The sequence below is a fragment of the Notolepis coatsorum genome (assembly GCF_963971535.1).
Source record: "Notolepis coatsorum genome assembly, chromosome: 10".
Taxonomy (NCBI): Eukaryota; Metazoa; Chordata; class Actinopteri; order Aulopiformes; family Paralepididae; genus Notolepis; species Notolepis coatsorum.
This window is the reverse complement of record NC_140174.1, coordinates 67,144,899-67,270,655: the sequence shown is the minus strand read 5'-3', so window position 1 is coordinate 67,270,655 and position 125,757 is coordinate 67,144,899. Positions and strand designations below refer to the sequence as shown.

At 42.3% G+C, this 125,757-nt stretch overlaps 3 protein-coding genes across 4 annotated transcripts; 1 reads left to right on the top strand and 2 right to left on the bottom strand.

Moving 5' to 3' along the window:
- Window positions 1–4,677: 4,677 nt before the first annotated feature.
- Window positions 4,678–22,199, top strand: LOC311236124 (DNA-directed RNA polymerase III subunit RPC4). 2 transcript variants are annotated; one of them, XR_014620200.1, is made up of 9 exons: window positions 4,678–5,359; window positions 6,407–6,453; window positions 6,754–6,911; window positions 8,718–8,842; window positions 11,059–11,167; window positions 12,112–12,419; window positions 16,346–16,527; window positions 18,265–18,417; window positions 20,408–20,540. XR_014620200.1 is itself a non-coding variant. In XM_084323740.1 (8 exons), the coding sequence occupies exons 1-8, from the start codon at window positions 5,171–5,173 to the stop codon at window positions 20,549–20,551; spliced, it is 1,233 nt and encodes a 410-aa protein (XP_084179866.1). In that variant the 5' UTR covers window positions 4,678–5,170; the 3' UTR covers window positions 20,552–22,199. The 2 variants fall into 2 exon arrangements, 1 of the variants encoding a protein (XP_084179866.1); XM_084323740.1 differs by lacking the exon at window positions 16,346–16,527 and having other exon boundaries at window positions 20,408–22,199.
- A 453-nt stretch (window positions 22,200–22,652) lies between these two features.
- tfam (transcription factor A, mitochondrial) lies at window positions 22,653–72,223 on the bottom strand. The gene is made up of 7 exons (XM_084323741.1): window positions 71,968–72,223; window positions 55,541–55,668; window positions 38,520–38,590; window positions 35,280–35,429; window positions 34,030–34,125; window positions 30,135–30,191; window positions 22,653–24,528 (listed from the first exon to the last, which is right to left on the bottom strand). The coding sequence occupies exons 1-7, from the start codon at window positions 72,054–72,056 to the stop codon at window positions 24,262–24,264; spliced, it is 858 nt and encodes a 285-aa protein (XP_084179867.1). The 5' UTR covers window positions 72,057–72,223; the 3' UTR covers window positions 22,653–24,261.
- Window positions 72,224–83,773: 11,550 nt separating this feature from the next.
- On the bottom strand, window positions 83,774–100,120 carry LOC311235145 (ubiquitin-conjugating enzyme E2 D4-like). The gene is made up of 7 exons (XM_084322496.1): window positions 99,935–100,120; window positions 98,868–98,931; window positions 93,397–93,428; window positions 91,736–91,817; window positions 90,640–90,741; window positions 90,412–90,505; window positions 83,774–86,518 (listed from the first exon to the last, which is right to left on the bottom strand). Exons 1-7 carry the CDS (start codon window positions 99,956–99,958, stop codon window positions 86,473–86,475), a joined length of 444 nt encoding a protein of 147 aa, XP_084178622.1. The 5' UTR covers window positions 99,959–100,120; the 3' UTR covers window positions 83,774–86,472.
- Window positions 100,121–125,757: the final 25,637 nt, after the last annotated feature.

The window sequence follows — 125,757 nt, the reverse complement described above, 5'->3', positions numbered from 1 at the left end:
CGAACGAGTTTGGTAGGTGACAGCACTCCAGACCAACAAAGATGTAATATAAGGTGGAAGTTTGCCAATAATTGCTTTGTAGATAAAAAGATACCCATGATAACTACGTCGCAACGAGAGAGATGGCCAGCCTACCCTCTCATACAAAAGACAATGGTGAGTATCATATTTGTCACCCGTAATAAATCTTAGGGCGGAGTGGTCTAAATGTTTAAATGTTGAGCGATTTGCAGTGTCTAATTTCCCACGTGATAATAAAATAATTTCTATTCTATTCTATTATAATTGTATCATAAGGTAGGGAAAATTACCAATAGCTTTCTTCACCAAAGTGTTCCTATAGGTGTCTACTAACACCTCTCAATTTATTCAAACCCAAATCCTTGGGGAAAATTCTGGAGAGCCAATCAAAGTTAAGGAGCCCAGGGGGCTTGGGCGAAAAATATGAAAAAAATTTAAATCAAATATTAACGTGTGGGGTGACTAACTAGGGGTTTTCAGGGGTGCTGAATCTATTCCAACCATTAGTTTTGAGTACGAATGGCTCCCTGGCCATAAAATATTGGTATATTATATATATAGTATAATATATTTTAAGCTATAATGTACAGCAAAAAGGGTATAATCAACGGTATGGGACTGAGGTGTTGTTGGTTTGATTCTATTCTGGAAAATAAAATATGAAAATATTGCAAAACACTAATAAGTGTTCACCTACTGTGCACATGCTCAGTAGGATACACTGTCTGCATGTGGGGAAGGAGCAGGAGTGCTGCATCATGGCAAATATTTCTGCACAACAAAAACGATTTTAAGGTATGATCGTTTAACTACTCTTTGGGAGAGTAATTGGTTTTCCTCTGCTGGCAAAAGGTTTGATAACTGTAAATGTAGCACTTTATCAATTTTCTCTAGTTTATTGCTAACAATAAACAACCATTCACCTAGCTAAAGTTTGCTTACAGCTAACATTAGATAGATAGCTAGCATCAGAGTGGTTATAAGATCAGCTGGACTTTGTGTGGTGATTTACTTTTTCAGTGAAGATAATCTTGTAGTTCACTCACTCCATCAATAAGTCTTGCTGTGTGGACCAGTTCTGTATGTTTTGACACGAATCATGACACTTGTCTTTTAGTAGACTACAACATGGAATAGGATTCTGTAGCTTGTTGCTTAAGGTGCTTCATCTGTGGTGGTCCTGAGACTGGGATTAAAAAGCTCTCAAAAGTCACCCAAAAAGGCTACGCACAGATTTTGTCTTATTCTGAGAGTGTGGACGATGAAGCATTAATCAGAAGACTACATGAAGACTGGAAAAACGGAGATGACCCCAAGCTTAGACGCCATTTGGAATGCAGAACCAAGCTATACAATGGTGCAAGAAGTAAATCCACTGGAAATCGTACATTTTTGTTTTATTTTTCATTGTGATGAAAGCACTTGCAGTTTTCAATCATATTCTATGTTGTGAGTGACATCTCAATTTAATAAAAACGTTTAACAAATTCTATTCTTTAGGGCAAGATGAGCAAGACCAATGGCCAGACAGGTTGAACAGACGCAGCGTATTGTCTGGGTCAAGGTGTCAAAGTGCTAGCAGCTCCACCATAGTTGGATGGTTGGAAGAAGTAAACCCCTTCGATAACACACGGGACAGGGTTTAGCAGCTCTCCCGGAGACCCAGTAAATGCGGATCAGGCAGAGGAGATTGGCAGAACCATACAGGCCAAGATGGATGGGAAAACTGTTAATGATACAATGCAAACAAAGTACAAAGTCAAATCATTAGCAACCCTCAGATCTGGACCAAAAGTCAGTGGGGAGAAGCTGGTCATTGACTCACTCAGGCTCTTCAAACGCCTCATCATCATCAGTGAGCATGAAGTCAAGACCAAAGAAGCTCTGCTATTTGAAATTACGCCAACACCGATGTCTCTTTTTGACAAAAACCAGAAGATGCGAAAGCCAGATAAGGCTGCCCTAGCAAAGTTCCTAAAGACATTTGTGGAACCCATTGGGCAAACCCCATGCACGAGCCTTGTGATTGATGGTGGGTGGCTCCTGCACAATGTCAAGTGGGAGGTTAACCTCACCTGGAAGGACATCGCTGAGAGCTACCTCCGGTTTGTTAAGGCCATGGGAAGCCAGCACCTCCGGATCACTGTGGTTTTTGACGGATATGACAACTCGACCAAGGACCATGATCATCTCAGACGTACAAAGCATGCATGCTGTGACATCCAGATTCGCCCAGACATCCAAACCATTATTCCTATAGAAAAGTTCCTTGACAACAAGAACAACAAGGCCCAGCTTATCCTGCTTCTAGCTGAGACATTCAGTAGTAATGGAATCCGTGTACATCAATGCTTTGATGATGCAGACACTTCTATCGTCCAGGCAGCTCTAGATGAGGCAAGAGAGTCCGCTGTTGAGGGGAGAGCTGAGGATACGGACATCCTGGTTATGCTCATTCATCATGATGCAGACCACTCAGTCTTCTTCACAACAGCAAACAATGTGTCTTACGATGTTGGAAAGATACAAGAGGCCCTCCCAGAGAAATACAGGAAATATCTGCTCTTTCTACACAGCTTCTCAGGCTGCGATACCGTGTCTGCAATTTCTGGCTTTAGCAAACCAACTTTGCTACGCACACTCTGCAAGACGGACCAAGCTGAGAAGGCCATGGAAGTTTTTCTTGACATCCAAGCCCAGAAAGATAGCATCATCACAGCCGGCTGTGAAATATTCAAACTCATGTTCCATGGGAAACCACCCAAAGGCTTGGGGGACTTGAGATTTGAAATGTTCAGCAAGCGGGCTGCAGCAGGGAAAATCAGCCCTGAGAAACTGCCCCCGACTACAGCAGCAGCAGCAGCACAACATTCTCTCCGGGCATATCTGGAAACCAGAGACTGGCTTCTACTACAAAGTCCATCACTGGATGTTCTGGACTATAGCTGGAAACTGGGAGAAGAAGGCTATGCACCAGTCCCTACCACAGACTCCATTGCCCCAGACTATCTCCTGAAATTCATCAGCTGCAACTGTGAGGGAGACTGCAGACTGTAGCCCTCTACGACGAGCTAGTCAAGATGAGAAGCTCGTTCAGCCACAGACTCATTCCCCCCCGACACTCAACTAACCGCCTCGGACAGTCCTTCATACCAGCGGCCATCAGGCTCCACAACAGTGGGCAGCGACTAGCAGCCTCCAGGCCCCACAACAGGGGGCAGCGACAGCGACTGCTACCAGACATTGACCTGGGACTTATAGGAACCCAAGGGGGACAACGTAGACTACCCTGGTACTTTGATTAATGTATACTCAGTAGATAGTAAATTATAACACTACCTCATGCATACTGCACCTTATGTGACACTGTGAATAATGTGAATATTCCTCAGCTAGTCAGATAGTAAATTATATTGACCATATTGATCAATTTGTTTACACTGCCTGTGTTGTCTTTTACTACCTGTATACTGTGTTGTTTTACTACCTGTACCCCTCCCCCCTCCCCCCCATGCTGCTATGATGCCTGAATTTCCCCAAGGGGATCAATAAAGGAATATCTTATCTTATCTTATCTTATCTTATCAGTACACGCAGGTGCTGCTGTAAAAAACAGGGGGTCAAGTGCATATCTGCTTGTGGCAAGTGTAAAGGAGAGTGCCATAACAACCAGACAGACGAGAAAAGGAGTGAGGAAGATGGGGAGTTGGCTTAGTAAAAAAAACTGAAACCATGTATCAATAATGCACATTTCTATACCATTCCATTCTATGTAACGTTACATTTCTCTTGGAATAAAGTACAAATATATGTTCTTATATATATATAAATAGTTTTTTACAAAAAAACAAATGGTTGGAATAGATTCAGCGCCCTGAAAAACCCTAGTTAGACCCCACAAGTTAATATTTGATTTTTCATATTTTTCACCCAAGCCCTCTGGGTATACCAATATTTTATGGCCAGGGAGCCAATTTTTATCAAAACTAATGATTGGAATAGATTCAGCACCCCTGAAAACCCCTAGTTAGTCACCCCACAGGGAGCATGTCTATGTTCCCCGGGTCCTATGTTCCCCGGGTTCTATGTTCCCCGCTTTGATTGATTGATTGATTGATTGATTGAAAATTTTAGACCACCAGACCTGATTCCAAACTCTAACCTTAACCAGTTCGAAAGAGGGCCTAAGCTTAACCGTTCGAAACAAGGCGGACATTAATAATTAATAAAATAATAAAAATTTATAAAATGTTCAATCTTTAATCAATCAAAGCGGGGAACATAGAACCCGGGGAACATAGGACCCGGGGAACATAGGGATGATCCCACCCCACACGTTAATATTTGATTTACATTTTCTTCATATTTTTCGCCCAAGCCCCCTGGGCTCCTTAACTTGGCTCTCCAGAATTTCCCCGAGGATTTGGGTTTGAATAAATTGAGAGGTGTTAGTAGACACCTATAGGAACACTTTGGTGAAGAAAGCTATTGGTAATAAATTTTTTCACAGATGGTCCTCCAAACATCTTGCTAAAATTCCCTAACAGCCATACTGCTTTCATACAGGGAGAGGGAGAGAGGGGAGCAAGACAAACAGCTCCACCTTGTGGCCCCATACTGGAGTGCACTTTTCAGATTCACAACAAAAGAGGAACACCGACACATGATGCGAGAAATAAAACGGAATTAGCTCACGTTCTCTTTTAGGATTGGAACGGGCTGTTAGTGTTTCGTTTTATATGAAGACTGGACCTCGCTATATAGTATGCGTTTAGGTCAATAGGTTATAAACCGGCCGTTCAGGCTTGGCACCTACGCTTACTGCGAACAAGATGGAGGCAAACAAGATGGGCTTTTCAGCTTTCAAGTTGTATACCTTTTCTAATTTGACAACATTCTGAATGGGCCTACGTTTATTTCCTTTTGCAATGTTTGCTGTAATACATACACTCGCTGCCGGGCCGGCAGTGCCGGGTCGTAAAGAATCATTTATGGCTGAGAGGAAATAGCGTTAAATTGGGCCCAAGCTGCATGTTTATGGTTCTAAGTCAGGACACCCCCAGACTTTTTGTTTTGATGCGATAAGACATTCCTTCCCCTCTGACACAATCGGTTAATTGAACAGATAATTTTCGACTATATCGGCAAGATGAGTGATCCGGGGGATGCGCACTGTGTGGCCGGGTCCTCCGGTACTGTCAGCGGGAGCAGGTTGAGTTTTAGCCCGGGAAGAGGACTCCCAGGGCGTTCTGCAGGGCTGGCCTCCCCCCCGACCCCTGGACGACTGACCTCTCTGAGATCCAGGGACCTGACTCTGGGTGGCTTAAAGAAACCCAAGGTAGTGCCATATCCATTCAAATAAAACAATGTAACGTAATGCAACAGCCTCTCTCATTTCACATCAGGGGTGAATGTAAGGAATTTATTCCCAGATTTGTCAGATATACTGATAATATTCCCTGACTAATAGGGATGGAACATTGTGCTGTTTATTATGGGTCTTTATTGGCCTGCATGGAACTACGTCAAAACATAATATACGTAAAATAACATGAACTTTCTATTCTAATACTTTGACTTCTAATTGTAAATAAAATAGCATATGCTATAATGGAAACATATCTACTGTATGACAATGTGTTATTGTTTCCTTAAAAGCCATGTGTAAAATATGTCAGAAATCAAGCAATATCTCTAATAAAAATAAAAGGATAATATCTCAAACATCTCTGTCCAGAGACACCATACTAATGGTCAGCAGTGAAAGGGTAGTATTGGTGCTTCCTTAATGGTTATTACATGGTCACATCATGCACGCACACACACTTGCAAACAAACACACACACTTGAAAGTAATTACATAGTATTAACTTTAAAAGTAGATGCTAGTAGAAAAAGCGTGTTAGCCAACAACAAGTAGGCATGTGGTGTAGGAGTTAGTTAAGTACCAATGCTACTCTCTGATACTGAATCATATCCACCAAGTAGGCCTACCGCTCAAGAGACAGGATCAAGCTGCTTTGCTGCAACTTCCAACTAGATTATTTCAACTTGACAACATAAACATTTTTAATTAACTGCATTCAATTTCCTGTGAGTCAAGGAATTATTGAAGAAAATAGTCCTAGCTGTCAGTTAGGAAATGAATCAGCTGCAGTCCAAGCTGTTACCTACAGTAGTAACAAGTGTACACAGTATCTAGGGAACAACTAACTAGAATTATACGTTTAGCTCACTGGCAGGGAATACACTTGCAGTTATGTTTATGTTGTTAGGTTGAAATTGTCTCTACATGGTTCTAAGAATTGGTATTATTCACCAATACATGCATCCTATTTTACCATGGTGTCCGTCTCTTCTTCTCTTCTATTCTCTTCTCTTACAGAAAACCTTTGAGCCAAATGTCAAAGCTGTCAGGAAAAGCAAAGATGAGTGAGTGTTCAAAATACAAACACTCCTTTTTATACCTGCTCTGCCATCAGTGTTTCTCGTGTGTTTTATGTTATTATTATCTGGTCAGGGCAATAATGGACATGATGCAAGACGAGCCATTATCCATGTGTTATTGTATCCGTTTAGGAAATCTTATTTGTGGCGGCCGCATAGCCACACATGGTAAACGGACTGCAAATAAATAAATAATGTGCGGAAACACTGATGGCATTCATAACATTATACATTTGTTATCTAAATTGTTTGAGTAATTACAAACTTTTATTTATTTTTTCTCAGGTTGAGAGAAGTGATTCATGTGGTACCAAAGAAAGACAGACGAGAGAGGGAGGAGAGGAATAGAGAGAATAGAGGGGGGAGGAGGAGAGAGAGGCCTCAGACCATCCAGTCTCACTCCATCTTTGAACAGGGTCCGGCCGACACCGTACGCAAGACTGGTAACTATTATGCTTCTAACTGTTTTATCGCCGGCTAGATCCTCAACACCTTCGGTCATGGTGCCATTGAGCAAGGCACTGAAACTCCTGCAGCTGCTCAGCGGTCAATAGTAGAAGGCTGTCGCTGTAAACAAATACTTGTTCAGTTTTTTTCACTACTATGTTGGAATAAAGTAACTTCACTTCATTGTGTGAGTGAAGGAGAGGCTTCTTGGTGTGGCGCCAACACCACTTCTATTGTATATTTATGGAGCACATTCGTTTGTCTATTTGGTCCAGTCTGTATTTCAGTAATACTGTTCATTAGGGATGGGTACCTTTCACATTTGAACCGATACGGTACCGGTACCGGTACCTGTGAATCGATACCGGTACCCAACGGTACCTTTTTTCGGTACTTTATTCTAAAAAAATTGTATTTACCTACCTCAGTCGTGAAAAAAATTATCCAAACTTCAAATAACTACAATTTCGATCGTTTTCGGCTTGCCATTGCTCCGACTGCTTTGTTGTTGAATCAAGTCAAATCCTAGGTAAGCATATATTGTGCGTGTGAACGTTGACATGAAAAAAAAAAAAAAAAATTGGTATCTCACTTGAATCGATACTCGGTAGTACCGACGTGTTTCGGTTCGGTACCTCAAAAGTACCGAATTCGGTACCTATCCCTACTATTCATACATTTCCATAATTCTGTACTAAAGCTTACAGTTTTTACATGGCGGCTCCATGTCTTGTTTTTCATTGACTGGGAGTTGATTGATGTAGGTGTTCATTAGTTAATCAGCAAGGCCTTGATTTCAAATCAGGTGTGTCCGACTGTCCGTGGTGAGGGGAGCCTTTTTGCAACGGATGTGTTTGACTCTTTTATGGACAATAAATTGTATATTTTTGTAGAAATACTTTTGTTACAACCCCAGTATGTCAAGGGGAAGGGGTAAATAACAAAGGATGATTGGGTTGTAAATAATTTGTGATAAATGAACCAAAGTAAAAATAAACAAAATGTTGGTGAAAGTAATATATTGTGCAATTATATTTACAGTGTGTATACAATCAAACAAAAACACAGACTAATACACAATGAAAATGGTGGATTCTGGAGAGACAACCAAGGGGGAAGGAAAAGGAGCTTGAATGATGCCAAAGTAATGAAAGGAGTAAATCAAAACAAAACTAACTCCGTAAGGAAGACTTATCCAACTATACACCAACACAAAAGTCAAATAAAAACCTACACCTTAGGAATAGAGAGAACTACACTAACTAACCAAACATATGTCCAAAACATACAATGTGTGGCATCACTCCTGACCTAGTGTGTCTATACAATACCACTACTACGTGTAGCACCAAATGTATTGGGCCCCTTATCTGCTCCAATTCCCAACACACACACACACACACACACACACACATGCACTTTTACCGAGTTGGCTAACTAAGTTACGTACTACAAACATCTAACCAACAGCAAACCAGAGACAAAAGGGAAGAAACAGGAAGTGCCACATGGTTTTAAAACAAGAGGAGGGCTTCTGATTGGTCAACTGGTGGATTGATTGATGACTGGCTGGGTTCCTATTGGTGTCTCGATGAATGACAGGAACCTGGATCAGAGTAGCAGGTGGAGAGAGGGGGAGACACAAAAGGACAAACAAAATTCAACAGCCACAAATGCTGGAACGTAACATTCTTGTTGTGTTTTAAAGTATTTTCAGTGCACAATGTATGGCCAGCCCTGTCACTGCCCTGTCTTCCCATCACACCTCTGTCCTCTCCTCCCCTCCCCTCCTCCTCTGACAGCATGGCGAGGTACTACAGACCTGTGCGACTCGACAGCCTCTCCTGTGGCGAAGTACGTCAAGAAGGAGGGACGACACTCCGAGGAGGACGAGAACGAGATCCTCAGTAAACTGCAGCGTGATGACGTGAGCAACTCCTTTCATGCCCAGGCGGCTCCTATGACAGGAGAGGACACGCTATATGCATGTAGTATATATACCAGTGGTTCTCAAACCTTTTCATGTCAAGGACCGCCAAAATGGATACATAATTAGCCAAGGAGCCATATTTGATAGGATTCTGTCCCTGCAACCTCCATCTGTGAGGATATTTGAGGAGACATATTACATATTAGAGGAGGGAGCAGAATAGTTATGTGTACTACTAACATGTAGTGAAGAAAATATTAGCAAAATTATACTATTACTCATTTTGCTGGGGACCCCCTGGAACCCCCTCAATGACACCTGGGGGTCCCCGGACACCACTTTGAGAACCACTGGATACACTGAATTCAGAAGCAGCAAATTTCACACTGGTGTTTTAGCACCTGCCCTCTGGTGTCTACACCAGTGCACTGCAAGTCAATTGGCACTGAAATAATTTCTCTCAAAATTGCACGAGTCAAACTGTTTTATTATTATTTCCAGCTAAATTATATGGTTTATTGGCAGTGGTCTGCTGATCTGCGGAACCCCAACTCGTTCCTATGATTGCAGCACAATGGAATGGTTTTCATGTGATTTAATTGACCACAAATTCCAAGGTTTGAGCTTTTCGTTTAGTTTAGTTTATTTGGTTTATGGAAAAGGACAGTGTAAACAAATACAAAACAGCTATACAGTCATATATATACAGTAAAAGTACAAAGAATACAAAATACAATAATACAGTCATTGAAAGCCCTCCCCTCCCTCTCTCCACCCTCCCTCTCTCCACCCTCCATCCCCCCTCCTTCTTTCCTCCCACCCTCCTACGCCTCCATCCCACCTTACAATGAAAAACACAATATGTCATATCCAATACATTAGGGAAAACAATAAATACAAACACCCTACGTAGTAGGCTCAATTCAAGAACTCCTTACATAAAAAGATACATACAAAGGTACAGAGTACAACATATACAGATCAGTGTAGGGCTGGGCGATATGACGATATTATATAAATATCGGGTACAGTTCATTAACGATACACTTTTTAAACGTATCGTGGATATCGTGATGTTTTGCCCAAGAGGATTGTGTCGCGTCAATCTGGTCCACACGTTGAAACTTTTGAACAGCGCCGCCCCACACACACACTACTGCATCAAAGTTACTACTTATGATAACAAAGGCATTCGTTTTGTGGCATTAACGTTATATAGTTACATGTTCAATAACATCAGCGTATTTACATAGCAACGTCCGAGGTCGACCTAGATATAGCAAGCATTAGTCGTTCATATCTCAGCCCGTGCTGACTCAGTTGTGCCCATTCTGCGGTCTGTTAATAAAGTTTTCAATCAGACAGATGTATGGAAAGGCTTTTATTATAACATCCGTTGCAGTAAAATCATTATGCCTCCAGTCGTTTAGTCATCCTGCGTAGCTAAAAGCTAAACGTCGGCCGCGGGGAGCTACTGCTACCATTGTTGTTGTCATTGAGCTCTCCAATGGCGGAAGTAAAAAATGTATACGCGCTTGCCGATTGGTGCTAAGAACAGCAGGGCGGGTGCAAGCGTTGTGACGTAATTGGCAGACTCGACTGTCAATCAAAATTATTCTGTTTGCCGTCTGAATGAATGAAAACGTTATTAACAGATTGCAGCATGGGTACAATTCTCCACTTGCACAACCTGAAAGTAGGCACTTCCGGCTGACTTCCGGTTGCCAATGGTACTTCCTGTCCCATCCAAATACATTGGTTTTAGCTACTTTTCTCCCCTTATTTAAACAACTTTGTCGTCACAGAGAGGCAATGAAATGTTTGTATTATTATAGTATAGAATGTATTTAATAAGCAAACGTTTGTCAGCAGGGTTTTTGGGCTGTATTTCATGTAAAAACGTTTACTGTTAGTTTCCTTGCTCAGCCAGCATTAGCCTTCATTAGCTAACAGAAGCTAGTGGTTAAACAGGCCGGATTAGCTTTGAGCTAACTATCTTTCCCGACCCATGTATTCATTCCATTCTAAACATAACGTTAGTTTACAAAACATGACCTGTCTATATAACGTTGAGGAACAAATTATAACGTGTGTGGGTGTGTGTTTTGGTGAATACTACAGAATACTACTACAGACTACTACTACATACTACTACAGAATACTACAGGGCTGTATGAATACTACAGCCCTTATTATGGCCTTGTCTTCCACAGTTCATAGATGACCCTGGTTTGAGGAATGACACCAAGCTGAGGCCGATCCAGCTACCGCTGTACCAGTCCAGTAGCTTCCTGAAGACCGACACCTCTACTGCCCCAATATGTAAGCAATATGGCTGCTCTCGGTTTGGTCTTAGTCCACCAATACTTGTTGAATGTTGTGCTTTTTACCATACTGAGTTATTTCCTGAAAAATTAAAAGCAGGCTTTTAGGCCATCAGTTTGAACTGAACAGTATAGACTTAGTCCATCAGTTTTAACTGAACAGTGTAGACTTAGTCCATCAAGTTTGGGGTCACTGGACAAAAGTGATTGAGATATAATCCATGTTTCTCCTTTAAAGAAATGTAACATGTTTATGTGTCAGAAATACGCAAATCAAGTCACCTTGTTACACATGGCCCCTTGGTATCAGACTTTAGTATGGGGGATAAGTGTCCGATACCGATGCCCTGTTTTAGCAGGTATCAGACCGATATCTGGTACCAGTATTGGTATCAGTGCATCCCATGTACCGTACCGCTTTTTGGTATTGATGATCAATTAAAAGGCATCAAAGGGAGATATCAAAATGTTACAATGTTGGATTTTCTAATGTAGGCTCCAATCTAATTTATGATTGATTAATTTTTATTGTGGAGTAAAAAGACAGCATCCAAGGGATAAAAACATGAGAAAGTGCAAGCACTTATTTCCACCATGGTCCCTGATTTTGGACATGGACAGACAACATAAAACATAGAGCATCATAATAAAACATATAGCATCCCCATAAAACATTAACCTGTATTACACTCCTACACATACTATCAAGAGACTATAGACATATATGCCCCACCCTCTCCTTCCTAGACGTGGCTACTCTACATTTCACTGGCTAGCCATTTCTGAATATGGGCATTGTTTGAATCATTTTGTAAAAGCAAATGACACATATAAATGCCAAACACAAAATAAATTACTAGAAACATAGTATAGAAAAAAATATATAATTTTCAAACCAGTAAATTTGAAGTATTGGTAATGATGCGAATGAACAATGAACAGGTATAGACGACCCGCCCTCCGTCTCCGCCGAGCCCGCAGTCTTCAGAGCCCCTACAACCATACCCCCGAGGAGAGGGGCCCAGAGAGGAGCGGAGCTGCCCAGGCCGGAGCAGCCATTGGTGGGGGAGCTCTTCCGGCGGCTCAGCCTGTCCGGGAGAGAGGAGCTGTTCCTCATCCAGCTGCCCGATTGTATGCCTGGCAGGCCTGCCACCCCTAGAGTGGACCCTTGTGCCAGTCACACGCCGGAGAAAACTGCCAAGAAAGAGGGGAAGGTAGAGGACAAGAAGACGGCACATCTGAGAACACAGGTGAGTCTTCTCTGTCTTCCCTGCTGTTGAATAGTCAGGGTGGGCCACTCGCAGTGTTGGGGTTGACTTGTTACACATCCTTAACTCATTCACTCAAACGACCCCCCCCCCCCCCTTTCATGCATTCATGATGGAACATAATAGCTATGATCTAGATTTGATTTCGGAACAATAGCGGGTTCAGGCAAGAAACGGCAAAGTCTACAATGGAATCAACGTATACTGCCATAACTAAGCATCTCATGAATTACCCTAGACCGCTCTAAAACCATACTTATATTCACCACGGTATAACACGGGAACGTATGGATGGAAAAATTATCTCTTTTTTGCATCTTGACCCGAAGAAACTCAACTATAGTAGTACAGCGGTTAAGCCTTTGAATCAAAGGAATTGTGCACTTTTTCATAAAAGCATGAAACTTCTACCATAGTAAGTTTATACCATGAGGTTTATTTTCAGATGTGGAGGGAAGTCAGATTTTACCTCTGAGGCCCGGGAGAGGTCAAATCCAAGATGGCTGCCCAAAATATTCAAAAATCAATAACTTTGGAACTGAAGTAGAAAAACACTTAAGGTGTCATTTCCCACCAACTTTAGGGTGCCCATTCTGTTGGTGATACCTTTGAGACCAATAGCATTCAAGAAAATAGATTTATGTTAAAGTAAAGGCAAAAACACATCAAAATATAAATGTTTTATGTACCCTAAAACATGATTTGATTAATTTATTTGTAGTCTTTGTATTATTCAGCTATTAGTTATTATTTCCTGGGATGTGTGACAAATTGTATTCCTTCCAAGCACATAATTATCACTGTGGACCCCCTAGACCATTTTCATGGACCCCCTGGAGGAACCAGAATTTCAAGATTTTCACTTCATTTTCACTCAGTTTGAAATTCCCAAGCCCAACAATGTTATTTAGTTGGTGAGACTTTAGTTATGTAGCCTACTTATATACAGTAGTCTACCTTGGCTATCTGAAGTGAATTACATGCCATGATATAACCCACCTATCATTCTCCCATATGTTCACATGCACAGCACCTACTGTCACAACTGTCATTCAACTGTCAATCAACTGACAAGCAGGTAAGAAAGATTTTCCTTTCAGTTGTCCGTATACGTTTTCCTATACAAATTATTCAACCTAGGCCTACATTAAAAAATATATACCTGGTGATTAACTACAAGTTATTGTGAACTTTTTGATGTGTGTTAGCTAGCCAAAACTATCTCTGGCTAGTTGCAGCAACGTTAGCTAACGTTAGCTAGCCAGCTAGCTAGCATTTTAGCTAATTTTGGTCAAACTTCTAAACGGTCTAACAAGCATAATTCATAGGATTAGTTTAGGACAAGACACATTTGTACTATTAAAAATACTTGAACAATGCTAAACAATGTTCAATTGTTATCCTTTCAGATTTCCATGTCGACTTGCTGGTGATTCTGATCACAATCAGGTCAAAGCGTCACAGCTTGATGGACCCTACCCAGACCCCTTCATCCAAGCAAACCAAGCCTCCTCCCAGCACTAACTGGGACCTTTGTGTCCTCTGTCAAGTAGTTACAAATGAACCTTTACAGTGCCCACTCTGAAACCAAACCAAACAGTTCGTTGGTAGTGGCTATGTGTCCCTGGCAGAAGACCTTCTCCGGTTCTGTACCCTTCAGCACACACCAATGGACCTCAACCTGGAGCTACTAGATGATGGAGATGGCATAGAGTCCACTTTGAAGAGACACAATGCTGAGTGGCACAAGAAATGTAGGCTTAAATTCAACAAAAAAGCATATGATGAGCAAAGTTGGGGGAAATTAACTACAGCACAACAGGACAGTACCTCATCTGTTACTACACACACGGTCTGCCCACAGCCATTCACAGTCCACAGAACCTACTTGCTTCTTTTGCAATGAGCCTGCAGCAGGCTCTTCAGGTTTACACAATGCATCAACCTACAACATTGACAGAAATGTGAGGAAGTGTGCTCTTGAGCTCGAGGACACTGCTCTGTTGGCCAAGCTTGCAGAGGGTGACATGATTGCCCTAGAGGCCAAGTACCATACTCTCTGTCTGTCATCATTGTATAACAGAGCTACATCTAAACGCAATGATGGAAATGAGTCTGGCCTACATGGCATAGCCTTTGCCCAGTTAGTGGCATACCTGGAAGACATGAGCAGTGATGAGAACAGTGCCCATGTCTTCAATTTGACAGACATCGCTCAGTTATACAAGACCAGGCTAGAACAACTTGGTCTGACTGTGAAGGAACGTATTCACACTACCAGACTGAAAGAATGACTGCTTTCAGAGCTTCCCCATCTGAGGGCACATGCACAAGGAAGAGACACACTACTAAGTGTCGAGACGGACATTGGACCAGCTCTGATGAAAGCCTGTCAAACTGACAGTGATGCCATGCACTTAATGCGAGCAGCACAAGTAGTGCGCAAAGAGATCTTTAATTCATCTTTCTCTTTTGATGGGTCATTCCAAGAAAACTGCCAGCAGAGAGAGTGCTGTGCCGCCATCTCTCTTGGCTCTCGTCAACATGGTACTTGATGGTACAAACAACATGAGCATCAGACCACCACAAAACCTGCCCTAACAATCTCCCAATTGATGGTCTTCAACAGTAAGAAGCAGGCACGGAACAAGAATTCACCAAGCTCAGCACGTACAAGGCACACCTGAGAAACTCCACTCCCTCTATATTTGTCCCTCAAGATCCATGCAGTTACAGTGTGGTGGAGGTTTGTTGTGTCAGGCTTTGCGTGCGTTCCATTACTTCATTACAGGACAAGGTGATGTGTTAAACTTTACAGTAATATGTTACACCCAACACTGGCCACTAGTGTGTTACAAAGTCTTCCAACCCGTTCATTGACTAAGAGGGGACAGCTATAATAGTTTTAGTGCCATGTCACCCCGCAAAGAAAAGATTTGATTCAAGATTCAAGATTCAAGAGTTTTAATTGTCACGGCATACAGGTATACAATGAAATGCGGCTGGTCTTGCCCGCGACGATGTGCAATACAGTGGTACAACATATAATAGAATCCAATAAAATACAGTGGTACAACATATTAATAGAATCCAATAAACAGTGCAATAACAGGTACATGGTGTGCCATCTCGGTATCTGTACATTAGTATTTACAGAGCATATAGGACATGCTAGTTAGCTTTAGTAGTGCAATACACTGTTCCTGATGTTATACTACTTTAAGTGGCCTTTCCTCTGGCCATAAGTGTGCGTGTGTGCGGCATGAGTGTTAAAGTGGCTGCTAGTGTGTGAGCGTGCTCAGCGTGCGTGTCGTGTATGTACTTGTGTGTGGATAGTTCAGTTTCTGTGTCTCTCAATGTTCATTGTTCAAGGCTCTGATGGCCTGGGGGAAGAAGCTTAGCCTAAGCCTCTCCGTCTTAGTCTCTAGAATTCGCAGGCGTCTGCCTGACCTCAGCAGCTGGAACAGGCTGTTATTGGGGTGGTGGGGGTCTTTCATTATCCTGCCGGCTCTGGATTTGCACCTCTTGTTGTATAGAGCCTGCAGGGGAGGTAGCGCAATACCCGTGGTACGCTCGGCTGAGCGCACCACACTCTGTAGGGCCTTCTTGTCCTGTGCCGTGCTGTTCCCATACCAGGCAGTGATGTTTCCGGTCAAGATGCTCTCTACAGCTCCTGAGTAGAAGGACTGGAGTATCTTCCCCGATACTCTGAACTTCCTTAACTGTCTCAGGTGGTAGAGGCGCTGCTTCGCTTTCTTTACTACTGTGCCTATGTGTGTTGACCATGTCAGGTCCTCTGAGATGTGGACCCCCAGGTACTTGAAGCTGCTCACCCTGTCCACGGTAGCCCCGTTAATCCTCAGTGGTGTGTGTGTCTCCCGCTGTCCTCTCCTATAATCCACGATCAGCTCCTTGGTTTTACCAATGTTCAGGAGCAGGCTGTTGTCCTGGCACCAACGTTCCAGTACCTCAACCTCCTCCCGGTAGGCCTTCTCGTCGTTGTCCGAGATCAGCCCCACCACCACCGTGTCGTCGGCGAACTTCACAATGGAGTTGGAGCTGAACTTGGCCACACAGTCGTGTGTGTAGAGTGAGTACAGCAGGGGGCTTAGAACACAGCCCTGGGGGGACCCGATGCTCAGGGTGATGGTGTTGGAGGTCTGACCCCCCACCCTGACCGCCTGGGGTTGGGGAAACATTGGTAATAATAATAATAATAATAACTTTATTTGTATAGCACTTTTCATACAGAAGTTGCAGTTCAAAGTGCTTCACAACAGTAAAAAATACAGGCATAAGCGAGCATAAATAAGATAGAGAGAGGTAGCAAGGTAAGGTAAATCACAGTGTTTCACATTAGGATCTAGCATCCCAATAGGCCTTTCTGTTTACAGTTTCATTCAGTAATACAAATAATAAAAATTGTTTAAAATGATTCAGTTTAAAAATAGGCAAACAATTATAAAATAGAACGGACATACAACAGGGTATTTAACATACAACAGAGCAGTGCATCAGTAAGAAGTACAAAGTGTGATAAAATAGTTCAATTTTGAATTACAACAGATCAGTGCTCTTAAAATTACAGTGCATAGGAGGTAGTGAGATAAAATGTGCATAGAACCGACACATGAATTTGATAGGAAGTGTATACAAGTAGGTAGGGTAAGAATAGTGCAAGTAAATTTGTGTCAGGATATCCCTGATGTTTCATTTAAATGCCTGAACAAAGAGATAGGTTTTAAGCTGTCTTTTTTTGTTTGATCTACTTTTTTCTCCTCCTTTTTTCTGTGATTTTTCTCCCCATCCCAATTTACCTCTCGTGCCAATTCTCCCTCCCCTGTCCTGATCATTGCTCGCATATGCCCCCCACTGGCCGGTTGAAGGGAGGAGAGAAGCCTTGCATCACATGTCCCCTCCGATACATGTGTAGGCAGCCTGTCACATCTTTTCACCTGCCAGCGCGGACTCTCATTTTGGCGAGGAGTAACGTGTAGGAGGCTCACACTGCCCCCGCCATTTTCCTGACTTTGCTGTGCAGGCGCCCCAACCGACCTGTAGGAGTCGCTGTTCACAACGACCAGACTACCACCCTTCGACTTCCCACCCGCTAACTCTGCCAATTGAGTTAGTATGACGGCCGGCCCAAGCCGGAGGCAACGCCGACAGCCGGATCCGAACCCGGTGTATCTTGCGTTGGTGACGAGCGCTATGTCCGCTGCGCCACCCAGCCGCCTTGGTTTTAAGCTGTCTTTTGAAGATGTCTAGTGAGTTGGCTTCCCTGATGTCTTGGGGTAGTTTGTTCCATAGTTTTGGAGCATAGTTGATAAAGGCTGCATTACCGATCCTCTTTTGACTGTTTCTGGGAGCCTCTATGTAGTCCAGCAATGATGTCACGATTAAGTTTCCTTGACGGCTAACGGACGTAGTTTAATTACGTTTTTAGATAGCTGTGGTATATTGACATTAGCTGTTGTCGGCTTCATTCTTTTCTTGTTCAGTTCCTCCAAGATTTCGCAGAATTTTCGGTGAATAATGCAATCAGAAATGCTTGATTTGGAAGTAGATTTTCTGAAAAAGGTTGTTAATTTGTGATACTTTTAAATGTTAACTTTTGTGGTAAACGTTTGAAGATGGGTGAAAATGGCAAGTCAAATAAAAACTGTGATGATCTGCTTGTGGGGATGAGTTCTTGTTGGATCTCTTTCCTTCCTTTCCCTCTCTAGAGGTCAGAGGTCAGGGTAAGCTGCCATGTTGTCTGACTTAAAAAAGATGTGTGTGTAACATTATTTCTTTATTCTTTTTTGTTTCGTTCTTTTCTCTCCAGGAGCCAGCAGCTAAGGAGAGCTCTCCCGTGCTGGCCGACTTCTCAGAGGGCATGCTGGGTAAACTGCAGATCAGGAAGTCGGGAAGGGTTCAGCTGAGGTTGGGTGACATCACCATGGACGTGTCTGGAGGAGCGGCGTTCTCTTTCCTACAGGTACACTACCAGTCTGTCTGTCTCTGTCTCTCCGACACGCCGGCAGTATGTTTTAATGGGTGCATTTGACATGATTGCCAATATTTCAATGTTATTTGGGATACTTGTGTATTCTGTCTATAAGTTGGCACATGTAAGAGATAATCTCATATCCCTCATATATACAACTATCAGAAAGCTGAATGACTGCTGGGATGTGGGAATATCAGACGGGACACTGAGGCATGTAAACACCCATTTATTGCTGTATTTTTATTCGTTCTTTTGTCCTGTGTGAGTTCCATTTTCCATGGTAATGTTTACAATATTCAGTCTACTCATGAATACATATTGGTAACAGGGATATGATAATACAGTTGTAGGAAATGTCTTCTGTCGTGACGTACAGGCTCGTTATATCTATTTTCTTTCTTTTTTTTTAGCGTCCAGGACAGCCTAGTCTGTTCTCTTGACCAAAGAAATTGACATTCCCTAATAGATAGTGTGTACGTAAATGAAAATGTATGTGTCTGATAAAGAGATAGGGATATACGTAGATGAAAAGGTATGTGTCTGATATGGATATATTATTAAAATATTGTATAATTGGTTGATATGAACATAGATAATGTATGTAAAAGCTAAATAGTATATTATGCTGTATTGTATTATGAATTAATTATGAATATGTATTGTTGTATTGTATTATGAATTCATTAGGCATATATATTGTTGTATTGTATTATGAATTTGATTAGGAGTATTTATTGTTGTTTTAATTGTCTGTATGACATGTGAATGTTGTGAGTGTATAAAGTCTGTAACTGTATTTTACGTGTTATGGACCCAGGAAGGGATCCAAATAAACTTAAACTTAAACCTCTTAAGCTCTATTAAAAGGTGTTGCATAAAGAAACAGAGATTCTATCAGGGACATCAGTAGTCGGTACAGATACTATCAGGGACATCTTGTGTCTCACAGATGCTATCAGGGACATCTTGTGTCTCACAGATGCTATCAGGGACATCAGTAGTCAGCACAGATACTATCAGGGACATCAGTAGTCAGTACAGATACTATCAGGGACATCTTGTGTCTCACAGATGCTATCAGGGACATCAGTAGTCAGTACAGATACTATCAGGGACATCATGTGTCTCACAGATGCTACGCGGGACGCCTGCATTCTTTCCCCAATACATTTCCAGTTCCGCGTTCACCTTCTGCGCTCTGATTGGCCATTGACGTTTCTGGTCATGTGACATGTGCGCCCAATCGTGTGACGGCAAGTTCTTTCGACGGTTAAGTTTAGGCACTCTTTCGAAGTTGGTTAAGGTTAGAGTTTGTCTTCGAGCAGGGCGATAGAACACCAGCCCTGATTCCAAACTCTAACCTTAACCAACTTCGAAAGAAGCTTAACCAGTGATAAACTAGGCGTTAGGTAGTTTGCAGGCTGTTAGACCCGGAAATGGGCAAAGACACAGCTCGTCGCGCGATTGGGCGCACATGTCACATGACCAGAAACGTCCGTGGCCAATCAGATCACAGAACGCGCACACGGAACTGGAAATGTATTGGGGAAAGAATAGACGCATCAGGGACATCTTGCGTCTCACAGATGCTATCAGGGACGTCAGTAATCAGCACCAATAGGATCGATATTGGCCGTGTATGTTACAGATATCCCGCCATTTCATTAGCCGCCATCTAAATGCTCAATGGAGAACGATTTCTCTTTCCAGTCAGGCTAATTTATGCTAGTCACATGCATAATTAGGTCCAAACCAGCCAGTGTCTAATTTCATTTTGTAGGTGGGGGTGTGATATCGTCCGATTAATCAGCTATCAGCTTTTTCCTGCTCCAAACTATTGTTATTACATTGGCCTTTAAACATCTGCTAAAGAAGCCCAGATATGAACTAATACAAAATAGAAACCGGTAACACAGCTGTATTATGTGAAAATGTAACTCTTTTAATATACTAACTAACTTTCTCAACACTCTTGCAGCAACTGGTGTCCGTGCGAGTGTCTGAGGGGCTGACTGGGGACATGGCCGTCTTAGGGAATGTCCACCACAAGCTGGTCTGTTCTCCTGACTTCCAGGCTCTGCTGCAAGAGGCTCCGACACAGCAGTCATCAGCACATAGATAGAAACTCTTTTCTTTTTTTGTTTTGTATTATTGTATAGTATTATTTATTTAAAGCTCTGATAAGAAATATGACTGTCTTTGGGAACGTCCACAAAATGTTATTCGGCTCTCTTGACTTCAAGGCACTAATACAAGAAACTCTTAACAAAGCAGCCATCAGGACAGAGATATTTAAGACTCAATTGACAGCATATAGACTAGTAGGTAGAGACTAAAGTGAGACAAGACAATGTCCACAGTAAGCTGGTCTTCCACCCTGAGTGGAAGTCAGCACATGATAGGACACTGAGAGACAATACAAACCTATCAATGGATCACTGGTACATGGCAGTGTTTGGGGAAAGGGGGTCTGCTCCCCTGACTTCAAGCAATGGTGTATTAACTTCAGCAAAGGGTACAATGGGTTGTGGTTGGGTCAAAGTAGTTTGAGAGTCCTATAGGAGACAAATAACATCCAACTCTTCTCTAAGTCACACACTGCAATAATCAACACACCACTAACTGATGTGATGTAGCATAACCTTTAGTTTTTATTTAGAGAAACTGTCATTTAGAAGTACTGTCTGGAATATAGAGGTCTGACCAGAGCCTGACTGGCTCTAACCCACACCAACACATTCACATTTTTCACAATTCTCTCGAGCTTGATTAGGTCATGTCCAATTATAGGGCCTAATCAAACCTGAAACAAAAATACTATAATTCCTGTCCATATCACATTGTACTGAATCCCCAGCCAAGTATCACCTGAATCAGCTAATTAGCCAGCACTGGCACCAACATTTGCAACGAAACATTAGAGCCGTTATGTCATCTACCAAATGTTACAGCTAGTTAATGTTAATCAAAGATTGTTTGATCAAAAGTCGCTAGCGTTAGCTGCAACATTTGGTAGCTGACATTAGCTAGCAAATTTTGTTAGCTAATGTTAGCACAATTACTAGCCAACAGCAAAAAAGGTTGTGATGCTTTGCATTGTGGGGTAGATTAGGAGGACTGAGTGACATCTTGAGTTGAAAGGTGACTGTTTTGAAAATGCTGTTTTGGGGGCTTTGAACCCCAACATTAATCTATTCTGAGGGAACCAGTGTTGTATACATAAACTTTGTAGATATTTTATCTTTTATACTGTTTCTTATAGACCTTGTGCATTGTTTTTATCCACTTTTCCTTTTTTTGTATTCATCACAAAGAGGTTATTTTGTACAAAAGTGTATATGTAGTTTATTGGGTAACATGAATATAAGATACAACACAGAGCCATGGTTAATGTCAGCTACCTAGCACTCTAAATACATTCTACACACAAAAAAGAACAGTTCAGTTTCCTGTCAGTAGGCTTACTGTAAATGTATACTTGATCATTGGCAAGTCTGCATGCGTTACTCCTTGGACAAGCCTAGTTTTTCTGGATTCTAGGTTTAGAGTTAATTGTTCAGGTTTACAAATAGTTTAAATCTGTCCCAAGATCATAGTAATAACATTCTAATCTTGCTCTACAGCAGATTTCCTCTCCATCAATCATCAATGTCCTGGAGAAGGCTCATATCTCCTTGTCATAATCTAGTATTGTGAATGAAACAGCTGACTGTGTTTGTGTTTAGAATACAATTCATGACTAGGATCAATTCACCATAATCAAGAACTGTGATTTGTCCAAAAATACATGCTAGTGGTTTAGGATGGGTATCAAAAGCTATCTACTGGTATTACACTTGTTTGGTATCAACATCAATTTTGAAGGATTAGAAGTTAAAATAATAAAAATGGTAAAATATTGCATTCTTATACTGGCATATTCTAGTGTAAAGGGTATTTCTATAAAATGTATCGATAAAATATTATCAACAAATTCAACTAAAAAATAAATGCATACAAATTTCTTTTTTAGAACCCATAATAGAATTTGGACATTTAAACTGGTATCACCACTGCACACTTTTGATATCTGACCTGATCATGAATAATGAAAACAATGTTTGATGATGTTCCAATACAAAAAACACAGAAGGGGGCGTGGCCTTCAGTATGCCACTCGACTAATCAAAAGTAACAATTAATTCGATGGTAACGTTCTGAAAAGGAACTGCTCATCTTCTCAATCAACATAAACACGTGTGCTTTATTGCAGGTACAATAAAAACATGTTGTACAATAAAGCTTGGTTGAAAACACTGCAACATGTTGTGGTTCTTGTGTTGGAAGATATACCCGGTCAGTCAAAGATTATTATTATGGATGTCCGATATTATCGGCCTACCGATATTATCGACCAATATTGGCATTAAAATGTGATATCGGAAAATATCGGTAGCCTGTTTAAAAAAAGAGAAACGTATTTTTTTTACATTTCTATAACCTTTATTTACCCAGGCAAGTAAGAACAAATTCTGATTTTATTTATTGTCAAAAGTATGCATAATGTTGTGTTAATTCCACAACAAGAGATATGTAATGTTAATTACCTGAAATTATTCCGTTTTTTGGGGGGGAAACCCTGCATATATCGGTATCGGTTGATATCGGTATCGGAAATTAAGAGTTGGACAATATCGGTATATCGGTAAAAAAAAGCCAATATCGAGCATCCCTAAATATTATGATTGGTTTTGTCCAGACGTAAGCCATGATGGGAGGACAATATAGTTTATTTCAGTTTGATAGTACAAGATTCATGACGACCAACACAATACACAACTTTCTAACATGAAATACCAAAGAAAATAGAACCATGTGGTTGTTTTGGGACGGTGAGTATAACTTTTACATCCGACATCTCCTCAAGTATACTGTGGCGTGTGTTCAGGACGATGAGACCGTTTTGAACGTTGCCGACAGACATAAAGATGTGTTGTGTAGCACCAATGTGCCTCACTTCACAAGTAGCTTCACAAATCATTCCCAGCTTTGAACACGTTTCCATCTGAACCGTTATAGAAAAAAGGTTTAGATGTCAGAATTAACCAATCCATCCATTAACTTCCCTTCCTTACTACCTTGTTTTTCCCTCTCCGGGAGAGCGCTGTTCTGAAATGGCAAGTAGACAGAATTACCAGCAGTGTGACAACACACACTAGCATGACACTATGCAAGCTAGCTCTAGCACACCGAAAAGTCAACAAATAGCTTTGCGGCGAAAATGGCCATCAATAAAAATCAAGTTGACTTACCACGGTGATGTGGTGGTGTCTCGTCTCTCATCCCGTAATGAATTCCTGACTTTAATGCGATTACAGCGCTAGGAATTAATTACGAGATGAGAGCCGAGATGCCAACACATCACCACGGTAAGTCAAATTTACCATTGATGATACTTTTGTCTTTGTCACTTTTCGGTGTGCCACGTTCATAATGGAGAGCCAGCTTGCCAGTTAACAAGAGTGTATACACTTTTTAGCATGGCTCGCCCAGTGGGAATCAAACCCACAACCCTGGCGGTGTTAGTGCCATGCTCGCCCCAGTGGGAATCAAACCCCCAACCGTAGCAGTATTGGTACCAAGCTCGCCCCGGTGGGAATCAAACCCCCAACCCTGGCTCTATTAGTGCCAAGCTCTACCCAATGAGCTTCAGGACCAGATGAAAGGAAAGAGGGTAAGAGAAGGAGGGAAGAAAAATAAAGATGTGAAAAGGAGGAGGGATGAGAGGGATGGATGGATATATTCTGAGAGAATTCAAACAAGGCTTTACTCGTCTCCCTTTCAGTACACTTATTATGCCTTGTTCCTGCTCGTGACAGTCGTTCCTTTGCTAGCTGTTGCAGTCGTTCCTTTGCTAGCTGTTGTAGTTGTTCCAGTTTTTCTTGACTTCTTCACGACTTTAACTCTGGGCTTAGCCTTCTTAGCGGCGGCCTTTCTGCGAGTGGAGATGGTTTGCTTGCGGAGGAGGTCCTCTCGTCCAATCTCCACCATGTGCATTTCCCAGTTCTTCATCTCGTTCTTGTAGCGGACCTTGTCGTCCTCCGCTAGCTGCATGTACGCCTGCGGATGAGAACATTAAGGACAGCAATAGTAATTAATTTGTATTGATTATATAACATACAGTATATATTCAATGACCCTTCCAATAACCAAAAAAGAAAAGTAGATTATGAATGTTAAAAAGTATGGTAGACCTTAGAAATATGATATAATAAAGGTTATATTGCAATATCTGCAGTGATTACAATATATTTTGTCCACACTGTTCAGCCCTAGTGTGGTCTTAACGCCACATACCAAAGCACACCTACTTGATACTTTTATAGCTCCATCTCTAGTTAGAATTTTTACTTGTTCTTCTTTTCATGTTCTACTTTTATTTGATGACGCTTCTGTGGAGAATCAGGTGGCCGTTTCCATGGTAGCGCATTTTATGAAAATTAATCAGAAGAAAATGAAAGCAAAAGCATAATATTATTTTTACTTTTTATTTATCCTTTATCCTGAGATAGAAGATCTCTTTTGCAAGAGATACTTGGTCAAGATAACAGCAGCAATCAAATATACACATCACACAAAACATAAAAACATATACATGCATGGCTGAAAGGCGCTACAGAAGTACTCATCAGGGATCAAAATCATAGAAAGCAACGACACTCTTCCTGCTAGGAGCTCTGCAAAAAATATTAAAATGTTTAAGTAGCCATCTAGTAGACCTGGTCTGGTAGCTACAAGAGGCAAAGGAACCTTTACTTTACCTTTACTAGTAAGTTAACCACAGATGGTGCTATACAAGTGGAATGTTTAAAATAAAATTAGGTTACGTTTTCTTGATAGTCGTTCTTAACACACTTTCTGGTCCAGAATGTGCTGGGATGGTGTTGTGTGCAGTGTTGTGCTAGTTACTGAAAAATAGTAACTCAGTTACTTTACTAGTTACTTCATTTCAAAGTAACTTCGTTACTGTACTAGTTACTTACACCCAAAAGTAATGAGTTACTGTGAAAAGTAACTATTTAGTTATTTAAAAAAAAATAAAAAAAATAAATTGCTCAAGTCCCATGCCCCATATACTCAAAATCGGTTGATCAACTTGACAGTTTCCATTCACATCACCGAACTCTGCTAAGCAATGTGGTCTAGAGCGTTTCATTATATATTCCCTCCCCGCTGTATGTATATTTCTCTCCCACCCACCCACCCCCTCCTAATGTACAGTCCCCTCCCCATCATATGTATATACTCTGTCAGGATCTAGGGGTAACAGTACTGTATATTTGAATACCGCTTATGTCACAAATGTATCAGTACTAAATACCTATATGTCCCTATGCCATAAATGTCATGTATGTTGTGTATGTCATAAATGTCTATATGAATTGAAAATGGGGGACCCTGATGGAAACAAGACAAACGTCTTTCTCAGGTCTGCATCCCCTTAACAATTGTATGTATTGAGCCGTACTGTATTGTACCCATTCTGCAATCTGTTAAATAAAGTTTTCATTCATTCATTCATTCATCCATTCATTAATTCATTCATAACCATCTTGCAGCGTTGTTATCAAAGCATTGCAACGTTAGAATAGTTAGGATATCAATTGTGCATGAAAGGACTATATTTATATTGTTTGATTAGTATTATGAGATTCCCTGGCAGATTAAGTACAGTCAAAATCCGTTGATCTTGAGTTTCAGTGAACACATTGCACTCACCGTCACCAGTCTGCGGTGGTCGAGATGTAACGTTAGTCCAGTTGACTCCAGCAGCCCTTCAAACATGTTCTTTATCTCGTTTCCATGTTGTATATTAATTATCTCTCCAAGTAGTTGCTAAATGGTTTGTTAGTTCGTTATTATTACTGCGTTCTTATTATGTAGATTCATAGCGAGCGTCCTCTTGTTGTTTACTGTAGAGAGCGCCTATTTCTTTCAGAACGTCAGTGGCCAATCAGAAGTGCGAAACCAGAATGAGGCTACGGAAAGAAATAATAATAATAATAATACTTCGTTTTATATAGCGCCTTTCAGTCTACAGTAAACAAAACAAACGCAGGCGAAATAAGGACGCTCGCTATGAATCTACATAAAAAGAACGCAGTAACGAACTAACAAACCATTCAGTAACGTAAGTAGCGTTACTGAATTTCAAAAGTAATGCGTTAGAGTACTAGTTGCGGCAAAAAGTAACTTCGTTTCTGTAACGCGTTACTTTGTAACGCGTTAGTCCCAACACTGGTTGTGTGTGATTTCTAGTTACATATACAATGGGGGAAATAAGTATTGAACACATCAGCATTTTGTCCCGTAAATATATTTCCAATGTGGCCATTCAAGTGAAATTTTCACCAGACTTTGGCATTAACTCAGGGAATCCAGACAAAATCTAAACATTAAAGTCCATACATAAATAAAGTTGTGTAATAAAGTGAAATGACATAGGAAAAAAGTATTGAACACACTAACTGAAATTAATTCAATACTTAGTTCAAGTTTCTTTATTAGTTGTCATACAGAAGTACAGAATACTTTTATACAAAATGCTTCTTTCTGTTACGCTCCAGAGACTGTGCTAGACAAAAATAGATATGTATAAAATAAGTATAGCAAGTATAAGGATTCTTAATAGGACTAGTTGTTAAAGATCCCTAAATATTCAGCACAACAATTGAATGAGGTTGGAGTGGGGTGGAATTTGGCAATGAGCACGTGATGATCACCAGTACGACACATCTTCAGTTGTGTTCCCCGACCTCATTGGGTGTTTCGGCCATTTATCACAATACACCCTCTGCCGAGGTTGGCCCACCACAGGCTGATCAGGCCTGGGTGTGTCGCACGGTGGCACCACAGTGGCAAGTTCTTTGATTGCCTTTCGTTGGGCCTGTCCTCTGATCCCTACTTCCTTCAGGAGCCTTGTGGTGGAACTGGCTACAAAGCCTCTGCAGCCCACCTCCACTGGCCACACCTTCACGTTCCAGCCCCGCCCCTCTGCTTCAGCTGCTAAGTTGGCATATCGCAGCCTCTTCCGTTCAAATGCCTCATCGATGGCTTCCTCCCATGGGACCGTCAGCTCAACGATGAAGACACGCCGGCAAGATTTGGACCAGAGGACCAGGTCTGGGCGCAGGTTGGTTGCTGCAATTTCAGATGGGAAGGTAAGCCTCTGGCTGAGGTCTACCCGCATTTCCCAATCCCGGGCTGCGTTCAGTGGGCCTGAGTTCGGAGGTGACTGCTTGGTCCGCCGTTTCTCCCCTTCCCGGATGAAGGTTGTTTTCCGTGGGAAGGTAGTTTGGGCATTTAGAGGCATGGCATTGGTGGTTACTCTCTTGTTCTCAAGTTCGGCAGCCAAGCACTTCAGTACCTGGTTATGGCGCCAGGTGTATCTTCCTTTAGTTAGACTGGTCTTGCAACCCACTAAGATGTGTTTGAGGGTTGCTGGGGCTGCACACTGGAGACAGGCTGGGTCCTCTCCATACCAGAGATGTAGGTTGGTTGGTGAGGGCAGGACATCATATGTGGCTCTGATGATGAAGCTTAGCCTATTAGACTCCATGCTCCACAGTTCGTTCCACGTGATTTTCCTCCTCTCCACGCCCTCCCACTTCATCCACCGGCCTTGCTGGGCTTGAGAGACTGCCTTGGCACACCTGGCTGCTTCCTCCTGGTGGCGCACTTCCTCCACCACCATGTGCCGCCGTTCGGTTGGAGTAGCCTTTTGCCATGTGGGTATAGTTGCTTCCAATCCAAGGCCCCCTCTGCCATGTTGGACATGCCCCACTATATCCCGGTGTCTGAGGGCGGTCTTTGCCACTGCAACTGCTGCAGATGGCTTCCATTTCCTCCCCGTTGCTAGGGTTGGAGCAGCAACTCTGACAAATAAAATAGAAGTAAAGTACGTAGACAAAAATGTTCAGTATATACATACATACAATGATCAATGTAGAGTAGAAGTAACTGAGTTACCATACACTATACAGTGCAAAGCAGAAGTGGGATGAGGTACAATTTAGGTACAATTTACAGTAAGGTGTAATGAGGTATGGGTTGTAGTGCAAATTCTTTACCAATAAATATAAAGTGTGCTTAGGTGTTCTAAAGTGGAGAAGCCTTTGTTTGTAATGACAGCTCCAAGGATGCTTTCTGTATGATGTAACTAATCACCTGCAGTATTCAGGTGTGATTTTTGCCCATTCCTCTACACAGATTGTCTTTAAATCTTGAAGATTGCGGAGGGGCCTCTTGTGAATCTGGATCTTCAGATGCTTCCACAAATGTTCAATTGGGTTTAAGTCAGGTGATTGACTGGGCCATTCCAACAAGTTGATTTATGCTTTGGATTGTTGTCATGGTGGAAGGTCCACCCACGTGTCATCCTCAGCATCCTGGTGGATGGCAGCAGGTTCATCTCAAGAATCTCTGTACATGGCTCCATTCATTGTTCCTTCAATGATATGAACTCTGCCAGTACCAGGAGAGGAGAAGCAGCCCCACACCATGATACTTCCACCTCCAAACTTCACTGTTGGTAGTGTTATTCGGGTAATGTGCACTGCCATTTCTCCTCCAAACATGGTGTGTTGTGTGACAGCCAGAAAGTAACATTTTGGTCTCATCTGACCAGAGTACATGCTCCCAGTAATTCACTGGCTTGTCCAAATGTTGTTAGGCAAACTTTAAACAAGCTTCAACATGTCTTCAAGTAGTGGAGTCTTGCGGGCTGAGCGCGCACAGAGGCCATGGCGGCGGAGTGCATTGCCTATGGTCCTTTCTGTGACAGTTGTACCTGCTGCCTCCAAGTCTTTCTGGAGCTCTTTCCTAGTGGTCCATGGCTCTCTGGCTACTCTTCTAAGTATTCTTCTGACTCCCTGATCAGAAATGTTGCGAGGAGCACCTGTGCATGGCCGGTTGATGATGGAGTGATGTTGCTTCCACTTATGGATAATGCCCCCAATGGTGCTTACTGGAAGATTCTGAAGTTGTGAAATACGTCTTTAGCCAATTCTATTTTCATGATTTGCAACAATCTGTTTGTGAAGGTCTCGAAAGCTCTTTGCTTTTACCCATCATTTGATGTTTCTTGTGTGGCACCTTGGTAACAAAAAAAAACATTTTATAGCCCATCAATATATTCTAACCCAGTTGACATTATTAGCACAGATAGGAGGTAGAGTCGCCTCCTAATTAGTTTTGGTTTTCAGCTAGTTCCTTGCCTTTCCTTGCTGTGGTCTACTGCTTTTTCTTAGTGTGTCCAATACTTTTTTCCCGTTTCATTCCACTTTATTACACATAACTTTATTTACATATGGACTTTAATGTTTAGATTTCTTGTCTGGATTTCTTGAGTTAATACAAACATCTGGTGCAAATTTCACTTGAATACGCTCATTGGAAATACATTTACTGAACAAAATGTTGATGTGTTCAATACTTATTTCCCCCATTGTATACATGGAAACACTTGACACCTGTAGGTTTCACTTTGTTACCTAATGCGACGTGTTGCAATGCTCACCTTCATTGACCGTAAAATGACCACCTTGTATCAGCACATTAACAGAGACTGCAACAAAAGTCTATATACACAATAATTCACATTGTTGCATGTGTGTGTGTGTGTGTGTGTGTGTGTGTGTGTGTGTGTGTGTGTGTGTGTGTCCAACCTTTTTGTGATAGGGTACCACAATTTTCCACTCGTCAGCCAGAGTCTTCATCTTTTGCTGAATGACAAGAACACAACAACATCATCACCAGGGGTGGGAATCACCAGTTTCATCACGATACGATACGATATCAATTCTTTGGACAACGATACGATATTTGCCGATATCACAAAGTCTGCCACGATACTATACGATTCAATTCGATTCAGGTGCCTGCAATCGATATGAGACGATATTATGTGCCCATTTAACACAATCAGTCACATTTAGATCAACTAAAAAAAGGCTACGGAAATATCAATTGACGTTTTTATTTTTGAGCTCTTCCAGACATTTAAATGAAAAACAATCTATTGTTTTTAATACAAATAGACCTCCTGTTCATTGTAAAGTGCCACGTTTTTATATATTGAGCTTTAAACTTTAAGTAAAATGTTTTGGAACTCACAACACGCAAGCTAAAACCCCTTCCTCTCCCAAACCGTTCCTACAATTGTTTTATGTTGCATGATGATCATATGTTTAAATATCAACATTATCTGTCAATATAATAAACGCACACGCATACACACACACAGACAGAATGCCCCCGCCCCTCCTCTCCTCCTTCCCCTCTCCTCTCTCCGTTTCTCTCTCTCTTAGCTTAGTTAGCTTAAGCAGCTAATGTAACATTAATTTAGGTCTGGGCATAAAAGAATGGCGACGATGCAAAGCATGTTAAATGCATTTGACCCGCTGCAGGGAAAAACTGCACAGACTTATATCGGTTCTCAAAATAGACGCTCCCTAGCGCTACACGGAGTTTCACCAGGGCGGATGACGTCGCCGGATTTTCAAAATAAGAGTATCGCAATATGAATCGATCTTTTTACGTTGCATCGATCCTATTTGATTATTGATAATAGATCGATATATCGATCTGGATCGATGTATCGTCCCACCCCTAATCATCACTATGAGCAATACAGTATGACATTGCTGGTCCGCGGGCTGTATATACACTCTGCTCGCTTCATATCACAGCCGGCCAAATGAACATAGACTGAAACTAACTTTAGATCTCCTGGGCGACGGACGGTACATTGTGTCATTTAATTTTACTTACTCGGAAGCATTTTATATTACCTAAACATAGAATCCGGGCCACATGTCAAACCCAGAAGTTGTTAAAAAAGTCCTTCAACGGAGAGTTTGTGTTCTTTCTGACATGTTGAATCTAGCAACACTGCTCATGTTGGCCTATTTACAGTTTTTAATTTGTATTAATTTATAAATGTATAACTGTTGATTGATATGCACTGTCCCCGATCAAATTAACTGAGTAAACTACCGGTACACTAAATGTGACTTTGAGTGAAAAGAACACATTCAGAAAACGGAACACATTCAGAAAACAGGACGCACATTCAGAAAGCTCTGTTGGAAGTTGACAAGTTGGACCATTTCAACAAGTTGGCCTGGATTTTATGTTTAGGTAATATAGAATGCTTCTGAGTAAGTGAAATTAAATTCCACGTCCGTTGCCTGGGGAGATCTAAAGTTCATCTTAAGTTCAGTATTACACAACTGTGTCATCTATAGATATGGAATTTATCTTTAAGGCTGCCACAAAAATCAGATACTGCATGAAATACCAACACAATAACACACCACCATATCAAAGTTTATCATTTACTATAGATAGAGGGCAAGAATCTGAATTGTGTGATGTAAGGAAGGGGCAGGACTAAATAAGCACTGCTTCTTTCTGCCCCTTCTCAAACCAAATTCTATGTTTTGGTTTCTTTTTATTTGTATGTGTGTGTGTGTGTGTTTGTGTGTATGTGTGTATGTGTGTATACGTATATGTGTTTGTATATATGTGTATGTAGATATATGTATGTATGTGTATGTATGTATATTGTTTTTGCTTTGTTGTGATAGTTATGTGTGTTGGTTCGAGATAAATAAAAATCAAATCAAACAAACAGCGAGCAGGAGCTAGTAGGGGTGAGGATCAGGTATCGATTTGATTTACCCGGTAGTTAAAGACTGGGGCAAAAAGAAGGATAAAGAAATCGATATCGAATGATATCACTTTAATCAAATCGATTCTTAAAATCACAAGATTGATATCTTTTCTTGATGCCTTTCTTTAGTGGATGTGTGAAGATCTTTACTTTAAATTACTTCTAGTCATTTAATACCCCTCTAGGTTGTTAGTTCTAACCAACATATCAATACCCAGCATTAAGGTTGTTAGTTCTAACCAGCATATCAATAACCAGCTCTAAGGTTGTTAGTACTAACCTGCATGTCAATACCCAGCTCTAAGGTTGTTAGTTCTAACCAGCATATCAATAACCAGCCCTAAGATTGTTAGTACTAACCAGCATATCAATACCCAGCTCTAAGATTAATACTAACCAGCATATCAATAACCAGCTCTAAGATTAATTAGTGATGCACGATATGTCGGCCGATATGGCAATTTTTTTACACATCGTATCGGTCCGATAAAGATAGGGCCGATATAAAAAAATAATATTTAAAAATAAAGATTTTTTTTAGTTAATTTTTTTTATCTTTTTTTTTCTTTTTACGTGTTTTGCCCTTAAATAGTTTCAAAATATCAGTAATTTCTGAAAATAAGTTACAAAAGTATAAAAAAAAAAAAAAAAAAAAAAAAAATGCGTTTTGGTTTATTTGATTATCATAAAAAAGTGTTTTCTATACAGAGATATCGACATCAGTATCGGCCAGAACAGCAATATTAATATTGGCCACAATTTTCACATCGGCGCATCACTAAGATTAATACTAACCAGCATATCAATAACCAGCTCTAATGTTGTTAGTTCTAACCAGCATATCAATACGCATCATTAAAGTTGTTAGTTCTAACCAGCATATCAATACCCATCATTAACACTATCAGTGCCGACCTTGTTTACCTTTTTACCCGGTTGAATGCCATCATCCACTTCAATGTTAGCGTTAAAAATGCATAACCTATGTTTTAAATTATAATCTGCCCGTTGCTTATCAATGACTTGTTTGCAGTCAACATTGTCGAAACGTATTTTTTATTTTATTTTTTTTTTAAATCGGTTCATATCCTTTTTATAGCATTTCGAAAAAGCTATCGTTCTCTCTAAAATTTCCGGGAAAATAGAAAGATTCCCCCATAAACGGCATTTATTGGAATATTCTCGAATACACTAGACACGTTGTCATTTGTCGGCCTATTTATGAATTGTTTTCAAATAAACGCTAGATTATCGATAGTATATGTGTACTTATGCACGCTATAGAGGCGGGCTGAAAAATCTATTATCCATTTCCTCAAGATCACACACACATACATAGGGACACGCTGTTATCTCAGTGAATACAGCTCCGATTACCCCAAGACTGGTAACATAGACTCCTTACCTTAGATCAGATGTTCTCCAAAAAGATTATTCCAATTCCTGATCGCCATTCCAAATATCGATCATGCTTATTGATTGATTATTGGCTGCTGTAAATATATATTCCAGGCTGCATTCCAACTCGCGATCAGATCCCTCATCATCAGACGGCTCGCCAGCACAATGGAGCCAGTTGGCTCCACCTCTACAGATCTACAGATCCCAGGTCTAATCGACTGACCTGCAGTTACACAGGGATAAACGATAGGGGGCGTTTTTTTCCCCATCGGAGCTCCTGGAGGGGCTGCTGTACCAACGGGAGACTCGGTTGATGAAATATGAATTCAGATCGCTAATAAAAAAAATCTAACAACATTTTTCGTCGTCGGCACTCAACGGGGGGCATGATAAAACGAGAATAGTCATCGTCGGCATTCAAAGTGTTAAGGTTGTTAGTTCTAACCAGCATATCAATACCCAGCTCTAAGGTTGTTAATACTAACCACCATATCCATTCCTTTGGCCTGCTCGTAGTGCTCTGCCATGTAGATGTTGAAGGCAGAACGAGGACGTTTGGGCTTCCCCAGGCTGGTTAACTCCTAGGTGGGAGGGATTAAACAAAGACCACACCATGTCATGGATACAAAACATCATCACATGAATTAAACTAGTCTTACACAAAGTGCCATGCCTGTGAGTGAGCGACTGATACAGTTTTTTCTAATAAGTAGTGCTGTCAGGTGATTAAAAAAAATAATCTAATTAATTACAGGATTTGTAATTAATTAATCAAATTAATTGCATTTTAATCGCATAACCATTTTAGGCCTGATATTTTATATTCTATAATCATATTTCAAATTGCATGTGTCCGGATGGCAGAATTCAGTACCGTATCTACAAAACCTTCTGTTTAATCATCTTACCTTTATTAATTTGCTTAGATTTTTCAGGTCTGGTCAATTTTAGAATGGTGTTATTCACAGTAAAAAAAAAAGAAAAAAAAAGAATTGATATTCTCATTTGGTTCATTACAATTTACTCAAGCCTAGTAACAGACACAGTATTTCTGACACTGGGAATACATTCCCTGAGATCCATAGATGTCCCTAAAAAATGTGTAAATGTTTATTCTATGTTCTTATGGAATTAATCAGATTAAAAAAGAAAAAGAAAAAAAGAAAGAAATACACATTTTATTTATTTATTTAAATTAATTTGAGTAAATTTTCATAACGCGATAATTTGCTGTGTAATTAATTAATCTAATTAACGCGATAAACTGACAGCCCTACTAATAAGATAACATTTTCAGTATGTTCACTAAATTCCAATTGTATTGCAGTAAAATGAGATTGTCAAGCAGAAAATAATAATACAAAAAAGAAAAGTGTGTATATATACACACACACACACACACACACACACACATATTCATAAATATTGATACTTGGCGTTTCTGTATCGATATAATATCAGCAACCAAAATCTTGCGAGATATTGCTGTATCGATCTTTTCCCCCACCCCTATTGTTAGCCATGCTAGCAATCTAAACAATCAATCCATGCCATAGAGCCCCTTTGTACTTTCTTAGCGCCGCAGCTCAACGCAGGTAGGGGGCAACTCAGTCATGTAATTCAGTGGGTATTGCTGATTGGCTTGTATATATATATATATATACACAACACGCACACACAAACATGTTTCATATTGCCCAGCCCTAACACATCCATCAATCCACCTCTTCCTCACCTTCTTCTTGCGAAAGGCTTTTCTCTTTTCTCGCTTCATCCTCCCCTCCTCAACCAGTAGAGCTGCCTGGACTGGGGACAGCTGAGCGAGGTACCGTTCCTTCTCCACTTTGAACTGATCAATGGCTCGCACAGACGCATCCATGAACGGCTACAGGCGAGGAAGAGGGAAGAGGATTATAGTGGGGCTGAGCAATTTGTGGGAAAAAATATCTCATCGAGATTATCATTATTATTTTTGACTCATGTTGCAATTGCGATATGATTTGCGATATTGAGAGCTCATTATTATCAAAATGATCATGGTGTGATGTTTTTAGGGATCTATACCAAACAAAATATGTTTTCTTAAGTCTGCAGGACCGCAATTCATAATTTAGAATGGTATGTTGACTGTTGACTTGTTGTCGCCTTTAACAAATACTGCACCTCCTGCGGTTTGGATACAGCACTAGACCGTAATGTGATTGTGATAACAACATAAATAGTTTAGCCATAAAGGGGAATCAGGGGATTCTGATCTGCTTTAAAACATTCACATTTTACACAGCTCAACAGATTTTATACCATTTTTATGCAATTGGTAAAAACACATCTCTGTATAATGCAGTGGTACAGTGGAAAGATACTGGTATTGGATATTGGTCGGGTACCAGGCTAAAATAAGATACTGGTATTGGATATCAGTCCGGTACCAGGCTAAAATACGATTCAAGTTCAATTTCTTTCAAATACACAACAATACAGGGGCATTGCTTGCAGGTAATGAATGTTGTACATATTAAGGTGCAGTGCAGGGTGCCTGTGTGTTCAAGAGTTTTTAAGAGGTGTGTTCATGAGTATCATACTGGTATTGAATATGGGTCTGATACCAGACTAAGATACTGGTATTTATATGAGTCACTCCGATACCAGACTAAGATACTGGTATTGAATATGAGTCTGATATCAGGCTAATAATAAGATACTGATATTGAATATGAGTCTGTATCAGGCTAAAATAAGATACTGGTATTGAATATGGGTCTGATACCAAACTAAGATACTGGTATTAACACATTGGTTGCCAACGAGATTTCTCGTTATTGGCCGCCATGCGTTGGTTGCCAATAACGAGATTTCTCGTTGTTTAATCGTTATTTCTTTTATTAGCGATATCCATTCATTTTTCATCCGTCCAGCCTGACGTTATCATTGGGAATGGCTCTGAGCTCGAAAAGGGCAAATACCGCCCCCTATCGTCTCCCGGATGGTAATGCACATCATTGGATTGGATTGAGTGAAAAAGTGCATCAGAGAAAAACTCCGGTCCAGGGTTTTCCCATCTCTGGCAAGCAGTGTCTGTTACCAGATTCCCTGCCGAGGCTCGGAGCAGCTTTCGATTATGCGTTTCGGACTATAACGTTGGATCAATAAACGCAATCAATATTTGGAATGGCGATCAGGAATTGGATTCATCTTTTTGCAGACCATCTGATCTGAGGTAAGGAATCTATGTCACCAGTTTTGGGTTAATCAGAGTTATTTTTTCACAGATTTCACAACGTGTGTGTGTGTGTGTGGCGTTAGGCGCTGAGCGCGGCGCGAATAAATGATTTTTCAGCCTGCTCTTGTATCGTGCATAAGAACACAAACTCTCTCGATAATCAAGCGTTCATTTGAAAACGATTCATAAATCAGCCGGAAAATGACAACGTGTTTTGTGTATTCCAGTAAATGGCTATTTTCGCTCAGAAACTATACTCGTATTCAAAACCAGGGATGCACCGAATGGGAAATTCTTGGCCGAAACCGATACCGAAAATAGGAAACAGTTGGCCGAAAACCGAATGCCGAAAGGCCGAAAATGATTCATAGAATAGAATTTTTTTTTACCAATGCTACCTGATTATAGAAAAATATATGATTATGGCTAAACTTAACTTAAATAATCACTATTATGGGTCCATAAAACATTTATTCAGCACTTCTGAATGCATACAGTACATTAATTCCAAGTCAAGTGCATTTTCTTTTCTCTGTAGGATAACTACAACAAAGTGCATTCAGAACAAAGCCAATGTGCTTTAAAACTGCATAAAGATCTGCACACATAAGAGGGAGAATAGCTTATAGTAGACTTAATGATGTTACTGTAGTGGCTACAGTAAGCATTTTATATAAAAGTACTCTGTATTTTTGTATGACAACTAATAAAGAAACTTGAACTACTGTCATAATTCACGGCGTTCTAGCCTACATGGAAGGACTGTTGTATTTACTACATCTCCCGTGACTATTAGCGGGGGATGACGTAGCTTTAAGAGAGACGAGTGAAAGAGGACCGGAAGCCTCGTTAGCTAGCTTAACGCTAACGTTAATCAAAAAGGTTTTTAACCGCGACGGGCATATAGTAATGGTGAGGATATAAAGCATGTTAAAGACGCATTTATTGGACGCGTTGCGCGCGGAGTTTACATAGAAACAGAGGAGTTATCACAGGCTGCAGAACGCAGGACTGAAGAGCTCACTTTGTGCATGTAATGACTGAAGTCGCGTTTTGATGACATCATCACAACAACACGCGTTAGGTTACAGGTTGTTTCTGTTCTTTGACATTCGGTGATATATTTTCGGTGAAAAAACTCTTTCGGCCGAAAGCCGAAAGGCCATTTTCGGTGGCCGAATATTCGGTGCATCCCTATTAAAAACGGTATAAAACGGAAATGTACTGATGAAAAAACAATCCGTTTCGTACATGTTGACTGCAAGCAAGTCATTGATAAGCGACGGGTGTATTAGACACATAGCCATAATTTAAGATATAGTTTATGCGTTCGCAAATGTGCTCGTCCTCCCATTGATTAACGTGGTGGCATCCAAGCGATAAATCGTCATATCCGGCTGGCAACCAATGTGTTAAATATGAGTCTAATATCAGGCTAAAATTGGTATTATTATCTGTGAATTTCCCAGATAAAATCTGATTTCAAGAAACATGTCCAAACATGCCAGAAATGAAAAGCAAAGTCACTTGATTTTCTGCATTTTTGACACATAGAAATCTCTCTAAATGAAAGAATAGATTATAACTCAAACTATTTTTGTCCAATGACCTCAAACTGGCGGTCCAAGTCTATACGGTTCAGTAAAAGCAATGGATCAGATCAGTACTCGGTATCGGTTTAGGACTCTGCAGTGAAAATGTGGCATTAGTACATCTTGTCACTAGTACGGCTGTGGTTCTGTATGTATCATCTACCTTCTTCTGCTCTGGAGACATTATTCTCCACTGCTGGGCCATCTTGCTGACAATATCCATTGTTTTGACCGCTGAAAGGGAAACAATAACAGCTCCATGAACATTTAATTATATTTAAAACTTGTAAAAGATACTGACTTATCCTCTCTAATCTATAGATACTGGCTCCATTATCATCTCGAATCTATAGATAGTTACTGGCTCCATTATCCTCTCTCTAATCTATAGTTGCTGGCTCCATTATCCTCTCTCTAATCTATAGATACTGGCTCCATTATCCTCTCTCTAATCTATAGATACTGGCTCCATTATCCTCTCTCTAATCTATAGATACTGGCTCCATTATCCTCTCTCTAATCTATAGTTGCTGGCTCCATTATCCTCTCTCTAATCTATAGATAAAGATACCGACCCCATTATCCTCTCTCTAATCTATAGATACTGGCTCCATTATCCTCTCTCTAATCTATAGATACTGTCTGAATTGTCCTCTCTCTAATCTATAGATACTGGCTGAATTATCCCCTCTAATCTATAGATGTATACACATGTATCAGCAAAAAAGAAAATGGTTCTACAGACTAGGGCTGCGCCTAACGATTATTTTTAAAATTGATTAATCTAACAATATATTTTTACGATAAGTAGATTCAAGTAGATTCATCTAATGAGTAATTTATTGATTATTCTATAGATTATGTTTTATTACTCAATTCATAATCATTTATAATTTGTCAAGACACCTGATCAGAAAAATAAAACCTTCACCCTGAACTTTTTTTTTTTTTTTTTTTTACTTAAAAAAGTTGACTTAAAACTTTAAATGGGACTGCCCACCAGTTAAGATATTCTGGAAAGAGGTGACCCAGCAATTATCAAATCTCTTACCTCTGAATATACCTGTACACCCCTCTTATTACTGCTGAATGATGTTTTTGAGTATGCAGTACATCCACAGCTAAAGAGATTGGTTTTATCGGGTATCAGTGGCTAAAAAACTGATAGCATCACGATGGTTCCAACCGGAAAAAATTTGCCGAAAGGTCTGGATTATTACATATCTCGATGTGATTTATCAAGAAATATCTACAGCAAGAATTTTGGGTCTCAATGAATCCAAAATGACAATGTGGTTAGAAGTGGTGGAGAAAATAAAAGCTAGCATATAATGGTAGTGGCTGGTTAGGAGCGAGGGATAATGGATGGATTATCCAATGGGGGGTCCCGGGAGGGGGGGGGGGGGTACGAGCTAGAGCATATGTGTGTAGGGTATTAGATAGCAGGTATTGGGGGTATATCCTGTATAAGACATTTAACTATATGGTGATTTCATTGGATGTGCACTGTTAATAATGCTTGTATATCTTATCGTGTGTTGTCATGTTTGTTTATATGTTTGTTTAAAAAATAATAAAAAAAATAAAACAAACAAATTTAAATGGTTATGACATGGATATATTTCATCACTGGAGAGATACAGCATGCCTTTAAGATCATGGCTGGCAAATTAGTTTTTGCATCAGTGGGGCAAGAAAAATGAATGACACCATTTATAGACTGTAACAACGGCTACTACAAGGATCATTTTGTAGTACAAATGAGACCATTGGAGAGGAGGAGGATGTAAGACACGCTTCCCCACCGCTCCTGAGTGTGTGACTAAACTTGCATATTATACTCTTATCAAATTGAACACATGTGTTAAGTAGGTGTTTGAACAGTCATTCAAACCGAAATTGATGAATTATCGGTGATATCAGTGCGGAAATATAACTTATAATGCCGTATACACGAAAAGGAGGCCCAACACCGAGACGCCACGGAGGCGGGTGACGAAACCGGGATCCTAACCGCTGGACTACTACAAGCCATGATGGGCTCTCTTAAGACTGATATCTTTGCCAAAATCGACTCCCTTTCAAACTCTCTCAGATCGGAGATGCTGTCAGTCAAAGACGAGCTAAAGAAATCGATTGAGAAAGTACAAAACAAACTCGAAACGCAAGGAGCGGTTATAGTGGAGTTGGAACGCGGCGCCACAGATCAGCGTTTCCGTTAGCCGGTAATTACCGGTATTTGACCGGCAAAATCTGTTGAAGTCCGACATATTTAATCTCTCCGGTCTTAATGTCCGGTGAAAATAATTCCCTGAGTCTAAGCACAATTTGATTATTTGAATTGTATTAAAATAGGCTAAAATTAAATAGCCTATGCGATGAACGAAACAATCATTACATTTGTTTCATCGTTGCTTCTAATAATGACAACGACGTTGTCAGTGAGAGCTTAGTGCTGGGTGTGCGAACTTTTGTGAAGCTGCAGAGCCGGAGCAGCAGCAGCACAATGCAGTACTCCAGCAGTACTCCAATTCAGCCATTTTCAATTCAATGTTGGGTGGGGGGCGCTGCTGTGCGGTCCCCAGAAAAGAGCCAATAACAGCTGAATCTGCTGCTCTGCATCGACATACTCTCACAAATAAGTCATTGGGAGGTGGAGAGAGAGTCGTCACGCAAACCCACGATAATGTTGCCGTCTCTCTCTGCCAAATTTCTCAGTTCTTCGCTTGATATAATTAATACAAATGTCCAATATAACGGAATTCGTTAGCTCATAAAAATGTGATTATAACAGACTGTTGTTTATTAATGTCGGGCGACTGCCCACAGACACCTATTTGATTTAAAGTCGGCAGCAGCACGAGTCTCGGGACTTATTTTATTTGGAATATAATGACTTTATACGCAAAAGTAGCCTAGTTTTAAGTAAAAATATTATAAATCTACATGCCTTGATGATGTCATTCTTTTGTTTTGTTGTCATTCTTTTGCCTATCAATTGTTTTTAAGCTCAATAAACTCTGACCGGAATTTCTGTCATTTGACCGGTAGATTGAAATCTACCGGACACCGAGGCCGGCAACAATTTTTTCTAACGGAAACCCTGCCACAGATAACAGCACCCGCATCCGTGAGCTGGAAGCCACCGTCGGCTCCCTGGTGACCAGGGTAGAATACCTAGACAACAGATGTGAGGATATGGAGAGAAGAATGCGGAGAAACAACATCCGTCTGCTGGGTGTACCAGAGGGAGCAGAAGGTCCACGACCAACGGAATACATAGCCGGGCTGCTCCAAAAGCTACTCGGCCTGGAGGAGAAGCCGTTACTGGATCGGGCCCACCGCACCCTGCGAAGCCGCACCCGAGAAGGAGAGCCCCCACGACCGTTTGTCAGAGTACATTTCTTCCACGTTCGCAACGATATGATGCAGCAAGCGGGGAAAAGGTCTCCCCTGCTCCTCGATGGGAAAAGGATCTCTATCTTCGCGGACTATACAACGGCAGTAGCTAAGAAGCAAGCTAGCTTTGGTGAGGTGAAACGCCTCCTGCGAACCTGCACTGAAGTGAAGTATGGACTTGTTTATCCTGCAGTTCTGAGGATAACTTTACCGGACAACTCGACACACCGATTCGAAGACTCAGCTCTGGCAACAGACTTCACCCAAAAATATTTGAAAACGATGACTGTGCCTAAATAACCAAAAGATCGCATAGCTGGTCGTATTGGCAGGTTAGCCGACAAGCTATCTAGTAGGCTAGCTGGCTGTGCTAGCTGTTTAACTGAGCTAACCTAGAATGGACTATCGAGGACACTCGGAAAATGTTAAACTTTCACTTCTTGTCCTGGCGGGTGAGTAGGCTACATAAACACGAACACTATATAACCTATCTTTTGTGTTATCCACAATAAGCATACAACATTATAACTGTTTACCACCAGTAGCCTACTTAGCCGACAGGCTAAACAACATGGCAGCGTTAGCCGTTTGACTGATGTAGTTAGCCTAGCAGAAGCAACAGATAACATGAACTGTTGCTTCGGCATTCTCACTTTTATTTTTTTATTCTTACTTTTTCTCTTACCTTTGTCGAGGAGTAAACTACACAACTGACTGCTGCTGTAACTAGAGTTGTTCCGATACCGATACTAGTATCGGAAATGCCGCCGATACTGCCTAAAATGCTGGTATCGGTATCGGCGAGTACACGTAAATTCTAGCCTCCGATCCCATGATGTAATTTATCTCCTGCCGAGTCCTGCGGAGAGTGAGGATTATAAAATGAACATGTTTTAAAGTGTGATGCTGTGTCATTTTAACAGCAGATACACTTTCTTAAATTCCATTGTCCCCGACAGTGCGGTGTGACGGGGAGCTCGGACGGGAATCGGGATGTGTTTGGCTGGTGTTATGATAGCATTAGCTGGAAAGATAGCTAGTTGGAACAACATCCGCTTTTAACGTTACATCAAATCAGATGATCGCCTGTCCTTTCTCCAGGACCTAACACTGTCCGTGACCGTCTATCAACAATAATGCACCCACGGTGAATTGTATTTAAGTTAAGTAGCTACGGAATAGCGTTAGCTGACTATTACTAACGTTATCTTAATGTCAATGCGGGAAGGCGAGCTAGGTCAGTTAGCTTAGCTTGATAACGTTACCGTGTCTAAAGTTGGTGCTATTCACATAATCCAGCAATAATGGCTGCAGACCTGCAAGCAAAGTACAGCAAGTGCCAAAGGATAAGAGTCTGAGGCGGAGTTTCAAAAGAGAATGTTGAATATTTATTTTGCATCAAAAATCACAACATGAACGTTCTATCTGCCACTAGCTTACAGACTGAATAGGGTATATCTGCAGAGCCACTGAGTAGCGAGTGCAACACCGTTTAATGTCCGTGTGGATCATTGGAGTAGGGTATATCTGCAGTGCTGCAGCCCATACTCATTGATTAATGATACTAATACAAATCTATACAATCACCTGTTGTTGAATAAATACCATACGTTCTAGTTATTACTAAAAAAACAGTATAACAGTATCTAAAAAAAAAAAATATATATAATTTATATAATTAAAAAAAAATAAAAAATTATGCACTGGTATCGGATAAATATCGGTATCGGCCGATACCCAAAGCTTAGGTATCGGAATCGGATCGGAAAGGGAAAAATGGTATCGGAACATCTCTAGCTGTAACGTGTCCCTCAAACGTAGATAGGTGATGTAACACGTATCCTCTGTATCACCTATAGTAAACATAACCTTACTTAGGCCTTTCGAAGTTATATTTTCCAATATGTTATGGGACCAAACAAGACTCTGGCAGTTAATCAGTTGACTTTTGAGTGTCAAACAATGATTGTTTAAAAAAAAAAAGGAAAAAAAACTGAATCAAGTGAAATGTATGTTTTTTGTTATTGTTTTTTTGTATATATTTTCTATGTGTGTGTGTATATGTGTATATATATATATATATATATGTGTATGTGTGTATATATGTATATACACTTTCACACGTTTATTTTGAGGGCTAAACAGCTCTCTAAAAGTGTACCAAAAGTTATATTCTAGGTGGACATAAGACATATGTACTGTAGTACCAATGCTTAACGGTTCACACACTTGATTTATATTTGATGTTCATGTTTGATTTTTGATTTCTCTTGTACCAACGGTCACACACCTCAGGTAGTATAGAGTAGAGGTAAAGGAAATATGATTCCTCACAGTGATGTGGACATATTTCGAGCTCGAAAAGGAAGCTACTTAGTAAGGGTTAAGGGTTGCCCGAGTGGCCAACTCGGGCATGTTAGGGGTAGGGTAATTTCTCTCTCTGTATTATGGTACCAACCAACTTTATTAGTTTTTATTTTTATTTATTTCTTATTTCTATATCGTTACACCATGACATCAGAATCTTTACAACAGTCTCAGGGAGACAAAACAACTAATGCAAAATGGCAGATACCTTAATTTAATATATTTCATGGAACTGCAGAGGCCTTCAAAAGCTTACTAAAGTAAAACAAGTTATGAACAGGATAAAACAACTAAAAGCCAAGATTGTGTTTTTACAGGAGTCACACTTACTAGCGAACGACACACCTAAAATACAACGGAGGTGGCCAGGACAGGTCTTCTCAACCTCATACTCTACCAATGTTAGAGGTGTAATGACACTAATACACAGGTCTATTCCATTCCAAATTGAAGAGGTGATAAAGGATCCTAATGGTAGATTCTTGATTATACAAGGTCGCCTTCTCTCTGAACACCTCAATTTAATCAACGTATATGGACCAAATAATGATGACGTTAACTTCTATAATAACCTATTTCTAAAAATCTCAACACTACCAGGCAAATATATAATCGCTGGGGACTTTAACTGCACCCTCGACCCAAAGGAAGATAGATCATTCGGAGTAGATAACACCCACACAAGATGCAGGAAAACATTACACTATTTTATAAAAGAGCTGAACCTGCTGGATATATGGAGGCACCTAAATCCATCAAAGAAAGAATTTTCCTGCTACTCAAGTACATACAAAAGTTACTCCAGAATAGACTACTTCCTGATATCAACAGAACTACTACCTAACATTAGAGGATGTAAACACAACAGCATAGTCATATCAGACCATGCAGCTGTGTCTATGGTATATGTGGAACCAAAACTGATACACAAATCTCATAAATGGAGATTTCAAACAAAATGGATGAAAGATCCAACATTTTTACTTTTTTTGGGAGAACAAATTGATATATACTTTGAAATTAACACGACTCAAACGTCAGCCACAATTAGATGGGAAGCCTTCAAGGCATATATTAGAGGTCAAATTATAAGCTACACAAGTAGAACGACAAGAGAGAGAACGAAAGAAATTAGAGATCTGGAATCCAAAATCAAAATGTTTGAGAATGAAAGGTTTCAGAAAGGACAGAACGAACATCTCATTTCAAAACAATTATTAATACTTAGAACTCAATACAACGAGATAACATACGATAAAGCTGCTGCAAATGTGATGAGGCTAAAACAGAATTATTACGACCAAGGAGAAAAACCTGGTAGACTCCTTGCATGGCGCATTAAAAAACAACAGACTGAGAGGACAATCACTAACATAGAGGACGGAAATGGAAATAATATAATCGATCCATTAGAGATTAAGGGTGTGTTCACACCTGAAAGTCCGGACTTTCCGTGGATAGTCCGGACTTTCTGGTGGACCAAATGTGAAAATGATACATTGTTCAATTTTGGTTTGCGTTCACACTACCCTGTTTGGTGCGGATCTAATTTGTAAACAAAGGACATGCTGTCGCATCTATTGGACAATAGCACTCACAAACGTAATCAGTTGCCGGCAGCGTAATGAGAGAGATACTATTATGAGCACGGCGCTAAAAAAGAGAGGAGAAAAAGAGAGGAGAGAGAGAGAGGAGAGAGAGGAGAGAGAGGAGAGAGAGGAGAGAGAGAGAGAGACCCCTTTCCTTCCTGCGTAAGCTGTCAACTACTAGACAGCTGCATAGAAGCAGCTCGAGATGCGTTGTTGTTACAGAGCTGGTCCACGCTGCTATTATGAAATTACCCAAAAAGTATGTAAGCTTTTTTTTTTTTCTTTATCCGAGAGAATGTCCGCGAATGTCCTCCTCACGCAGGAGAAAGTTGGGGGGTCCGCGCGCGGCGCGAGTAGAGAGAGAGAGAGGAAGAGAGAGACTGCGTCTAGAGAGGAGAGAGAGAGAGGGAGGAAGAGAGAGACTGTCCGCGTGCGGCGCCAGTCTAGAGAGGAGTAGGCTACTTTGCTTCCTGGATTAGGTACTATAGTTCGATTGAAACAAACCGAGTCCCAACTTTTCAAGAGGACCATGGTTCGGTTGTTTGGTCCTCATTATAGTTCGGTTTGCGTTCACACCTGTACAAACCAAACGGACTATCGATCTAAAGGGACCATGGTCCACTTAAAGTGGACCAAACAGAGTAGGTGTGAACGCGCCCTAACACAACATTTAGAACCTTTTATGAAAAACTATATAGCTCAGAATATAACATTAGTGAAGATACACAAACTAAATTTCTTGATAACCTTAACATCCCCAAAATCTCTGAAGAAAGAAAGAAAACCCTGGACGAACAATTAAACATAACAGAGATAACAGAGGCCATAGGAGCATTAAAATCTGGAAAAACAGCGGGACCAGACGGCCTCTCAATTGACCTATATAAACATTTTAAAGATAAATTAGTGACCCCCCTTTTTTAAATGTACCTAGAATCCTTTGAAAATGGCTACTTACCCGCATCAATGAAAGAGGCCCAGATTATCCTGCTCCCAAAACCAGGCAAAACCAATACTAAATGAGAGAACCTCCGTCCTATAAGTTTGATAAACAACGACACCAAAATCCTTAGTAAAATCTTGGCCAAAAGAATAGAGAACGTGCTCCCAGAGATAGTGGGAGATGATCAAAATGGATTCATAAAAGGGAGACAGGGATTTCACAATGTCAGACGGGTCTTCAACATCCTATACAACCAAAAAGGAGAGAGGGACACAGGCCTTCTCTCGCTCGATGCGGAGAAGGCCTTCGATAGGGTGGAATGGGCTTATCTTTTTGATCGATTTGGATTTGGAAATTACTTTTGTAACTGGATCAAATTACTACACCTAAACTCTGTAGCTGAGGTACTAACAAACGAAGTGACATCTAAACCCTTTAATATCACCAGGGGTTGCCCTCAAGGCTCGCCTCTATCACCGCTTTGATATAATTGATCAGTTCGGTAGTATCTCCGGATATAAACTAAACGCCTCAAAATCATCACTTATGCTGCTTAATGACAATGAGAGAAAAACCGCTGACCAAGAAGAATTCCCTTTCAAGCTCTCGAACAGCTTCACTTATCTGGGCATCAAAATAATACCCCAAATAGAAAATATAGCATCAATAAACTATGAACCTATGATAGACTCTGTATTCAAATCCATAGAGAGATGGATGTTCTTGCCCATCTCTGTGATAGGGAGGATAAACATACTAAAGATGTCCATACTACCAAAGTTCCTATACTTATTTCAAAATATCCCTCTGGCACCACCGGTAAGAATGTTCGGAAAGATTGCATCTCTCATCTCAAAATGTATATGGCGTAAGAAATGTCCTAGAGTCCGCCTATCTCTGTTGTACCTTCCATTCGATGCAGGGGGGTTGACCTGTCCTAACCTTCATTGGTATTACCTGGCTGCACAATTGAGAACTGTAATGTTTTATTTTTCTAAGGAAGATGCACCATCATGGATGGGAGTGGAAGCATACCCAATGCAACTACCACTACATTTATACATGTATTCAGCTGAGCCAAAATATTTAAGAAAACATACTACACACCCCATAGTGCTCAACATGATTAATGTATGGTATGAGGTAAAGAAATTTATGAAAATAAATAACTCCATGTCGCAATTCAGCCCAATCTGGGGAAACGTCTCATTTAAACCAGGCAAACTGGATGCCGGATTCAAACTATGGACAAAAGAAGGAATAAGTAAACTATCTGACCTTTACAAAGATGGGGTCTTGATGCCTTTTGAGGAACTATCAATAAAATACATCATCCCAAGGAAGCATTTTTTTAAATACTTGCAACTGAGAAGTTTCATTCCCTCTCTGCAAAACCAATCACTGGCAATTCCTACACTTTCATCTTTATAAAAAATTATCATCAAGAACTGCAATAGCAAAGGCCTGTTATCAATGTTCTATAACTGGCTTGTATCTGGTTCAGACGAGACGTCATTATCTAGATTGGAGTCATGGAGGCTGGACTTGGGAGAGGAGATCTCAAACGAGGACTGGAACAGAGCATGCGAGGAGGCTCAGACACAAACAGCCAACACTAGCTTAAAACTACTTCAATACAAATGGTTGATGCGGACTTATATAACCCCTGTCAAACTGAATAAATACAACAGCAACACACCAGATAGGTGCTTTAAATGTACCGAGGATCAGGGAACTTTTATACATTGTATTTGGGAATGTGACAAAATCAAGAAGTTCTGGGGGGAGGTGGTGAATAAAATCAAAGATATCCTGTCAGTGAATATCCCACTAGACTCCAAAATGATATTGTTACATTTATACCCAATAAATCTGAACCTGAGAACCAAACAATTTAAATTTATTGATTTTGCTATACTACAGGCAAAAAGAACAATAGCTTTCAATTGGAAGAAAATAGACGCACCCACAATCGGTGCTTGGATTAAAAACAGGTTTACGAGGATATATGGAAACCATTTAATGAATATCTGAGAAGGGAAGATATAGGAGGGCTGCTATAGGATGAGTCCCCCGCTCTCTCCCGCGGTCAGCCGTGGCCCAGACCCCGGGAGAGAGCGGAGGCACGTCAGTGAAGGTGTTATAAAGATGTAATTTATTTTTATTTTTTATTTATTTTTATTTTTTATTTGCATTTTCTTTTCTTCTTTTCAATTATTTATATTTGTGAACGAGCTATTCTAATGGAGGTACCAATGAATGTACGTACTATTTCTGTATGACAACTAGAGTTGTTCCGATACCGATACCAGTATCGGAAATGCCGCCGATACTGCCTAAAATGCTGGTATCGGTATCGGCGAGTACCCTCTAATTCTGCGCTCCGATACCATATGACGTAATTTATCAACAACACTGCGGTCTGCTGAGTGAGCATTATAAAACAAACGTGTTTTAACCGACCGTGAATTAAAGTGTCAGTGCCATTTGTCATTTTAACAGCAGATACTTTCTTAAAATGCCATCGTCCCGACAGAGCGTTGTTGACGGGGAGCTCTGATGGGTTCGCTTGGTGGTGTTATTAGCATTGAACAGCTAACCGAAAGCTAGCGTTAACTAACGTTAAAGTTTTAGCTTTAACGTTACCTTGGCTAAAGTTGGGGCTATTCATAATCCAGCAATAATGGCTGCAGACCTGCAAGCAAAGTACAGCAAGTTGGCAAAGGAATATTCCAAGTTAAAACACATTTTCACCAGTAACGTTACAGTCTTTCCATCTACCGGTAGCTCATGCTAGCTAACCCAGCTCACGTTAACGTCGTCACTGATCGACCACCTCGCGTACACAATTAATGACATGTTGCGGACAGCCATATCAGTGACAATGTTTAGCTTTAGTGCCAAATGATAAGAGTCTGAGGCGGAGTCTCAAAAGAGAATGTTGAATATTTATTGTGCAAAAATCCCAACACAGCCTCTGCTACCTAAACGGAGCCTTGTGGAGGCAAGTGCAGCAACGAATAATGTCCGTGTGGAACTAATGTGCCAACAACATTTCCGTGGGTGAACTCATTGAGATAGTTTTCAATTACTGATACTAATACTAATCTATACAATCACCTGTTGTTGAATAAATACCATTACTTTATAGTTATTACTAAAAAACAGTATATATAAAACAGCTGTATAAATATATATATATTTTTTAATATAATTTATGTAATATTTTTTTTTATATATATTTTTTTAATGTATGCACTGGTATCGGATCAGTATCGGTATCGGCCGATACCCAAAGCTTAGGTATCGGAATCGGATCGGGAAGGAAAAAATGGTATCGGAACATCTCTAATGACAGCAGTAAAAACAAACTCAAAGATGCTAAGAGAGAGAAAAGGGGAGGGGGGAGGGGGTATGTGGGTATACGTATAATCTTGTGGAGAAAAAGAATTAAGAATAACTGACGACAATGAAAACCTGAAATGTGTACTGTAAAACCCAATAAAAATATTGTACAAATGAGACCATTGCTGCAACAATTGGTAGCCTAATTCTATAGATGGCTGCTCTATGAATGGTAACAGCCCTACTTGGATGTTGTATGACTGTGACATGGTTCTGAATATGATCTACTCTTCAGAAAGTATTCAACAATGTTCCACATGATGTTGTTGTTATAGACTTCATTTAAAAACAATTAGACTAAATGTATTTTTTTGGCATCAATCTACACAACACATACAAGTGAAAACATGTTTTTAGAATTTAGAATTTGTTTTAAGTAATTACATATTTGTACTGCATGGACATAAATAGCATGGTTTTAAACGTTTGGCCCAAAACCACATGGGATTGGCATAAATTGTGCATGGCTCTTCTGGTTCCATTGATCGCCCTATTCTCTCAGATATCTTGAGGTCAGAGGTCGTCATTCAGTGAGCTAACATAACAGCCAGGTCAGGAGGCAGCTCTCCAAGATTAGTGTGAATAAGGCCAGAGGACCGGACAACACCAATCCCAGGGTGCTCAAAGCATGTGCGGAGCAGCTGGCAGCACCACTCCAACATCTCTTCAACCTCTCCCTGAGGCTGGAGAGGGTGCCCCAGCTCTGGAAGACCTCCTGCATCATCCCAGTGCCCAAGAAGGGATGACCCAGCACCCTCAACGACTACAGGCCAGTCGCTCTGACGTCACACGTCATGAAGACGTTTGAGACTGGTCCTGCAATACCTCAAGCCCCTGGTGTGTGACTCCCTCGACCCCCTGCAGTTTGCATACCAGGCAAACATCGGGGTGGAGGACGCCATCATCTATATGCTCCACAGAGCGTACATGCACCTGGAGAAGCCGCGCAGCTCAGTGAGGATTATGTTCTTTGATTTCTCCAGCGCCTTCAACACCATCCAGCCGCCACTGCTAGCGGAGAAGCTCTCTGCGATGCAGCTGGAGCACGGCTTGGTGGCCTGGATCAAGGACTACCTCACTGAGGGGGCTTTCTCACTGCCATTCGGGGTCGAATCAGCTCCGCTCCGTCCTCGCTCCATCCTTGGGTGCGAACTCCCCCCCTCCCTCTCCCCCCTCTGGTTACGCTAGTTAGCTTAGCCTATTTATTACTAGTTAGCAGCTAACATTGCTTGTGTCAATTATATTGCATGTCATTGATCTACCGGTCGATCACGGCCGACTAGTTGGGCACCACTGGTCTATAGAAAATAAATGCATTCGAACAAGAAACCAATGTATGGCAAAAAAATGGCCAGGCCTAATGCGAGCCAGGGAAGTCTTGTGCTTGTAACGTGGCTTCATGTTTTCATCCACTGAGCCGTGATGCTCAACATGCTTGTTTGGTTGAGGTCTGAACTCGCCAAATTGCCCATACATATCGTTTTGTGGGTATTGTCCAGTTGTTGCTGTATGTTTTTATCTGCCCAAAATTCAAGCAAGCATGAAAGCATTACAGTGACGACGTTGTGTGTCAGCAAGTTGATACAGAAGCCTCTTCCGTGTTTTGGTACAAGCTTGTACACCACGCCCCCCGCTCCCACTGGCGCGCACCCGGAACCACCCATTTCAGCGGTCCAGGTTTGGAGCGAATCAGCGTCCCCGGGGACGGGGGGAGAGCGTTCTCAGTAGGACGACCACACCCTATTTGGGTGCGATCGGGCTGTGATTCGACCCCGAATGGTTAGTGAGAAAGCCCCCTGAGAGACCGCAGTATGTCAGACTAAAGGACAGTCAGTCTGACGTACTGGTGAGCAACACCGGCGCCCCCCAAGGAACTGTGCTGTCACCCTTCCTCTTCACCCTCTATACCTCAGACTTCTGCCGCAACTCAAGCGGGTGCCACCTGCAGAAGTTCTCCAACGACTCCTCCATCGTAAGCTACATCACCGATGATGATGAGGAGGAGTACAGAGCCCTGGTGGAGAGCTTTGTTGGGTGGAGCGACAGCAACCACCTCCAACTCAACACCAGTAAGACCAAGGAGCTGGTGGTGGACTTCCGGAGGGGCAAGAAGAGGGCCCCCCCCGATTCCCATCACCATCCGAGGGGAGGAGGTGGAGGTGGTGGACTCGTAAGTTCCTTGGGGTACACCTGAACAATAAACTGGACTGGTCGGATAACACAGAGGCCCTCTACAGGAAGGGACAGAGCAGGCTGTTCTTCCTGAGGAGACTCGGGTCCTTCAACGTGTGCAATAGACTGCTGCAGTAATTTTACGAGTCTGTAGTGTCCAGCGTCCTCTTCTATGCTGTTGTCATGGGGAGGCTACATGAGGGGCGGCGTGGCTCAGGGGTAGAGCGGGTCGTCCAATGATCGAAGGGTTGGTGGTTCGAATCCCGCTCAAGCCCATGTCCATCCCACTGCCGTTGTGTCCTTGGGCAAGACACTTAACCTACTTGCCTCATATGAATGTGTATGCATGTGAATGAATGTTGGTGGTGGTCGGAGGGGTCGGAGGGGCCGTAGGCAATGATTATTCGCCACGCTTCCGTGAGTCTGCCTCAGCAGCTCTGGCTGCAATTGCAGCTTACCACCACCGGTATGACTGTGTATGAACTAATAATGGACTCTGTAAGCGCTCTGGGGTCACTGGGGTGTCATGAAGAGCGCTATATAAATCCAATCCATTATTATTAGGGATGCTCGATATTGGCTTTTTTACCGATACCGATATTCCGATATTGTCCAACTCTTAATTTCCGATACCGATATCAACCGATATCAACCGATACCGATATATGCAGGGTTTCCCCCCCCAAAAAAACTGAATAATTTCAGGTAACTAATAATTTCACTGGATATATATATATAACAAATATTGTTATTGTTTTATTTTTTTTAAAACCGATACCGATATTTTCCGATATCACATTTTACTGCCGATATCGGCCGATAATATCGGACATCCCTAATTATTATTATTATTATCAACTCAAGGGACACCAACAAGCTCAACAAGCTGGTGAGGAAGGCTAGCTCCGTGGTGGGAGTCGAGCTACCTAGACTAGAGGTGGTGGCAGAGAGGGGGATGAGAAGGAAGCTGGCTGCCATCCTGGAGAACCCCTCACACCCTCTCTACGACAAGCTAGTCAAGATGAGAAGCACGTTCAGCCACAGACTCATACCCCTCGACACTCAACTAACCGCCTCGGACAGTCCTTCATACCAGCGGCCATCAGGCTCCACAACAGTGGGCAGCGACTGCTGCCAGACATTGACCTAGAACTAATAGGAACCCAAGGAGGACAATAACACTACCTTAGGCATACTGCACCTTATGTGGATACTGTGATACTGTGAATAATGTATATTTCAGTTAGTTAGATAGTAAATTATAACACTACCTTATGCATACTTCACCTTATGTGACACTGTGAATATATATTTCAGTTAGTTAGATAGTAAATTATATTGACCTATTAATTTTGTTTACACTGCTTGTGTTGTTTTTACAGGGTTCTTACACATTTTCCAAAGCAAAATTCAAGCACTTTTCAAGCATTTTCAAGCTTTTCCAGCATTATTGCACAATGTTGTTTATTGTTTATTGGATTCCATTATATGTTGTACTACTGTATTGCACATCGTTGCGGGCAAGACCACCCGCATTTAATTGTATACTTGTATGCCGTGACAAATAAAACTCTTGACTTGACTTGATCTTATGCAGCTGTAGTAAATTAAATATACTCAAAATGATCATTTGATCATCTGCCCCACACGCTGTTCCATCAGATGGCACACGTAAAAAAAAACACTATGGTTCAAGTCAAGCCAAATCACGTGAGTGGCGAGAGAGGACTCCTCTTCATTTTGTGTGAAAGGCGAAAGCAATTAGGCTCTCTCCGACTTATTTTATTTATTTATCTAAAAACCAAACTATTCAGTCAGATAGCGATTTATTATGAAAGTTTATACAACGGCATGCAAATTTCTCGATTCTGATTGGCCATTCACACGTCTTTATTGACAACAATCCACGGTCCTGGGCTCAGGACCCGCCCACAACCAAATCACATAACCCTCCCCGGCTCACTCCGGGAGAAAACAGGATCGCGGAGATCAAATGGTTATGTTGAAAGCACCATAACGACTAAATATGAAGCGATTCTGTCAAGGGGAATGTGTTAGTATTTTAAACAATGTTGGATGATGTAATTGATGGGTCTTGACTCAATCTAGAACAAAAGAAAAATCGCGGATTGATTGATAGATTAATTGATTGATTTAAATTTCTTCCTTCCTACTTTCTTGCAGCGTTCTCTCTCACACTGTCCGACGCTGGCGTACCCACAAACACACACACACACACACACACACACACACACACACACACACGCACACACACACTGTGACACACACACACACACACACACACACACGCACACACACACACACACACTCCTGTCTGCAACAGCGGGGGAGTCAGACTGAGAGAGAAGCAGCGCTGTTTTAAGTGAGCATGGTCTATTGAATTGATTGATTGGTTGATTGCTAATTTTATTACTGTACCCCTGGTTTCCAACTGGTTAAGTTTAGGCTAAAAGAAATAAATAAAAAAATAGGGCGAAGAAAACGTTTTTTTCCTATAGGGCAAAGAAAACGTTTTAATAAATTTTCAATCAATCATTCCAATAATACACAGTTGGATGTGTTAGTTGGTTGGATGCACTTCAAGCTGCTTCCACATGAGGCAACTTCTCTCAATCATTCCAATAATACACAGTTGGATGTGTTAGTTTGGTTGGATGCACTTCAAGCTGCTTCCACATGGAGTTGTGGGAACTACTTTTTCTGGCGGATGGTTTTTTCAATAAATCTTCGATTAATGTGTGTTTATTGTATAGAAATAAGGTTGGATGAATCTGGCAGTTGTATAAAAGCTTTACACCACGTGCAGTCGTGATTTGTGACCAATAAACCATGCCTAGGGGGGTCTAACGACCCTCGGCTGCGCCTCGGGCCTAACAACCACCCCTAGGCATGGTTTATTGGTCACAAACCACTCCTGCGTGTGATGTAATGCTTAAATACAGTGCAATTACAATTTCAATAACTTTCCAGCACTTTATACACAATTCAAGCACTTTTCAAACCTCGAAAAAACAACTTTGAAATAAAAGCATTTTCAAGGATTTCCAGCACCCGTACGAACCCTGTTTTTACTACCTGTACCCCCACCCCTTCCCCCATGCTGCTATGATGCCTGAATTTCCCCAAGGGGATCAATAAAGGAATATCTTATCTTATCTTTATCTTCACTCATTTTAAATTCAGTCTATAAAACAACTAAATGTGTGGGGTAAGTGAAGGAGGCTGATCATGATTGGCGGCTGTTTCTGAAAATGGCTGTGTGTTTGTGTGTCTGTATTAGGATCCTACCTGGATATTGCCTAACAATATTGGGCCTCTGATGTTTGACATACATCATGTAGCCATTCAGCGGCCTCTTAGGAGGAGCACTTGTCCACGTACTCAGACTCTTTATGGCTGGGAGAACACTGGTACACCTGGAAGAAAGAAAGGAAGGAAGAAAGAAAGGAAGAAAGAAAGAAAGAAAGAAAGAAAGAAAGAAAGAAAGAAAGAAAGAAAGAAAGAAAGAAAGAAAGAAAGAAAGAAAGAAAGAAAGAAAGAAAGAAAGAAAGAAAGAAAGAAAGAAAGAAAGAAAGAAAGAAAGAAAGAAAGAAAGAAAGAAAGAAAGAAAAGAGACGGGGTGAAAAGAGAGGGAGATACACAGGAGATGGATAGAGAGAGAGAGACAGACAAATAGAGAGAGATAAAGACAATGAGAGAGGAAAAGAGAGGGAGACATATAAGAGATTCCTTTTCTTATATCTTACCATTCGGCTATCTGGTTAGGTCTTTCAAGAGTGCAACCTTTACCATTATGATGGCAGCTTTTACAATGCTAACATAGAACACCTGGGGTATATTATTATTCACATACATCGTAATACATTCTTTCATAGTTTGACCTGTACATGGAAAATAAACGGTTTGGAACTGTATTAACCCATTGTATATCAGAATGTAGGTATGCTCAGGTGTCAATCGGCTGGAGTATGAAAACATGTCTAGTCATATTTCTTGTTGGTTGTAGGGATAGCTATTTGTTGACGTTTGGAACACAGATTGGATCTTAACACTTTGATTGCCCAAGGTTAAATTCATGATATACCATCCCTTGGCAGCTCTATTTAACATGGAGAAGTTCCCCTTCTTTGCAGGGCTATAACTTTTTAAATTCTATTGCTAGATTGGCATTATTAGGGCCCATTCAATGTCCTATATGTATTGTTCATGGTGTAGCAACGTTAAACTTTTTCATTCACATATTCATACTAAAATATGGTCTAAAGTATAAGTATGTTTTCATCTCTTTCTGCAGCTTTCTCCAGAACGTGATTTATAGCCCCAAATGCATTATATTGATGATCAAATACAGTTTGGTAGGAATCTGTGCGAGATAAAAAATTTCAACTGGACGTACTTCTAGAATTTACTACACGTCATCTGATGTTGACCGGATGGGCGAGGGGGGCGTTTATAATTCCGTGGGCAACGTTATACCATTCATCTAATGTGGGTCATATGTGCATCATAGCAGTTTATATCGAACACGGTAATACTACACGCTAAAACTTACCCCAGTCTCCTCGGGCCGTTGGGCGATTAGCGTGGAGTAGACAGTTTTCGATTATGGGATGTTGAAATGCCCGATCTATTTCCAGGTTGTATAATAGTATATACGTCCAAATCATGTTGTTTTTTCGAGTTATTTCCACCGATCGATGTTCACTGTGTGAAGACAGAGTCTCTCTAACATTAGCGAGTGCCCGGACCCCATATGGAGTGAGTCCTGCCGGTTCAAAGGTTGATATCCGGTTTCGATCTGCCACCAGATGGCGCTCTTGAACCGCTAGAGGGTTGAGAGGAGATCAGCACTGTGTGTCAAGGCTCCAGAACGGAAATATGTTTTCGATCACAGATTTTTGAAATATTGATATCAAAGACGAGTTACGGCGTCCTCGGCAACTTGAGCATGGCGGGGAATGACGAGTTCCAGCGTTTTCGGCAGTTAAAGTGTTAACACTTTAATCGCCATGGGTTAAATTCATAATTTACCATCCCTCGCCAGCTCTATTTGTCTATGGAGAAGTTCCCCTTCTTTGCAGGGCTATAACTTTTTTAATTCTATTGCTAAATTGCCATTATTATGGCCCATTCAATGTCCTATATGTATTGTTCAGGGTGTAGCAACGTTAAACTTTTTCATTCACATATTCATACTAAAATATGGTCTAACGTAGGGATGCACGATAGATTTTTTGACACCGATAACTTTATGCTCCTCAAGCCGATACCGATAACCGATATTTATTGTATTATAATATATTTTTTAACTGTATATATATATATATTTTTTTTTTATCACATTTTTTTTTTGGGTATTTATAAGCTCCGACGTCATCGGTACTGCTATCGGTACTCGAGAAATTATGGAGGTTTTTTTTGAGGAATTTAAACGTCGCAAACTAATCTTGTTGGCAGTTGTCTGCGCGGGGAGCTCTGTGCTCTCTGCCTGCAGTGTGCTCTCTCCTCTCTTCCCCTCCCACACACACACACACACTCACTCACACACACACACAGACACGGGTGCTGCGCTGCCGAGTAGGCTACAGACAGCTCTGCTCTCATAATGGCGGACAGAACGAAATGTTCAAAAGTCTGGGTCTATTTTACTAAAGTCGATCTATCTATCTCTCCTCCCTCGGTCTCTCTCTGCCTGCGCGAGCGGGCTGTGCTCTTACACACACTCACTCTCACACACACACACACACAGGTGCTGCCGAGTAGACAGCTCTGCTCTCGACAGCACCCGTGTGTGTGTGTGTGAGTGAGTGTGTGTAAGAGCACAGCCCCCTCGCGCAGGCAGAGAGAGACCGAGGGAGGAGAGATAGAAAACGGCCAACAAGATTAGTTTGCGACGTTTAAATTCCTCAAAAAAAGTCTGGGTCTATTTTACTAAAGTCGATGCTGACAACGCTCGTTGCCACAAGTGCAACAAGACATTTGCCAGTAATGTATAAGCGCTGGTACTTGTCAATGTGGCTGGCGGGGAGATAACGTTAGCTCCGAGTAGAGTAATGGCTGACAATCCGGAGGTAAATAAACGAACGAGAGCTTCTGATTGGTGGTAAGAAGAAGAGGTGGGTGCAAGCCGTGGGACGTAATTGGCAGATCGACTGTCTGTCTCCGAATGTAACGTGACTACGTCACAGCCAAGAAAGGGAGCGCTGGATTTGTGAAAAACTCCCTGTTCCTAAACCACACGCTATCAGTTTTACCACAGTACTGGCAAAACGGGAGGAGGCTATAATAAAAACAAGCGCCCTTCATCCAAATCCACCCACACCGGATTTCTTTTAACCAAAAAATGTATTATATGTTATCGGAGCTATCAATAACGTTATCGAGTTTATCGGGATGACGTCATAATTGCTGATATCGGCCCGATAATTATCGGCCCGATTATTATCGTGCATCCCTAGTCTAAAGTATAAGTATGTTTTTATCGTTTTCTGCAGCTTTCTTCAGAACGTGATTTATAGCCCTAAATGCATTATATTGATGATCAAATACAGTTTGGTAGGAATCTGTGCGAGATAAAAAATGTCAACTGGACGTGGTTCTAGACGTTTCTACGCATCATCTGATGATGACCGGATGGGCGGGGGATCGTTTATAATTCCGTGGGCAGCGTTAGATGATTCATCCAGAGTGGGTCATATGTTCATCAGATCAGTTAGTATAGAAGACGTTAGAAAATAACGCTGAATCTTACCGTGGCTTCCTCGCGCCGCTGGCAGATGAGCGTGGAACAGAATTTTTTCTATTATGGGATGGAGAAATGCCCGATCCATTTCCAGGTTGTATAATAGTATATACGTCCAAATCATGTTGTTTTTTCGAGTTATTTGCACCGATCGATGTTCACTGTGTCAATACGGAGTCTCTCTAACGATAGCGAGTGGCCGGACCACATATGGATGAGCACTACCGGTTCAAAGGTTAATTTCCGGTTGGCGATCTGCCGATCGGCCACCAGATGGCGCTCTTGAACCGCTAGAGAGTTGAGAGGAGATCAGCAGTGTGTCTCAGGGCTCCGGAAAGGAAATATGATTTCGATGACAGATTTTTGAAATATTGACATCAAAGATGAGTTACGGCGTCTTCGGCAGAATGAGCATGGCTAGGAATTAGGGGTGGACGGTATGGTCTAAAATTTATATCACGGTATAATTTGAAGCATAGACGGTAACGGTATATATCACGGTATCATAGTTTGATAAAAAAATATTTAATTTTATTTTATATAATTTTTTTTTTTTTATAAAATATATATATTATATAATTAGACTTATACTTGTATTATCTGCGAGACATCGCCACCACGCAACAAGCTCCACTGTCTGTGTGTACTCTAGTAGCCTCCAGCTACGGCCAGGATTCTCCGGAGCTGCACCTGGACCTATACTCGAGTAGCCTCGAGCAGAGCTACGGCCAGGATTCTCCGGCGCTGCACCTGGACCCTATTGGTATAACGTTACTTAACTGTGCTCAGCAAGCCCTCAGCTCGAATACGCATCGAATCAGTGTTATAAGACATTGATATCAGGAGCTATCTGTAGCTACTGCTAGCCGGATGTATAACGTTAATACAACGCCTCAGTGAATTATTTAGTTCAATGGGACATTTCTAGTGATGCACGATATATCGGCCGCCGATATAATATCGGCCGATATGGCCGTTTTTTTACACATCGGTATCGGTCCGATATCAAGATGGGGCCGATATCCGATATTAAAAAAAAAAAAAAAAAAAAAAAAATCATATATTTTTTTTCTTTTTACATGTTTTGGCCTTAAATAGTTTCAAAAATCAGTCATTTCTGAAAATAAGTTACAAAAGTAAAAAAATTATGCGTTTTGGAAAATAGCTCTTTATTTGATTATCATAAAAAAGTGTTTTCTATACAGAGATATCGACATCGGTAAATATCGGTATCGGCCAGAACAGCAATATTAATATCGGTTATCGGTATCGGCCACAATTTTCACATCGGTGCATCACTAGACATTTCGTTTTGAACGGTGAACTAACTTGCGCTAACGTGAGCTAACAGGTAGCATACACGTCTCTACTAGACTTTGTGGAGCGTTTGTTGATGTCAGGAGCTATCGGTAGCTGGCCGACTAGATACCGTTCGGTTAGACAATGCCTCATCATGTATTAAACTAAAAGTGAATAGTTGACTGGGTCATTTTGTAACGGTAGCTAAGCTAACGTTAGCTCAGGGAGACGCCGCCGTCCTCCCGTGTCCCGTCCCACTAGACTACTAGACCCGTGTTTACATGCGTGTGGTAGGGGCTGGCACGCCCACTGCGCGAAGCCTCCTAAATAACTTTTTCCAGTTCGCACATATCTATTATCTATGACTAATTCTATCTATTTTTAGGGGCAAATGCAAGTGAAATAGTCGCGCTGTGGTTACATGACGTCATTGCTATTTTAGAGCTGCTCTACCGGTTACACGGTATAGTCAAAAATCCATACCGTAGAGCAAATTCATACCGTTTATACCGTATACCGTTTATACCGTCCACCCCTACTAGGAATGACGTGAAAACTCGTCCGCGGCTATCATAGTGTTAATATGTTAAGCCATAAATCAAGTGACAACAATAATGGATAGCCATATGACTAGCCAGTAGTGCTAACTATAGTAATTTAGTAATCTACACAGGATGCCATAATTAGCCAATCGCTACTGGACACACATTGCACACTGGGCAGAAATGATGGCCACAATTGTCTATTCATAAACAAACATGTTATAAATAAGTTTAAAGGTGTTGTAAGTAGTATAGATAAGTGGTAGGCTATACATGTTAAAATAATAGCTCTACATTCCGACAGACATCATTGTTATAGTGTTTTGGACAACCTCTTCCACCCGTGCGGTCCGTCGGCAGACCGCAAATTACATCATGTCATAAATCAATATCCCCAGACTGTTCTACAAGAGTATCGTTTTTTTTGTCAAACGTATTCAAGTATAAACATCATAACCATGTCACAACAGCATTTATAATGTATATTATCATCAATACGTTAGTTTAGGAATAGGTTAAAGTGTTATTAGATAGATTTTCCTTTTAGAAATAGTCTTGTTTATTTCGCGAGAGGCGACCATTTGGAAATCCTTGAACCATGGGAATTGTAGTTTTTTTGCAGTCATTTTGTAGAGGACATCCATAGCTCTGGATCTGCGTTGGAATTTTTCAAATCTACACTTTTTTTTATCTACTTTTTCTCCCATCCCAATTTCGTATTGTCCAATTCTACCCTCCCTTGTCTCGAACGCTGTTAGGCCATGCCTCCCACAAGCCGGCTGCAATGTGGACGAAGCCTTGCATCACGTGTCCCCTCCGGTACACGAGGAGGCAGCCGTTGCATCTTTTCACCTGCACAGCGCGATCTCTCAGCGGCGAGGGTCTGCGTGGGAGGGACACGCCGCCCCACCAGCTTCCCACCCCCTAATACTGCCAATTGTATTAGTATGAACGACCAGCCAAGCTGGTAGCAATTAGAGTTGTTCCGATACCGATACTAGTATCGGAAATGCCACCGATACTGCCTAAAATGCTAGTATCGGTATCGGCGAGTACACGTAAATTCTAGCCTCCGATCCCATGATGTAATTTATCTCCTGCCGAGTCCTGCGGAGAGTGAGGATTATAAAATGAACATGTTTTAAAGTGTGATGCTGTGTCATTTTAACAGCAGATACACTTTCTTAAATTCCATTGTCCCCGACAGTGCGGTGTGACGGGGAGCTCGGACGGGAATCGGGATGTGTTTGGCTGGTGTTATGATAGCATTAGCTGGAAAGATAGCTAGTTGGAACAACATCCGCTTTTAACGTTACATCAAATCAGATGATCGCCTGTCCTTTCTCCAGGACCTAACACTGTCCGTGACCGTCTATCAACAATAATGCACCCACGGTGAATTGTATTTAAGTTAAGTAGCTACGGACTAGCGTTAGCTGACTATTACTAACGTTATCTTAATGTCGATGCGGGAAGGCGAGCTAGGTCAGTTAGCTTAGCTTGATAACGTTACCGTGTCTAAAGTTGGTGCTATTCACATAATCCAGCAATAATGGCTGCAGACCTGCAAGCAAAGTACAGCAAGTGCCAAAGGATAAGAGTCTGAGGCGGAGTTTCAAAAGAGAATGTTGAATATTTATTTTGCATCAAAAATCACAACATGAACGGTCTATCTGCCACTAGCTTACAGACTGAATAGGGTATATCTGCAGAGCCACTGAGTAGCGAGTGCAACACCGTTTAATGTCCGTGTGGATCATTGGAGTAGGGTATATCTGCAGTGCTGCAGCCCATACTCATTGATTAATGATACTAATACAAATCTATACAATCACCTGTTATTGAATAAATACCATACGTTCTAGTTATTACTAAAAAAAACAGTATAACAGTATCTAAAAAAAAAAAAAAAAATTTTTTAATTTTTTTTTATGCACTGATATCGGATAAATATCGGTATCGGCCGATACCCAAAGCTTAGGTATCGGAATCGGATCGGAAAGGGAAAAATGGTATCGGAACATCTCTAGTAGCAATGCCGAGAGCTGGGCTCGAACCCAGCATCTCCTGTATTAATGGCGAGCGCCTTGCCCACTGCGCCACTTAGCCGCTCAAAACTACACTTCCTGAAAGGATCTATGGGGTTCAAGTTTCATGGTTCTGCATGCATTCTTTTAATAACTCTTATTATTCGGGATAATATACCACAAAACGTAACGTTATTGACAAATATTGAAACACAGTTAGTTTCTCTTCCCTATTGTTACCATGCAGCAACAATTATATCTGAAATTAGTTTCAAAACAGTTGCACGGTTGCACCCTGGTCAAAATAAAAAAGTACAGTAGATTACATTATCTGTTCTTATGCACGCCTGGTGATACTAAATCCAAATTGAACTCTGCCATTTGAAAGATAATATATGTATATATATGTATATATAAATGTGCAAATTGGCTATAATAAAGGTAATTTATAAGCCTGCTATTCTATATTCTAAAATAATATTTCAAATTGCATTGGTCCGGATGGGAGAATTCAGTACTGTATCTACAGAACCTTCTGTTTAATAATCTTCCCTTTATTCAATTCCTTAGATTTTTTTGTACACATTATCTCAAGAAGGTACTGAACGAGATCAGTTTTTAATGTTTGGTCATTATTAGCATGGTGTTATTCACTGTCAAAGATGCAAAGAAAAATCATAATTCATATTCTCCTTTGTTTCATCACAATTTAAGCAAGCCTAGTAATAGACACAATATTTGTGACACTGGGGATACATTCACTGAGGTCCATAGATGTCCCTAGATACCAAGAATATGCAAATGGACCTTGTAGAAGTGGAGCAATATTCCATTTACTTAGGTATGTATTTTAGGCGGATTTTCAGAAAATAGGCTCCGGGCTTAAGACATGAAAATACATTTTCATAAATTCTTTACACGTTCCTTCACACTTTGTCCAATCAGGAGAGAGAACTCCGCACTGCAAAATGGTCTGACAAAATAAGAAATAAAAACATGTGCTTGAAACAAGTACAATAATCTGCCAGCACATTTGGTTGGTAAGATTTCTTGAAATAAGTACAGATATCTAGGGTTATCTTTATCGCTCTCCTGATTGGATAAACTGATAACGGGATACCAGAAAATGTATTTCTTACTGCAGAGCGAAGGGTCTTGGAGACCGATGTTACTGTACTGACCAAACAATCTGTATCAGTGATGGCTGTCAGAATGTAGAGCTACTTAACCCTTTCACTGCGGCACTACCAAACGGTTAACCCTTTCACTGCCACACGGCGACCGTCGGTTGTGTGATAGTAAAGGGTTAACCTTCTGTCGTGTGGCAGTGAAAAGGTTAACACAAAAGAAAAACACCACTTCCAGCAGCACCTTTAACTCTCGACATGCCAGGGACTGTCCCCGACTGGCAGATCAACCAAATGAAGGGTAACAGACAAACATAGCCCCTTTCGGTACTGTAGTTTGATTGATTGATTGAAAATGTTATTAACAGATTGCAGAATGAGTACAATACAGTACAGCTCAATACACACAATTGTTAAGGGGATGCAGACCAGAGAAAGACTTTCGTCTTGTTTACATCAGGGTCCCCCATTTTCAATTCATCATAACATATATGACATACAGATAGACAGTACTGCTACATCTATACATTTATGACATACCAGATTTACAAATACAGTACTGTTTGTGATACAAAGAGTCTAAAAAAGTGTATACATTTGACGAAGAAACTGTACACTGGAGGAGGTTGGTAGTAGGGGTGGACGGTATGGTCTAAAATTTATATCACGGTATAATTTGAAGCATAGACGGTAACGGTATATATCACGGTATCATCGTTTTTGATAAATTTTTTTTTTTAATTTTATATAATTTTTTTTTTTTTTTTATATAAAATATATATATTATATAATTAGACTTGTACTTGTATTATCTGCGAGACATCGCCACCACGCAACAAGCTCCACTGTCTGTGTGTACATTAGTAGCCTCTAGCTACGGCCAGGATTCTCCGGAGCTGCAGCTGGACCTATACTCGAGTAGCCTCGAGCTACGGCCAGGATTCACCGGCGCTGCAGCTGGGCCCTAGTATTGGTATAACGTTAAATCACATTCACAAGCCCTCAGCTCGAATACGCATCGAATCAGTGTTATAAGACATTGATATCAGGAGCTATCTGTAGCTACTGCTAGCCGGATATATAACGTTAATACAACGCCTCAGTGAATTATTTAGTTCAATGGGACATTTCGTTTTGAACGGTGAACTAACTTGTGTTAACGTGAGCTAACGGCTAACGGAGCTATCATACACGTCTACTCTCTACTAGACTTGATGGAGCGTTTGTTGATGTCAGGAGCTATCGGTAGCTGGCCGACTAGATACCGTTCGGTTAGACAATGCCTCATCATGTATTAAACTAAAAGTGAATAGTTGACTGGGTCATTTTGTAACGGTAGCTAAGCTAACGTTAGCTCAGGGAGACGTCCCGTCCCACTAGACTACTAGGAGACCCGTGTTTACATGCGTGCGGGAGGGGCTGGCACGCCCACTGCGCGAAGCCTCCTAAATAACTTTTTCCAGTTCGCACATATCTATTATCTATGACTAATTCTATCTATTTTTAGGGGCAAATGCGAGTGAAATAGTCGCGCTGTGGTTACATGACGTCATTGCTATTTTAGAGCTGCACTACCGGTTACACGGTATAGGCAAAATCCATACCGTAGAGCAAATTCATACCGTTTATACCGTATACCGTTTATACCGTCCACCCCTAGTTGGTAGGTAGGAGGTTGGTAGGTGGAGGGGGGTTGGGTAGGTTTGATTGGTTGAAATTTGTATTAACAGATTGCAGAATGGGTACAATACAGTACAGCTCAATACACACAATTGTTAACACTTTCTGCGCCAAAAACGTCGTACAACGGGTTTCAAGTTCATGCGCATTCTGCCCGATCACGGCGTACGATGTTATTTTGATCATATTTCATATTTTCGCCATGGTATTCATATTTCCCTCACGGAGGCTGGTCTGATGCTGTGGGACTCGGCACAACTCTGCAACGCTTCAATACTGCCACCTGGTGGAAATCGCTTATCGTTGCGGGACTCAAGACACACGTCCATGTGTAGCGATCGCTGCCATAACTCAATAATCGACATGATTTGGGATGTTATTATTATTATACAAACCGGAAATGGATCGCCTCGATCCCCATCAAATAACTGGGATCTTTTTGCTCCAGTGTCATCGCCCAACGGTAAGAGGAGGCTGCCGTGACTTTCAGCCAGCGTTTCCGTTAGCCGGTAATTACCGGTATTTGACCGGCAAAATCTGTTGAAGTCCGACATATTTAATCTCTCCGGTCTTAATGTCCGGTGAAAATAATTCCCTGAGTCTAAGCACAATTTGATTATTTGAATTGTATTAAAATAGGCTAAAATTAAATAGCCTATGCGATGAACGAAACGATCATTACATTTGTTTCCTCGTTGCTTCTAATAATGACAACGACGTTGTCAGCGAGAGCTTAGTGCTGGGTGTGCGAACTTTTGTGAAGCTGCAGAGCCATAGCAACAGCAGCACAATGCAGTATTCCAGCAGTACTCCAATTCAGCCATTTTCAGCCAATGTTGGGTGGGGGGCGCTGCTGTGCGGTTCCCAGAAAAGAGCCAATAACAGCTGAATCAGCTGCTCTGCATCGACATACTCTTTGCAAATAAGTCGTTGCGAGGTGGAGAGAGTCGTCACGCAAACCACGATAATGTTGCCGTCTCTCTGCTTTCTCAGTTCTTCGCTTGATATAATTAATACAAATGTCCAATATAACAGAATTCGTTAGCTCATAAAAATGTGATTATAACAGACTGCTGTTTAGTGTCGGACCGACTGCCCACATACGCGGTCTATTTTATTTCAAGTCAGCAGCAGCACGGAGTATCGAGGGACTTATTTTATTTGGAATATATTAATGACTGTATACGCAAAAGTAGCCTAGTTTTAAGTAATACTATTATAATCTACATGCCTTGAGGATGACATTCTTTATATAGCCTGCCTATCAATTGTTTTAAAGCTCAATAAACTATGACCGGAATTAATCTCATTTGTCCGGTAGATTGAAATCTTGCAGGTCACGGAGACCGGCAACAATTTTTTCTAACGGAAACCCTGCTTTCAGCGTGAGTGTGTATTATTATCCATGCAAACTGCTCTGATCTATATATCACCCATACTACATGAAGCATTTAACAACGATCACGGAATTATAAACGACCCCCCAGTGGCGTAACTCTTGTTTGTACTGGTGCGGGAAAAGATTAGGGGGCGTGGCCCGTGACGTCGCAGGGGGGGGTGCCCCCCCTACCTAATTTTTTTTTCTAATGCAGGTGTGCAATACGCATTTTCCCAGGCAGTGGCGCCTCTTGTAAGAGGTGGTCATCGTGGAGCCAGGGCTTGTCCAGGACCAGGACTGAGATCGGAATTCTCTCTCTCTCTCGTCATAAGTGAATCGTATTATAGAAACATCCCCCCTTCGTAGATAAAAAAATAAATAAAAAATCAGTTGAATAGTCCATTTTGGTGAGTTGAGAGAGAGAGATCGGCTATTTATTATCTACAATGTATAAAACAACAGCCTAGGCTTTTAAATACAACAAGGTCATACAGATATTTCACAGAGACCAAGCAATGCTGTTGCATTTCATGGCAATCACACAGACCATCGTTCAGTTTCACACCAAACTTTGAGGGGAGGGGTATTTGAGCACATCTGACGACATGGCTGTTGTTATGCAAAGACAGCTGTGGTCGGTACTTAGCGCGTGCCTCGCCAGGTGAATCACCTGGCTACCTGTCTTTGCATGACAATGGCTCAGGTCTTCAGATAGCGTGGATCGGTATCAAACGGCATTTGATAATCTATATATGCATTTATGCCTATATCTCACGTTCTAGGAATTACTGCAGAAAACGATAAAAACATTTATATTCTAGACGGTATTTTTGTATGAATGTGAATGAAAAAGTAAAACGTTCCTACACCCTGAACGATAGATAATCGATGTTGAATGGGCCATAGTAATGTCAACTTAGCAATACAATTTAAAAAGTTATAGCCCTGCAAAGAAGGTAAACATCTCCATAGGCTTAGACTGGTGGCAGTGATCAAACATTGATGGATATAAGCGTGGCAGTTAATGTGTTAAGGGGATGCAGACCAGAGAAAGACTTTCGTCTTGTTTACATCAGGGTCCCCCATTTTCAATTCATCATAGCAATATGACATACATGACATACAGACAGTGATGGGCAGTAGCTAGCTACAAGTAGCGACGCTACATAGCTTAACTACATTTTTCAGTAGCGTGATGGTAGCGTCGCTACTTTTGAATCAAGTAGCGATCTCTGTAGCGCAGCTAGTTTTCTAATCAAGTAGTGCCGTAGCGTCAGCAAAACGCTACACGCTACATATCCGGAGAAACAGACACAAAAAAAAAATAGTGTCTTCGGTCCTGAGAGTGTCGTGTTCTTCTGTCCTGCAGCTGGATGCTATTGGAGAAAACCCACTATGATTGGTTGGTTGGTTTACATATGAGTATGACGACTCACGATTAGGGGTGCACCGATATGAAAATTGGCCACCGATACCGATACCGATTGTTCAACTAACACAATCGGCCGATACCGATAATTGTGGCAAAAAATAAGTATTTTTAATTTTTTTTAATATTTTTTTTAATTTTTTTTTAATTTTTTTTAATTTTTTTTAATGAAACTACTGTATATTTGTATGTGTGTTTGTATTTGTAGGCCTCTTTACTTACTTAAAAAAGGAAACATCAAGAAATATGTTTATGGTATCACTGATCCCTCTCCCAGTATCGTCTGGCGGCCTGCAGAGGGATACTATTTTCTCAACCAGAGCTTTCAACCAATGCAATGGAACCATTCTGGCGGCCTGCAGCGGGATACTATTCTCTCAACCAGAGCTTTCAACCAATGCAATGGAACCATTTTGATTGACAGTCGATTCGGCCAATTACGCCACACCGCTAGCACCCACCTCCTGCTTACCACCAAGCGAATATTCATTTTTCTACTTCGGGGCATGCCGCCATTGATCTGCTTGTGAGAATGCGAGTCAAACTCAGAACCACAACAAGCTAATACGTTAGCTGCCCGGCAGTGCCCGCCGACCAGCGCGCTCCACAGGATGGCCAAACGAGACACAATGATTTTACTGCAACAAATGTTATAATAAAACAAAGCCTTTCTATACATTTGTCTGGTTGAAAACTTTATTAACAGATTGCAGAATGTGTAGTTGGGTACGGAATGAGCAACGGAATGTAACCGAGCTATGCACGGCTTGCTTGCTATCTTCGGGTAAATACTATGCTGATGTAATTGAACGTGTAACTAACTATAATAACGTTAATGCCACAAAACGAATGTTTGTGTCATTTTAACAGCAGATACTTTCTTAAATGCCATCCTCCCGACAGAGCGGTGTTGATGGGGAGCTCTGATGGATTCGCTTGGTTGTGTTATTACATTAGCATTGAACAGCTAACCGAAAGCTAGGGTTAACTAATGTTAAAGGTTTAGCCATAACGTTACGTTGGCTAAAGTTGGGGCTATTCTTAATCCAGTAATAATGGCTGCAGACCTGCAAGCAAAGTACAGCAAGTTGGCAAAGGAGTATTCCAACGTAAATCACATTTTCACCAGTAACGTTAGTCGTCTGCCTCCCGGCTATGAACGGACTCGGAGTAATGCCTTGCTGCTATGGGTAATAATAATATGCTGATGTTATTGTCCGTGTAACACTAACTATATAACGTTAATGCCACAAAACGAATGCCTTGTTAATCATAAATAGTAACTTTGATGCAGTAGCTTGTGTGTGTGTGGGGCGGGCGTTGTGCAGGTAGGTCGCGAGTGAATTTTTTTTTTTTGTCTTGACGCTACACAAATGGATGGTTAGTTATCGGCGACTGCTATCGGCACATTTGAGCTTATCGGCCGATAGGCCGATAGCAGTCAACAAGGCACTTATCGGCCGATACCGATACCCGACCGATATATCGGTGCACCCCTACTCACGATTAGGCCAAAACATTCTGGGTAGGCCAATCAGAGGCAGGATAGGGCGGGACATGCCACTCCAGCTCGGCAAACCAGGAAGTAAAAAAAATCTAAACACAGAGTAGACCATGAATGAATGAACGAACCGTTAGTCCGCGCGAAATAGCAGAAGGATTCGATGTTTCCAGGGCTGATGGCATTGATGAAGATGATGTCAATAACAACAACATATGTGTTTATTGTGTCCGCCAAAAACGAAGCTTCTCTCAACATCCCACACGTCCAGCACTAACTTGAGAACACATATATTCAGGTGAGCTGATGAAAAGCTTTCCCAAACAGCACACAAGTCAGTGCACTTTTTGTCAACAGATTTAACTAACATGTTTCACTGTAAGCAGAAAATGAACAATATTATGGGGGTGGAGAAAAGAAAAAACAAACTACCATAAATAGTACATACACTAAGAGGGAAAATATCACCTAGAGCAGTGGTTCTCAACCTGTGGGTCAGGACCCACATGATTTTGGGGCCATGGAATGTTTTGAGAGTTACATATTTAAATACATTTGGTCATTTAGCTGACGCTTTCATTCAAAGCAACTTACAAATTGTGTACAACAAGTCAGCAGGAGTGGTACATCTAGCAGCCAAGGATAAGTAGTATTGTTTGTCTAGCAGTGTCGAGCTTGAGTGTTATACTCTTGAGTACATACTGTACTGTAGTAGTATAGACATATTAGCATAGTTGGTGGTAGTATAAACATGGTAGCATAATAGTAAAATGCAGTAAGACAGTTATTATTAGTTAAAATTCAGATATTGAAGAAGTGTGTTTTTGGTTGATAAAGTGGGCAGGTTTCAGCTAGGAGAGGGTATCAGGCAGCCAGAAGATGCAGAGTTTAGGGATAAATAATACATAAAGATAGAATAGAAAAAGACCATTACTGCATCAAAAGTAATCAACAAACTATACTATAAAAACTGATCAAACCAAATGGTCTCTTTCTTTTCTTTTGTAGAGGCTGCACCCAGCTAAACTTGCCTTCCTGGATTTTGTACATAATCAGTGGTGCGTTATTGAAATCATCTGGAGTGACACGCACCACGTGCACGCGCGCTCCCGGCGCGTGCGCGAGCTCCCGCGAATGCGCATTTAATGTCCCCTCGCTTGGGCACAGACTAAAGACAGTGCCTAATTGCGTCTACGAATGGAATGTAACACGTCTTCACAACAAGGTAGGTGTGAATGTGTCTGAGAACGTATTTAACACACCTGACGACCGGTGCTATTGATATGCAAATAGCGAGTGAGGTTACACACCGTGCTACCCAGTCCCATGAACAACGCATGCCTGTACATAATACAAGTTCATGTTAAAAGGATGACACAAAAAGCCAGACCGAGGGCTTGTTTCAGTTTTATAATAAACAATCAAACTGAGCATTTATTTTGCCTGTCTATTTGTTTGATGGAAACTTGATCATGAAGTTAAAAAAAAAAAAAAAAAAAAGTAGTGCCGATGTAGCTAGCTATTTTTGCCATGTTCTTGTAGTGTAGCTTGCTACATTTATCTGGGGATAGCTTCCATTGTAGTTGAGCTATATTTAATCGAGAGTAACTTGTAGTGTAGCTTGCTACATTTTCCAAGTAGCTTGCCCATCACTGCATACAGATACAGTATCTGGGTGGGTGGGGGGCCGAAACTGTACATTGGAGGTGGTTGGGTGGGGGGGGGGGGTAGGTACGCCAACATCGAGCTAAAGCTCTCGTGATTCTACAATTAGCTCGTCCAACGATGTTGGCGTGGCTACAATACCGAAAGGGGCTAAGACAAACACAACAAAGTTATTAGCATCTGAGCTAATCACTCGAAAAGCTGTATTTGCATATCTAGATAATCTAGGTTAACACAAAATATTATCGTTTTGAAACTGGTTGCAAGACAGCGAGCTCATTCTTCACCGACTGCTCGACTGTACATAATTTAACGTGAACGTTACCTTGTTGTCAGAGTGTTTGTGCAGGAGAAGACACCGAAGGACTTAGTCAGGAGGCTAAAGCCAGCTGACATCAGGCTGAAAGGAGCCATGTCTGAACGAATCAGCCACAGGAAATGTTTTCGGGGTGCTGCAGGAGAACACTACCGTATTGTCCTTTTAATAAGGCAGCAAGTTTTTTACTACTAGACTTGTCTCGGGCTCCTTTCTTCTTTCCGACTGCAAGCATGCAGGGTGCAGAAGGCGCCTTCTTCAGACCTTTTCGCGTTGGATTATGGGAGAAGGTCATCTAGTCATGTAATCTGCGATTCACAGTGGCAGATTCGTTGCGACAGCTCGGATAATAAATACACTGCTCACAAGGATCATGTCTCCATTTCTGAATATATTTTTATTTAGTAAAGCATTTGTTGTCTAATCTCAGTTTTTTCGGTTATCTTTTTTTAACACCGTTTCCTAAACAGCCAAATAAGCAACTGCACGATTGATAACTTTATTAACAGATTGCAGAATGGGTACAATACATTATACTGCTCAATACAAACAATGTTAAGGGGATGCAGACCATAGATATATATAGTGTTATATATATATATATCTATGATGCAGACCAGAGAAAGGCTTTCGTCTTGTTTACATAATTTCCGACATGACCAATGATCATACTTTTCAGTTTAGCTGATTCATTTAATTTTCCAAACCTTTTCCTGTCATCACACTATCACAGTAGTGCACATGTTTTGATTTGGTGATAATAAATTATATTATACATCAACAGTAGTATGCACTACAAATGTTGGTTCACATTTTCATATCCAAAGCGCTTTACAATTTTTGTTGTAAATTCACCCAATCACTCACACATTCACACACTTTCTAGATTGGAAAAAAGGTGGAAAAAAATGATAGGCTATGTTAACAAGTTGTCAGAGTGTCCCATGTATAATTTATATGCAAATTAAGGATGCGATTATCAAAACATCGCTAAAAAATATGTTTAAATCTCAGACAATATTGCAGATAACTGAACAAATGAGGTGTCTAGACCCATGTTTCGAGGGTCAAAGATCACAATAACACTATCCCAAGAGTGATCACATGTTTCTATGTAAGTAGCCTATGCAAATCTGTGCCGTCAATACAAAACAATCAAATTTTTACCAATTAGTTGAGAAGGAAAGCGGATACTATCATGCACCCCCTGGAAATATATTGTTAAACTGTAGGAATATTTCGCCTAAAGGTACATGCCTAAGTAAATGGAAGATTGCTCCACTTCTGCAAGGTCAATTTGCATGTTCTTGGTATCTAGGAACATCTAGGGACCTGGGGTATGTATTTCCAGTGTCAGAAATATTGTGTCTGTTACTAGGCTTGAGTAAATTGTAATGAAGAAAAGGAGAATATAAATTATGATTTATTTTTGCATCTTTGACGGTGAATAATACCATGTTAAATCTGCAGGGTACGAGGAAATGCGCACCGAGCTCATTCACCACCTTGTTGAGATCATGTGTACAAAAAAGCTAAGCAAATGAATAAAGGGAAGATGATTAAACAGAAGGATTTGTAGATACAGTAATAAATGATAATCGATTTTAATTATGAATTCATATTTGACCTTGAACTTGACCTTATTATGGCCAAATCATACATCTATGGATATGGAAAATGCTCCACTTTCCAATGGCAGGGTTGATTCTGGATTTAGTCATTTCCTTGTGGTTTTACGATAATTAGCATTTTCCGGTAAATTCGTATTTCCGATAAATCGTATAAAACATTGGTAAAAATGAAAATATACACTTTGACTACTGTTTTTGATAGGGTTATGGTCTTTACTCTTGGCTACACATTTTTTTATTTTATTTTTTAAACAGTAACCTCTTAACATCCAAGGGCCCACATGTAGACGATTCGCGATGCCACTTTGCCGACCTCTAGTGGCTCGGGTGTGCATTTCTTTTAATACACTATATAGATAGAATTAAAGCCCTATTTGTTGCCTGTTGATTGCCATTTCAGGTAACAAAATCCGTTCAGCGTTTCTCGAGTTACATGCCGATATGTGAGGCGTGCCCCAAAGTACGCAAAAGTACCATTACCACCCCCGACTCCCGGGGCTCTAGCTCCGTCAATCATTTGGCGATCATGATCATTTATGATATGATAATTTCGGATCTAATACGGGCTCTATTGATCAATTTATGATAAAGAAAAGCAGGGTCCCCCTATAGGGGGACGTTAAGGCTTAACAGGTTAACCAGTGTTTCTAGATTGGAAAGAATGTGTAGAAAATGATAGGCTATGTTAAAAATCTGTCAGAGTGTCCCATGTATCATTTGTATGCAAATGAATGACGCCATCATAAAAAAATTAATGACTGAACAAGTAGGTTGTCTAGACCCATATTTTGAGGGTCAAAAATCATAATAAAACTATTCCCAGAATGATCACCTTTGTGGCAAGCTAGTATGCAAATGAGTGGCACCTTTACAAAGAATAAAGCATTTTTACCGATAAAGACACATCATATTGTAGATGACTGAACAAAAAAAGATGTGGACTCATGTTTTGAGGGTTAAAGATAGTAATACAATTTCTGAAGTGGTCACATATATCTCTGGCATGCTTATATATACAAGGGTGCTGCTTTCAATGCCATTTCTTACGTAGGTCTACTCTACATGTATGTAATAAGGTAAATACATCCTCTGTTCTGGATATCTTCTTTGTTGACACAATATTCAAGTATTTTTTTCTATTTGTATTTTGTGCCCTAAACTACTAATCATCATCACTAAAACAATTGTCAGTCTGTCTCTTCGATCTCCATCTCTTCCTCCGCCTCATCACACTCTCCATCCTCCTCATCCATGTTATTTTGTGCATAATCTGTCTCCTTATCAAGAGCTTCTTGCTCTTCTTACTCCACTTTTTGGGCCAGTACCTCAACAAGAGAAGAACGGAGGATGGGTCCAACCGTCCAGACAGGCTCTAACACCTCCTCATCCATTGTTTTTCCCAGTCCATACTTTGATCATAGGCTGTGGGCCTCTTGAATATAGGCTGTTCTGCTCTTTTGTAGCAGGCGACTCTGAAGTTGGCTCGCTGTACATGTGGGATGAGACAGACCTTGGGAGGAGGCAGGCGTTCAAGGTCTACTTTGGAGTTTGCATCCAGGACTTCATCAGCACCCATCATTTTCGGCAGCATCTTGGCTCACACAGCATCAACTGACTTCATCCGACCATGGCCATCCATAATGCATGTGAAGGACTCCATCTCCTGTTGGAGCTCATCTGTTACCAGCGACAATGCGCCAAGCTGACTAAAAACCTTCTGGAATCTAGGGTTCTTCTGCAGCTTATTCAACGGATTCACCTGTCTCTTTCCTTTGAAAGCACTGGCACAGTCATCCCCAGAAAAGTCATAGTATCCCAGCAGAGTGCTGCAGTACTCTGAGCCCAGAGACTCAGCCAGTTCGGACACATGTATTAGCTTGCAGTGCCGTGGTCGGGGTGCCAGTGCCGTGGTCCAGGTATCTGGAGAGGTTGGTCATGCTGACATGGTAGATGAGGATCATCAGTATATAGAGAGGTTGGTCATGCTGACATGGTAGATGAGGATCATCAGTATATAGAGGTTTGTCATGCTGGTAGAGGAGGATCATCAAGGTATCTGGAGATGTTGGTCATGCTGACATGGTAGATGAGGATCATCAAAGTATCTGGAGAGGTTGGTCATGCTGACATGGTAGATGCGAGGATCATCAGTATATAGAGGTTGGTCATGCTGACATGGTAGATGAGGATCATCAGTATATAGAGGTTGGTCATGCTGACATGGTAGAGGAGGATCACCAGTATATGGAGAGGTTGGTCATGCTGACATGGTAGATGAGGATCATCAGTATATAGAGGTTGGTCATGCTGGTAGAGGAGGATCATCAGTATATAGAGGTTGGTCATGCTGACATGGTAGAGGAGGATCATCAAAGTATCTGGAGAGGTTGGTCATGCTGACATGGTAGAGGAGGATCACCAGTATAGAGAGGTTTGTCATGCTGGTAGAGGAGGATCATCAGTATATAGAGGTTGGTCATGCTGACATGGTAGAGGAGGATCATCAGTATGTGGAGAGGTTGGTCATGCTGACATGGTAGAGGAGGATCACCAGTATATAGAGAGGTTGGTCATGCTGGTAGAGGAGGATCATCAGTATATAGAGGTTGGTCATGCTGACATGGTAGAGGAGGATCACCAGTATGTGTAGAGGTTAGTCATGCTGACATGGTAGAGGAGGATCATCAGTATATGGAGAGGTTGGTCATGCTGACATGGTAGAGGAGGATCATCAGTATATAGAGGTTGGTCATGCTGACATGGTAGAGGAGGGTCACCAGTATGTGAGAGGTTGGTCATGCTGGTAGAGGCGGATCACCAGTATATGGAGAGGTTGGTCATGCTGGTAGAGGAGGATCATCAGCATGTGGAGAGGTTGGTCATCCTGGTAAAGGAGGATCATCAGTATATAGATGTTGGTCATGCTGGTAGAGGAGGATCACCAGTATGTGTAGAGGTTGGTCATGCTGACATGGTAGAGGAGGATCATCAGTATATAGAGAGGTTGGTCATGCTGACATGGTAGAGGAGGATCATCAGTATATAGAGAGGTTGGTCATGCTGGTAGAGGAGGATCATCAGTATATATATAACAAAAAATAACATGGATGAGGAGGATGGAGAGTACGAGTGTGATGAGGCGGAGGAAGAGATGGAGATTGAAGAGATATACTTTGACAATTGTTTAGTGATGATGATGATGATTAGTAGTTTAGGGCACAAAATACAAATAGAAAAAAATACTTGAATGTTGTGTCAATAAAGAAGATATCCAGAACAGGATGTATTTACCTTATTACATACATGTAGACCTACGTAAGAAATGGCATTGAAAGCAGCACTCTTGTATATATATATATAAGCATGCCAGAGATATATGTGACCACTTCAGAAATTGTATTACTATCTTTAACCCTCAAAACATGAGTCCACGTCTTTTTTTGTTCAGTCATCTACAATATGATGTGTCTTTATTGGTAAAAATGCTTTATTCTTTGTAAAGGTGCCACTAATTTCCATACTAGCTCGCCACAAACAGGTGATCATTCTGGGAATAGTTTTATTATGATTTTTGACCCTCAAAATATGGGTCTAGACAACCTACTTGTTTAGTTATTTGCAATATTGGCTGAAATAGCGACATGAATTTTTTGATGGAAGGCGTCAGTAATTTGCATATAAATGATACATGGGACACTGACAGATTTTTAACATAGCCTATCATTTTCTAAAAAAAATCCAATCTAGAAACACTGGTTAACAATATATTTCCAGGGGGTGCATGATAGTATCCGCTTTCCTACTCAACTAATTGGTAAAAATGTGATTATTTTGTATTGACAGCACAGATTTGCATAGGCTACTTACATAGAAACATGTGATCACTTTAGGGATAGTGTTATTGTGATATTTGACCCTCTAAACATGGGTCTAGACACCTCATTTGTTCAGTTATCTGCAATATTGGCTGAGATATATTAAACAGATTTCTTAGCGATCTTTTGATAATCGCATCCTTAATTTGCATATAAATTATACATGGGACACTCTGACAACTTGTTAACATAATAGCCTATCATTTTTTCACCTTTTTTCCAATCTAGAAAGTCTGGTTAGAAGTATATTTCCGGGGGGTGCATGACACCCCCCTCTATCTACTAGACTAAAGGTGCCAACCTGCACATCGGGAGCAATTAGGGGTTAAGTGTCTTGCTCAAGGACATATCGAACCGGGAACCTTCTGACTACCAGACGACCGCTCTACCTCCTGAACCACTGTCGCCCTGTAACAAATCATAACAAGTAATTGTTATGATTTTTAAGACCTCTGATTTACCATTGATGACTTGATTTTTGGACCCCTATCCCTGTTTCTTACTTACCAATGATGTTGTTGATCGGTAGAATCCTTTCTCAGCACAATTCATGGTGTTCCTCATCGGATAGTTAGCCACAAATCAATGCAAAGTCAACGGGGGAGAGTGCCAATCTGTACAAGGTGACTGAGGTTCATTGAAATCTACTTTGTGTGCACTGTGGAGTAAATTTCAGTGAGGCTCAGTCAGTTTAATACATACATTACATTTACATTTAGCTGATGCTTTTATCCAAAGCAACTTACACATTCTGTACGACAAGTCATCAGGAAGGCCAAGGGCACAACTCAGATCAGCTGAGTAACAATGTTGAGTGCTACAGTGTAGGTTAGTATATTATGACATGTGCATGCAGGCCCGGACTGGCCATCGGGAGCACCGGGAGTTTTCCCGGTGGCCTGGCCTGCACAGATAAAAAAAATAAATTATATTAAAAAATAAATTATATATTTCTTTTATTATTATTTTTTGCCAGGCCATTGTTTCTAGTTGTGGCCGCGGCGTGGCGCGATCGTTAGATAACCTAGGTGGGTGGGGAACAACCAGGATTTCACTGTCTGCGACAGAGTTGGAGAACTATCTGACTCTCTCTCCCTCACGCGGATCACACACACACAATGGAGCCGTGCTGCCGCTTGTGATTGGTGGAGGCGGGACCAGGCGATACAACTGATTGACAGCGGAAGCGGCGAATGGAATGGCAGATGGCACACTCCCACTTTTCTGAAAGGAGTTGTTAAATCTGACATTACAAAAAACAATATGTGGTGGTTATGATTGGGGCTGAAGTTGAATAAACAATTTATGAAAGAGAAAGTCAAAATAATTCCAAGATAATTCAAAGATTACACACCTTTGCCACATTGGCTACAAAATCACTGCAAAGTTATCAAAAAAATAAGAATCTGATCAGACACGGGTTAAGTTGTTTTAATTTCCTCAAAAACATCTAGTCTAGTTAATGTGATCAATATTATTTGACAATTGATGCTTTTTGTTGGAAATTTCAGTCAGTGAGCTCATACTTTGAGCTCATTTTATAGTTAAAATGATTGAGACAACGCAATCTTCTGTCTTCGTTGTGCATGCATGCGTGTGCTCACCACACGCGATACATGTGTCACTATTCTGGCAGTGGCTACTGTTATTATAGTATTCTGTCCTGTCAAGGCTAACCGCAGTAACTCGAAAAAAGTCAAAATTGAGTTATGAGTGAAATTGACCTTGTCAATAAATGTTTTATCTTGTGACCAAGTTTCAAATGTTAATGTCACTCAGTTTTGGAGATATGGGGTTTTAAAAACTGCAGTAACTACAAAATCACACTCAAAACCCAGGCAGAGTTACCCAGGCAGTAACTTCCAAACAGTGAAAAATGGCTTTAAAGTGTTTTGACTTGCCATCCAAAATGTGTTATAGGTAGATAGATGATAGTACCCAGATTTAACATGTATTAATGAAGTAATCTTTAGGCATACAAAAATATGACATAATTATTTTAATTAACCCCAAAAAAGCAGATACTGCACTCTGCTGCACGATATCCTTAAATAATTATACAGGTAATGTACAGGCAAAGTGCAGTAACTTCAAATACAATGTTGTTTTCCCTCCAGCTTTCATAACTTAACCTAGCCATTTTGAAAATGAAATTTAACACCTGAATATATTGGAATGATGATGATCCAAATAAAATGGCTAGGTTAAGAAAATAATTAATAAAATTTTCCAGTTAACGGTATCTTTTTTAAATTATTCGTTACGGCGCAATCAATACTTCCATGCGTATAAATTGAGGAAGGCAGGGACCTCTGCCGCTCTGGTGCGTGCTGCAACACAACACACAGCAGAGCGGCAGCGTCACGTGGGGGTCGCGGCCAATCAGAGGAACCCGGAAACCGAACTCCGTTGCGGAAAGCATACATGCCTCCCGGAGCTTGGATAGGAGTAGGTCTGAGGCGGCCGGAAGATGCAGAGCGTATAGGGGTCTTGAGGGTGTGTAGTTAGTTAGAGACCATTGACCGGAGGTAGGCAGGAGCCGTTCCCTTCGCCCAGGGGTGTAAAGTACTTGAGTAATTGTACTTTGTTACAATACTTAAGTACTGTTTTGGGGGATTTGTACTTTACTCAAGTATTATTATGTTTGTATACTTGTACTTTTACTCAATTACATTTCAGAGAAAAAAAACATACTTTTTACACCTTACATTTAAAATGCAGACATACAAAGTACAAATCTTGCAGGTCCAACTATTTTAATTTGTATATTTGTTTCTCTCGCCGAACTAACTTTAACGTTATTAATCCTGCGGCCACACTTTATTTAAAAGTCCAAAACAGCCAATCAAATCCCCATCGATGGAAAATGAACACGCCCATACCCATGCTGATTGGTCCTTGTGCAAGACTAGAAAGTGGGGATCTTTGATTAAACACCTGCTATCAGAAGAATCGACAGTCAGAAAAAAAGTTTTTACTTTGACTTTTTACTACTTAAGTACATTTAAAAGTAGAAACCTTTTTACTTTTACTCAAGTGTGTTTTTAGCCAGATACTCGACTTTTACATAAGTACGATTTTGAGACGGTACCCATACTTTCACTTAAGTATAATTGCTGGGTACTTTTTACACCCCTGCCTTCGCTGCACGATATGCCAGGTCGAGGGCCTTGAAGCGGATTCGTGCGGCAATGGGGAGCCAGTGCAGGTCCCTAAGAAGTGGGGTGACAAGGGCTGACTTCGGTAGGTTTGAGACCAGGCGGGGGGCTGCGTTCTGAATAATACAGAAAGGAGCTTGACCCCATTGACTTGCATTTGTTTGGCTAATATGAGGAACAGCTTGGTGCTGAGAAAGGATTCTACCGATCAACACCATTATTAGTCATGTAAGAAACAGGGCTAGGTTTCCACAAAGAAGTATCCCTTTAAAACCAATTCTCCAAAAAAACCATATTCAACTAATGTTGGGAGGGTGAGTGATTTATCCGGGAGTTTCAGCCTCATTGATCTTTTTTCTTTGATCCACTTTTTCTCCTTTCTTTTACTCCCATCCCAATTTCGTGTTTCCAATTCTCCCCTCCCGTCTTGAAGGTTGCTCGCATATGCCCCCCACTGGTCTGTTGTAGGGAGGATAGAAGCCTTGCATCACGTGTCCCCTCCGGTACACAAGGAGGCAGCCTGTCACATCTTTTCACCTGCCAGCGAGCTCTCATTGGCGAGGTGTAACGTGTGGGAGGCTCACTACCCTCGCTATTTCCTGTCTCTGCTGTGCAGGCGTCCCCCAACCGACCTGTAGGAGTCGCTGTCCACAACGTCCAGATTACCACCCATCGACTTCCACCCGCTGACTCTGCCAATTGAGCCAGTATGACGGCCGGCCCAAGCCGGAGGCAATGCTGACACCCGGATTCGAGACCAAGTCTCTTGCATTTGAATGAATGAATGAATGAATGAATGAATTTATTCACACACACACACACGATACATTTACATGTGAGTATCCTCATGTGATAACAATGTCGCAAATTGTGTGCATGTGCCAGGTCTCCCAAGAAGCTATTTAAAGCTTTTGGAGGGAGCCTGAACACAGATACAAACAGAATATAAACAACAAAACAATAACAAAAAACAAAACAAAACAATACAACGTGGGTAGGTTTACACACCTACCTACTAACTGACATATAACAGAGATACATAATACAGAAATTTGTATTCCTATGTTATAATTTTAATTAGAGATATGATTTTAGCAGTTCCTCTTTCAGTGATTTTTTTAAAGGTTTTAAAGGTATTAGTCATTTTTAGATTTTCGTCAAGCTTGTTCCAGATCTGTGGACCCCTGCATGCTATGCTTAGGCTAGCACAATTGAGCCTTCTCCTCTTGCCAGATATAAGATGCTTATTTCTTGTGTTGTGGATGTGCAGTGGTTGGCAGACTGGGACAAGCTCAGACAGTCTGTGGCATTGGTGACGAGCGCAATCTCGGCTGTGCCACCCAGCCTCATTGATCTTGAATGAGATCTGCCTTCAAAATATCTCAACAACCAGAGTAGAACAGATGGTGCTCAAATCGAAAAAAAACCCGAAACGCATCACTCGTTCCTATGGTTAAATTTTGTTTTTATTGTAGATAACTTGTTGCACAAATGTCAATGCAGTTTTAACATGTAATAAGTGGTGTGCCTCGTCTGTTGACAAGAACGTTGATCTATTTCCACACAGTTGAGGTTGAAAGAAAGTAACAAGTATACATACATTTAACAAGAGGAACAAGTGACCGGCTTCCATGTTTTTGTTTCAATTCAGAATGTAATTACAAATAGTTGGTGGCAAGTTATTCCTGGCTGAACTGAAATAACAGAATTCTAGTTGACTAAAATGTATCTTTGTTGACTAGTTGGTCGGTTGGTCTTAGTCAATTGTTAGCAGATCAGCTGTCGTTTTTATCATACTGAATTATAAGTTACTGAAAAATGTAAAACACATCTCTGGTAAGCACTATTTAAAGGTGGTATAGAAAACATTTTATCTAGAGTAATCATTAAGTATACATCCACAGAGCTTTTAGAAAGGTGTGGAATAAAAGCTTTTCCCCCCAAATAAATATTGATTAATGAAATATAATGTTGGCGGTCCAAAATTAATGTTGGTGTTTACATGGTGCATGCATGTATCCCCTCCCTCCTTCCCATTTCCTTATGTGGATTATACCTTATTGAATAAATAACATGCTGGTGGTCTAGTTCAACATCTAGTGGCTGAATGTTATCTATAGCACCTATAAAGAGGTTATTCTGCATGACTGCATGCAGGAAACACATTTTACATATTTGTTTTCTGAAGAGAAGGCAGCACTTCGGCCTTCATCAGTGTGTCGATTAAATCAACAAATATATTAGTCGACAAAGTAATGTCTATTAGACAACTAAGAAAGTATTGTCAAGTTTGTGATGAATCAAATAGGCTGCTAGCAAACCGAAGCTCTCCTTTTAGAAGTAGAGTAGAATCTTTAATGTCAAGTGCATCTCTAAATATACCTGAAATTAGTCTTCTGCATTTAAAAAGGGGAATTCCACCCATTTTACAAATTCACATGTGTTCTTCCTCTGCCCCAGGACAGTTCAGTCAATATTACACGCACCCACTCTCTCCCTTCTGGCAATGCTAGGATTATAAACATAATTTGGGTAAAACTCACGCAAACATTTGATGGCATCATAAAACCAGCCACCAAATCATTCATTGTCTATGACTTCACATTGCAGTTACATCACCAATTGGAGGGTTTTCTCTGATTTCTAGCTTTAGGAGTGGTGCATGTTCATAAATATTGACTGAACTGTGTGGTATTCCTTTTTAATAATAATAAACTTTATTTGTATAGCACCTTTCATACAAGAATTGCAGCCCAAAGTACCCTTTTAACCCGTCCAAACTATTTAGGAGCAGTGGGCAGCCCCAGTCTGGCGCCCCAGAAAGCAACTCTGTTCTAATGCCAGTACCTTGGGTCAAGGGCAACAGCAGGAGTACATAACCAGCATGCATGTCTTTTATATGGTGTGGGAGGAAACCCACTTGAACATGGGGAGAACATGCAAACTCCACATAGAAAAACATCCCGCCAGGGGTTCAAACCCAGGACCTGGTTGCTGTGAGGCAACAGTGCTGACCACTGCGCCCCCCAAGCTTGAAGACACAACTCAAAAGATCCAACATCACAGCTGTTGCAGGGGGGGAGCAGGTACATAAATAGGTTTTAATGACAATTTACATGGTCATCGTCAAAGAATAAAACAATAAAATCGGTCCAGAGCAGTTTCTTTTTAATACTATACAATAAAAAATATCTGAATGAAAATAATAATAAACCTAGAAGGATGGGAGAAGAGAGAAGAAACAATAAAACAGTAATGTATGATTTGATTTCTTAACAGTTCCCATTAATAAGGAAACCTTTAACAGTACATATTTTCATTCAACTTCATCTCCTAGAAGACAAAAAATAAAATAAAAAAAACATCGACCGATAAATGAAGGTGACGAGTGATGACATTAAAGAGAGACTGTTGACATTTTCCTATTTATTTATTTTTATTTATTTTAACGTTGAATTCACACCAAGCTGCCAAACGGCAGCCAACTGTTGAGATTCAATCCATTGCCTACACTAGGAAATGAGAGGAGTAGGGGATGGGTAGCCACTGCTGTCCCCCCCCACTAGCGGAGCGGGGAGAGCATCACCCTGTGACAACGGCACGGCAACGACGAATCAGAAGAACAAACGCTTTTAACTGCATTTCCTTCCTTTTGTAACGACTACTAGAACGCTGGCTAGTAATATGTAAATGCTTGTTTAACAGTCTGCCAGGCATTGTGCCCATCCTTATGCCCAGTCTGCCAGTGCTGTAACCCTATGGAGATGTTTACCTTCTTTGCAGGGCTATAACTTTTAAAATATTATAGCTATATCGACATTACTATGGCCCATTCAACATCCGAGTATCTATCGTTCCGGATGTGGGAACGTTATATTTTTTCATTCATACATTGTCGTGTTAATAGTAATACCATCGTGAATATAAGTATGTTTTTAAGGTTTTCTGCAGTAATTCCTAAAACGCGAGTTATAGGCCCTGACGCATATGATAGATTATCGATTGGCGTTCCTTTCCTATAAACGCTATATTAAAAAATTCAAATGTATGTGATCGGTATACATTATGCTTCATCAGGCGTGAAGGAAATGGGGGGGGGTCATTTATAATTCCTTGATCATCAGTAGCGTCTTTTCTTACTATGGGTTGATACGTTGATCAGATGGATTGCAGTGAAATGAATAAACAATCGGGCTGAAAATAACGTTAGTTTCCTCTTACCGTTCGCCGATGAGACTGGAGGAAAAATATTCCAATTATTTGACGTCGATCTGCTAGATCCATTTCCCGTTTGTATGACGCAATAAACGCCGAAATCATATTTATTATTGCGTTACGAAAGCAATCCCAATGCACTCGAGTGTGCATCTAGATCCACGCTACAAGATATTACTGCCGGAGGAATTTCCTTGATGCACCGAGTGCCACTTCTGGTTTGGCTTGGAGTGTAACCGGGCGGCGGTATTGAGGCGTTGCAATATCAGACAGAGGCTGGATGAAATAAAAAAATGAAATATTGACCCCAAAAACGAGGTAACTAGTTAATGGCGCACAACGCATGGCGGGCAATAAAGAGTATACTCGTTTTTCGCGTGCAATGTGTTAAAAATTCATGGTCGGTGGTCGGCAACTTTGTCTGAATTCAACGTTAGTCTGTTATTTTTCTTTAGACACAAAATTATGAGGGGGAAAAGTTTCAATGTTTGTCCTTCAGTTACTCCTAAAGATAGCTTAGCATTGTTAGCGATCCGTTCCCGGGTGAACAGTTAGCGAGAGGTGCAAACACATGCATTTATATAGAATACAATCTAGCAATACAAGCTAGCTCTCTGTTTAGGCGTAACTCATTCAAAGCGTTTTTTTTTTTTTTTTTTTAGATACGAAGACTTCGACCCAGGATGTCACCAACTCACTCGCTCACCATTAACTAATATGCCCCTGGTGGCGGTTTCAACAAGACTGTTGAAAGTATGTGTGTAGGTGAAGTGTTTATAAAGTTCAGTATACAATAGGGATGCACCAAATGGGAAATTCTTGGCCGAAACAGATACTGAAAATAGAAAACAGTTGGCCGAAAACCGAATGCCCGAAAATGATTCATAGAATAGAATTTTTTTTTACCAATGTTGTGGAACATTATGATTATGTTCCACACGGCCGAAAGCCGAAAAGGCCATTTTTTGCCATTTTCGGCCGAAAACTTTCGGTAGCCGAAATTTCGGTGCATCCCTAGTATACAATGATGCTGCAAATTTGAATTGAAATTACCCTCAACACTCCTACATAGGTTCCATTGCACCAGCTGGGTGTTATACAGTTGAATGTTATCTTAGCCGATATGTCCAATGTTATGTTTTAATATTTAGGCTACAAATATTGCAGTCTAAAAATAAGACCACACGCAGCCTCGACAGTCACGAAGACGTCGGCCTATTGAGGTCACAAAGCACGCCAGGCGTGACACGTTGTCTTCTTCGGTTAACGGAGGTGTGAGTATAGACACATTTACCCCTATACATTGTGACAAGGAAATAAAAGTGACATGACTTTAAAAAAAATTCAAGAATGTCAACGTCTCCCTTAAACGATGATACTCAACCGTTATTCATCTGTGCAAAGTAAAAAAAATAAAAATAAAAAATAAAATAAAAAAAACTCCTCATTTCAAAAGACACCCCCAAAGAAAATCTAGTCATGGTCTCAGATTATTAATAATAATGATGACAGTACAATATGATGGATGTTACCTAAGATTACTTAATATTTCTGTTCTATAATTTACAGTGTTTTGTGACTGAAATAAACGAGAGAAAAAAAAAAAAAAGGAAAATCTTCTGCAGGTTTTTTTTTTTACATGGCATACTTTTGGGTCCATTCTTTCGCTAGTTTGTTGTATCTGAGAGAGTAAGAGAAAAGAGCACAGAGCACAATAATTAGCATTTCTTCTTTTAGAACAATTGGCCCTGTTCCTCGTACCTGGCTAACTGAGTTAGCCGGATAATTTTCAGGATAACTTGACTTAAGCCTGACCTGTCGGTTCCCGGACGTGCGATTGTCTAAATCACTATGGCAACAGATCAAAACGTTTTAACCTGCTCCAGCGCAGGGTTAAGTTCAGTTAGCTGGATAACCTGCATGGCCACGCCCTCGCAAAGAAATGCCAGCTCCCTTCCTGAAATAATCAGTCTAGATCCCATTATACCATTCTGAATTATGTTTTTGTGCTTCGTTCTTCTAGAGGGGGCTTTTGAAATGTAAAATAACCTAAAATTCTGATAATAAATCGTATTCAGCCTATGGATTTACTTCGTCCTAAATAATGCACGTCATAGTTATATGGATACGGCGCTCGCAGTCGCAACACACACAATGTTGTTATTTTAATAACGCGGAGCATTGCAAATGTGAATCCTGCGGGGATATTTTTAATGAATGAAACCTATCGGGCATTTGGCTCTAAATCGTTTCATATTCTCTGCGGTTTATGTATTTGTTTAACGGAGCGCCGGGATTGTGTTTCATTAAAGCATAAATTGAAGCGTCTTTATGCGTGGATTGTGATGTGAATTACGACGAATCTGAATATGTGGATTGTTGAATTGTATCACTTTCACTCACACGTTATTGTGATATTGTAACTGGGATTAAAATGTTTGAGGAGGAGATGTGCTGTTTTCCGGATTTGATGACGTGACTTGATAAAATTAATGAGCTTTTGACGTTTTGATGAATGCAATACATTTATCTGTTCTAGCACTGTTATCTGATGATGAACAAGAGGGTGATTAACTCTTTCAGTGCCACTCACGAGATTTCTTGTGTTTTTTTATAGGTGGTTGCTAGCCACTCACGAGATTTCTCGGATTTTTTTTTTTTTTTTTTTTTTTGCGATCTGAAAAATGATTGCATCACCCGAGCCTACCCGAGTATAGCCGAGGGGCGCCGACGATCACTGTGGAAAAAAGCGCCCCCTGTCGTCTCCCAGATGACATAAGTGATTTTGGAATGGACTCAATGAAAATGTGGGGAAAAAAATCCGGTACTCCACATTTTCCAGTTCACTGATCCAGCCGGGGTTACCACAGTTCATTCTGGAGCCTCAGATCCCCGCGGATCATAGAGATCTACTGTGTCGCGTTGGATCCATACACTTATCGATTTTTTCGAATGGTGATCAGGAATTGGAATATACCAGTTGGATACCATCTGATGTCAGGTAAGGACTCTGTGTTATCAGTGGTAGGATAATCGGAGTAAGTTTGATGAAGTTATAAGCTGTTTTGTGAAATGTCTTCTTTCGGTTTCATTGTAAAAGTCAGAGAGGAAATCAACGGGGCGATTATCAGTGCACGGCCGTAATGTGCGTGCGTGCACGTATAATATTGATCATCTAGCGTTTATTTGAAAACGATTCATAAAAAGGCCGACGAATATCAACGTTGTGGAATATTCCACTAAAAGACGATTTTCATATAAAAAACAGCTCATTCTGGAGCATTCTATCAAAACGGGGGCTTTTCTAACTGCTCTGAAACGGAAACGACGCGATAAAAAAAGAATCTGCCTTCACAGCACTGACTGGAAAATAGTATTTGATAATGCGATGGGCAGATTAGACACATAGCCATAATTTAAAACATAGATTAGGCGATATTAACGTTAACATTGGCGCGGATGGTGGCATTCAAGCGGTAAAACGGAAAACCAGGCATGGCATTGAAAGAGTTAACATGACTGGTGTCACTGGTATAAACCAAAAGTTAATCAATTCAATGCATGTATGGATGATGTCCGAAACAGATTAAAACCTGATTAATAGTGAAACTGTATATCCCTCCAAGCCTCTCTGACACGTTATTTCGGGGGTCGCGCCTTGAAAACTTTGGGAACCATGCATTTATATAGTACATGATACCTAAGCGCATACAGTACAGATATCCTCATAAGTATCTATTAATTCGTATCAATTAGATACTCTTTGGGCTTGTTCTACTTTCTGAAAGAGTTGAACTAATTATTTTCGCTAGCAAGATCTCATTCGATTATTCATTCCATTAAGCCTACTGCCAGCAGGCACATTTAAAGAAATATAATCTGATTGATTGGGGTAATGAGAGACTTAAAATTAGCCTATAGATTATGCATTTAACTAGTCTGCGAGGCTATTGAGCCATACTGTATATTGTACCCATTCTGCAATCTGTTAATAAAGTTTTCAATCAATCAATGCCGTTAGAAAATCAGGATTTCTGCGATCGACACCTGCTGTCTTTTCAGGTGAGGCGGCCGCGCACAATTATCCTGAGTATCAAGTCTGGTTCGAATTAACGAGACTGAATCAGCGTTCGAGGAACAGGGAAAGCCTGGATTCTATTATGTGTTCATATGAACTGAGTGTATGTTCTTTGTATCTATAGGGCGGTGTAGTGGTTACGTCATTGCCGTTTTTCGTGTTCCACCCTCCAACCCAATGCATTTCCCCATTGCCCATTTCTAAATCATCTCGTTTAAAACAAATAAAGCATTAACATTGGCATGGTGTACCTTTCTGTGCTTATTCATCCACAATCTATAGCTCAACATGAAAATATTCACAATTAATCATTAAGAAAATTGCCAAATTTTATTTCAATCAAAAATGCTTAAACAATAATGTTAGTGATAGAAGGGAACTCATTTTGTGCAAAAGTGGAATGTTTTTCAAATTCCATGCGGCAGAATTGTTACAATAGCCGATAATCCATTTTCCCAATGATAAATCCCTCTACGAGTGGAACAACCAGTGACGTCAGACTACACCTCCCTATTGTGTTGATATGGACAGAGTATGTTCCTTTGTATCTATTGTGTTGATATGGACAGAGTATGTTCTTTTGTGTTGATATGGACCGAGTACGGTATGTTCCTTTGTATCTATTGTGTTGATATGGACCGAGTATGTTCTTTTGTATCTATTGTGTTGATATGAACCTAGTATATGTTACTTTGTATCTATTATATATTGATGTGGACTGAGTGGATGTTCCAAATACCACTGGCCCTGGTTCTGTGGCAATTCAAATTATATTCTTTGTATCAGAAGTGTCAGAGTATAATGAAAAGCGCTTGTTATTATTGTTAATTAACTGCAACTGGGTACTTAGTTACTACTACTTAGTAGTTAAAAGTAGACAAATCCTCATTCATTTTGACTTGCTACTCTCTCCATCAGAACAGAATAGTGAAATAGTTGGCTGGTGAATGGTTTCTACATTTATTGTATAATGTTATAGGTGGTGGGAGTGGTTAAGGTAAGGGATAGGTTCATAAAAACTCTTGTACGAGTTTGCAGCTGGGTCAAAAAGTGACGATTCCCATGGAAACATCCCTCCGGGCTATGGGATCTCGACACTACCATTTTGAATCCACTTGGCACTCTAACCAGCTGAACCAAATGTTAGTTCCCACACTTATTTTCCCCATTAAATTCCAAAACCTTTCCATGACTTTTCTATAACTTTATACCAAATTTACTGTATTTCTGTGGTGTAATCAACCTTTACTGTGGCTAGAGGTACCAATCACACAAAATAATTACAACCGCAACACTGTTTCTCTGACCAATTTTTGCCATCCAACTCCAGTAATTAATATTTTCAAATGTACATGAACGACTAAATTGCAACAATGATTTAAAATGTCCATAAAGTATTTCATATTTTTCAAAAACATGTCTAGGCCTGGTAAAACATGTTTTCAAAGATCTGTAACAAATGTTCATAATCCAGGATGGGTGTCCCGTGTACTCACTTGTCTTTGTCATTCTTGTAGATGTGTGCTATGTCTGGAACTAAGGGGTCATCTGGGTTTGGGTCACAGAGCAACGAACATATGGACAATAGAACTGAAATACACAGAAGGAAGAGAGGAAAAAATTCATTATATTCACATTATGGTTGGGGGTCCTGCCTCTGATTGTTGCAGAAGCTAAATAAGCTACAGGGAACAAATGGATGAAACAAATGTTTCTTGCGTTACCTTTAGATACTGTTAATGCTGGGGACCATTGTGATCGTAGGATGTCCAAACAGATACTCCCATTGCTGTTGATATTTGGGTGATAGATCTTAGTTGTAAACGCTACCTGTACAGAGACAAAGGTTAAAGGTCAGTCCATCTTACTGTACACAGACAACAAAGGTCAGTGTATCCAACTGTACAGAAGACAACAAAGGTCAGTCGCAACTAAGGTCAAAGGTCAGTCTATCTTAGTGTACAGAGACAACAAAGGCCAAAAGTCAGTAACAAGGTCAGCTTAGCACAAATGAATGGAAGCAGATATGGACCACTAGCCTAGCTTCAAACTCTGGGAGAGGCGTCTTTGGCCAACAGCTACACTAGCTGGTCCGTACATCGACGGCGGAGGCAACCATGCAAGGAGGCAACCTGCTCATCTAGAGCATTTAGGGGTTAAGTGACTTTGTCACGCTACCCAGAGGAGAACGTCCTCCGTCCCCTCCGGTCAATTATACTACTTATTTTCAGATACAGGTTTTTTTTTTATTTGAATTTTTTTAACCATAGTCAGATGGCATTGAATCATATAATTATAATAATAATAAAAATGCAGGACTTGAGAAGTCTTTATTTGGCATGCAGTGACACACATGTGATGGGCAACACACACAGGAACACACACACATGCAATTTGTTGGGTCGCCAATGCGATTGAGTCTCTGCACTTGACCCATCCCGTCGTCCTTCCCGCCAAGGGCAGCCGGGAGCAGATAGGGGGGTCGGCGAGGGACCGTGCCCCGGGGGACCAATCAAAGTGCTCCTGCCCGTCTTAGTCAGGGACACGATAGCGTTGGCGATCTGTTGTGCATGTTTTTCCATTGGGTTTCTCTGGGAGAACATGCAAACTCCACACAGAAAGGCCCAGGAGATACCCCACCTGGGTACCTGGCAACGAGGAAACCTGGTCCCCAAGCGGGAATCGACCCTGGACCTTCTTGCTGTGAAGCGACAGTGTTAACCACTACACCGCTATATGCGCTGTGAAGGGACTGCCATCTGGTAGAAGTTATATAGTGAGAGAGACTACAGGATCTGAGAACAACGGAGTCAGCACCACTTGCCTTTGGCGGCTTGAAGGGGTAGTCGGTGGGGAAGTGGATTGTGAGAAAGAAGACTCCTCCTTGGTAAGGACTATCGCCCTGGTTGAAAACAAGAGATTGAGGGTGTGAAGTAGGGCTGGGAGGCAAACTGAATATGAAGGTATACCATCACGGATCCATGCAACGGTATGGGTTTTTACTATCCAGTCATCCACAATATATAATTATATATAGATATTGTAAAGAATATACATGTAAGTTAAGAACAGGGTGGAAAGGTATCCCAACCTGAGCATGACATATGAGCAAAATGGTCGCCATGTGAATAATGGTCAATAGGGAGGACAAGGCACAACACTCAGGTTACCTTCGATTGATTTATTCTATTCTAAAAACATGGGTGATGTTTTGTTTTGTCAGACCTTCGTCAGACAAGCAAAAACTTGTACAACTTGCTGGTCTGGTCCTTGTGGTCTATCAGTGGTTCCCAAAGTCGGGGTCGCGACCCAAAGGTGGGCCGCGAGCAGCCACGGGTGGGCCGCGAGATGATTAAAAAAAAAAAAAAAAAAAAAAATAAGAGGATTGTCAGGCCACTGAACTTAGAAGCAGGCCAGGACAGTGTTTCTAGTTGTATTCTAAAATTCTATTCTATTGTATTCTAAAATGTGACTATATGGTTTTATATTAACTTAATAAATAAACAAAAACGGAAAATCTACTTATTTTAACGAACATTTCAAACTAAATAACAGATTATGCACATAAAACGCTGAAAACAACCGAAACAACAATAGTATTTTAATGAGGCTATTATTATTATCATTATTATTTTGCAACAAGTTAGCCCTCTCATAAATAGCACATATAAATGAATAACTAACTTGAACTAACTTAATAGGATTGAAGTGATATTTGGCTTAAAAAATCGACTGCCTGGCAAAAAAAAGAAAAAAAGAAAGCCTGACGATGTGCATTGGGCCGCGGCTCTCTGACGCCTTATTTTCTGGGTCCCGGCCCAAAGTTTGGGAACCCCTGGTCTATATAAGCATTTGATGGATTGGCTGTACAGTAATGACTGGTATTTAATGACTTTCTAATGAGGTTTCAATGTGTCTTGGGCTGAAGACAATCTAGATATAGACGGTATGGAGAGAGACAACAAGGTAATTTCAATGGGCATGCATTGCATACAATTTATTATATGAAATATATCGTATCTGGAATAGGGCTGGTATGAGGTCTGATATCTGCTTGTGTTATATGCCTCCTCATATCAGTGCCATGAGTACCCCAGTGCTGATCCAGAAACACAATATTCAAAATATATTCATGTACACTGGGCTCATGACCAGGTTTCTTATTTACTGGCTCAGTCTGATATTTATTACAAATACTACAAAGATAGGGGAAAAACAAGCTAGAGAGGATGTTGGATTCCAAACTTCAGTCTCCCAACAATGTGGCTGTTTGAGCAGAGGAAAATAAACAGCCAAGATCTGGCTTGTGCTATTTCCTGGCCCTGAGTTACACGACACATGCACAACAGATCTAAGGTGTGAACTGATAGGGTTGACAACTCCTTGAAATCCCATTAGCCACTAGCAGCCAGTTTTAGTCATGTACCATAAGGCTCTATTATGACAGACCAAACAGCCAACACTGAACGTGTAATACTTACTGGACCCATTATAGTTGCCTGCCAATGAAACACTAGACGGGAAGCAAGAGAGAAAGAGGGGGAGAGAGAAAGAATATGTAAGTATTGTATGAGTCAGGTAGTGTAATGCAGTATCATTGATACACATACTGCTACTCCCATAGTTCTGTGCAAGGTTGCGTTTGTCACACCAATGTAAATTTGTGTTTAGTCCGCATCTGTCCCTGCTTAAGTCCTAGTTGTGGTGGTTGTAGTGCAGGTTACAGTATCGAAACTGTTCTAATTTAGATACTTTTATCAGGTGAAGAGAACGTGCAAATGATAAACGGACTGCATGTATATATAGCGTTTATATCCAAAGCGCTTTACAACTTATGCCTCACATTCACCCATTCACTCACACCAACGGCAGAGGCGACCATGCAAGGTGCCGACCTGCATATCGGGAGCAGTGTCTTGCTCAGGGACACTTCGACACGCTGCCGGGAGGAGCCGGAATCTAACCGCACAAGCCTTCAGATTACCAGATGACCGCTCTACCTCCTGAGCCACTGTCACCTCTATAGGCAGTGGGAACTTAACATTTTTATTTCCAGTCAACCACCAATAAACTCGGGTTCAAGCTCTTCTATAGAGACACAACTCCTGAATCTGTCACCCTTTTTAGTTTTGAGTGCAGTTTTTCTTTGGTTGGTTGGTTGGTTGGTACATACTGTACATGCACTTGCTCCGTCTTCACACCCTTCAAAGCCCCTATACACCTTTTCATACGTTTCTATTTTGGTCCAAGTTTCTCCTCTTGTAGTGTTAGCCAATACAGTAGCCGACAGGACATACACTGGGGTCCAAGCAGTTTCCCTAGCTACGGAATTCTTCTGAAAAAAGGTCTATATAGCGCTAGAGCAGTTGTTATGATACCAATTTTAAACAATGGTCCCGCTTCTCTTTTGAGGGAGAATTTCGGGCTAAATCACTAAATTGGTTTCTTTCAGTTGTTAGTATGGTGGCTGGTTCTCCTTGCCTTGGTCTACAGCAGGGGTTGGCAATTAGGTTTGGCCGCGGGCCAATTTTTCCGGGCCAATTTTTTTTGTTTGGCGGGCCAGCACCAAAAACAATGGCTAATTTAATATAATGATAGTGAAAAAAATGTAACTCTGTCAAAATAAACGAGCTGCATAGGTGGCATAATAAACTGTAAACGACATATACATGCACTGAACATTATACCTTTGTCTTTTTTCCATTGTATTATAAAGCGCCTCTCTATCGGTCTATCCTACATTACGCGCGCGCAACCGTCTATCTGACGGACCAGTTTAATGTTGAATGTTTAATGTTAAAACTATCGATTTATATGGAATTCGTTATACTTATCCGTTGTCTTACTTATTATTATACTTATTGAATCTCAAACAAGCCTCGTCTTGTTAAATGAGACGGTCTGGTCTACGGAGGAGACTGGGGCTGACGCATCCAGATTGGGGAATCCCCCGCGATAGATTATTGACACTTCCGCTAAATATATTAATCTAGCTACTAACTGGGGAGACTGATCAATTACGGATAAAGGAATATAGTGGGACGATCGATTATGATAGTTAACCTTGTTAGATGAGGCTGCACTGGAAATGGAGCTAATGGAGAGGGACCCTGTCGGCCACCCGCCCCCTGCGGACGGGTGTCCCCCAGGGCTCGGTTTTAGGACCCCTTCTCTTCTCCCTCTACACTAAATCACTGGGTAACATTATCACGTCTCATGGCTTCTCCTACCACTGTTATGCCGACGATACTCAACTCTTCCTCTCCTTCCCTCCCTCAGATATCCACGTCTCTGAGCGGATCTCGGCCTGTCTGTCCGACATCTCCGCCTGGATGACGACCAACCACCTCAAACTGAACCTAAGCAAAACAGAATTGCTCCACCTGCCGGCCAAATCCTCCCCCCTGACCGACCTTTCCATCACAGTCGAGAATGCAGCTGTGACCGCGTCCCCGACCGCCAAGAACCTTGGTGTTGTCCTCGACGACCAGTTGAACTTCTCTGCTCACATCGCAGCGACAACCAGAACCTGCCGATTCCTCCTGAGCAACGTCAGAAGGATACGCCCCTTCCTGACAAAAGAAGCCACCCAACTCCTCGTCTAATCAACAGTCATCTCCCGCCTCGACTACTGCAACGCACTGCTCGCTGGCCTCCCGGCCACTGCCACTAAGCCTCTTCAACTCATTCAGAACGCAGCGGCCCGCCTGATCTCAAACCTACCGAAGTCGGCCCATGTCACCCCACTTCTTAGGGACCTGCACTGGCTCCCCATTGCTGCACGAATCCGCTTCAAGGCCCTCGACCTAGCATACCGTGCGGCAAAGGGAACTGCTCCCGCCTACCTCCGGTCAATGGTCTCTAACTACACACCCTCAAGACCCCTACGCTCTGCATCTTCTGGCCGCCTCAGACCTACTCCTATCCAAGCTCCGGGAGGGTCATCAAAGAGAAGTCGCCTATTCTCAGTCCTTGCCCCACAATGGTGGAATGAACTACCCACCCCAGTTAGGACAGCCGAAACACGTCCAATCTTTCGCCGTCGACTAAAGACGCACTTCTTCAACCATTATCTGAATTAAAAAAAAAAAAAAAAAATCTAACCCTAACTAACCATACTGTCATGCACTTGTCCTAATAAACTAACCTACACTGTAGCACTCAACACTTTGATGAACATTGTTACTCAGCTGATAGAGTTGTGCTCTTCCTGATGGCTTGTCGTACAGAACTTGTAAGTCGCTTTGGATAAAAGCGTCAGCTAAATGACTAAATGTAAATGTAAATGTAATGGACTTCCGAATGTCTCGTAATTCAAATACCTATAGCGCCGTCATTTCAGGAGCTTCTTCAAGCACTCTTTTTGTTTAAAGTTTAATTGCATTGTTTTTGCATTGTTTTTAATTGCATTACTGTTCACATGCATGTGTGGTGGCGTCAGTCATGAGTAAAGATAAAGCTTGAATGTCTTACTGAACTGGTGTTTTTATTTCATGGACTCATCCCATTTCAGCACCACGCGCTGTCCACCTCACTTTGAGCAAGCCTAGTATACGGTGCATTGCACCTCACTCTATACCTGTTATTCACTCTCAATATGGATAAAACATAAAGTATGCATATAATAAAAATAATATGATGAAAATAAAATAAATATCATATTCTCAAAATAAACTGACGGGCCAGAAATTATTGCTGGCGGGCCAATTTCGGCCCGCAGGCCGCCTATTGCCGACCCCTGGTCTACAGGTTTCCCATGAGACATTCCTGCAACAGGACATTCATAATTAGACTAATAACAACCACTCACTTCTCCAGTCCCATTTGAATTATTCAAATGATGTATTTGTAATAACCAAATGTATCATGGAAGCACGGACTACTGACTAGAGGTGGGGGAAAATACTGAAACAGTATTGTATTGTCGAATTTGTCTTGCTTTTCCCTACAATATCATATTATTATTATCCCCTACAGTGTTGTGGCATTCTTTCATACAGTAGTACTACTTCAAGGCATTTAATGAAAGACCATAATTCTGTCAAGTCATGTTGTTGGAAATGTGGGGGGGTTGTGGCCCAAGATAATATTATATCAGAAACTCTCTGGTGATTTCCACCCCTGGCCACTGGCACCACATTTATACTGCAAATACCAATTCCATGTACAAAACTGTACATTTCATCGAAGACAAAGTAGCTACTAGGTTTCCAATGATATGATCTTAGGCTGATATCCAATTTTCTTCCAACCCATGTTGGCCAGTATGGAATAAGTCATTATATTTTATTACATAAGCAGAGTCAAAGCAATGTCAACCTTCAATCGAGTGGTATAATGAATTCGGACAGGTTACAACACTCACTGGAACAAATAAAAAAGGACAAAAGTTCAATAAAAGGCACACTAAGGATAACTGAAATGTAAAGGGCCTGTTAGTGTTATTCTGTTGTTCACTTGGTCCCAAAAATGCCAGTTCTACAATCATCCAAAAATAGGATGTAATAATACAATCAGACTGATTCCCAATTGTGCTTGTTTTTTTTTTTTTAAGCCCAGGATCTGTGCGTTCCTAGTCGATGCAATTCTCCACTTGCACAACCTGAAAGTAGGCACTTCCGGCTGACTTCCGGTTGCGAATGGTACTTCCTGTCCCATCCAAATACATTGGTTTTAGCTACTTTTCTCCCCTTATTTAAACAACTTTGTCGTCAGAGAGGCAATGAAACGTTTGTATTATTATAGTATAGAATGTATTTAATAAGCAAACGTTTGTCAGCAGGGTTTTTGGGCTGTATTTCATGTAAAAACGTTCACTGTTAGTTTACTTGCTCACGCTAATTAAGGCTAATGCTGGCTAACAGAAGCTAGCGCAAGAAACGACGCCGCAAAGTATTGTTTATAGTGCATTTCTTGCCACCTTATAGCATTTGTACATTTGTATGACAGTCTATAATGCTCCCGTGAGGTTTTTCCGGACGTTTTGGTAATGATTTTCACTATAAAATCATATTTCTAAATGACAGGAAGTTGATAAACTGGCCGGAATAGCTTTGAGCTAACGATCTTTGCCGATGCATTCCATTCTAAACGTAACGTTAGTTGTTCAAAACATTACCCGTCTATATAATTTGTTCCTCAACGTTATATAGACAGGTCATGTTTTGTAAACTAACGTTATGTTTAGAATGGAATGAATACATGGGTCGGGAAAGATAGTTAGCTCAAAGCTAATCCGGAAGGGCAGCTAACAGTAGCTACTGTCTGTAACTGTGATGTCTATCTGTATGTCATGTATGTCATATATGTTACGATCAATTGAAAATGGGGGACCCTGATGTAAACAAGACAAAAGTCTTTCTCTGGTCTGCATCCCCTTAACAATTGTATGTATTGAGCTGTACTGTACTGTACCCATTCTGCAATCTGTTAATAAAGTTTTCAATCAATTCAATCAATCAATCAATGCATTTTCTGTTTGCAGTCCAATGTTCACCAAAACACACACCCACACACTTATAATTTGTTCCTCAACGTTATATAGACAGGTCATGTTTTGTAAACTAACGTTATGTTTAGAATGGAATGAATACATGGGTCGGGAAAGATAGTTAGCTCAAAGCTAATCCGGCCTGTTTAACCACTAGCTTCTGTTAGCTAATGAAGGCTAATGCTGGCTGAGCAAGGAAACTAACAGTAAACGTTTTTACATGAAATACAGCCCAAAAACCCTGCAGACAAACGTTTGCTTATTAAATATATTCTATACTATAATAATACAAACGTTTCATTGCCTCTCTGTGATGACAAAGTTGTTTAAATAAGGGGAGAAAAGTAGCTAAAACCAATGTATTTGGATGGGACAGGAAGTACCATTCGCAACCGGAAGTCAGCCGGAAGTGCCTACTTTCAGGTTGTGCAAGTGGAGAATATGGAGAATATGTTTACTCACGGTCGTCCCCTACGGGCCCAGCAGAACATTGTGCTGGAGGATCTCTCTGCAAGTCCTGCAGCTCCTGAGGAACGAACACACACACACACACACACACACACACACACAATAATAATCAGGCAGGTAGTAGTTATGCAGTCAAGTTGTTACATAAGATGGAACTAGAAGTTGCCATTTGTCTACTTTGATCAATGCAAAGAGGTAGTTTGATGCTGCCAAACCAGCCTGATAAAGGAATAGGCATACTCTCAAATAGACTACTACCAGTTTACTTGTAACCAAGATGTACACTACATCAAATACAAAGCTATGTGCTGTAATCAGAAATCAAATTAACTGAACTTTACTTTGCTACTGAATGTTAATAATACGGGCCTACTTGAACGATAGAATGCTAACATCAAATATACCTATTATTACTAATAACTATAGGCCTAATATGTTTTGCATCCGGTAGCAGGTTATTTGATCAGGTCAACACAAAATAGGGATAACGGAGAAAGAGGACATAATCAATAGAAATATTACATTAAATGTGAATGTGTGTAGGTATGCGACACTGGGAAACAACCGAATTAAACCATACAAACGGTATCAGGTATGTGGTCAGAACAACTCATAAAACCAGGCAAGTAATAATTGGAGAAAAGCAGAAAAAGCAATAACTTGAAATAATGTTTTGTGTGATTTGAACAGCTGAAATTATGGTTAACTAGATTACATGTGTTAAGATTGTCAGGCAAAGACCGGCAGTGACAGCTTGCTTGGTAAACAGTGACAGATTGGACACAAGGGCTGACAACCAATGGAGCCGTTAAGCTAACTTGGCTAACGAGAACTGTTCGCTAACCAGCTCAAAACTTTGACATGTCATCGGCAGCCGTGTCTTTTCATGCCGATGTCAACACTTGTCCGTTTTCAGAAATATCACCAAGCGCGATAAAAGTAGTTTTGGCCCATGAATGATTGCTGAATCTTCGTAAATAAGTCTTACTTTCGGACAAGCCTTTGCTGGGCCAAGTAATGTTAGCTTGCTAGCTAATGTTAGCTACCACAGCCAAACTTACCTTCTGTATTCTTTTGAGAGCCATGTTGACTAACTTGAATCGTCCCGAAACACACTTCAACTCGCTCTTTTTTCCGCTGTCGACCGTACGGTTATTGCTGCGGAGGTCAATAAATGTTTTATATTCCCTGAGTAACTAGACTAGATCACTAAGGGTGTGTTTGTGTTTTATAAAGATCTCTTTTGTTTCCGCCTTCTTCTGTTTACGATTGGTCTTTTGGACCGGGGAACTATGGGAAATGTCGTTCCTAATGGGAAAATGTGTTCAACACTTTTCCTGTCCCCCAGCAAGTGGTGCTATTTTGATTTTGATTTCATTTGATGTTATTATTATTATTATTATTATTATTATTATTATTATTATTATTATTATTATTATTATTATTATTATTATAACAATATTATCACAAGGAAAGATGAAATTACCTACCTGGGTTCCATCCTAGAGGCTAATCTTTCCTGTGACAAAATGGCATCCAATGTAATAAAAAAAGTCAACCAACAAACGCGTTTCTTGTACCGGATCTCCTCTCTGGTAAACAAGAATACCCTGAAGACTCTAGCAGGAGCACTCATTCAAGGGTACTACGACTATGCTTGCACCTCATGGTACCAAAGCACCTCAAAGGCACTAAAAAACAAATTACAAACATCTCAAAACAAGCTAGTCAGACTACTACTTGACCTGACTCCTAGAACCCACCTCACCCCTGCCCACTTTGACAACCTAGGATGGCTTAGAGTAGACAACAGAGTACAGCAACTTGCAATGGGCCTGGTCTACAAGATACACTACGCGACCAAGGTACCCATGTACATGTCAAAATACTTCCCAAAGGTCAGTGAATACCACGATCACAACACCAGAGGGAGCTCCACAAATCATGTAAAACCCAGATTCGGCTCAAACAAGGGACTAAACACGTTTCGCAATTATGCCACATCAATGTGGAACGCCCTACCTAAAGCTGTAAAGGAATGTGAATCACTACCCACTTTCAAAAACACTGTCAAAAAACACCTACGTGAGACTGCAATTCGAAACTGGCCCCTACAAATGTCCTAACCTAGTTGTACAGTAAATGACCAAGTAAGGCTTTGTCAGTATTCCAATGTACAGTGTAACATGTGTGTGTCCCCTACTCAACCCCCCCCCCCCACCTCCAATGTACAGCCCTCACCCAACCCACCCAACCCCACCCCACCCATCCAACCTCCTCCAATGTACAGTTTCTACGCCAAATGTATATACACTCCTTTTCTGGACACTTTTGTATCACAAACAGTACTGTATTTGCAAATCTGATATGTCATAAATGTATAGATGTAGCAGTACTGTCTATCTGTATGTCATGTATGTCATATATGTTATGATGAATTGAAAATGGGGGACCCTGATGTAAACAAGACGAAAGTCTTTCTCTGGTCTGCATCCCCTTAACAATTGTATGTATTGAGCTGTACTGTACTGTACCCCTTCTGCAATCTGTTAATAAACTTTTCAATCAATCAATCAATCAATCAATTACGGATCCACATTAGCTGGTGCCATAGCAACCAACCAACCATATATATCTATATGATAGCAACCAGCTAGTCTTCCTGGGGTCCACACAAAAAAAACATACAAAAACAATTATTATTGCAAAACAAAATTATTAAAAGTCAGTACTCAACACACAATGCATAATGAAACTAACAATTAAGATGGCTAAAATGACATGCAAGCACAGAGAAAAAAAAATACTTTACAGTGTTAAATACAATTTAAGATTATTTTAAAAAGTGAATCTACTATAAATGCAGCAGAGGTTTTGAGGCAAGTTATTCCAAAGAGTTAATGCTCTAAAAATAAAATATCTCTGTAAAGCGTTGGTTTTTGGACCTGTCAAATCAAGCTGCACACTACTGATCTAGTGTAATGCTCATGCACAGTATTACTAAAAACAATCTGTTTATGTATAAAAACAGGAGTTTTACCGCTCATGACCAACTTGAACAGCACAAGTATATTAAAAGACAATCTATTTTCAATGTTAAGCCAAGAGAGGCGGGCATGCATACTGCTTGTTGAGTGTTTGATCTCATTTGCATACTCGCGCTGTGTGATGTCATATGCATGTTTACGTATGTTACATTCACGTTTCATATAAATGTAAGAGCGCCAAATAAATCTTTCTCTGTCCGGCAAGTGAACCGCTGCGAGCAGTCATGTGTGTTCTTTATTACCAAAGACAATTAATCTAGCTACAAACAAATGCACTCACTTGCACGTGACCAAGCCATGCCCCTGCGTCTCCCTATGTTACCTGTTACCTATCCACTTCGTGCCTAGTGGCACATAAGGCCTTCTCCCTATATGACGCCGGAAATGGTCACGCTCCACCTTCCTCTTTTCGTTTCCAACACAGAAGTAGCAGTGCACTCCGTGAACTAGTTGTTATGAAACGGCGGGAGAAATTACACAATGTTGGGTATTCGCCGGAAGTTCACCAGCCCCCGGAACCTTCTCGGCACATCCTAACAGCGCAACGGGCCTGTCCTGGGTTTTCCTCGTCTCGTGACAGCGGACCGAGGGACGTCGCGCAACGGTTAGCAGTCGAGCTAAGTCGTGCACAGGTAGGGCCTGCGCTATCAGGCATTACTAGCATGAGTAATACTGCTCGTAGGACGAACGAGTGACGTATTGGCGCAGGGGGGCGGAGAAAACATGACTCTCTTTTGGATGTTTTCCGAGTATCCTAGCGCGCGCAGCTAATGCTAATGCTACACCGTTGTTCCCCGCCGAGGGCTGTCTTACTGTCTTCCCTCCTCTTAACCATTCATGCTGACGGTCAATCAGTGTCTAATGTTGGGGGTTTAACGGGGGCTTGTTTACCATTTACATGGGTGGATGGGCTGAGGCTCAGGGCAGGTGTGCTTTTTGTGAATCTATGAATTGAAAATGGGGGTCCCTGGTGTGGACAGGACTAGCGTTTTCTCTGGTCTGCATCCCCTTAACAATTGTGTGTATTGGGCTAGCCCATTCTGCAATATGTTAATAGAATTTTCGTTCATTCATTCATTTATCCCTTCATGGGTGCACACCGCAGTGGAGGTTGTTGCATGCCTACAAGGCAGTGCTTCACTAGTAGTAGATTTTTGGTCTGCAGCCACCACTGTTACGATTGGTGGGGTAGTGAGGGAAGGCGATGAGAACTCAGTTTGCGGACAGGAATGGAGGAGGCAGGATAACGTGTATACAGACTTTACTAGATGACGACGGCACGTTACAAAAAGAAACATAAACGGCTCAGCCGAGCTGGCGCTAATAACATAGAACTGAACTGTGAACACGGAAAATAAAACTCACGAAACAAAATACTAAATCTACTTACAAACTCTCAATACAAAACAGCAAGGCAAGGGAGAAGATAGGAGACACGACGGGCAGGGGAACACCGAGGAACTGGAGGAAATGACGCCACGACGAGGAGAGGAAGACACACACTTAAATACCTAGACTAATCATTAGGGATGTCCGATATTATCGGCCGACCGATATTATCGGCCGATATCGGCAGTAAAATGTGATATCGGAAAATATCGGTATCAATTTTCTTCTTTTTTTTTTTTTTTTTTTTTTTTTACATTTATTTAACCTTTATTTACCCAGGCAAGCAAGTAAGAACCAATTCTTATTTTATTTATTGTCAAAAGTATGCATGTTGGTTTAATTCAACAACAAGAGATATGTAATGTTAATTTTTACTTTTTTAATTATCATATTTTGCACAGATAATGCTTACATTTAGAAAGCCTTTTGAATGCATCCAGTGAAATTATTAATTACCTGAAATTATTCAGTTTTGATATCGGTATCGGTATCGAAATTAAGAGTTGGACAATATCGGAATATCGGTATCGGTAAAAAAGCCAATATCGAGCATCCCTACTAATCATGATAGAAAACACCTGGCAGGCCAGTCTAAAACATAGAAACAATAACACCAACTAAACACCAAAGCAATCTCACAAACACAAAGCCAGAACAGTGAAACCACTAGAGGGTGGTAGGAGACCATTGTTCACATCATGTCTGTGGTGTTGACTCTCCCAGGTCTGACCTGACCTGGGAGTGTGACACACCACTGGTGTTCCGTGCTTAGTGAAGCAGGTGGCATCAGTCCTTTGCCCTGACATGGTGGAACGGTGTCCCGCCCGGCCGACGCCATGAGGCGAGTCAGCCCGGCAGGCGGCTGGTGGGCTGATGAAGCCTATACTGCCGCGGTATAGAATTAGCAGCAACTGGCAACATTGTTCAATTTGCTGTTTTTTTCTGTCAAAAATGGTGTCGGGTGGTGGGGCCTTAGGGCCAGCCGACGTCAAAACATCGCACAAGGTTTTGAGGTTATTCAGCTTTTGACCTAGCCGCAAGCTATAACCGCAGGGAGGGCTAGGATGCTATCAACGGTTGTTCACATGCATTTTTGGTTGGAGCAGTCTCCCCTTGAGGGGTTTCCTCCTCAGGGCTCCCCCCTCCGCGGGTGGACCACGGGCGGTATTTGACCTGGGCTCCACGCTGCCCCACACCGCGCAGCCAGAGGTGAGAGCACGGCATCGCCAGCGGCTGTGGCGAGGCCCCCGGCCAGCAGCCATGTTTCCCCTGCCTGGGATACCCTGGACACAAAGAAAATAGGTGATCACAAGGCCCACAGCCTCGGCGGCCAAGGGATCGGCTACATTAGATGAGCACGCCCTAAAAAACCGTCGCCGTCTAGCTGTGTCTAGTACGCTCTCTGGTCACTCCCCCCCCAACGCTAGCGGGACACAGGGCTCTGATTTGTTGCCTTTGGCTGTGGGCTGCGTGCTTTCAGTAAAGCCCCACGTTTCGCTTCTCATGGGGACAGGGGCTGACACCCAGTTGCTAGCTAGGCCTGGGTCTGCCTGTGAGAATGCTGTGCTGTCAAGCGGCTCCCACGCCACACGTTCTGCATCTGTGTTTGGTGAGCCTGGTGTTGTGTCTGTCGACGGAAAAGGTTGTCAGCGGGGGAACTCGAGGCCCAGGAGGTCGCAGCGTGAGTTCCCCCAGCCCCGCCCTCGCCAGGCCGGGTATCACGTTAGTGCCTCCCCCGACCGGAAGACCGGCGGTGGTCAGTCAAGAGGCACACGTGGTTTGGGTGGTAGTAATATCACTACAGAGCTACGGTGTGTAGGAACCCACCCTATCGGGCAGTGTGGGGACCACACGCCTTGCATGTCCAGCTGCAGAGCAGGCTATCCTCAGCAGTCCATGCCGGGAAGATGCTCAGTGGGGGAGCTTATGTCACCAAGTGTGATGGCCGCTCTCCCCGTATCAAACCGGCCCTTTCTGTCGGGGTCCCCCCTTGGGTGCGATTGCCTCGTTGATAGAGTCAGGGTGCGATATCCTGGCTCCACGAGACACCCTGCTCGCGCGGTTGGCAAGACCAGGGTTGACAACGCACAGCGGGAGGGACCGGGCCACCTGTCTACGATTCCTAGCGGACCAGCGGCAGTTGGCGGCAGGGGCGCTTTGGAATTTTACCACGTATGGCTGCAGTGGTAGCCATATGTCATGTGGATGGTGAGAACGCTGAGGGCGGCGCTTGTGTTACAGTTTACACACCCCCGCCCTCTGTTTTTTGGGTTTGGTACAGACTCTATTATCAGAGTCTGCGGCAGTGACAGCCCTGGCCGAGGAGATTTGTTCTCCGGCGGCGAAGCAGGCCGTCGTCGTGGTCCAATGAGAGGACGCGGTGAGCGGTGTTTGCTCCTGATATTCTCTGGTGCCCGACAAATCGGGGGGGGGGGGGGGGGTGTCAGACCCGTACTGGACCTGTCCCATGGAAGGTTCAGAATGTTGACCCTCACCCACCTGTTAGGCGCTGTCAGGTGGGGGACTGGTTCACCTCCATAGACCTGTAGGATGCGTATTCGCATCCCAATCTTCCATCCTAGGACATACCTACGCTTCCTTTGCAGGGCTTAGCGTACGAGTACCAGAGGCTGCCGTTCGGCTACTCTCTGGCTCCCCACATCTTCACCAAGTGCGTGGAGACCAGCAGCAGGCTGTCACACATCACGGTCTTCACCGACGCCTCCCTCACGGGATGGGGGGTGGGACGTGTCGGGCCAACGCAGTAAGGGGCAGCTGGCAAGACCATGCTGCCTGGTCTGCACTACATTCAATGTGTTGGAATTGAAGGCAGTCCTTCTGATCCTCAAACGGCTCGGCCACCTTGTGGTGGGCAAGCATGTTTTGATCAGGACGGACAACACGACGTCAGTGTCGTATATTGACAGACAGGGAGGAGTGCGCTCCCCCCGTCTGCACCGGGCGGCGGTCAAGCTCTGGCTATGGGCGTTTCTCCATCTGCGCAGCCTGGGGGCTCTCCACATCCCCGGCAGGGAGAATGTGGGTGCAGATGTGATGTCACGGGGCGGTCCTCACCCTGATGAGTGGGGACTATGTCCAGACATAGTCGGACAGGTCTGGGACCGATTCCGTGGCCGCCCGGGATTCTGTACGCATTCCCCCCCATACACCTGATAGCTCAGCTGTTGGGGCGGGTACGTCGGGAGTGCGGGACTTGATCCTGGTCGCGCCGGGCCGGGACTCAGCTGTGTGGTTCCCGGCCCTGATTCAGCTCTTGGTGGCCCCGCCGTGGCCTGTTCCGTGGTCACCGCGGGCCCTCTCTCAGGCACGCGGAACTCTGTTCTGCCTCCTGTTCTGGGGCAGCCTCTAGGCTTGGCTGCTGAAAGTGTGAATCTGGTGGGGATGCGTCTTGACTCTTCTGTGGTTGACGCCATCCGGAACGCGTGCGCTCAATCCACTACCGCGGCTTACACTGGGAAGTGGCGTATGGTAGAGTGTGGGGGCAGAACATTGTTCAGCCACCCTCTCGTGAAACGTTTCCTGCTTGGCGCTCGGCATCTCAAGCCTGTGGAACGTTCTCTGTCTCCGAGTGGGACCTCCAACTGGTCCTGGGCCGGTTGTTGGAGGCCCCGTTTGAGCCTCTTGAGCAGGCGCCATTGGATCGGCTGTTCTTTAAGGCCGCGTTCCTTTTGGCCATCACCTCCGCTAAACGCGCGGGTGAGCTGTGTGCTCTCTCGGTGCGGCCTGAGTGCCTGTCTATTCGGCCAGTAGCGGTGCGACTCTGAGGCCTAATCCAGTCTTTGTGCCAAAGAATATCCGGAGCTCTTTTCGCTCCAGGGATATTGTGGTTCAGGCGTTCGTCTGCCTCCTCACGCTAGTGAGTTGGAGGCAAGCCTTCACCTGTCGTATCCTGTCCGTGCACTGGGGGTTTACCTCAGTCGGACTCGGGATCTCTGGGCTTCCGATCAACTGTTTGTTTGTTATGGTGGCCCTCGCGCGGGTGAGGCGCTGTCCAAGCAGCACCTGTCGCATTGGTTGTGCGAGGGCGTTGCCCTTTGCTACACGTTGGCTGGACAGGTCCCCCCCCCGGGCTGCTGCCCTGTTAGGGGGGGCCTCGTTGGAGGACAACGGTGCTGCGGCCTCCTGGTCCTCCCCGGGTCCTTTCGTTAAGTTTACCTCGTGGACATGACTGGGGGTTCTGTCTCCCAGGCGGTTCTGATGTCTGGGACCTCTCCTGCGTCCCGCCATTTGGTGGGCTAGCTGGGGTGTGTAGGTGTGGACCACGGAGTGCTGTGTCACACATGGTCCCGCCTGTGCTGTGCATTCAGGGGCGCACTTTGGTGGAGTTGACTGCCTCCCCCACTTCGTTAGGACGGGCGGGTGGACGGGACTCCCCTCCTCCCTGGCTGGGGCTTATGGGACCTCAGGGGGTACACTTGTCGGGCCACGTGTCCGCTCTTCCCCATATCTCATTGGCAGAGCGAGACGCGATAGTCAAGTATGCTATATAACGAAAGGTTATTTCATAACCTAGTTATATGTATACTGGCTGAGCGTCTCGCTCTTAGCGCCCTGAGGTCCCTTGGATGGTTTTTCCGCTTATGGAAATCGTTCTGAGGAAGGTGGAGCATGACCATTTTCGGCATCATATAGGGAGACGCAGGGGCATGGCTTGGTCACGTGCAAGTGAGTGCATTTGTTTGTTTTGTGTGCACATTATGTGCAAGGAGATAAGAGGTTATCTCATTGGCAGAGCGAGACGCTCAGCCAGTATTCATATAACTAGGTTATGAAATAACCTTTTGTTATGGCTGCACCACCGCCAACAGGTTATGGGCCCAGGCGTGAAGCAGGAGGAAGCAGATGGTCTAGATTGTGCTTTGATGGAGACGAGAGAAATGACAAATTATGGAAAACAAAATGTTTGGGTCACCTACGTCTGATGGGACTGAAGGATACGATCCTAAACAACCCTGACTCCAATCAAGAGTCGGATGAGAAGAGAGACAACGCAGATCTCGATAAGAATGTACAAGCGTACGCAGAACTGATCCAGTTTTTGGACGACAAAAGCCTGTCTATAATCATGCAAGAGGCATCCGACAAAAGGGGAAAGGCTTTCCAAATGCTGAGGGACTATTACGTGGGTAAGGGAAAACCCAGAGTGATTAGCCTGTACACAGAGCTAACGTCTTTACAGAAGTCTGCAACTGAATGTGTGACGGACTACATTATCAGGGCAGAAACGATAATTACAGCACTTCGAAAGGCTGACGAGAAGTTCAGTGATGGACTGTTGATAGCTATGATTCTAAAGGGACTCCTGAGTATTTTCAGCCATTCAGTATTCACGTTACACAAGGCGACGAGGATTTGGCTTTTGCTGAGTTTAAAACAAAGCTCAGAAGTTTCGGGGACACAGAAAAGTATTGTGCTGACACTGAGGACAACGTGATGAGAGCGAATGCCTCCCACGGGCGAGGGAGAGAGAGGACTACAGGATCCGACGTCAAGTGTTTCAACTGCGTAGAGAAGGGACACATAGTCCGGGCATGTCAGCACATCGAGCGCCAGAAGCAAGCAAAATGGTGTGGATACTGCAACAGCCCCACACACACAGATGCAACCTGCAGAAGCAAAAGGCGGGATAACGCAAAGCAAGCGGTCGATGAAGAGGAACACGCAAATGTCTACAAAGCAAGCAACGTCCAGCTAGCCGGTTCCAAGCACAAAGGGCTGATGGTGGACACTTGAGCAACGTCGCACATAATAACGGACATACACAAATTCAAGAAGTTCGACGAGACATTTCAGCCAGAGAAGCACTTCATTGAGCTAGCGGATGGCACCAGGACAAGCGGCATGGCGATCAAAAGGGGCGATGCAGTGGTGAACCTGGTGAATCGTGCTGGGATAGTGTTGAAGGCCAAGTTGAGGAACGCGCTCCTGATACCATCTTACCCACAAGAGATCTTCTCGGTAAAAGCAGCTACTGCCAACTGAGCTTCAATCAAGTTCAAACAAAGACATGACAAACTCATCCACGAGAGTGGCACGACATTCGACATTAAAGAACACAACCGGCTCTACTACTTGAACACTGTGAGTGATGCTCCTATAGTAAGTAATGCTCCTATAGTAACTGACAATTCATATAATGGCTGTTACGATATCCAAATGTGGCACACAATCCTTGGGCACTGTAACTATGATGATGTTTCCAGGTTACAGAATATTGTAAAGGGAATGCAGGCCAAGGGTAAAATTGATAACACCAAAATGAATTGTGAAATATGCACACAAGGTAAATTCGTTCAGAGCAGAAATAGGGAACCCGACACAAAAGCAAAAGAAACATTTGAGCTTGTACAGATTTGGCTGGTCCTATTGACCCAGTAGCCAAAGATGGGTTTAAATATGCCCTAGCTTTTACAGATGACTCAAGTGCAGTATCTGTGTATTTCCTGAAAGCTAAGAGTGATATACGGCGAAAGCTACAGAGAGATTAGTCGCAGATATAGCACCATATTCAAAGGTGAAGTGCATTAGGTCCGATAATGGCACTGAATTAACAGGACAGGAGTTTCAGTCTCTGCTTAACAAGAATAGCTTTAGACATAAGTTCTCAAGCAGTCGGGTGGCGTAGCGGAGATTGCGCTCGTCACCAATGCAAGAGGCTGCGGTCTTGACTCCCGGAGTCAGCATTGCCTGCGGCTTGGTCCGATCGTCATACTAACTCGTTTGGCTGAGTTAGCGGGAGGGAAGACGTGGGTGGTAATCTGGCGTTGTGGCCAGCGACGCCTACAGGTCAGGTCTGGGCGCCTGCTCAGCGAAAGGCAGGAAGTGGTGAAGGCAGCGTGACCTCCCACGCGTTACACTTCACCAATGAGAGTCCTCGCTGCCAGGTGAAAAGAGAGCCGCTGGCTGTCTCTGCATGTGTCGGAGGAAGCATGTGGTAGACTTCAGGGTTCCCTTGTACCGACCAGTAGGGGGAACATGCGCACAACGACCAGGTAGGGGAGGGGAGTTCTCAGCACCGTATTCGCCACACCGAAATGGCTCAGCTGAGAGAAATTGGTGTATTTGACATGGCACAATGCATGTTAATTGAGAGCAATATGACAAAGGAGATGTGGACGTATGCTGTACAGACAGCAGCAGTGATACGCAACAGATGCTTTAATAACAGAACCAAGCAAACTCCATTCCACACGCTGACAGGCAAGAAGCCCAACTTATCTAAGATGAGGGTATTTGGATCATGTGCTATGCATACAGACAGGACAAAAATAAACTGGACCCATGAAGTGAGAAAGGGATTTTTGTAGGTTACAACAAAAATAGCCCCGCATATTTAGTGTACTACCCAGACACTAAGAAGGTCATGAAACATAGGCTAGTGAGGTTTGCCACAAAGCCTGTCCTGGTAAAAGAGACACAGTCACAGACAGACCCAATTATGATTGATGAGGAATTACCTGACTTACCTGGGAGGATAAGTATCCCTAGCCCAAGAGCAGATGTGACAGAAACGACAGGCGTGTCTCAGGATCCTGATAATTCTAATAGACCAGACAATATTCAGATAGAGGGAGGTGAGCCTCGTTACCCGAGGAGAGATAGGAGAACCCCACAGTACCTCTCTGAGTATGTTACCGATGAGAGTTCAGATGATCTTCTTGGTTCGACAGCGCCTCCGTGAACAATCTCGCTCGTGGAGTTTCTCAGAGTTCACTCGGGTCAGTCCATTATTTCACATCCCATGGGAGGTGTTTCATTACCATATATGGATAATCATGCACGAGCATTGACGGTAAGAACAAATGGTATTTATCAATACGGAGTGTGCGTAGGACCCGTGTACGCACGGTTGATAAATCCCGATATTTCTGTGAGTACACACATTCAAAATTCTGTGCTTAAGTACGAAAATAGAACACTTTCTAAGAATTGTTGATAAATGAGGGCCCAGGAACATGCAAATTTACCTTGTAGAAGTGGAGCAATCCTCCATTTACTTAGGCATGTACCCCTGGGCGAAATTTCCGAAAATAGGGCTACAGCTATGCTGAGAGAGTGCAATCCAGCATCACTCTAAGGAGTTTAGTACTTTCAACTTGTTGAACTGCCGAATTACACAAGTTTAAATGAAGCTTTGGATTTGTAGATAACCTGTGCCTTGTTCCCAGAACAATACATTTAGTATTGGAGATATTAAGGACAAGTCTATTACATACTACCTAGTCATGCACAACTTTAAGTTCTCTGCTCAAAACTTAAGTACATTGCATGATGGTGCAGCGTAATACAATGTCGAATCATCTGCATAAAGAACTGTTGTAGCACATTTGGTAGCCCAACATAGGTCATTAGTAAATACAGAGAAGAGCAAAGGTCCTAGGCAACTTCCTTGCGGAATGCCACACTCTAGACCTCTGCTACTGGACAGGCTTAGATACACCTTCTGTGATCTAGAGGACAAATAACTTAGTATCCACTTTAAAGCAGAAGAGTTAAAACCATAACATTTAAGTGCTATTGCTTTGGATTAGACAGGAGACGCATCACTTTGAATTTAATTGCATTTAATTTAATTGTGTCCTTGAAAGATAGCCTACAGTAGGTCTACACCATAAAAAAGGAGCTGTGCCAATAATTTTAGCACCTTTTAAAAAAAAAAAAGGTTGACACCATCCGCTCTCATCTTCAGCTCCTCTGCCCTATCTGTCCCAACTGTTGACCCACAGCCTGGGACTTCCCAACGTATGTGCTGGTTTTATGATATCTCACAGAAAGAGGTCTTCATCATGATGAAACATTCCATACAGTAAATTTCGCAGAGTAGAAAATGTACTCAGTTTGAGTAAAATGTACTCTGCGAAATGTACTGTGCACCTGTTCCCTGGATCCCTTTCCAATAGCCCTGCTAAAATCCAAACTCTATGCCATAAATCCCCTGATCGACAAAGTCATAAATCACTCCCTCCAGGCTGGCCATGTTCCATCTGTAAAAGTTGCTGTCATCAAGAGGTGGATCATGAGTAGCAGAAGCTGGGAGTAGATGACAAAGGGATTATATTATGTGTCTTTCCTTTTGTTCTTTTGTTGTTTGTAAAATGGAATACTACTGTATGCCTCTTTGAACTGCTGCCGTCAGGCAAGCGACACAGGAGTCTCAAGGCGAGCACAGAAAGACTCAGAAGTAGCTTCTATCCCCAGGCCATCAGGCTGCTAAACGAACAATGAATGAACACTACACAACAACAACCACCAAACACACATAGCACACACATCCACACGCACACACTCACTTTAAACAAACACACTGTAGCACCCACTACACACACTTTATAGCACACACCCACTTTAAACAAACACACTGTAGCACCCACTCCCCACACTTTATATTTATGGATGAAGGATTGCACTACAACTCGTACACCTTACTGTAAATTGTACCTAAAATTGTACCTCATCCCATTTCTGCTTTGCACTAGATAGTACTGTACATTAGTACACTGCATAGTATTGTGTATTGTATATTATATGGTAACTCAGAACATTGTACATATGTCTATACCGAACAACTGTGACCTCATTCTTCTTCTAAATTCATGCTATATTATATTATGTTATTATGTTATTTGATACTATCTTGTCTAGCACAGTCTCTGGAGCGTAACAGTAAGAAGCATTTTGTATGAAAGTATTCTGTACTTCTGTATGACAACTATTAAAGAACTTGAACTTGTATGTATTAATAGTATTGATAGTTGATCAATTGATTGTAAGTTGTCTGCAATATGTCGTCCTCCCGCTCCCTGGTGTGGCGGGCTCACCCATGCATATCCGCAGACTCTGATCATGGTTTTCTATACCACACATCCACTACAAACACCCACATCCACACACCAGTACATGACTCCACGGACACCAATGATGAAGGACCGCAATGGAAACAAGCCTATGGCTTTATTGTGTTTTTTTTTTTAAATCCTATTGGTAAATGGTGGGCTGATATGCATACCTGTTAAATTGTATGTGTGTTATTCATTTAAATCAATAAACTATTCAATCAATCAAAAACCACTTCTCAAAAATCCCACTCTAGACCAAGAGGTTCTCTCAACTTACAGGCCCATTTCCAACCATCCATTCCTATCCAAGGTGCTGGAAAAAGTAGTTGCCGCCAGGACACACTTTGTCACCTGTGGTGTCCCTCAATAGGATATCTGGTGTGTACAGTAATCAATATGGTATAGTTAGGCTGTGTGGAGTGTACAGTAATCAGTATGGTATGGTTGGGATGCGTGGAGTGTACTGTAATCAGTATGGTATAGTTAGGATGTGTGGTCTGTACATACAGTAATCAGTATGGTATAGTTGTGTGTTCTTGTGCAAGATACAAATGTAAGTTATGATTTAGTGTTCAGTAGGTATTGATTGATTGATTTTATTTATGGATCCAAAGACACAACAAATCCAAGGGATGACATGCAAAAGTGACAACACTTATTTCCAGCATGGTCCCCAATGTTCTGACCAAAGGACATATACAAATAACATATAAAACACATAAAGCAAAAGTCCAATACAACAAATCCATATTCTACTGTACATATCTAAAAACAAGTCAATGAGCAATAAATTACCGTGTTATCAGCATAGAAATGGTAAGCAGCATTAGACAGGTTGATACAAAGATCATTAACATATATGGAGAACAGTAGAGGTCCTAGTACGGAACTTTGTGGTACACCCTTAAGTACAGGGAGGAAAGAGGATGGAAAACCAGCAGACTGTACACACTGCGATCTTCCTGTCAGGTAATTTGAAAACCACTCTACAGCCTGTCTAGATAAACCAGTTTTATGTAGACACTTCGATAAAATGGCCTGGTCAACCGTATCAAAGGCTTTGGATAAGTCTAGGAACAGAGCTGCACAGTATTTATTGGAATCCAGTGATTCAATGACATCATTGACTACTTTAAGAGTAGCAGTGATCATGCTGTGCTCCTTTCTGAAACCTGGTTCTTGGAAAGCAGGCCATGTGAGTCAGTCTAAGAAATATTTTAGCTGCTCACTTATTAGTTTCTCAAGGACTTTGGCTAAAACACACAGCTTTGAGATTGGTCTGTAATTGTTAAGGGATGAGGGATCACCCCCTTTCAACAGGGGGAGGACGTGGGCAGATTTCCAGACTAATGGAATCGCATGGCTTTCGATGGTGAGATTAAAAATCTAAGTTAAAGGTTCTGCAATAAAATCAGCAGCTGCCTTGAGAAAATGAGGCTCCAACTTATCCGGGCCTGCAGATTTGTCGGAGTTGAACTTCTTTAGGGCCCTATTGACCTCTAAAGAAGCTCAACTCCGACAAATCTGCAAGCCCGGATAAGTTGAACAGTGACATTTACCGGGGCCAGTTTCTAATTGCAGCCACCCGTAGGTGCCCTTTGAGAGCGGTTTTGAAGGAGGGTAGGGATTCACATTCCTTTACGGCTGTGGGTAGGGCGTTCCACATTATTGTGGCATAATTGCGAAACGTGTTTAGTCCCTTGTTTGAGTCTAATCTGGGTTGAACGTGATTTGTGGAACTCCCTCTGGTGTTGTGGTCGTGGACTTCACTGACCTTTAGGAAGTATTTCGACAGGTACATGGGTATCTAGTAGACCAGTAGTGTATCTTGTAGACCAGGCCCATTGCAAGTTGCTGTACTCTGTCATCTACTCTAAGCCATCCTAGATTGTCAAAATGGGCAGGGGTAAGGTGGGTTTTAGGAGTAAGGCCAAGCAGTAGTCTGACCTGTTTGTTTTGACATGTTTGTAGCCTTGTTTTTAGGGCCTTTGAGGTGCTTTGGTACCATGAGGTGCAAGCATTGTCGTAGAACCCTTGAATGAGTGCTCCTGTTAGAGTCTTCAAGGTATTCTTATTTACCAGAGAGGAGATCCTGTACAAAAATCGTGTTCGTTGGTTGACTTTTTTTTATTACGTTGGTTGCCATTTTGTCACAGGAAAGATTTGCCTCTAGGATGGAACCCAGGTAGGTAATTTCATCTTTCCTTGTGACAATATTGTCACCCACTGTAACAGAGCCGTTGGTCTTGCTGAGTTTGCTATTTGATCCAAAGAAAATGGATTCTGTTTTACCCAGGTGTAATTATAGTTTCTTGCCAGGTGCAGATTCTGCCGAGTTCAGAGCTGAGGGCTTTTTCAACCTGCAACTTGTCCCTGTCAGAGACCAGCAGGTCAGTCGTCCACGAACAGGAACAAGTTGCACTTCATAAGCTGATGACATGTAATTTGCATAAATTAGGAACAGTAAAGGTCCTAGTATGCTTGGAACACCCCAGCTCACTGGGAGGGGGGGACAGTGTACTGTTCACCTTCACCATCTGTTCTCTCCCCTCCAAGTAGGATTGTATCCAGCTCACTGATGAACTATCAAAACCAATTGCTTTTAGCTTGTGGTTCCAAGCCAAGTCATCTGAGATCTGCAGACCAAGAAACACAGAAGCAACCAGTGTTCCTTTGATGTTGATGGGGCAATGGATCCCACGGTGGCTTCTGAAGTCTCCCATGATCTCCTTTAGTCTCACTGACATTCAAGGCCTTGTCATTGTACCATCTCTCCAGTTGGACTATCTTCTCATCTCTGTACTCCGTCTCATCGCCGCTGCTTATCAGGACAACAATTACAGTGGTATCGTCTGCAAACTTTAAGATCCGGTTGTTACCATGTATGGTTGTGCAATAGGCTACACACAATTAGACATGACAGTGTACGGTTGTATGTCTGGTGCAGGAAGAGGACAGAGGCTGTAATGCATTTGACAGAGAAGTTGATCTGTACCTTAAGAAAACATTACACTTACATTACACTTCCACATGACAACACTGCAAACGGCATTGATGTACATACAGTAGATGACAATTATTCTGTTAGGACATGTTCTAGTGGCACAGGACTAGGACTGGGAGGTATACTGAATATGAAGGTATTGATTTATGCAAAGGTATGGAGGATTTTTACTATACCATCATCCATCATATACAGAAATCATATAGAATATACTGTATATTTAGTAAGTTCATCAAAAAAGTAATTCCATGAAGCAGTATGAAATAAAAGTAAAAGAAAATAGACAATTTTGAATAAAGCACTGTGACAATTGTATTACGGGATAAAGACATAAAATAAAAATGTCCTATCTCATTGGAATTTGTACTGGAAAACTACTTTTCACAAAAAATATTGTGATATGATATTTTGTCCATATTGCCGGCTCTACTCCGCACCCAGTTAATATGTCATGCACTCTTGACATCATGAGTTTCATTCAGCTAATGACTATGATCTGATGAAGCACAAATGTTGTGAAAATAATAATAATTCAAAGAAGAAAATAACCATAATGAATATCTGTGGCACAGTTATAGAACACTTTCTTTTTTAATTATTTTGTATTATTTGGTTACATAACTTTATGATTCAAGACAACCATATCATGGTGGTCATAATGTTTTTATGTCCATTTACCTTAGTCCTGTGATTGTCATGCAACCATCTCCAGATAGAATTCTACATTTATACTTAGCTTAGTCATAAACGGCTTATGCTTTACTACTAGGCTATGGGGGAATGCTGTAGTGTTGGAAAGTAACACACTTGCTCTTTACTTGAGTATTTTAATTTCAGGGAACTTTGTACTTCAAATGAAATATAGTACTTTTTACTCCACTACATTCATCTTACTTACTTGAACTAGAAAACAGAGCATTAACTGGACCACATACCACTAACCTTTAGAGGTCAATGGTTAGAGGAGTGAACGCTCCCAATGACTGGAATACATAAACATCACGTGGAATACATACTTTTACTTTCGATACATTCAACATCAAATTCTTCTCTACTTTTACTTAAGTGGAATTTTGAATGGAGGACTTTTACCAGAGTAGTATTTTATCTGGGTATTTCTACTTTTACTTAAAGGAACACACCAACTTTTTGGGAAATTAGTTTATTTGGCATCTACCCTAGAGTTAGACAAGCAGATACATACCCTTTTCTTCTCTGTGCATGCATTACGCTTAGGGAACAGCCGCAATGTTAGCCTAGCTTAGCGTCATTCACTGGAAGTAGGTGTGCCAGTGTAGCCTAGTTCCCAACAGTCACGAAATACACTCCAAATACAACTCCAAAACGTTCCTGTAAAAATGTTGTGACCTGTGTATTTACCACGTGGAGAAATAAAATAAAAAATAATTAGACATTTTCATTTTCTAAGCAGATGTAGAAGGGTGGATTATCCCTGCTTGTGGGAGTAGTAGTACACAGACACTGGGTAGTAGGATACTATAGAATTGGACCTATGTACCCCCGTCTTTGGCCCGGAACGTCGTTCTGGAGGGCTTGCAGCAGGAGTGGATGGGGCTCAGGATTTACTAACCTGGGGACTGGTACTCTGGTCTCCCTCGCCTTCCAAGGCGGTCAGCAGTAGCTCCCCACACTCTCACTCCCCCCAGTACCTCCGACAGCCCTCCCACACCCAGTGACTGTCAGTTCAATAGTATTATTGGGCTTCCCTTTAAGCAGTACCCTTCCTTGACCACCTGTATAGACCCTTCAAATGCTATTCTGTGAATGGGGTGTAAGGGTTAAATAATTATGCAGTCACAATATTTACCCAGGGGTTAGATTAGCAAATGGAAGAAACAGACACACACACAGCGTTCCCAATAAGGTCTACTTTGTATTGAAGCCTGGGCAGGTTATCAGTTACAGATAATACTTCAGATTTATTCATACATGGCACCGGGTGCTCTCACTGATAATGTAGGGGAAACTATTCCCACCATAGGCACCGCGTGCTCAATACATTAATAACACCCCGCTTGTACTAGGGGAGACCCAGGCATAAAGTAGAGAAACATTGGGAATTCAAATAACAAGAATAATAAAATACCAAAAGAAAACCAAGTAAATGTGGGCCCACGTTACCAAAATAAAACCTACACTAAAGCCGGCTTAAATTGTTTGGGGTACCCCTTAGACACTGGCTGTTAGCGTTCACTTGAATGGACGTTGATGTGGATACACAAGGTACCGTTCGTACTTAGCCAAGATGGCGGACCCACTCTTATCACTTCTCATCCAGGTGACAAGATGGCGTTGGCGATCCCGCGAGCACAGCCAGCAGGCTGGGCGAACAGCATGGGCAGTGATTAGCTGGAGGAGCGTGCTGTGATGGCGACCTCTGCTGGTGGGAAGAGGCGTCCTCTGTAACGTCTGGGGAACGTCCACTGCTGGCTGTTGCTTGCTGCTGTCGCGCGAACTGCTAATACTGTTGCTACCCTAAACACAGCTAAACTTCGGGTCTGGATGCACCCTCCTGCTATATCGGTTGTACTACTAACGGAAACGTGGCTGACTATACCACCGGTCTTCAGCGCCGCGCGCCCGGTAGTCTACTGGAGTCAGACGGAGCCGTTAGCAGCATGCTAATACACCGCACACTTACTACTATAACCCGTTAACTATAGACGTTAATCCCGTTAACTCTAGACGTTAGTCCTTCGTTCTGTATCGCTTACTCACACACTATCGCTGGTACTTCTAGGATAACCCGTCAACTAGCAAGTACTTCTTATCACCCGTTGCTCGTTCCAACGGGGCTCTCCTCATAACTTCTGCAACGGGGCTCTTCCAGAGCACACGTCCGCTGTGACTGCGACTGTTCACGGTCAAGTCCACTGCCGAAGAGAGCTTCCTGGTCCTCTCACCCCCAGGTAACTCCCTCTTCCTCGTTGCTTTCCTCTCTCCTCCGCTCCACCTGCCACCACTGCCACTTCGCCCCCTGCTGGCAACCGCCACTGATCCCACTCTAGGACCACTCCAGAAAGGGAAAAGGTGCTTCAATGTTATTGTTAGTGATCCATACTGAAGCCGGAGAAGAGTAGCACCTCACCTCGTTATTAGACTGGGCGAGCTATCCAAAGGAACACTGTTTATCACACTTTATACACACACAGGGAAAGTAACAGTTAGTTAGCACTTCTGAATACTGAATATTCAGGCTGCTACATTTCCCCCCACCTTAAACTTGCCAAGTCCTCTGCAAGTTACTCAATGAAACCAGGTTAATGACATGAAAACGGTCCTTAGACCCAGGGCCGTAGCCAGGGTTTAGAAATTAGGGAGGTCCATTTATTTTTTTGGCCCAGACCGGCCCACTATAATCGGTCGGACACCACCCACCAGTACACCATCCTTACGGTCCCCTTAAATATGCGTACCTACTGTACTATTCCCCCCCCCAACCCATTACAAAGCTGGGTAGTAAGTGCCATGGACAAGTGGACCAGTGTACTCACTCGCTCTTGGCTGAATCTTGTTTTGGGTGGTGATGTAAAAACACCTGCATCATAGCAGGCTCAGGATGGGCAATGTAGTCTATAGCCTGTTCATCCCTGTCTCTCTCCTCCACAACCTGGCTTGACTAGACATAAGGAGAAAGAGATGATTACAATTAACTGGTACATTCAGGTCCAGAATTGTTGGAATCCCCTGACAAAGATGTGCAAAAAGCTGTACAATTTAAACAATACCATACTGGTTATGAGAAAATAGTTGTTTATTCAATGAATGCATGGAGCAGTTCCATCTTATTTCATTTGATACTAACTACTCAGTTCATACAGATTTCAAGTATTCAAATATCAATGATGAATATTGCATAAGGTTTACACAGTTAATAGATCACCTTCTTGTTTTATATTCATCTTATATGGCAATTAAATCAATGGTGTGTTTGTTTGGGGAGTTTGACCTATGTGCCTACCACGTGAAGGTGCATGATCAATGGACAGCACAAAAACAATTTGTGTAGGTGGAGACTAGAGCTACCACAGATAGTAATAAGTTATTAAGAGTAAGTAATCCATACCATATATATCCTAATAGTTACCTTATTACCATACTTGGCTGAAAACAAACTTTGCTGCCTGTTGTGAATGTGTTTTTCCCTGTAGGCTAATACATAAGTAGGCATACATTTTTGCAGTTGAGGAAAAATTTGCAGTTGAGTAGGCTATAATGTGCTGTGTTTTTATGTCTTCCATCGAGGACCACCTTGGAAATAAGTGTTAATGCTTGTTAATGAATGCTTTTAGGTGATATCCTCAGGAATACAAATTGGTCAAGATCATTTGTTTTTATGATGTGTTTTTAATTTCCAAATAAATCTAATCAAATAAAAAAGCAGTTTTTGCAGTTGAGCTACTGGTGTTGTATATTATACAGCCTTTTCATGCATCTTTATCAAGGGAACCCTTATCCTAATGATTTAAAAAATAATATTATGATGATACGATATGGACCTAGTAGTTGGGTCATCTGTGGCACTTCGTTTCTCAATGGATTTTTTAAAAAGGCGGGGGAAATTTGTGAGAGACCAAAATCCAAAATGGCTGCCGTGGAAATTAACTTTTTAATGGTTTGACCTACAATGATGCCCAATACATGGTACCAGCCCCCTCTCAGTCATGTACCAGCCCCTCTCAGTCATGTACCAGCCAGCCCCTCTCAGTCATGTACCAGCCCTCTCTCAGTCATGTATACCAGCCCCCTCTGTCATCTACCAGCCCCCTCTCAGTCATGTACCACAGCCCCATCTGAGTCATGTACCAGCCCCCTCTCAGTCATGTACCAGCCCCCTCTCAGTCATGTACCAGCCCCCTCTCAGTCATGTACCAGCCCCCTCTCAGTCATGTACCAGCCCCCTCTCAGTCATGTACCAGCCCCCTCTCAGTCATGTACCAGCCCCCTCTCAGTCATGTACCAGCCCCCTCTCAGTCATGTACCAGCCCCCTCTCAGTCATGTACCAGCCCCCTCTCAGTCATGTACCAGCCTCCTCTCAGTCATGTACCACAGCCCCATCTCAGTCATGTACCATAGCCCCATCTCAGTAATGTACCACAGCCCCCTCTCAGTCATGTACCACAGCCCCATCTGAGTCATGTACCAGCCCCCTCTCAGTCATGTACCAGCCCCCTCTCAGTCATGTACCAGCCCCCTCTCAGTCATGTACCAGCCCCCTCTCAGTCATGTACCAGCCCCCTCTCAGTCATGTACCAGCCCCCTCTCAGTCATGTACCAGCCCCCTCTCAGTCATGTACCAGCCCCCTCTCAGTCATGTACCAGCCCCCTCTCAGTCATGTACCAGCCTCCTCTCAGTCATGTACCACAGCCCCATCTCAGTCATGTACCATAGCCCCATCTCAGTAATGTACCACAGCCCCCTCTCAGTCATGTACCACAGCCCCATCTGAGTCATGTACCAGCCCCCTCTCAGTCATGTACCAGCCCCCTCTCAGTCATGTACCAGCCCCCTCTCAGTCATGTACCAGCCCCCTCTCAGTCATGTACCAGCCCCCTCTCAGTCATGTACCAGCCCCCTCTCAGTCATGTACCAGCCCCCTCTCAGTCATGTACCAGCCCCCTCTCAGTCATGTACCAGCCCCCTCTCAGTCATGTACCAGCCTCCTCTCAGTCATGTACCACAGCCCCATCTCAGTCATGTACCATAGCCCCATCTCAGTAATGTACCACAGCCCCCTCTCAGTCATGTATACCAGCCCCCCTCTCAGTCATGTATACCAGCCCCCTCTCAGTCATGTACCAGCCCCCTCTCAGTCATGTACCAGCCAGCCCCCTCTCAGTCATGTACCACAGCCCCCTCTCAGTCATATACCACAGCCCCCTCTCAGTCATGTACCACAGCCCCCTCTCAGTCATGTACCAGCCCCTCTCAGTCATGTACCAGCCCCCTCTCAGTCATGTACCACAGCCCCATCTCAGTCATGTACCAGCTAGAGTTGTTCCGATACCGATACCAGTATCGGAAAAGCCGCCGATACTGGCTAAAATGCTGGTATCGGTATCGGCGAGTACCCTCTAATGCTGCGCTCCGATACCATATGACGTAATTTATCAACAACACTGTGGTCTGTTGAGTAAGCATTATAAAACAAACGTGTGCTTAATCGATTAAAGTGTCAATGCCATTTGTCATTTTAACAGCAGATACTTTCTTAAATGTCATCGTCCCGACAGAGCGGTGTTGACGGGGAGCTCATGGGTTCGCTTGGTGGCTGGTGTTATTAGCATTGAACAGCTAACCGAAAGCTAGCTTTAACATTACCTTGGCTAAAGTTGGGGCTATTCATATAATCCAGCAATAATGGCTGCAGACCTGCAAGCAAAGTACAGCAAGTTGGCAAAGGAGTATTCCAAGTTAAATCACAATGTCACCAGTAACGTTACAGTCTTCTATGGTCTTCCCATATACCGGTAGCTCATGCTAGCTAACGGTAACGTCGTCATTGCACAATTGCACGTCGCGTACACAATTAATGACATGTTGCGGACAGCCATATCGGCGACAATGTTTAGCTTTTAGTGCCAAATGATAAGAGTCTGAGGCGGAGTCTCAAAAGAGAATGTTGAATATTTATTGTGCAAAAATCACAACAGATCCGACTGCTACTGAACGGAGCCTTGTAGACAGACTGAGTAGGGTATATCTGCAGAGCCAGTGGGTAGCGAGTGCAGCAACGTATAATGTCTGTGTGGATCATTGGAGTAGGGTATATCTGCAGTGCTGAAGCCCCATACTCATTGATTAATGATACTAATACAAATCTATACAATCACCTGTTGTTGAATAAATACCATTACTTTCTAGTTATGACTAAAAAACAGTATATATAAAACAGTATTTGTTAAAAAAAAAAAAAAAAAATTATATTTATAAATAATTTATATAATATCGTTTTTTTTTTTTTGTATGCACTGGTATCGGATAAGTATCGGTATCGGCCGATACCCAAAGCTTAGGTATCAAAATCGGATCGGAAAGGAAAAAATGGTATCGGAACATCTCTAGTACCAGCCCCCCTCTCAGTCATATACCTGCACGACTGGCGGGGGGGGGGGTGCTTAGTAAGAGATGTGATTGGGCCAGCCCAGTGTCAGTCAGTACCAATGGGCCGATGTCTCAGCCTAGTAGTGGGCCGGTCGTTGACAAAAAAAAAAAAAAAAAAAAAAATTATATATATATATTTTTTTTTTTTTTTTTTTAATAGTTACAAATAGTTACCGAGGTCCGGACCTCGGTGACCTCATAGCTGGCTACGGCCATGCTTAGACCAACAGTTTCACACATTGTTTCATTAGTTTCACACACTGTTCTACAACCACACTCTTCAGCACGTAGTCCTGGCGATACCCGGCAGGGAACCGACCTCTAGTACTCCTCTGGGGTGAGCACCACCTCTGGGTCCTCCCTGGGCGAGCACCATCTCTGGGTCCTCCCTGGACGAGCACCATCTCTGGGTCCTCCCTGGGCGAGCACCATCTCTGGGTCCTCCATGGACGAGCACCATCTCGGGGTCCTCTGGGGCCGGGTTCGTTCAACCTCCCCTGCGTCTGATTCTGTGTCAGATTCGTCTGTCTCTGTTGGTAGGCCCTCTGCCACGGCTTCGCCCTCCGAGGCCTCTGAGGGCCGCCAGCGGCGCCCTCCTCACCCCTGTCTCCGCTGTCCTCTCCTGAGGGGACCGGCTCCACCTCTCCTCCCTCGTCCGGCGCTGCTTCAGCGACGACCCGAGGGGCCCTGGGTGGGTTCCTCTGGGGCCGGGTTGGTCCGACTCCCCCCTCTCGGATCCCGGGTCCGTCTTCTTGCCCTCCCGGGTAGCAACACGAGAGGATGTAGGAGGGGTGGAGTCACCAAGGGGGGAATCACCTGACTCGGAAGAGCTCTGTGTAGGTTCGTGCATCCTCCGGGGGATCCGCGTGTGCTTCCCCCCGCCTCGGGCAGTCCCGTAGGTGCATGTCCTGGGGCCCAAGCCCTCGGGACCACGTCTCGAGCCGGGGCACACCGTGTACACTGTTGCCTCCAGCCCTTCACCTCGGCCACCATCCCTGTCCAGTAATAGCCCCGCCCCATTAACCCTAGTGTCCCGCGTTCGCCCAAATGTCCCCCAAGGACATGTTGAATCTCATATACGTGCCGCCGCAGCACCCCCGGCACCACCAACTGGAGTATCTCCTCTCCCTCTCGAGGGTCACTAACTCGCCTGAATAGTACCCCATTCTGCAGACGGAACCGTTCCCACTGCCCGTAGAGCTTACGTATAAGCGGGCTCGCCTCTTGCAGTCGCACTCCGGTGGGGCAGCTCCCCTTCATCACCGCCTCTCGTACGGGCCCCACCTCCGGGTCCTCCCCTTGGAACCACCGTATCTCGTCCCAGCTATAGTTGCTGTCTCCCTTCTGGACCGCTATCTGCCTGGCGCCGATCCACTGGGACCTCCGACGGATTGGTCCGCTTCTCGGGGCTCTGGCGAGCACGGACGGAAACCGGCCGACCACGCACAGCCCGGAGCAAGCGAGCCCGAACTTCTTCTGCCGAGATCGTCGCATACCCTCCGCTGTTGACTTCCGGCGGCTCCCGTGGGCTCACCTCTTCGGTTGGCCTCGCGACCAGGGCGGGGCCTCACGACCAGGGCGGGGCCCCGCGGCGGGCCGGTCCGCGCCTCGGGCCTCCGGCCACCAGCGCGTCCGTCGGGCCGGCCGCCTTGGTGGCGTATCATCTGGCACGTCACTACACCTCTCTCTCCAGCCCATCATCTGGCGGTCGCCAGGTCGGACGACCCGCCGGCTGCTGGGTGGGTGACGCCCTGTACTGGCGGGAGAGGAACCTCACAGCCCGGTGCTTCCGTCAGGCGTGGTTCTCCCATCGCGTGGGGGCGCTCGCGGCCGATATGGCCGGGCTGTTGACAGGCGTAGCATATCAGCCGCCCATTCTCATCTCGCCTGGGCATTCCCCGCGGGGTCGCAGGCACGGCGGCAGGATCGGGGACCTGTCCGGGGTCTCTGTCCTGAATGCGCCGCATCCGCTCCTGCAGGTCGTACGCGAACTCCCGCACGGTCTCACCGTCTGATTGCCGGCGGTTGAGGAACTCCCCCAGGCGGACACTGACTGGGGTTCTGTCTCCGTACGTCTCCTGCAGCAAGCGAAACAGGGCGTCAGGCCCTGGGGCGGTTCCCTCCAGGACGAAGCGCACCGTCCGCCTTGCCTCGCCCTTTAAGTGCTGCTATATGAACTCCGCCTGTTCATCGCCGGGCACTCTGCTGGTCCGGAAATGGGCCTTAATTTCCCGGACCCAGTCCTCCATCGGCGACTCTCCTCTCTCTCTTCCTCCTCCAAACTAGCTGCATTTCCGGTCCTGCTGGACATACACGGTCTGCGAGGGGGGCGGGCAGGATTCACGGCCCTCTCTGTTGAGGGCGGCTTGTGTCTGTTCCAGGGCCAGCGCCTGCCGGTCCAGGAGGCCTGCTTGCCAATGGGCTTTGTCCGCCAGGGCCTTCACCTGGGCGGTCAGCTCC

Coding starts and splice junctions, on each gene's coding strand:
- LOC311236124 (XM_084323740.1), top strand. CDS start 5,171: ATGAGTGATCCGGGGGATGCGCACTGTGTGGCCGGGTCCTCCGGTACT. Junction 5,360..6,406: donor GTGGCTTAAAGAAACCCAAG/GTAGTGCCATAT, acceptor CTTCTCTTACAG/AAAACCTTTGAGCCAAATGT. Junction 6,912..8,717: donor CGACACCGTACGCAAGACTG/GTAACTATTATG, acceptor CTCCTCTGACAG/CATGGCGAGGTACTACAGAC.
- tfam (XM_084323741.1), bottom strand. CDS start 72,056: ATGGCTCCTTTCAGCCTGATGTCAGCTGGCTTTAGCCTCCTGACTAAG. Junction 35,430..38,519: donor TGTCTCCAGAGCAGAAGAAG/GTAGATGATACA, acceptor CCTCGCCTGTAG/CCGTTCATGGATGCGTCTGT. Junction 30,192..34,029: donor CCAAAGGAATGGATATGGTG/GTTAGTATTAAC, acceptor CTTGTCATTCAG/CAAAAGATGAAGACTCTGGC.
- LOC311235145 (XM_084322496.1), bottom strand. CDS start 99,958: ATGGCTCTCAAAAGAATACAGAAG. Junction 98,932..99,934: donor CTCTCAAAAGAATACAGAAG/GTAAGTTTGGCT, acceptor TTCGTTCCTCAG/GAGCTGCAGGACTTGCAGAG. Junction 90,506..90,639: donor AGCATTAACAGTATCTAAAG/GTAACGCAAGAA, acceptor TGTGTATTTCAG/TTCTATTGTCCATATGTTCG.